Raw genomic sequence first — 111,814 nt, forward strand, 5'->3', positions numbered from 1 at the left:
TTCAGAATCAAAGAAGAGGTCCTCCGTTTTGCCTTCTAACTCTTTAAATGAAAAGATTATTTAAAAGATCTTTCCTTCCCTATTTCTCAATTCCTCTGTTGACCCCTAAGATTTATGATGAGCAAGATAGGGTCACGAGCAGCTCAGGTAGTGGAGGGAGCCCTGTTCTTCAGACAGAGGTGGTTTCTGACCAGGCAGACCACACATTGTGCTAAGCCATCTCTGCTCCTCTCTTGATGCAGCCCAGGCCTAGAGATAGGGTGGAGTAACCATGCAGACATGTACTGCTGCTGAGATGGTGCTGGCCGGGGAGTTCAGCAGAGCTGGACTGCAGTGAGGTCTCAGAGTTTAACTTCCAAATAAATTGCATAATTACGGTAGGTCAAGAAGTGACTTGGGGCTCTTCAGGTGGGAAACAGACCTGCAAATACCAAAGGACTACTGCTGCAAATTGACTATTGGTCATCTGTGAGGAGGGAAGAGTGGGTGGGAAGGAAGAGTGGCCAAAGAGGTGTTGTCTATGTGGAGGGGAAGGAATCTAAACCACCTATCAAAGAGGGGGAATGAATGTTTTGCTCTTTATTTGTTCATGCTTTCCTGCTGTGTTCTGAGCTTCTGACTGCATTCCCTTCTGTCAAGCAAGATATTCCTCTTTGTAAACAGCTTCAGGGAATACAGTCAGGTGTTTTGGACAAATGGGTGCATTCAGTCTTCTGGGGTTTCAGGATGCAGGTTTAGCCCATTCTATTCCTTATTTGGTTGCTCTACGTACCTTGAACCATAACAATCTGACAGCATGGCAATGTAGCCAAATATTCCCAAAACAGTAGTGGAATACACAGCATATGAAAACCTTTGCAGAGTTTAGGCACTGCATATTTCCACCTAAGACTTGCATCTTACCCCATGTATGATTGAGGATAAGAAAAATTTAAGACAATGTTTTCTCGAAGTTTCTCTTCTAGTACTGCTGTGCAGTAGTGAGAGGGCTTTTTACTCTGAACCTTGCATAATATATGCCCCCAGAACTGCAAGAAAAATATGCTGAAGAAAACAAAAAAACACCTTGGATATCCTCCTCTGTGATTTTCCTCACTATTGATCTAGTTTATGCTTCCAAAGGCCACCCATTTATTTCCTCCTGGCTTTTAAAGCTCCTTTTCTCTCTTATTCCCTCTTCCTACAGCTCTTTCACCCTCTTTTTTCAACTGGTATGGACAGCTAAGATGAAAGAAAGAAAAAATGAATGGAAAAAGATGAAAGACCTCTACCAAGTACCTCTTGCAAAAGGAAATTTGAGATTTCTCTGTGGTATGAGGGTAAGAAGATGTTTTGAGAAGTCTTCCTGTCTTTGTCTTTATTGTCTACCAGACAGACAATAGTGAACTTCAAAACTAAAGTGTTAGTCTGAAATTGTTTCTGGGACTACATCCCTCAAGCCTTTATGGGATGGTAGCATTCAAATGGGTCTGACTTTTCCCAGTCTCTGCCAGCCCCATTTGAATGGGAACCTCTCATCCCATTCCCAACAGCAGGCTGAGCCATGTGAGCATTTTTTCAGCAAAGTTACCCCCGCAGGCACTTCTTGCCCCCTCTGTGTTTTGATTAATATGCTGGACTGAGCAACGTCATCTTCTCAGAGCAACCTGATGTCCCTGGGAGGGTGCAGTGGCTGCTTTCCAAACCCTGCAGCAGGGAGCACTAGGGCATAAGAGCTGACTCACAGAATTGTCCTCATACACACTGACAAAGGAAGCAGGGACATCAGTCAAAAGAGACCAGGGCTTTGACAGTGACAGTTGATGATCTACAGCAGCTGCATTTAGTTTGCAGTCAGTTCATGCTGGCTGGGGAGCAGAACTTCAGATGTTTATGTGCCTTTTTGGGATTTTTTCTCTTTTATCATATCCACGGAATTATGCACATTGTTCCAGTTGCTGTGTATATTCCAGCCTGAAAAATTGTTCTCTTTCAAATCCCTGGTGGCCTGCTAAAGCCCCAAAACAAGCTGCAAGGATTAATTCCTCCCCAGATAAGATTTTCCTAAACCCTAACAGATAATTTGTTTGAAGTTTAATTTTAGTCTGTTATTACACACATGGGCCTTATCTTTATTCAGAGTTGTTAGCAAAATTAAACAAGCCTCTGCAAACAGGAAAGGGAAGCATGAAAGAGCCCTAGCACATAAGTGACACTCAGAGTTAAAGACACTAATGGTATGCTTATGCAGTGCTGGCAAGTCTGAGTCCTCAAGGGACTGGTGATTTGCCATGGTCTTCATGACCCATGAAGCAGGGGTACATCCTCCCCTCTGGGACCTCGTGATGCTCAAGCTGCCTCTACCATGGTCCATGACCATGCCAAGATCCATGACCTAAGGCCTGCCCCTCCTTCTAGTTAACAGGATGCCTCACTCCATGGTTTCCCAACTCTGCCCTTTTCCCTAGTTTGCAGCAGATCTGGGTTTGCTCCCGTAGATGCTGAAGAAATTACAGCACATGTGCTCAATGGAACAAAGAGAAGAAAAGCAAGGCCACATCACATCTTGTGTAATGCTCACTGAAATGTTCACTGAATCATCAAAGTCTATCCTAACTGCTTTGCACGGTGGATTCATATCCCTACCAGTGGGCTGAACTCTTCCTTTCTATTCATCATGACACAGGAGCCAGGGGAGAAGATTGTCTCCCAATTGCACCACTCCATTAATAGGATTTGGGCCCTCAGTCTTAAGGTATAGGAGGGTGTCTGAACACGTCAGCACTGCAGTGTGCTCCCGATCAGGGTGATGTTGAATTGACTATCTAGACAGCTGCTATATTTGTGCTATTTCACCTCAGTCAACAATATCTGAACCAGAGCTCAGCTGAGAACATTGTACTTCATATGTAGTCTTGTCATTACAGAAAGCAAGTGCTCTGAAAGTCTCCCTTCTCCAACTATAGTTGTATAAAAATTCCAGATCTAGGAAAAAGGGACTACTATTACTAGTGACTTCAACCAACCTGGAAAAGGAGCAATGCTTCTGATCTCTGCCTTTAAATTTTTTTTTTTTCTTCAGCACTGCTATGACCCCCTTGGTCCCTCTAGAGAGTGCATGAGTATTTCTAGTGCACTGGAGCTGAAAGGGATACTTGGAGCTCTTCAACTTCAGCATAGGATTAGGCCTCAGGACAAGATGCTGAAGGCCTGAGTTGCATTTTCTACTCTTCCCCAAGTCCATAGGTCCATGATCAAGTCACTTAGGGCTAGACTTAGAGGAATATCAGCAGGATGACAATATGTCCATTGAGCATCCAGCCAAGAAGTCTGAGGGCTGCCCTGACCTCTTCCACTGCTTTTAGGTAGAAACAGGAACCTCAGAACAGATAAGAAATTGTCACAGCCTTTGTCATATTTCCTAATCATCCAGTATTATCAGTGTAGTCATCTAATTTATTATTTTCCTATGAGTATAAAAAATAATTATGATTAATGAACTTGTTAATTTTTAAAGAAAATATTATCATTCAGACTCTTTGTAACTCAGTAGAACAAAAATTAAGCAAGCCAGTGTGGACTAAGGTTGTACAGTAATCTCCCATCCACACACTCTACCTATATGTTATACTATAAACACATTTATAGCAGTTAACCAGCTATTTCAGTGGTTATGGGTTTGCCACATATGTTTTAGGGAAAAAGTAAAAAAAAGTGACTGTCACTAGTTCCTCATATTTCTCATAAACATGAAAAATCCAGTCTGTTTCTGCCACAGAGATGAAGACTTGTTATTCCTTACAAAGGCAGCCCTGTGGCATGGGAAATCCTGTATCTGAAACCAGTGTAATGCATCAATAAAACCATTGAATTCAGCCATTATTTTTGTTGATGGAGAATCGACAGTGTAATTTAATTTAAGGCAGCCTGCAAAAAGAAGCTCTAATGGCCAGAAAATATGTTCATTCTCCCTGCCTTGTAATATGGGTAAGTCTGTGTAGAGTTAGATGGAACAGAGTACAATTTTTCTTCTGATTAAGTATTACACAGCAAAAGAACAAGCGGCAATAGGCACAAGTTGCTGAAATGGACATTCTGGTTAGATAGAATCACAGAACAGGTAGGTTGGGAGGGACCCCATCAGGTCATCACTTTCTTCTATCATCAGAGAGAAGGAAATAAATTCATTCACTGTGGTGAAACACTGTGTTGCCCAAGGAGGTTTTAAGATCTCTGTCCTTGGAGACACTCACAACTAGACTTCCCAAAGCCTTGTTAACCTGACCTAACTTTGACATTTCCCATGCTTTGAGCAAGGTGTTGGACCAAATGAGCTCCAGAGCTTGTTTTTATAGTTCTATGATTTTATGATAGACACAAAAGTGCTTTTGATGCATTAGTTGACAAGGTTTTTTGTATTACCAAGAGGGAGCAACATGTTTTAGCTCATGTGCATGAATACACACACTATGCTGGAGGACTAAAGGCAGGACAAAAAATACCATATAGGTTTCAAATACCTAGAAGCAATTTCACAACTTCAGAGAGCAGCCTCCTGCTCTGGGTCATGAGTGTGGCTGCTCCCTAGAGGTTAGACCATGTCTTTTGTAGAGAATCTGACAGACTGAGTTCTATAGGTAAAAGTAAAACTGGAAGTAATTTAATAAGAATTATATTTTCTCCTGGCACATTTTTAATGTTTTTTCCTTTTTTTTTTTTTCCTGGAAAGTATATACTACCTCCAAACAGACTCGGTAGTATTATGCTCATCTAAGAGATCACCAAAATCAGGCCAGTTCTTAAGAGATTATTGGCAGCAGGTAACATCCCCAAATTATTTATTTCCATAACATTTTCCACAAATAATTTTGAGAGTTTTTTTCTTTTCCTTAACAAAATGAGCTATTTTGATAGTAAAACTATTAAAAAATAGTAAATATTCAAGTTTCTGTGAAAGCATTACAGCAAGTCTACCACTGCACGTGTGTTCCTCCGCAGCTTGCACAGTCATGCCAGCCTATTTGCTGTAAACAGTAACAGCATGTTGTAACTTCATACTGGGAAAACGAAAAAAGCATTTTCAACAGCAGTCTGAGCAAGATGGTAAACAACATAACAAGCTGTGGAAAGACTAAAGTGATGCTCTCTTGCTGAAAAAATACCTCGAAACACAGATAAGCAAGGTAAGGTACCTGGGTACCAATATGGCTAGTGCAGATAGGGGCTGAATCTGTATTTCTCTGCTATGGATCTACACATACCTGTGAGATGCAAAGCATGCTTTTCATAGACTGAAAGCCATTCTGATTTAAACTAAACATTGTAACCCATTCTCATTAGAAACAAGTTTGGTAATTTAGACCAGTCTCAGGTAATTAAGGTCTCTTGTTAAGTGTTTCACTTGAACACTTGAAATCCAAGGTTCAAGTGACCAAGGAAAAGTCTTCCTCTGTTTCAACATCTTGCTTTTATTTGCCTCTAAACACTTGGAAAATGTGAGCTAGTAGAAACTCAGGATTCAGAGACAAGAAGGCAGAAAACCCCTCAATGTTGTGACTCTGGTAGGCAGATGACAGAGCAGCAGCGAAATACCAGATATTTGGATTGCCAGTGGTGCTGATATCAAGACTGATTTCTCTTTACAGCAATCACTTTTTATAGAATTTTTAAAAATATTCTGTACTAGTTATTTTGAGTCATAGCTAAGCTGTTAGTTTTCATGGGGAATCTGGTGCTTATGGTGATAGCACTGGACAGTCAAGTTGTTTTCCTGAAAGCACACTTCAATAAATCTTTATGCCAACGGAGCTCTGGGATCAATCAAACCTTCACATGCTGTCCAAATAAACCATATTTTCAGACCTTCTGGGCTTGATCCAAATGAAAAACAGTGCTTCGAACACCTCAGATGTTTTGGGAGGTAAATTCAAAACTCTCACTCTAACGTGGGGTCACCTTTAACAACTTTATTTATGGAAGAAAAATTCTCTTTGATCAAGAGAATGGTCCTGAAATCTATAATGGGATCTGATTTGTGTGGTTTGTTTTCTTCTGGGATTTTAAGACTGTTGGTTCTTATTTTTTCATGTGCTATTGATTTGTGTTCCCTGACAGAATAAGCACAAGATTCGTTTACGTGAATAATCCCTGAGGCTTGAAATGCCCCAATACTCTAACAGAACACCTCTTTTTTATTTATTTATTGTGGCAGTGTATTTTCCCCCACTGGTTACTAACTGCTCTCACCCTAACATTATGCCAGTATAAAACCTGGGAACTGATTTAAATCACCACCTTAAAAAGAAAAGACAAATGTTAGCTGTACTGGCAGGCATGAACCCAACAGGAGATGCAATAGGGGAGCTCACTCCCACATGGCCTCTTGCTGGTGTGGTACCTATGGTCCTGGTGACACACACCAACATAGCCCTGCTGCCCACAAGATATCTGTGGGAGAATATCTCAGGCGCAGCCTGCATGGGACAGGGCAGCCCTTTGCCTTTATGTAGGTAAGCCAAAGGGTAAATGCTATCCTGTGGACTGCTCAGCTTCATGAAGTTTTTCCATCCTTCTATCGTAATTTGCTTTTCCCTATATCTTCTTCTACCATGCTTAGTTTTCGTAAAATTCAGAAAAAGTATGATATATGTGGAATAGATCCTTGAGCAGGGAATGTTTAACAGAACTGGTAATACTACTGCTGCTCACTTGGAGCCCAAAAATTATCAATCAGACTCTTGAAAATTCACAGAATCCTACCATTTTTCACTTACTTGTAGGATCACATAACACCCTTGATTCTGTGCGTAGTTTGCATAATGTGCAGCTTGCTTTTCCATCCCAGTACCACTCCACATGGTCTGGGAGCTGAGTAGCTTTGTGTCCAGCATTCTCCTGAGAATCTGCCTCTCTTCAGCTTTCCTGTACTGCTTTCTCCTGTTGCTTGGGAGGTGTTTAGTGCCAGCACTCAGACTTGCTTGCTGGCAGGTAATGCCCCAGTGCTTTGACTCTGCCACAGGAACATGCTTTCAGGTCAGCTCTGTGTTGTCCAAGTTGTTTCTGCGCCCTTTGTAAGTTGTTAAGAGACTGATTCTTTTACCTGTCAGCCTGTGCTTGGCTTTTAGTCTCTAAAGGATTAAAACCACCATTATTCTCCCTCTTCCTCTGCATCATGCCTGTCCTTCATGCCTTGTGCTACTTGATGAGCAGGCATTCCCCATTGGGGCATCCTGCAGCTGCACAGCAGCACCTCTACCTGACCTGCTCCATGTTCTTGGACTGGCCACACTTTGCATCACATGCTTGAACATGCTCTTGCTGCTGTGAAAAGAGGGCAGTCCAGCTCACACAGCCAGAACAGAACACACCACCAATATGTTCATCCCAGTGTATGAAGGCAAGAACCACCCCCTGGCTTTCCCCCAAGTAATAGCTTCCTTTTCTTTTTAGCCCTTTAATTTTCCTTGATTTCCTTGCTGGTTTTTTTTTGCTTTTGTTATTGGTTTTGGTTTGCTTTTTTTTTTCCTGTTGAGGTTGAGCCGGTATTTGTCTTCAAATGTTCAACTGGTTCGCATTGTATTCTCAGATGGATGTTCAATGCACTTGGCTTAGCTCAAGTCTATGCCTTTTACATCCCTGGCTTTTTATGGCAGGTATTCATCTTGTTTGGTAAATCCTTGAGCTAGTATTAGCTGACATTTTTTTGAGATCTGCCTCGTATGCCTGACCAGCACTCACAGGGAGGGAGCAGAGTGAATTCTCTTTGAGAGTCATGGATTGACCTGCTGGACCCAGCTCTTGTGTATCTCTCCTGGGAAGGTGATGGTCCAAGAGCACCCTGACAGACCCATGTTTGTCACACACAGCTTGTGCTTACACCCTGGTGAGCGTGGGGCTCAGTCTGCTGCCAGTAGTTACTCTTGTGATCTGACTTTATCCTTGGCTTGTGTTACTGGAAGCTCATGTAGGATGTGCTGTAGTGCCTCACAAGTGCTCTGCAATGGCTTCTGATCCAGTTGCACATGTAGCTTTATGCCCAAAAAAACCTGTCAGACTTAAACAAGAGACAGTGATGCTCACTGTCCTTGTTTGAGAGTGAGATTGGAACCACAGGTTGGCCAGTGGTGGGCCTGGGGATTCAGGGAAAGCCTCTCCAGTCTGGAGTTTTATAGTTATGAACCAGTTCCTCAGTCAGGCCCTGCTCAAAGGCAGGCAGACACATAAAGTCAGATACAAAAAGGGTCCATCTAGAGTGAAAGAGCAGAAAGAAAAACAAATACAAAGAGGGGGACAAAAATACAATGCAACAAAAACCAGGGAGATTTAGAGTAGATTCATTGTAAAGAGAGAGAGGATGGGAAAGGGAAGCTGAAATCTAGAAAATTACTCAGTAGGCTAATAAAGAGCACCTTCTCAGATTTAAATTGTTCTTCAGTTAAACTCTTATGCTTTTATTTAGAGTTAAGATAAAGAAGGTGGACTTGCCAGCACATAACAAGCCTTTTTTTTTTTTTTTTTGGCTTTTCTCTTAGATCTTGCAGATCTAGGGGTAATATTTTCAATATTACTTGTGGGCTATCTCTATAGCACTCAGTTGTATGTAACCATGCCACAGAATGCAAAAACTTTATTAACTCCTGTCTCAAAAAGAAGAATTGAAGCCTTAGCTTTTCTAAGGTCAACAAAAAAATTCTATTTCACTTCAGTGAGAATTCAGGATTTCATCTCAGACGTGAAGGTTGTTCAATATTGAGAGTTCTGTGACCTTCAGGTCATCACCAAAGCCAAACCTTGGGATTAAGGTGTTTTTTCCTCCCTAGAATCTAATGTAAATTGGCAGGAGTTTCTCCCATTGCTCATAAAGCAGAGAGGCTGTTCCAGGGTTAGTAAAAAATAAGCTGCAATTCTTCTTACTTTGAAGAAGAATTTCTCAGTGTAGTATAGCAGGGGTAGGTTTCAAAAAGGTGATTAGAAAACAAGCATTTGTACACAGGACTTTCAATGAGGACGTTATCTCCTCTAATCCGAGAATTCTCTTTTTTCCTGGCTTGGGGGAGCAATGCTTTACAGACAAACACAAAGGCAAACCAGCCATGTGCTCTGAATAACTTACATTCAAATTAGATTGACAACATAATGAAAGCTGAATAATGTTATATTTGGAAGTCATTGATAGAAATCATCCTCAGCTCGTATCTTGGGAGGATAGTAGGATGAGTGGTTATCTATGCCTCTGCTACTCTGCTTCTTCTTTCACAGTAATTTTCTTTTCTCATCTTGCCGGGCACTCTTCAAAAATAGCCTCTTTAAGATATGAAATTTATCTTTATTCTTAAAAAAAACCAAACTTCCTAACTTTCTGGATGGACCCTTATAATGCTCTGATAATGTTTAAGAGTTGGTGTACTCAAATCCTCACTGACTTCTAGGATGGGTCCTAAATCACACGTTATATACTCTTATCCACCAATACTCTGCTCTGGATTTACAGTTCCAGTTAATGTTAGATCTGTGAAGGAAGATGACATCTCCTGCTCCCTATCTTTTTAAAATACCAAATCGATTTAAGGGTTTAACTTATTGTTATAGTTTATCCTGAACCTTCTGAATCAGTTCATTGAATTTTAGCTGTAGCTATATAAAATTCTGTACACTGAAATTGTTTGGGCATACTGAGAATGTCTAAGCCATGATCCATCACTGCCACTAACTGCCAGCAATAAAGAAATCCTCCTTTATTCTCCATTCATTTAAGTGAATGTCTAAAACTACTATTGAACACCAGGAGTACATCTTACTAGGTTTTAATTTTTTTCTTCTTCTTTTAAGGAGCACTTAATATTTACCTGAAAGGCATTTCACGGTTTAGTGTCTTCAGTAGCTGTCAAAAAGAGACACTGGGAAGACCCAATGAAATACAGACTTGTAAGACTGAATGTAGTAGTGAGCAAGATAATGGAAACATTTATAAGGCAGATTACAATTCATTTAGGAATGTGATTTAGTAAAGGGAAAGTTGCCTGGTTCTGCTAAAAGAGGATCATGTATGACAAATGTATTAGGGTCATTTCAAAGCACTGCTGAATTGATAAAGATGAAATCGTTGACATAATTCATCCAGATTTCAGGAAAGTATTTGTTACAGACTGTACAGGAGATCAATTTACAAGGTCAGAAAGCAGAGCATAGGGGACAACTTTTGAAATGGAATACAAATTGGTTGAGGCTCAAGAAACAGACGGTGTCAGTAAAATGAAACAATTCAGGGTGTGATAAGGTCTGGATTTGCCTGAACATGTATGCTGAATACCACACGATTCAGGTCCCAAATCATTTGTTACACCATGAATGTGGACATGAGCAGGTCTTCACTGCTTTGGAATGAAGAGACCTGCAAACCACTCTGGGGTGATTGATTGAAAACAACCATGAAAATGCAAATCATGGTGGAGAAACCCATGCAGTAAATGCAGTTCTCAAGTCCTCTATAGACAGCAGAAAAATGCCTAAAATTCACAGGTGATTAACCACTTCTACCTGCTTTGTAACACCATCTGTGCACCTTGTTAAATACCAAATTGAAACAGATACATTTTCCTGGTGTGTCAGAATCTACCCAACCACTAAAGTTGAAAAAAATGACATTGTGCTGTTAGTGAAACCCACGCACAATGCAGAATTGAAAGTACAGAGCTCACTCTCCATCAGCAAAATGTCCAAGCAAGTACCTTAACAACAATCTTTGATTTCTTCTTACTGAGTGAATTTTTTCCTCCTTGTTTTAGGAACAGAATGAGGAACAGCCTAGAACTGAGTACAAATATGACTGAGAACAGCAAGCTCATAGGAGGGTCCTAAAATAGTAATGTTCCAATAAAGACTCATTCTCTGTGTGCACAGATTAGCTCAAACATGAAATGAGGGACCACATTGTCACCGACATGTTTTATGAAAAATCCTTTCCTTAGGATTTTTCCCCTCCTGAGAAACTGAGAGGCCTCAGGAACAAACTGTAAACAATTCTTATCTGCTGCTGTGGAATGCAACAGGGGGAATCTGTGATTGGCCTCATCAGGCTGTTTCCAATTACGGGCCAATCACAGTTCACCTGGCCGGACTGTCTCGGTGAGAGACAAGACTTTGTTTTGATTCCTTTTCTATTCTTAGCTTAGCCTTCTAGTGAAATCCTTTCCTCTATTCTTTTGGTATAGTTTTAATATATTATCTATCATATAATAATAAATCAAGCCTTCTGAAACATGGAGTCAACTTTCTTGTCTCTTCCTTCATCCTGTGACCCTTGTGGAAAATACCACACCACATAACTCAATACACACCGTTAGATGATATGTTATTGCTTCTTTTAAAGGAGAAAGGCTACACATCTTAAAGTTTTGATGGGAATTAGACACCTCATAGCATTTAAAGTTCCACCACGGAACTTAGCTTCTAGCCTTGAAGTAGCTTGAACAATTTGATGATTTGACCACACCTCCAATGATGAAAGCATTAATTAATTTTATTTATTCCACCCTTTAAATGTATTTCTAAAAACAAAAATACTTCTACTTAATGTGAATATTGATTTAAACCTTGAGGTCTGTGCCAAAGGAAACTCTTCATGCAGGAAATATTTTTGGCAAAAGCATGTAGAGTTTGACCTATTCAGCTGAGATCTCAGTGTCTTTGTCCCTTATTTTTGGAAACCACACCAAATTGCTAGTACACACCCACAAAACTACTTCTTGTGTTCTGCTGGCAGGTTTCAGGAATCTCACTTTTAAAAGACAGTAGATGTAAACCAGATGGCTAAATAAAGTACCAGAGACATGCATGACATGTACAAATTGAATGAAATCCATTTTTTCATTCATTTCAGTATGTTTGGCTTAAATTTTGATTCAGAAGATGTTTCATAATTTTTTATTTGTCTCTACAAGTTGCCTCTGGAGAACAAGGCAAGGGCCAGGGAGAGACATTTCAGCCTGTGATTTCTGCCCACTGCTGAGTACAAGTCAGAGCCCTCAGCTATTACCTTATCTAGTTTTATGGAGTTCTTCCTGGTACTGACTGTTTAATGCCTCCACGATTTGTCAGAGTGAATAAGCAAACATAGCATCCATCTCACTAGGACCAGGAGATTATATTTTAAATAGATTGTTATCAACAAGCATGAGGGAAAAAAAACATTCTCATTGAAAGTTAAAATAAACAGTATCAAACCAAAAACAAAAAGGAAAAAAGGTATGAAATTCAAAGGTAGATCAAGCAGTAATAAACAAATTAAATTTATAGATCTACTTTCACTGGAATAATAACTTAGTAAGATCACAATATAATCAGTTAAATGGATAAGCCACGTGAAATTCTGGAGTAATGTTACAACTTTTACATATCTACATCTTGTCCAGAGCAGTTAAAGGGGAAGCATATACTTGCAAAATGCTCCTAAGCCACCTGGTATAAGAGCAATTATCTGACAGGTAATTATCTGACAGGTATAAGAGCAATTATCTGACATTTAACAATCAGAATTCACAAAGGAAAATATGCAGAAAAGAGACTCTTTTTTCCCCATACAAGAGAGTAGCAGGGGCAAAGAAAAGAGGCAGTCACTCTAGAACAGCATCTACTCCAATGTTTCTTGAGGTAATTAGAAGGTTCTCTTTCTTTTTGATTCAAAACTGGAGTATATAAACAGACCCCTTAATTACTTGTTAAATCTGTTGTACTTTTATAACTAAGTATTTCTGTGAAGAGAGAGGTTATATCCTTTCTACTACAGTCTTTCCTGGGATGAGAAAAAAAGCTTCAGCTTCTTGATTCAACTGCTTTTACTAACTGGACCAGTTTCCAGGGAGGTAAGAGAATGCTCACCAAACTTCACTTAAAAAAGGCTGAGGCTGAAGTCCCAAGAGTCTGTGTAATTTGAATATAAACCAGGCAAACTTAGCTCAGTGCCATAGCCATTCGAAAGCATACAGTCAGGGTTTGATGGGAAATTTCCTCAAGATCCCAGAGAAACGTCACATCAAAGCTGAGAAATTTTGTTTTTTTCCAGACAGACATTTTCAAATGAAATATTATTTTGCTATTATATTCTCAGTAAGTTCTGTTGCAATTCCATTTTTTGCTCTTTGCCAGTGGGCTTTCTTTCTTTATTCTCCCTAAAATGACTAGAAAGAACAGGATCAATCTGGCTGCACTTTATGTAGGCTATCTTGTTGTTTGCTTACAGTCTGCTGAGTATTGACCACATATATAAAGTGATGGTCTTCGTGCTGAAGAGTCTGGTGTGGTCACAGCAATAAATGTCACTACAATGGTCTGACAGTTTTCAGGGATTTGACATACCCCACCAGTTGAAAATTGAACCTACAGGTCTGAAAAATCACTCATATGTCAGATTTGATGGCAGTACTGGGTCACTCTTCAGTTTCATAGCAGCATAAAGTAGCGTGAATTTACCACCTGGATTTTTAGTAAAATGAACTATTTTTCATATTTTTGTAGTGCATTCAAAGGAAAATAAAATGCAGTACATGTTTGCTTAGTATCCATCAGTTGTGCCTGTCTGAGTCACTTGACAAAATATTTTCTCTGATCTTATACTCAATTTTTAGTTACATCAATAGCAAGAAAATTTTAAGGAAAATAATAATAATGCAGGAGGGCAGTGAGAGATTTTCAAGTCTCTTGAGAGACTGTCTTGACAGGAGGAATTTGATGCCTCTGGGAAAACAGAATTCATTTACACTAACTCTATTCAACTGTAATGACAAGCCTTAAAACAGGCTCTGAGATGTTGTACTTGTTTTCTTTACCACTATCTTTTAGTTCCTACTGAATTTTCCTTATTCTTATGGTGTGGGAAGAGCCATAAATTCTGCTGGTGAACATAACTTGTTATTAAACCCTACATGGTTATTTGCTATTACTAGGACAGACAACATTGCCAAACTTTCCAGTACAGCCTGGATCAAACCCATTAATTTTATAGATACCTATGGAGAACTTAGAGCCTTCTTGTCCAAGGTGGCTTTGATGCCACCAGCATCTTGTAGAGCCTCATCCACAGCCTGGTGTTTCTGGGGACTCCACTTGGTGTCAGGTTAAGTATGTCCACAAAAGAGAGTGTTTGAACTAAACAGTTCCATGTAATGAGTGTTTGCAAGCAATTTTTAGGGGCTGGTTGCCTGCTTTAACACCTGTGCCCACCATGCAACCCATTTTTTGACCATTTCCGCCCTAGTCAAGCTAGGAAGAACCTAATCAGCTGCTTTCCAATGAAGACTTTGGTATTTGGAGGCCAGAGGTTTCTCTAGACAGAAGTCTGCCTAAGAGTCAGACGCTGCAACATCACTGGGCTTTGGAGAAATCAGGCTTTAAAACAAAATTATTCAAAGCACTTGCATATGAACTTATGCATAAAATATTACTACTAGAAAATCTGTACAACGGAACACTCTTGACTTTAGATTTTCAGTCATTCAGAAAATCTAAAAGTTAGGACAGTTCCTTTGTGTTTGTTCATTTCCAAAATAATATTGTTTCCAAATTTGCAGTCTCTCCTCTACCTCACCATCTTAAAACTTTCCCCTCAATTCTTTCCATGGGCATCCTGCCCACTACCTGTACTCCCTGCTCTTAACTGCTGCTTTGCCTTGCTTTTCCCCACTTCTTTGGCCAGACCTCAACACCAAATTTCATCCTAGAGTTGGTGTGTACAGATCATAGTCTGTTCCGTCTCTTCCCCAAAATTCTCTCTTTTCTACTCTCTGTCTAGGAGACAGATACGCTACTCTGAATTCCAGTATTCAGTTGCACTACCAGTCATAAGATAGCTTAAAAAAGGAAAAAAATAAGAAGAAAATAAAGACTGCCTCAAATTTTAATGCTACAGGAAGCATCTAATTCACAAAGGAAAGCAATATATTGAAGGTCTGAAACCATTGAAGAGGAAAAGAGAAACACCATCATTTTAGAGATCTTTGTTGTTTGCCTAAGATGTGTCCTTCACGGACTTGACTGGCCACAAAAGGATTCAACACAAATTAATAACTGCTAAACTGCTTCTGATCTGCAGATCATATTGTCCTGCTGACATATCAAGCATGGTGAAGTAGAAGAGCTGATACAGGATAGTGAAACCGGCAATGAACCCGAGAAAATTGAAAAGGTGCAGCTGGAATATAAATGGACAAAAAGCAGCCTCTAAAAAAAGGAAAGGCAAAAGTAAAGGAAAGAAAAAAAATATGGGAACAGACAAAAGCTAAACATAATGGTAACCCAAACAAACACAGTATACTTTCTCCAAAATGTGTGCATGAAGTTTTGAGCATGTGGTTATTATCAGATTAGCAAGAACATGAAATAGAATTATGCCAATATAAATTACCAAGATTACTAAAATGAATGATTTTCCTTTGATAGGTTATATTCTCATTCAGAGGCATTTAAACCCTGATTAAATGGAACCCTGAAACATCCATGGAGAATCAGATCGAAACATCCTTCAGAAGAGAAGCACTGCATGCTTTCAGTACATTTCAATTATGTAGCCTGTCCAGATCTTAAGGATTTACACTGGGTTTTTACTCATATATTTCCTTACAGTTGGACATAGATATAATGATGGTGTAAATGCAGCAGACAAATGTTGACAAAAAGAGGCTACAAAATTTGAAGCAATCCCTTCATTTGCTTGTCCATGGATACAAACCCAGGCTATGTTCTTTCTTAATTTATAACAAAGACACTGATTTCTGAAAGCTGTGTTTTAGAAATGTTGATTAAATCTCCTACAAATGAAAACTGTTGTTCAAATCTGTTACATATGTTTACCTGAGTACTTGCATCAATTTAACACAGTAGCTTAGATCTGATTCTGAATGCGTAATTTGTCCAGGCCAAAAATTTTTTTTCAGAAAGTTTGGAGCTTTCTTAATGAAATGTAGAAAATGCTTAGAGAGGTGGTGGGTAATCTGGTGAAAAGACAGATGAAATCAAGATACTAAGGGAAAGATTGATCACAAAGCAGAATTGCAGAGAAGGAAGATGAAACACTAGAAGCAGATAAGTTTATCTAGTGAATGTATAGAGGAAGAAAGCAGAGAAGATAACAGATCTAGAGACAAAGACAATGGGATGGTAGCTGAAGAGGAAGGTTGAGAGATGATTTTTTGTCTCAGGCATTCACTGTGTTCTAATATCGGCAAGGCAACAGTGCAAAAGCAGTTACTGCAGCAGGCAGGAAAAAAACAAGACACCCTGTTAGTTTTGCAATTAAAACAGCAGACTAGTACTCATGAAACCTGCAATTTAGCTTGCTGGTTTTGTTTGAAATTTCAGTTTTCTTGGGCGGGGCAATCACAACTCTCTTCAGTTTCCTATTTATAAACTAGGGTGACAGTATTTCTTTTCTGTCATCCTAACTTGGTTGCCTGAGTTACGACAGGACCCATATCTCAATCTGTTCCTGCCTAGAGGCTGGAGAAATAGCCTGCTTCCAACTGGGACTGTTAAACTGGGGTTTTGCAGTAACCGTGGGTAAGGCAGAGAGGAAAAAAGAAACTGACAAAAGTTTGATATCAGGAACTGAAAGGGACTACGAAAAAATACATATTTGGGTCCTTTTATTTTCTTTCTGATCCTATCAAATGTACTCAAGGCACATTTCAGCTCATTTTTAATTTATTCCCTTGAATCTTACTTTTACTTCAAAAGAAAGTGGTTATTCTCATACAAGAGCTTGGGCTTTCTGAAAAACACCAGCTCTCATCAGTCTTTTGATAAAATCATAAGAGCTGAAAACATTGAGAATTTCTTTTGTTTTAATAACCTTTCTTGAATATTTACTTCTCATTTGAATACTTATCATCAATAAAAACTAAAACCCTATGTTGGTGAGGAGTGCCAGCATATTTGGGATTAAAATGAGTGACATCCCTCAAAAATGAGGGCTTTTGAAGGGTTATCTTTCTTAAAGCAGTGCTCTTTCTGCAAGAGTATTCTGAGTCCAGCATGCTACACAACCAAGAAAACAAAGGAGAGAAATTCTGTAAATGAGAAGCAGAACTAGGAAAAAGATTCTGTTTGGTTCATCTGCACTAGCAGTTGTATAACTTTAACTATTAACACTAAGAAAATGTTTGAGTTTCTAATATAATTAACAATTCTTTTAAGCAGTGGTTTAAATTACAGTTCTTGTTAATTTAATTTTCATTATTTCCGATTGTCCTGTGCAAATAAGGTGTTGTTTTCAGAAACAGTTTGCTGAGAAGCCTGCAAGGAGATGCAGGACTGGAATATATCACACACATGACAATGTAAACCACAGAAAAATATGGACATATAGCAAAGACAAATGTACCCTCTACACCATTAAAGTTACAGAATGCCTAGAGATGAGGAACAGCTAATAGAGGAGAAAATGGTTCATGGAGAAAATGTCTAAGTTAATATTTTGTAGGTGAAATGTATGAACTTTGAAACTATCCAACTAAAGTTCCATAATAAAGCTAGCTGCTCTCCTGGACTTCCCCCCCCTTTTTAATATGTAGATAACCACAGGCATTCATTAAAATTGATAATCTTCCATTCAAAGAGAGTTCCTGTTGAGTTAGATATGGCCCATGATTCTTTCTATATAAGCCATTAATTAAGCACCTGGAACGGAAATTTTCTTAGTGGCAAGGCCAAGGCATCACATGCTCAAAGGGATGTAAAATTGTCAAATGGGGCTCTCCAAGCCATTTTAGAGAACAGAAGGACATTGTGCCTAGACACCAAACCACAAACAAATCTTAACAATGGGTAAATTGTGGTAAGGAACAAGGCATCCACATTTTATCATGTTGTCTTGTGCTGTTTGTGTTGTTATTTAAAACAAAGAGTACTTGTGGATCAAACTGTTCGAATACTCCATGCAATTACGCTTGTACTCTGCCTGGAAAATGTAAGTCCTGGGGATACTCGCCGTGTCAGGAGTACAATAAAGATCGCACATGATGTGCCTCACGGTAGACCAGGTCTCTGGGGATGTTGTACCCGTGGGAGCTGCGGAGGGCATGGCTGGAGCAGAGCCATCAGGAAGGGTGAGCAGCGCTGTGTGGGTGCCGTGCTTGGGATCCAGTGGTGACAGAGGAGCGTCTGTGCTAACCGGGAAATAAAGAAGCCAGATCAAGTCCTGGGTCATGAGGTTATTTACACCTCCGTGAACTGAGCAACAGCGGAGACCTGTGCCCAAAGTGGGCAGTGTTCCACTATCATGTTTTGAGAAAGGGGTTGCCTTGTCCTCCCGCTGAGGTTTACAATACACATCCAACACAGGTGTGTACGTAATTTTGTTACACACATATCTAATTCTAAAGCCTCCCTGATGCCGCTTCCCTCATGGACCAGTCCTCACGGAAGTCTGGCTGTCCAGGGCCTGGGATGGCAGCAGTGCCGAGCTGTTCTGCAGGAGGCGCACGTAAGGAGAGGAGGACCCTTCTCTGGGACACACACCCCGGACACTCCCGCACAGCCCTCGGCAGGTGCCGCTCGGGCCCCACCGCTCTGCCCCGCGGCCCGACCCCGCCGGCAGCTCGGCCGTGCTGCAGCGTCGGCCGGTCCCGGCGGCGCTCGGGGGGCAGGGCGGGCCGGCAGAGGTGGCCGCAGTCCCCGCCTCTCCCGCGGGTTGCTCGGCGAAGGCCGGCCCGGAGGAACTGCTCACCGGCACGGCAGCCCGCCGGAGCCATGAGCTCCCACCGCAGCGAGAGCGACTGGCAGGGGCTGCTGAGCGAGGTGAGGCGGCGGGGGGGCCGCGGGCCGGGGCGCCTGGCAGCGAGGAAGAGCGGCGGGCGGGCCCGGCTGCTCCCCGCGCCTCGAGGAAATGCCGGGGACAGGGGGACAGCCACTGGCAGGGGACCCGGCCCGCGGCCGAGAGGGTGGCAGCGGCTGCGGCAGCGGGCGGGGGGCGCCGAGCTGTGCCGGTCACGGCTGCGCCGTGTGGCCACGTCTGCTGCCGGCCCTTCCCTGCTCGGGCTGCCGCCGCGGCCCTGCGCTGCTGCGGAGCACCGCAATAAGGGCCTGTGAACCGCTCCGTGTATTAACCTCCTGGGGCTGCGGAGAGCAGCTTCTAGGCCCTGCTGCCGCTGCTGCGGCTGGTTTGAAAACGCCGAGGATTCCTTGAGCTGCGGGAATGGCCGAGGCCTCGGGCCCGGAGGAACAGCGCAGCCCAGCCCAGCCTAGCTGCGGCACCGGCCTGGGTGACCCGGCTGCCCCTGTGCCGTATGCCTTGTGTTTTTACTTCGCTTCAGTCACATATGAAAGGCTTTTGAGACCCATGGTGACTTTTATACTGTGGGAGAAAAGAATGTAATAGCCCCGTGTCCACGAGCCTCAACAGGTGGAGGATTTTTCAGTTACATGAATAGAAACTTTATTGTCCACTGCATCCTCATTAAAGCATCCACAGCATTTACAGGTACACATAACTTACGTAGGGTAAATTAGCAAACTCAAACCAACTTGAGGTCAGTATCATTTAAAGGAGTGTTATTGAAGACAAATCTGTTTATTAGCCAAACTCATGAAGCAGGCTGGCGTGCTGATTTTTACATTGCATTACTGTAAAAACAGTAATTTTATGCTTATAGCTAGCAGATAAAACTTCTGTGCAAATGGCGTTGGTCTGGATAAACCTGAGTCTACTGTCCTACAGTATGATATACCCAGGGAAATTCCCTTGTTTTCAGGTGGGCTTTGCCTGCTAACTGAGTGTAAGGCTTAAAGCCCTGACCTGTCAAAAAGATATTTGAGTTTAGGTTGTTGAACCTGTCACTGCTCTTGGTGCTTTCAGTGGGAGTTTGTATGGGCTCAGATCTGTGCTAGCACAGTACATCCAGAATTGGAGACTGCGAATACAGGACTTCCAAAGACACAGAATGATCCAGGAGAAAGTGAAAAGTGCACTTTTAGTAGTATCCTGGTTGTGCAGTGTTGCTGACATCTCATTTATCCAATGGAGTTTTTTTCTGGATGAGGGTGATTTCAGATGGGAGGTAAATCACCAGGTTTGTTCAGAGGAAATGTTGCTGTTGCCTGCTTTGAAATGTCATTTAGAATTACTTCGGAACTTTTTTACTTTTTATATAGTTAAACCTAGAAAGTCTATCCTAAAATTGAACACCTACTTCAGTTCAGGGGGCTTCTTGATTGTAGTAAAATTTAATGACTGTGTTAAGCTGCATTCTTGCAGATACTGAAACATACATATAATTTCTTTTTGTCAGGAAAAATTAGAGGCATAGTGTCTTATTTTCCACCTTTCCTTATCTTCTCTCTGTTTCCTCAGCAGGCTTACAGCCTGTTGCTACCCTTGCTGTCAAGATACAGGTTTTCTTCTTTTGCCTACCTCTTCCTTTAGCTGTTGTAATTCACTCCATGTGTTTTACCCATTAACTCCAAATCCTAATGGGTCTGTGAGAAAGTGGCTCAGACTTCTGAAGTAACTTGTAATAAGTTTTTTGAATTTACCATATCCCTCAGTGGTACAGATTTTCTCAAGGCCTCCTAGCTTCAGAGTCTACTGGGCAATTTTTTTCCCCTGTGCATTTCATAAAAATCTTGAAATGCTTTCAAAATACAAGGTAACACAGGCAAGAAAAGCCATGGTAGCTCTAAACAAACACTCCTCCATTGCAGATGGTAGACAGTTAAAACATAAGATGGGGTTAAAAATCTGGGTGTTAAAGATCAGAAGCTGGTGGGTTCAGACCTGTGGTGAAATACGTTTTCATTTGCAGAAGCCCAATCTTCTAGCTTTGAAAGGTAGGAATAATTGAAATACTTGTCAAAGCAACTGTAACTTTTAAAACTATGGTGCTACAGGTTTAAGAAAAGTGGTAAGGATGCATGTTAGGTCCTTATGCACAAACACTTGAACACACAGCATTTATTTTTGTAGGTTGCCTTTTCATTTTTCATTAGAAAAGAAGAATTTTTTTTGTCTGTTTCAGTCTTTTTCTCTGTTTACTCTTCATTTTCCTTATGACTTTGGTTCTATTTCAATGCCTTTTGCTCTGTACCCTTTCACATATCTTCCTCTGTTTTTATTATGCTCACCACTAACTTCTTGCTTGTTCTTTTGCCTCCATATTTATGTGTTTTTCCACTTACTTTACAGCCACATGTTTTTCAGGCCTAGTGTGCACCTGGTACTCTGAACAATCTTTGCACCACATATACCTTGAGCATTCTTTAAACTAACTGAATAGGATGACGTAGGTAGGAATACTGGGACAAAGCCAACTTAGCAAACACTGAAGGAGCATAAAAGAGTCATTATTTCCATTGATAATCTCACAAGCTGGATGCAAAAGAACTCACTTCAGAAGGAAAAATCCACATTTTACCTGTTCTCTAGCTAATTTCATGTATTGGTGATGGATATATGGATATATGTGTGTATATATATATATATATATATATATATCTGTGTGTGTGTGTGTGTATATATGTATATATAGGTATATAAAAATATGTACATATATGAAAGATTAATTACTTTGTTGACTTACCATGTAATTTTTCTGCTTGGACTCTTGGTTTTCATCTATCATTTATGTCACTCAGTGACCCACATTTAGAGTGTTTAAAAGCTGGTGTAAAGTTGTAGGGTGAAGACCTGGTCAATAACTGCTGGTTTGACACAAGAGACTGAGCTGCAGCAAGAACTTTCTTGCTGGTGGCCCAGGTCCTCCATAAACCAGTGATCTTCATAAATCTCAATATACTATTCCGAGAGTACATTCCATTCCTCATCCCCATCCCTGCAGTTGTTCAAGGCCAGTTTGGATGGGAGTCTGAGCAACCTGGACTAGTTGGAGGTGTCCCTGCTCATGGCAGCAGACTTGGAACTTAATGATCTTCAAGGTGCCTCAGATTTGCCAACTTCTAGAATTAAATCCAATATCAAAATGCTTCTCTTTTGTCACCTCCCACACATTAGAGTGTTTAGTGTATGCTGTTTACAGCTACTCATATGTGACTGTGCCTTCTACAGCTAGTTTGAAGAGATGTAATTTCCGTTTAATTTTTCATTCACAAGAGGCTACTTCTTGGTTGTTGACTGTGTATGGTCTTCAGCAGCCCAGAGGGAGGTGATATGCTTGTCTCTTGAGCTCCCTTGCCTAGTAATTTTGGACTTACCGAACTGCTCAGCAGAGATACCTAGCCTGCTTGTAATTGGCAGAGCGCACCTTTCCCATTGGTTGCACAATTATTTATATGGGCAAGAGAGAAGAGGAAGGAAAACTGGTGAGATTTTCATGTTTGTATTCTCTCTGTAACATTCTGTCATGTTTCCTTCTCAAACAAAGCATGAAATGTAGTTTGCCAAACCTCTATGAGGGGACCAACAGGCATTGGAGCCACTAGCTTAACAGCTTTTCTTAATGTGCACAAATACAGGGGCTGTAGGGAAGAACAAAGAGGAGCGGATACTCTAAGGTCTCTGGTTGGTTGGGTTGGCATTGTAATGACTTCAACATTTGGAAAATGAAATGAAAATCCTAAAAGAACTGGCATTGTGATTTACTGTGTTCCAGAATTCTTGGGAGCTGTGGGAGGGTGCTGTGAAGAAGACCTGCATGCTGCACTTTTGGGCAACAGAATAAGGGTTTGCTTTTCATGTATTCATGTTTCAGGTTGGACTAAGAGACCTGCAGGGATGTTGTGAAGCAAACAGAGAAATTAATAATGTTGTTTGATGCACAGCATACAAAACTTCTGAGGGCTGGGCCACCTAGCACAGTAGTGTTAACTGGTATTCCTAAATGGCTGGTGAAGATGGTATGGTGTAGCATTGCCATCAAGACAAGACATTGTGTTCTGAGGAGCTGCTTGTATCACTGGTATCATCAGGGAATGATACCAGCCTGCTTTGTGTTTCAGCAGCCGGGAAGCAGCCAGTCAAGCAAGAGCTGGGCAGCAGGAAAAGCAGAGTTGATACTGTGGGATAAAACCAAGGTCACTGCATTATTTCAGGTTTTATCAGAGATAAATCACATCAGGGAGTGAATGGCAAGCAAATGGCCTGTAATTTCTCTAGGTCTGAGTGCTTGACTCTTTCAGATAAGTTAACAGTTTAATCTGAAGTCCAGGGGAGCAACATTATAGGAACACAGTCAACCAGCATCCCTGACAGTAAGATCGCAGTGCATTTTGGGACCCTTTGGTTTCTACAACAGAATTGTCTCCAAGACAATCAGGAGAAATTTGATAAAACTTAAAGCAGTTTGGTAGAAGTTGGATCTCTTGTTAAAGATGGTGAGTAGACTTCATGGTTTCTCAGAGAATATGGTAGTTGATGAGTTTCAAGGCCCAATGTAATATAGCAGCCCTTCAGTATTTGAGGACACAAGGCCCTCAAGTGTCAAGAGAAGACAGAATATGATCCATAATGATTCCAAAGCACAGACTGGAGATAGTATCTCTGCTTCTACTCTCAGAAAATTAGATTTTTTCCATGACATTAATTGTCATTAAATACCAAAATATAGGCCAGTAATTTGTACAAATTAAAAAAAAATTCTGATAGGAATTCAGTGTGTTTGTTGGTTTAAAAAAAGAAAGTCTAAAACCTTGACCGTATCCCAGCTTCATCAGATTATTAGACTATGTCTACAGCGTCATTAATGAGATCTACCCAGATTTGTGACTAAAAATAGCAATGAACAAATAGTAAGTGTTCGATGTAGAGGGTCACCTTGGAGCAGTTACACTCTCCTGTAATGTCAGTCTCTTTTTACTCAATTTCAAAGTAGTCATCTGGCTGTAAAGCAGTTCAGGCAGTAATGTAGGATGTCATATATATTCCTTTAATTATTATGTTCTTCCTTGTGGCAATTATAATTTACTTCATTGCAGATAACAGCACATTGGTAGATAAAAGCCACTAGACAGATATGAAAAGTCGTACACTGTAACTTTTAGATTGAATGTATACCAGCTGGTTCTCATTTCACTTTGTTTTTCGAATTCATAGATTATTTTGTACCAATAATTAAAAAGAAACAAAAGACAGTAAAAATATTTCATAGTTACTGTAGTGGATAACAGAATTTACATTTTTGTCTCACTGATAAACAGCACCTGAGATGTGGGCATTCCTTCAGTTGCAGGTGAAGAAGTCTCTGCATGAGTGAATGCCAGAAGCATCTACTGAATACTTTTTTTCAGACTGAGAAAATTTGCCTTATTGCTTTCATTGCTCCAAAACAACTTGTCACACTCCTGTGTTCTTTTTGACAGCATACCAATTTTGTTGCATTTATTTGTCTGTATAAGGGAAATCGCTGATGGGACTCAGTTATTTCCCTGACTAGAACCCATTTCTGGTATACAGCTGTTAGGTAATTTTATGGCCATTATTGCTACATTGTTTTTTAACATTCAGAAATAAATATATTGAATAGCCTCTTTGAGGTCCGTCTTTGTGAAATTTGGTTTTCCTTCAGTAATGGTAATGGCAACTGCAAACATAGCCCTGTTGAATAATCAGATTCTACAGAAATGCTCTGGCTTTATTGTTTCTTGTACCATAAGGCCATGGAAACAAATTATTATGTTATAACTGATTTTATTCTGTTTATTTGGGAAAGTCAATATGTGTAAAAGGCAAAAATTACTTCAAAAAGTCTTTTATGTGGTAATTTTATAGTAAAATCCAAACAGGACATTGAGGAGAGATGCCAATATCATCAGTATGTAGTTCATCTAGTTAAAACAGATTTTAAACAAGGAGGCCATCTTTATTCCATTTCATTCAGACCCTGAATATTAAGTCCCCACAATCTGTTTATGGTTCATTATCCTCAGGCTAATAGGTAGTGGAGAATTCCCCAGCCCCTGCCAGTGGCTCTGTAAAAGGTGAAGCCTTCTCATATGCTCTGAGTGTGTCCTTTGCAGAGCTGTGACTCATGGCAGAAGCAAGATTTCTTTGCTGCTAGGTCTAGATTTCCTGCTGGGTAAGCACTGGGGTTTTCAGTGTAATCCACATGCTCTGGTTCACTCCTAACTCTCATACATGGTTTCATCCAGCAGCACTTGAGGCAAGGCTTGCAGGCACCTGCAGGACTATGGGTGTATAAGGCAAGATGTTTGGCTTCTTTCCACTCCCATTGTGTGTGTGGTATAGGGTGCTCCACTCCACGCAGGTGTTGGCTGGATGGGCCAGCTGCATTCTTCATGGGATTCTCCCTGGTAGAAGAACAGGACAGGCTGCTTGGTTCAGGAATTAGGCTGTTGGGTTGGGGTTTTTTTAAGTGATTGTGAGGATTGCTTTTACTAATTTTTATTTGCAACTACTCTATCAGATTGTTAATATTTAAAAACAATTTAGCAGAAGCTTGCTTTAGAATTACTTAGACAGGGGATGAAACAGGGGGAAAAAAGAAGAGAGAGTGACAAATATTTCCCTGTAAGGGAAGGAATTACTTTATCAAGTTTGAAGGAGTTTACTGTAATCACTTACTGACAATATTAAAGTTTAGCTTCTCATACCTTTCAGTCCTTTATCAGGGGATTTGACATTTGTGTAAGGTATCAGTAAGGACATAAGTACATAGGTACACTTGCCTTTGTTGATGCCAAGGCATCATAATCCAGAAAATTTATGGCAGGATTTCAACTTCAGTATTGCCAGAAATAAAATTAATCCAAGGTGGAAGTGTCCTTTTTGAGAGTTCAAATCCTTCTTGGAACTGCTTTTCTCATTTCCTTCCCACTTTTTTGCAACTAAGCATTTACCATTTTTGGAAAAGGTTGTCTGTACTAGTATACCAAACTCACTTTTTCCTCTCTCATTAACTTGAAATTGAGGTTAACAAAGTTAGTTCCAAGCAAGTAGTACGTACAAAGAATGATTTTTGTCCCAAAGAACAGCATTGACTTGAACAGTATGGAAGTGCTGATGTTGTTGCTTTATGCAAGAGCCCATAATGACAAAGTATTCTTGTCAGAGGATATAATGAAACTGTAAATTGTTTTCATGACTGCTATGGTATTTGGTCTCTTGCAGATGATATTCAGAAAGTATTTAGAGCCACGCTGTATGTCAGTATCATCAGAAATGGAAATACATACTTTAGCATGGGCAGTGTCAAGTGATGTGTAATAAGAATCTGCTGATCAAACATCATGTTAAGTGAAAAAAGTTACCTGAAAATTCTGACAAGTAATATTGAGGATAACATACATGTTACTCTTCCTTTGAATGTGGAAAGGCAATGAAGAAGATCAGGCTAATGCAGAACAGCTAAGATTTGCAAGTTCTGCTTTGCTTAGTGCATGACCCCTCCACATGAGAAGTGATGGCTGCAGGGGAAGGCTCATCTCTGCCTTCCCTCCCCTTTTAGGTGTTTTTGCATTCCTGCTTTATTTCCCATTTTTTTGCCTCGAATGAGCATGTGCCTGTAGTATCACGGCATAATTAAGTTTCTTTTACATGTGGTGTTAGGGCATCACACTGTAATTGTTTCATAGTCAAGGCAAATTTTGGTTATCATTCATGCAGCCCCTTCTGCTATAACATAGCTCCATTTCAGTGTCCAGCTGGGAGGCTGAGCCCAGAGTACACTGCTGGTAGTGGGAAGAAGGATGGCAGTGGGAAGTGAAGCAGGAATGAGTGGTTGCTGCCTGGGGGCTGGATATTGTGAACACATGTAGGAAAGGGATTTTGCAAATGCTTCTTCCTTCTAGCAGCCTTGTCAGGGCTGCTGGGCAAATTGCAAGGTTCCTCATACTATTGCATATAAGAAAAAGAATGAGAAACTCAAATTGGTAAATATTTCTAAGTCACAGTGGTCAGGTGAACATGTAGCCTTACAGATGGATTTCAAGCTTTCTATACTAGATATCTTCCCCACGATTGTCATTTATAAGTCAAGACAATTTGTGGCAGACTTTGATCTTGTGCAGTCTTCCAGCTTTTCACAGAACTTGACCCTCTTGTATTCAGTACTGGCTTGGCTAGAAATGGCTTGTTACAGGTATGGGTTTTTTCTCTTCTGCAGTATCTGGTGTGCAAAAGGAAACTCGAAAGTAAAAAGGAGGCATTGCTCATCCTTTCCAAAGAGCTGGACACCTGTCAACAAGAAAGAGACCAGTACAAACTTATGGCCAACCAGCTGCGGGAACGACACCAGTCTCTGAAAAAGAAGTATCGGGAGCTGATTGTAGGTTGTTCTTTATGAAGACTGTATAACTGGGGGACAAAGGTGAACCTCAAAAAAAATTGGAAAGAAGTCCATAATGGCTGCTGTAAAAATGTTTAGGTACTTGTTTGCAGTAGTTCTGCAGCTGCACAGCCCTGATCATATTACTACTCATTTATTCTGCAGTGATGAGGCAGTGCTTGTTATATAGGACGCAGAAACACAGTGCATGCTCTGAGGAAATTTGTTTCAGTGATAATTCCATTTAAAAATTGACTGTGGTATTATTATTCCACAGCAGCTTAATGTACCAGTATCAAAATTAATGCAACACAAATTTGTAATGAACTGCTGTTCTAGAAATGTAAACAAATCTTCAACTTTGGAAATTTTTTATGTTAGAGTTAGTATTACTGGTATTAATCAGCAGTATTTAAAAAAAATTGCTAACATTTTAGTTTAAATACATGTTCAACCATTAGATTTGCAGAATTAATATAGTTTCTGATTTCAGAAATAAGCTGCCAATAAAATATATCTGTTTATTTGTAGGATGGGGATCCATCGCTTCCACCTGAGAAGAGGAAACAGGTAGGAATTTTTTTTCAACTGACGTTAATTATCTGCTACAAAGGTACTTTGCAAAAGCATAAAAATATTAATTCAGAGATCTGGTTTAAAGGCAAGCATTTCTGAATATTGAAAAGCTCAGTCTTTAAATTGTGAAATTCTGCTTTTGTCTACACATTTCACTTTGAAATACCTGAATTATACAATATATGGCTATTGCTTTCGTGTTCACCTGAGACTCAAATTGGTCAGTGTACAGAGACTTGAGGTTGTTCTCCTTTTTGTTAATTCTTCCATATTGAGTCCTAAAAAGGATTTGTGACAGGACTTCTCATACTTAAAAGTAAGCTGGGAATGCACTGTCTGCTTTCCATAATTGTTAATTTATTGTTGTGAGGGCTGTTTTTCATTAAGTATTCTCCCAGGCCACTTGACTCTATGAGTTAAAGTGGTAAAACAATGATAATTGCATTTTATGGTTCCCCTGAAAAACTTTTTGCCTGCTCGCATGCATTTTTGTTCCTGGATATCTACATAGTGTGTCCCTGTTGCAGAATGTTGGTTGTCACATCTTAAAATTATCTTAATTTTTAGAGAAAAATGGCACCCAAAACTCAATGTCTGGAGCAGGGAGATGAGGACAACCTAAAAGAACAAAATTGTCACTGTAATTGCTAGTTTTGGAAGTCTTTTAACTATGTTTAAAACATGGTTATTACATCCTGTTAATGGATCAGAAGTTTTACTCATAACCCTTTCCCTGAGAGTTTGCAGTAGTTCTTGCTATTTGCTTAAAATTTTACGGCTTAGGGTTTTGGTTGCTTTAAACTAAACTTCCAAAGGCAATATAATTACTCCTTCAGGCACTTAAACAAATAGCTGCCAAGAAGTCAGTGGCTCAGTGTAGAATCATTTAACTTCCTCATTATTTAGCATAATTTATTTGCAATTCTGTTATTTCAACAGAATTCTAATAAAACTTTATGACCAGATACATGTTTGTGCATTCTGAGTGTTGCTGAGGAATATCCAGTTGAAAGAAAAAAACCAAAGCAGTGTATGGATCATTACAGAGATAAGTAGGAAGGGAGATTTACCATCCCATAGCTCTTCTAATTCATCTTTCATCTTTCAAAACAAATAAAACTGACAGTTGTTTCTAAAATACTAGCCAAATTCAGTCTAAATTCAGAAGCTGTGATTGTATTAAGTTTTGGCCATTTGCCTTACCAGGGTAACTGCCTTGAAAACCTTTAATAATCCACCTAAGAGTAATTTTTTTTTCCTGAGGAAGTTATGTATTCATGCTAGGTAGCAGTGAAAGAAAGAAAATGGGGTCATTGATAGGCTGAACAGACCAATATATATGTTAGGTTGTGTAGTAGTAGATGGTTAGTGTACTTGAGTTTTTGTTTTCCTGAGAAATGTATCTGTAGCGTACAAGGTGGATAACCTAGAGTAGTTAGTGCAACCTTTCTGAGGAAGAGTATAGTTTTGCTTTGAGAAATGCATCAGATAACAATAAAAGAAAGTTATGAATATTTTTCCATTATTATCATACATACATTTCTTAGCATTTTCTCACCTAAGAAAGAGTGAAGTTCTCTCTTGCTTTTGTTTCTTCCATTCCCTTTTTTCCTGGCATTCTAGATGTGTGCTGGGAGAAGTTTGTGACCTCAGTTACTTTATGAAAGGAGACCCTGATCCTCCAATGAATTGTACACAACACAAAAGTGCATACTGTTTTCATGGTCAGAAATAAGATGAAAACACGATATGCATAACAGTTTGCTATCTGTTGCATTGGTTTGCCGCAACTGAGAAATTACTGCTTATTATTGAAATTCCAGTCTAGAACCTTAAATGTAATAGGTGTGTTGGAATTGCTACTGTCTTCTCCTTCTTGTCTTTATTTTCCCCCTTTTATTATCAGTTATGTTTGGTGACTGCTTAAAATGTCTTGTTTTCCACCATGCCTTCTCATCATGTTTTCCAGTACAGAATTTTCATCGTTTTTATGGAAATACCATGTAACCAGGCATTTTCTGTCAGCAAGCAGCTAACTCAAAATCTGGTTTTGTACAATTGTTACTTAAAGGTATCTTAACATGCATTGCTCTGTAGTGTTTTCCCGCTCAAAGCTGTGTTTGCATCTCGGATCTTTTCCAAACGAAACAATTCTATGATACTATGATGACTCTATCCAAAGATTGCTCTGTGTGTATCACATTCTGCCAACCAGCAGAAGCAGAGAATGAGAAACAGTGCTATGGAAGTCTTTATTTCTGCTGTAGATGTTTCACCATTAGTGTTGTTCACAGCTTGTGAGCTGTCAGTGGTTTCCTGGCCCCTCAAGCCTATGTGGTTGAAGGTAGTTTTATAATGTCTTATGATGTCAGGTGTAGAATAATTTTTGGATAAGTAATGGAGGGGTGAAATGTTTCAGGACAATAGGAATTAGGAAGAGGGCGTTTTATGTTAAAATTAATTTAGACATGTTTGTAATGGTTTAATCCCAGCCAGCAGCCAAGACCCATGCAGCCCCTCACTCACTGCCTCACCAGGTGAGCAGAGAGAGAATCAGAAGGGTAAAAGCTACAGAACTTGTGGGTCGGGATAAAGACAGTTTTATAGGAAAAGCTAAAAGCTGCTTACACAAGCAAAGCAAAACAAAACAAGGAATTCTTTCATGACTTCCATGGGCAGGCATGGTGTTCACCCATCCCTGGAAGAGCAGGGCCCTTTCAACCATAATGGTGACTTGGGAAAACAAATGCCATCACTCCAAACACCTCCCTCCACCCCCTTTCCTCTTTCTTCCCCCCACTTTATATACTGAACATGTTGTTACATGGTCTGGTCGTGGTCCCTTTGGTCAGTTTGGGTCACTTGTCCTGGCTTTGTCTCTTCCCAACCTCCTAGGCTTCCTGGCCAGCATGGCAGTACAAAAAGCAGAAAAGGCCTTGGCTCTGTGTAAATCCTGCTCAGCAAGAACAAAAGCATCTACATATTATCAGCCCTGTGTTCAGCTCAAATCTAAAGCATAGCCCCATATCAGCCATTGTGAAGAAAACTAACTCTACTCCAGCTGAAACCAGCACAGTGGTAAACAGTAGACACTCTCTGTTTTGAAAGACATATTAAAATATTTCTCTGTATACATAGAGTCTGCTGAGCGTCTTATATAAATAGAAATTCTACCATTCTACAGTTCTGCAGTGATATGTATTTATATGCATTAACTGTGATATAGGGCATTTTAATGGAAGTTTACTAGGTATCTGTTGGCCAGTGTTGCTGCACTGGGAACCTTAAAGAAAAAGCATAGATTGGTTTCCTAAGTTAATATATACTGCTTGTTATTTTCATCTACATTGCTTAAATTTTCAGTATAGCTTCAGTTTGGGAGAAGCTTTAAATAAAAATTGTTAAAATAACAAATCAGTGAATCCTTCTACCTTCTATATGAAATGGAAGTTCTTTAATACAAATGAGATTCTTTGAATAAACAAAGATGAAGTAAAATGCATGGTTAGGAAAACAACTGTGTGGGGCCACAGTCCTAAGTATGCTTTTCTTAATTTGGTCTCAGTGAGATCACTCAGTTAGAGATAATGGGTTTGCACTGGGGCTGTGTGTCGAATGAAGTTGCAATGCATATGTCACTGGTGAAGTCTTAGATTTGTATTTTAAATGTATAAGGAATCAAATTAAATGGAACAGAATGCCGCAAGACCACAGAAGAGTTAAGGTGGGAAGACAGGTCTTGAACTCAACCAGTCCAATCTTCTTGCTCAAACATGACTTCCTAGAGCAGGTTGCCCATTTTCAGTATGGTTTTGATTCTCTGTGACTCCACAGCCTCTCTGGGCAATGTTCCAGTGTTTGAGCATTCTCACAGAAAAAAGAGTGAGGGGGCAAGACCCTTCCTCACTGTCTTGCTGTCCTTTCTAAGGAACCTGTATCCCTTTATCACAGTACTCCAGTTGTGTGACCTATCCCACTGATTGTCCATGATCCCAGAGTTTGTAACCCTGTAACTGGACACAGTCTTCAAACTCCTCTTCTTTATTCCCCCTGCTGCATGTATTAGAGATCTTGGAGGGGCATCAGAGTGTGCTGGTTCTGTGGTTCTGGCTTAGAGCATTCCTACAAGGCTGTTCTATGGTAGTCTCCTTCTGTACATGCCTATGGCCAAAGGAAATACACTTCAGCTCAGTTGCTTTGTGAGTTGCTAAGTCCTTTCTCTTCCCATTATCCCAGTCTCTTGACTTGCCCACCCTATCCTAGGCTTCCTTATTCCCTCCCACATAATTTCAAGAGTAAAGCTCTCCTTTTGAAGTTCCCAGCCTACTGGCAAAGGTGCTTTTGCCTCATGTAGTCAAGTGGATCCTGTGTCTCCCAAGCAGCTGCTGAGCCTTATAGAGGATCCCATGGTCATAGAACCATCTTTGAGGCTCCCAATTCCGAGTCCCATAATGTAATGATGATGTATTCCTAGTACAGAACACAGCTTGATGGTTGATCTTCCTACCAGCCACAAAGGCCCACCAGAGAACCTGAAGGTCACAGCCCTTAATGCTGTTACAGTTATCTGTGGACGTCCCAAAGTGATTCATTCAAACCAACATTCTGACTGCTTCAAGGGCCGTTGGTGTCACAGCAGCATGGTACTCACTCACTGAGATGCTGCTCAGACAGCTTGTCTCCTGCTAATGAATATGTCTGTGGGCATGACCTTTTTGGGCAGGCATAACATCAGAAGGATCAGAGGTTCCAGACAGAATTATGCTGTGACATACCACAAATGGACCCATTTTAATCCATTTCACTTCCAGCTTCTAGCTTGATGTACTCGGCTATCACAATTCACTTCTGAAACAAACTTCAGGGATTACCTTATGACTGTCCATGACATGATCATAAATAATGACTAATGGGGCTATTTCTTGTAAATTATTGAATTCACTAAGTTTTGCTAGCCTTGTGTTAAGGTGCGAAAGCTGCATTCAGAATCCTATGAGATAAAATCTGTGGATAAAATACACTACAGGGTAAGGAATAATTTTGTATTTATCTCACAGTGGTGCTGTGAAGATTAATGTGATTTCCTCCTCTCTACGAGGGGTTTGAAAATGAAAAACATTATGCATTTGCCGAATGTGGATTGGTGCACTTTGCTTTGGTTTGTAGGTGCATGTGTTTGACTCCCATAGCATGAGGTAGCAGTTGGAAAACAGTGACATTGTTTGTCCTTGCAACACACAGAAAGCAATATTCCCATGGATTTCAAAATGTGCCAGCTCCAAGAGCATAGCCAGTTGAGAGATTTTTGTTTCTGGACTTGGAAATCTTTGATTCTATTGGTCAGAGCAGGTGGTAGTATGTAAAACCTAGAACTTGTTAGCCACACTAGGAGTCATGTTTTGTGAAGTGACACTATTGTTTCTTCAACAAATAGATTTTGCACTAACACAGAATCATAGAATCATTTAGATTGCAAAAGATCTCTAAGATCATTGAGTCCAACCATTAACCTAATGCTGCCAAGTCCACCAATGAAGTCTAGGAGAGAAGAAATGCTCATTCTAATAGATGTGATAGTCCCTCAGGCCTAATGTGTACAACAACTTCTATGATTGCTGTGTCTTACCTTAATGGAATAGAGAGATGCTTGTGCACACCTCTGCATCTGAGTACTTTCAATAAATATTCCGTCAATTAATTACAACACTCAAAATGTTCAAGGGATTTTGATTATTTTTGTGCATTTTCTCAAAGTTTAAGATATCTTCAGGAGTTCAAAATATTTAGGAGAGGATTTTTTTCTTCTTCTGTTCTATGTCAAATTACTGCTTGACAAAACTTTGATTTTTGGTGTTATTTTCCAGCATGAAAATGTGAGTTAATTAAGTGTATTTTGGTTTATAGACCCAGGATCTGTAATTTTAAAAGTCTTCTCTGGTTTTTCATCTTAAAGAGAAAAATACAATAATTTTGGCATTTTATTGCAAGGAAGTTAGTGCTAAGGGCAGTCATCAGTTCCCGTATCTTCGAGTGAACAGTGGTAATTGGTAAGTAAAACAGGTTTTTCTGTGTTAATTCAGCCATGGCAATTGTATGAATGCATTGGAGGAGAAACTGCACTTAAATTTGTGATCAGTCACACCCATCAAGTGTGCTGAATATTTCATCAAACCTTTTTCTGTCAGACCTATAATTCAGTGTTCTTTGTTTGAAGGTGTGGCTGGAACAAACTTATAAGACTGTGAATTGCAGTATAGGAATGTTTGTATTTAAAAATATTTCTAAACTGTAAAGGTATGTTGGAAGTTTCCCCCTCTTCCCCCTTGCCATATTACTTTTTCAGGGAGTACCCTAAAAGAAAAAAGTTTCTTTTTTTTATTCCTTTTTTTAAAGTGTTGGATAAGATTTATGTGTAAAAGAATTGAGAGCTGTATTAAAGACTGTTACTATCCATCGTTTTTAAAGTGCTGTGAAGAAAAGCAATGCTGTGTGTATGTGTAGATAGATTTGCAAAATGATTAAAGGAGCCAAACTCCAGTGTAGTGCATAATGCCAGGGATGACTGTTTGGAGTTACTGGTTTTTCTCATCAGGCCATTGGTCAGTAGTGAGCAAAGATCAGTTGCTGCCTGACAGGTATTTACTGGTTTATGTTAATATGTATTAATTAACAAATTATTATAATTATTAATTAGTATTATTAATTATTATATTTATGTTAATAAGTATTTATATATATTTTTGTCAGTATTTTTTGATGCTCATCTGTAGCTAAAGTTCTTTTCCACCTTTTGTCCCCAAAAAAATGTTCTTGCAAATTTTAACAAAGCCCAAGTGGAAAAGGAGGAAGTCTGTAATCCCATCCCTCTGAATCTTTGGCTTTCGGGTCTGTTCTGATCTATCATGCTTTCTTTCATTTATGTAATAAAGGTAGGGACTTCCCACTTGGCCCTCTCAGAACTGTCTTTTTTTCCTTTCTTCTTAGCTTCTGATGGGATTGTTGGCTGTGGTTGCATTTGCATTTGGTCAGAGGAAAAAGTAATATGGGGACAGTGTATTATGTCTAGCACTGCAGTGGGGGTTTAGACAGTGCTCAAATCATGCTCCACTGAGAAGGTGGTTGGGCACTTGAACAGACTTCCCTGGGAAGTGGCCGCAGCACCCAGCCTGCCAGAGATCAGGCAGCATCTGGACAACACTCCAAGTATGTGGCTTCCTTCTGGGGCAGTCCTGTGAGGCAGAGGCAGTTGGACTTGGTGATATTTATGAATCCCTTCCAGCTATTCTTTGAGTCTATGATACATGCAAGCTTTCCATAACAGATGCATATAAAACCAATAGCTTGTTGTGCTGCAGAGACTCCAGAGAACCTGCTAGAAATGGAATGTGGCTGGAGCTCTGGAAGCTTGTCTGATACTGGCCAGCTACAGAGACGGGGCTGAAGCAATACTTGTTTTGTATTAGAAACAGCTGCATTGAGAAGAGGGTAGGAGAAACAGTTTCCACTGCTGCTGGTTGTTACAGAGGGAAGACGAGGCAGCAGAAAGGTACCCCTGCATCTTTGCCTTCTTTATTCATGCCTCAGAAACCTCTCTTCATCAGTACTTTATAGTTAGTTTTGTAAAGTAAAGTCTTTCACAGTTTCGGGAGTCTTTTAAAGGCTTCACCTAAAATCAAAAGAAGCTCTTGAAGAAATTGACTTTAGAGAAGCTGAATTTAGCTAATTTACAGGGAGTTGTTCTCCGTTGCATGGGAAAATGGTATGAACTTTATTGTCTGTTGAAGTAACTAATCTTGGATTTCTGGGTGAATTCTGTGTTTGTTCTATGAATATTGAAGAGAAGTTGCCAAATGGAAAAGTGCATAAATTTCTCCCCTTTCCTCAAAAAATACGTGCTTGCAGGTTCACTAAGGCAGTCCTCCATTGTTAGTTTTATCATCTTTCAAGCATATGGTATGTTTTTCTGTATATGCCAAAGAAATGGTACCAAGTCCAGGTATCAATCAATATATCCTCTTGGCTGGCTGTCCTTAAGCCTAATAGAGTACTTTGGAAAATCAAATATTTCTCCATCTATCCGTATTTAACCAAGAGCTTTAATGAGGTCTTGCCAAAATCTTTGAAACTCGTAACTGTCTAAATTATACTTTGTATGGAATCTCTAAGCCAGGGAAATGAGTAATTGCTGGAGACTACTTCTGTGACATAGCTTGGTTGTTTCAGTTTAATAGAAGTACAATACAAGGCTTACAGGAAGGAGCAAATCTATTCTTAGCTCATTGTAATGCTCTTGGCATGGTCAAACAAGGCTGGTTTATTTTGGTGTCTAAAAGTCTTTGTTTCAAGTTTCTTCCAAAACCTCTGTCGTGAGTATAAAGGTTTTTGTCACGTTAAGTCATTTATATGACTGACAAATAAAATTCAGCATAGAATTGCAACCCCAGAGAAATGGTTTTAAAGGAAATAAATCTGAGCAGGAAGATTTAGTATAGGCATGGTAATGCCTTTCCTGCCATTACTGTGAGCCAGGATTTAACTACAGACTGCTGAAATCCTGGTGTTACGATTGTAAACACTGATTAGTGAGATTGAGTTCTTTCCAGGTGTTGAAATTACATGTGCTATTGCAGTGTTAAGAGTTGTGCCAATTCATCATAAAAAGGAGCTTTATAAATAGAGGTGTTTCTGAGAGGTTTGTGCAAATCATACTCCTTTTAACTAACGCAGGCTTTATTGAAAGTCAGCTTTGTTTAAAAAAATTTAAAATTGCATCTAAGCAATAGCCATAGATACTTGAGTTTAAATACAATTTCCTGCAAACATGGGTTCTTTGTTTACTTTCCTTTAAATGGCCATTAAGAAGTACTTTTCAAAACCATTGATTGAGTGTGTTCTGAAGTTTCTTGATTCATTCATCCTGTGAATGACTATTGCACTAGTTTTTAAGAGATAGGAAAAAGATCAGTCCACCAAAGCATACATGAGGAATCTTTTGTATTGCTTGAATGGTTGTTGTCTTGATAATAAAATTAGAAGCAGGTTAATTTTAGTCCTGTATTGGCTATAAATTGGCTATTTATAGGGGTTCTTTTGCTATTACACTCTTCCCCCAGATTATTTATTGCAGTCCTCAGTTTTGTCAGTAGTTTAAAAAATGCTTTAATCTCTTCAAAATTGTGTGAAATTTACCTTACTTTGTTCTGAACTTTTGGTCTCAAAGCATGAGAAGTGCAGAAGCCATATCAGTGACTTAGGGTTCTTTTTCATCAAGTAGGATGTTTTCAGTTTCTTGAGTTATTTTTCCTGTTTAAAAGTTTGAAGCTATTACTAATTTAGACCAATTTGAATTTGGAGTTATCTTCTTCAATAGTAATGTACAAAAGTTCTACTTGAGGGTAGCTTAATAGTCTAATCCTGCAAATGGTCGTATGCATGCACAGCTATGTTCATGTTACTATTCACATTCATACATTCCTCTTAATAGTTCTCTTAAATGTAAAGCAGGACATGTATAAATAGCAGTTGATAGTGAACAAGAAGCAAGATTGCAATAATGGCTATCAAGATACCTTGTTGATTTGACAGTGTATGAATTGTCAAGGTAAAATTCATGAAAACATCCTATGAGACTCAAGTGGTAGTAGAATCACTGGGTAAAAGAGTCAGATTGAAAAAGAGAAAAGTCAGAATTGAGAAATGGGGAGTTGAAAGAGAAGCACAGCAGGTAGGGAATCTAAAACTAAACCTAAAATACCAAAAGAGAACTAGGAACAGTCACTTGATGAATTACAGACAGTTAATGCATTGGCCTCAAATCCAGGGAGGATGTGTAAAGGTGGCTCAGAGATATGAGGCTTTACTAAGTCATACTTAGAAGACCCAAAAATTCTTTTTAATTTTTTTTTTTATATTCTTGAGATATATGGCAATGGATGACACACCTGTCCATAGGCAATGTCTTGAAAGGTTGCACCTTAGCCACTATGTTTCTAACTCTTAGAAAAGCTGTCATTGGTAGGCTTTTCCTGTGTTGAGTCAATGTTTGTGTATTCATGAGACGTTTTTAGGGTAAAAATGGAATAAAATTGCCTGTACTATTTGCTCATTTTCAGGTAGCATATATAGGAAAAGAGCAGATTGCATTTATTTTTTGGTTAGTGATCATACTGGTGTAATTAAATCGTAAGATCATAAACCCGACTGCTTGCCCTGCTAACTTAGTAGGTTAATGTGAGTGACTGCTTTTAACTTGGATTATTGGGTGGGGAGCAGTGGTTGGGTTTTAAACTCCAGCTTTCACCTCTGTTTTTCCAGAATCTAGGTGATACCTAACAACAAAAATCAGGTCATATTTGAAGTTTTGCAGTAGTAGATATCCATGGTATTGCTCCATACAGGGGCAGGGACTTTGGCTGACAGCTTCCTTACTGGCTGGAAATCTGCTCTAGGCGCTATTAAGGACTTCTGTTGTATCATAATTCTTTCCCAGCTGTGCCTTTTGTCTAATTATATGCAAGTTTAAAACTATTATTTTGGCAGCTTTGTATAAATATTGTCAAAGTGTTCTGAATTTAATTCTTCCCACCAGCCAGGATGCTGGAACTAGCATAGATGTTTTCACTTAGTCTTGTTTGGGCTTTGTGTGCTGTTCTGGGAGTCTGTATGCACTCATGCTGTATAGAAAGTATAGAAAAATAAAGGAACCCAGGTGACTTTTCTTGTTCTCTCTCTAATGAAGCATGAAGTCTGGGTACCACCAACAATAAAAGTAAAGATTGTTGGTGGATAAGGGGTAATTCAAGGGTTTCTTCTCAAGCACTACTTACACTTCTCTCCACAGACACTGACTTCTGACTGATGTTTACTCCTTTTCTAGGCAAATCTTGCTCAACTACTGAGTGAGGCTCAAGATCGAAATAAACATCTTGGAGAAGAGATTGGAGAGCTTCAGCAGAGACTGGGAGAAGTACAAGGGGACAATAAGGTACTACAAATGGCATGGCATGGAATGTGTAAACTGGGCTAGAGTTTTGCATTTACTTAAGAAAACAAATAAAATAATGGGTTACAGAGTTTCTAGAATACTTTTGTAATTCAAATGTTCTTAGAACAGTGAAACTACAGAAGCTGTAAAGGATACCAGTAAGTGCATCTTATGTATTTTTGTATGCTGCTTTTGCTCTGTTGTCCTAAACTATTATTTTGTATTTAGCCTTGCTTTAATGCTGTCCATATTCCTTTCTTTTCTAAAAAAAAAAACCGAAAAAACCAAAAAACCCCTGTATTTTATTATTGGTCTTTCCTCTTAAAAATAAGTACAGATCAGCATGTGTTCTACATGTGATAATTTCCAGGTTTTTGTACTGAACTGCAAAATTCTAGTAGATGCTGGAGGAGCATTATTTTTCCCTTAAAAAATCTGGAGTAGTTGATCAGAAACATATATAGTGAGCTTTCTATTAAGCCTTCATCCCATTACCCTTACATAACCAATTTATTTCATTGCTAAATTTAGCAAGTTATATGGAACATTGCTCAAAATCTGCCATTTGGTATTAATCAAACTCCTGTTGTCTCCATTAATTGAAATATTTAAACTCAAGCCAAATGTGTGTAACATTCACAGCTGGAGCTTTATGCAAAAGTACATTCAGAGATCAAACTAGTGAGAGGTTGAATTGGAGAGTCGAGGTGGTTAACAAAGTAAAAAATTGAAACAAATAATGATAACTTCCCTCCCTTAACTACAGTTTTAAAATTATGGCATTTTAAAATTTGAATAAAAATGACATGGCTTTTAATTATTCAGATGGGATTTGTCTTTTTCCATTTAATTTTATTTTCTTTTAAACATAAGTATATTATGATAATGCAAGTTTTTTCACTGTTTGTCACAAAGACCTCCCTTCAAGGTGGTCATAGAGCTGGAAAGGTTCAAGTGAAACCTGATTTTGTAGTATGCATAGCATTCAGCATAACTTGCTTAACTCTTCAAAGAGCAGATTTCCCACTGTTTATTTTATTTGCATGTTACTGTTTGAGCTGCATTACAGTGTAGAAGTCAATGCCTTTCAGTTCTTCAGTACCAATATTATGCCACACAGCCTTTCCCAAGCCAGTCCTGAACAGATAGCAAAGGTTTGTAAGTACAAACAGAAAACAAAGGTAGGAAAACTACAACACATTTAAATATCAAGGTTATGTACCTCTTGTAGTTCCTTATGACAATATATGATCTTGGTAACACAGAACCTCCTTCTTTGTGCCTGAATTGGCACTGTTTAGGTTCACCTTTGTCAGTTAACATGGTATTAGAGAGTTACCTTTGTGACATCTGTATTCTCAGCTTGAATTTAAATTTATGATCCTCAAAATGAATGGAAAAGTACAAAAGGGGTTATTCTGCCCAGTGTGCCTTTTCTCTGAAAGGTACAAAATAGTGCATCATTAAATACAGAGTGGGAGGAAAGAGCTGCATCAGACACAGATTAATTTAGACTAGGATTTTCATTTTTGGAACACGTTCTTCAGTCTCCGAGTAAATGAGAAATAGAGCTTATTTTAGAGTCAGGTTGCTGGTTTTCAAAGTGCCTAAAAAAGCATTGCCATCTCTCTGAGGGATTTAACACTCTCCTCCTGTGTCAGATTTCTTTCCCTACAAGCTTCAGTGATAAAATTCTAGGCTTGTTCACAAAGCCATTCTCTTCTACTCATCAGTTCTTCTGTACTGGCAGCTGGGCTACCTCAGGCACTGGAGTCCAGATAATGCATGTTATATACAAAAACAAAAAAAAACCCCATAATAATTTGCTTGTTCTTACATTTTTTCCCCTGCATTCTTCTCTCTGCTTTTTCCAAAGTGAGGGAGGGCATCTTGCCCAGCTGGTCTACGTCAGCCTTACTTCTGGCAAGAGATGAACAAACAGCTGCTTTTGCAGCAAGTGAAGCTGCTTATGGATGAACAATTCTGCCTATGTCTGAGCAGGGGTGACTCATGCAGGCTTTGTCACTGAGTGGCAAGAGCTTTGCAGGACCAAAAAAGAAAAAAAAAACCTCTTTAAATATCACACATTAGTTCTATTGATAAAAAAATGTTTTGATGGCTTGGCTTGTTTTTCACCGCTTTAAGGTTTGCTACAAGTAGGATACAGTCACTTGGATTAGCAAGAAAACCTTGAACCAGAGATTTTTTACTTGTTGAAATCATGTTAAACATGTCATCAGGCTCAGGCAATAACAAATTACTTGCATTTGGTTTAACTGGAATAATTTTTTCCTCTCATTTCAAGTAGAATTTTGTTGGCACAAATAATAAAAATAGTTCAGACAGTATCTGGAAGGATTTGTTGCTGCAGTTTGAAAAAATACAGCAATAGTTAGACTGCAGCATTCTAGTGACAGATATCTAAGGCTGTTTATTTTATGATTGATCACAATCTCCCAAGTTCTGACGCATGAAAACTCTTCTATCTTTATGGTAGTTATTTGTAAATCTTTTTCCTTCCTAATGTTTTGACAGCAATGCTTGGAAACAATTACTAAAACATATAAGGAAATAGTTAAAATATTTAATTCTCTCATGTGAAAGGGTAAAAATGGAAACCTTAAGAGAAACTGGAGACTTCTGCAAGACAAGATGACTCAGTTGCCTTTACCTGAACCCCTACCCACGCACAGAATTGCTTTTGTAAGCTGCTAGGAGCAGTGCTGAGCGAGAGGAACGTGCACAGGGAACAATGGCTGCGCTGTTACTGTCAGTTCCTTATTGCCAGGCAGACAATCCTTCACGCAGCAACAGGGAGAAGTGTTAAATGGGGGGTGTGTGTTTTGGCAGAACTGGGACTTCAGGTAGCATATTTGCTAGTTCTGGTCCACATTTTAAGATTTTGTAAGATAATGTGGTGAAGACAATTGCTGTGACTGTGGCTAAACATGATGGTTTCTGCCTTCCATGAAGAATTGATTGTGCTTGCTTCCCTTTTCTTCTGCATGTTTTATTGATAATCAGGAGTGTCCAACTTTGGTGCAGGCATTGTCTATGGACTCCTAGCCTGCACAGCACCTATCCCAGTGATGCTGTTTTTAGGCATTGTGGGGCTGATAAAGTGTTGCTACTTTGTAAATAATTATTATAGCTGAAGTGATATAAAAAGAAGCTGTGATATTAAAATAAAAAGACGGTGCTTGCAGCAGTGGATTGTTTTGGTTAACAATTTATAGGTTCTTGACAAACAGGAGTTTTCTCTGGGAAGGTGCCATTAATTTAAATCCATTCAGCTGTGAATGCTGTTTGCTGAATCCTGAGGGGTAGTGTTAACATAAATGAAGTTGAGTGGTCTTTTCCTCAGTGATTTCTGAATGACGGAAACAAAAATACTAGCAGCTAGAGGGCAGGTGTATAAAGTTTATAACAAAGCATTAATATATAAAATAAACCCTTAAACCTCTGGCATAACAGTGTCTCTTTGGGTCACAGCATTTTCAGGGAAGAATTTTATAGCAGGTGGTGCTGCCTCATGAGACATTCGCAATGCAGAATTAAATGACTTGGCCTGTTCTGCCCTGTCAACTCTCTGATTGGCCAACTGTCTGGAAGAAGCACTCTGTTGTTTTATGGATTGATATTTTACTGTATTTTGTGTATGTTAATAATGCTGCTTTTACTGGATCAGTTTGGATTTTTGAAGCATTCTTTTCATGGGTTCACTAAAAGAATGGGTTTTGGGGGTTTTTTGCCTCAAAATTGGTAGTAAATAAAGAGTTCTCCTTTTATTGATAGACTGTTTGACCTTGCAAGTTCTAATTGCTTGCAGTAATATTTTATGCCTCACCCCCTCCTGGGCAGGAGGAGAGTTGGTCATAGTGCATGAGTGACAGCTTTGGTCCAGTTCCCAGCCTGGTGCCAAGTGTTATGCAGAAGTTTTGCTCTGCTGCAGGCTTTGGAGACATTAATAAAGTGTGATTCCTCTTTCCATTTCCACTTTTTTTGAACAAGAGTGAAACCTCAAAATGTTATTACATTTGTTTTGTGTGGTATTTGTCACTAGAGAGAGATTCTAGAAATTAAATTAATTTATCTGAATTAAATTACGTTACATGACCACACCTTTTGTTCATCAGCACTTTATCATTTAAAAAAATCCAATAGCTATGAAGCCATTCTAGGGTTTGCTAGTTGCCCTTTTTACTTGTTTTGATAAAGAAATAATGGGAGTTACATCTCTTAGTATCCACTCAGCCTTACTAACTATGCAGTAGTTTGGACTTCACCTGTGGGGATAGTGAATTACAGTTTGCCAAAACCAGTTACTTAGCAGCCGCAGCTTCCCCTGAACAAGTGAACTTCTTATCAGCACACATTGTACTAGCTTCAGTGACTTGCACTGAACTGGAGCTGAAATAAGCGGGGAGGATGATTTTGGTAGTCTGTCTTGCATCAGCAGGATTTTAATTGGCACATTGTAGCTATGGTGACTGGCATCCCATAAATACCAAAGATAGATTTTAATGTACAATCTTCTACTTCAGAAGATTGATTTTTTTTTCCTAACTCTGCAATATAATGATGGCATTAATTCCTTGGTGCAGTCAAAGATACAGGAAAAGTCAGACTGATTGTTGTGGTGGGTTTCCCTGGTCTCTGTGGAACTCCTTAAGATGAGGCCTAGGTGTACTGAGTATAAACAACTGTAAATGCTGAATGCCTTTTAGATTGGTATTTAATACTCCATGGTCCTTGAAAGGTCGTTGCTTTTTGCTTTGGATATTGAATGTAAATGTGTATTAATTCAAGTCAGACTGTTTTCAGCAGTCACAAGCCCAGAAGTTCATTAGCTGCTTGAGCATTTTGGCCAAGTGTCTTTGTTGTTGGCCCATTTTGTTGCTTTTGACATGAATTAGCTTTTGTGGGTAGACTAAAATAATAATGCATAAGCAAATGTATTAGCAGCTGTTAATACAAATTCTGCAGTGATGTAGCACAGGAGGGGTTTTAAGTAGTGTCAGTAAAATAAAGCTGGACAAGCCACTTTGTTCCTTTTTATTAACTAGAAAGACTTCTCTGCTGCAGAGAATTTTAATATTTATATATTTACTAAGAGGCTTTCTCATAATTCTCTAGTTTTAGTCTGAGTGGAATTAGCTCCTGTCTCTCCTAAAAAACATTGACCACATGTCTGTGTTTTCTTGGTCTTTCATGATTTGTGTACTCTGATGACTGTTGTTGAAGGGTCCGATTGAATTCCTGTGAATGCTTTGACTGTTCAACTGGGTTTTTTCACTAAAAACTGGATTTGACCCTCAGCTCAGAAGCCTCCCTCTGATTTAAATAATAGCAGCTGTTTGGTTTGGAAGAGCTGAAGTCTAAAGCTGACAGCTTTACTCCTGTCAGCTGTACTCTTTACTCCTTTTGGCTGTAGCAGCAAAATATCTAATATACTGATATATTTTGCTGCTACAGCCTATGTTTTCTTGCTTACCAGATTCTGTTTTTGTCATGGCAGCTCCTTCGAATGACCATAGCAAAGCAAAGACTGGGAGATGATGAAGTTGGGGCTCGCCACTTTGCAGCACATGAGCGGGAGGACCTTGTTCAGCAGCTGGAGAAGGCTCGAGAACAGGTAGTAATTAAATGGGCATACAGTGTCATGTTTTACAGAGCTGTTGTAGTAGTAAGTAAATCATTTCTGTTCTGTTTGAAGGGCTGGTAGCTGATTAATGTTGGAAGTAGTGGTTAGAGTGAATTCCTAATCTCCGGAATTTTTTCTCTAGCTTATTGATTCTCCTTTTTTTTTTTTTAATGTCCAGCAACAAATTGTGACAATTGGATATTGTCAATGAATGTCAATATAAGGTACCCTTTAGTGAAGGCTCTTACAAGTATTCAACACAGTGTACAGTGGCTGATGTACCTCCTAAAGATACCCTCTGAATCAAATTTTCTGTAAAAGCGTTGTTAGTGTCCTCTTCCTCCTGCCTCCAAGCTATTTCTTCTCCTCTTCTGAAAAAAATCTCACATCAGACCTATTTCGCTTCCTCTAGTCTGTATGAATGCTCTTTACCATGCAGCATCAGACTTTTTCCCTAACACTGATCCATACATTTCTGGACAGTTTTCTGGCTCTGCATTCTCAGTTTTCCCAAACACTTATTTCTACCAGTATCAGTTCCATCTTGAATTAGCCATTCTGTGATCCTGGAATTTCTAGTTCTTAAGTCTTCCCTCAATTGCAGTACCACTGTACCTTACTGGAAAGGCTCTTGGTCTTCTACCAGTGTGATCCTCCCTGCTAACTCTGTTACCAAGCTTGTGTTCTTTCTGTTCATCACCCAGCCTCTTTTAAATGGTGGTCTGTTGTCCTTCCTGGCCTATCCATGTTTTCTAGGGTGTGGGTGGAGACTTCTGTCTCTGCATACTTTTCTCACACTCAGTTTCATCTCCTGGGAAATTTGAAGCTCTTTGTCCTTGCGTATCTTTCCCACTGGTCTTCTTCACTCTTTTGCTTAATAGCACGGCTGATCCTGTTGCCTCCATGATTGCTTAGTTTTGTACTTTTTCCGTTCTTACTCTATGGAACCTCATTGCTCAAGTCCCATGATCAGTGCAAATTCCCACTTACAGGCTTTTTGACAAGGCTTAATTCCCCAAGTCCTAGAAATTATATGATAAAACTACTTTAATATGTTTGTAGAGCAGAATTACAGTAGGGATTGAGATTTCTTTTGCTGTTACACTTTAATTGTTTTCTAGAAATTTTTTCAAACTAATCTAACTGGTAAAGTTCCTTAACTCCAAGTTAATGAAATTGAGTAAAAATACCTGGGGTTATGAGCTTTGAAAAGACTGTTCAAATTTTTGACTGTCCAAAATCAATACTGTTCAAACATGTGCTTGTTGCTGTTTTCAGGCTGGGTCCTATGTTAGCTGTTGTTTAAAGTCATACTGATACAGCTCTCCTTTCTTCTCAGATTGAGACTCTGAGATATGATCTTCAGGCTGCCCTGGATGAGCTACAGGATGTGAAAGAGGAACGCTCTGTTTACCAAGATAAGTCTGACAGACTAAACCAAGAGTTGAATCATGTCTTAGGAGGGCATGAAAACCGTATCATTGACATAGATGCTCTCTGTATGGAGAACAGGTGAGTGCATTACTGTTTCCCTAGAAAAACAGTGTGTTGTTTTAATAGGAGGATCAGGAAGTCAGTCACAACAAAACTTTAAAGAAAATATATCCAAGAATGAAAGTTAAGAGATTTTGGAAATTTGTTTTGCCCATTTTGTTTATACTGTAACTAAGCATTAAATAATATTGAGAAATCTAGGCTACAGGAAATTACCAATGTTGTATTTGGCTACATAGATGCCAGTGATGTTCCCAAATAAAGCTAAACAAGGAAAGGGAAGAGAAGGCCTTTTTATTCCCATCACTGTATGGCACCAAAAGCAAGAATATTAAAAGTTTGTGTATTCAGAAACTCCCAGTGAGCTGTAGTGGACTAATCTTGAATTGGAAACAGGGACTGTGAGTACCCTGAATTATAGTTACAGACATAATTTCCTCCACAGGGAGAGGTTGTCAGCATGGAATGATTTGCCAACAAAAGTTGCTGGTGAAATCACCCATGTAGATATTCTTGCTGGTTTCTTGGGAAAAGAATGTGTTTTATGGTCTCTACTAAGGATGACAGGGAGGAGTCACTGACAGAGCCGTAGTAGGTATCTCCCTTAATGTCAACAATTACCTTAAAGTGAAATAGAACTTGTAAGACAGTTTCCATTTACAAACCTATGCTTTAGGCAAGAAGGTGTACTACCAAAGGCATTACTTCTTCCCCACAACTTCAGGGTTTTTTTCTGTTTTGTGTGGCCTACAGAGTTCTGTATAAATTTAAGCCCCCTGCTCTCCTGGCAGTGATGTGAGTTTTTTCCTGTGAAATAATTAAATTGTCATAAGCCCTAATAAAGCTGCAGTGGTACTGCATGAAAGAAGATACCTTATAAACTCTTTATTCATAAAAAGGATATTTTCCTGCTTGGAAATAACTATCTCATCCAAGTGCATAAACTCTAATAGGAAGAACTGTGCTGTTTCATTTAACTGTGTACCATTTGTCAGCTATACTGTTAAATTTTCTACTTTGTGATTGCTAATGAGAAGTGCCAAGTAAGTGATGGATATTGCAATGCAAAAGTTCTGCGTAGCTGAGTCTTGTGTTGACATATATACAAATCTTCATGTGTCCATCTCACAGACCTTCAAGTACAGAGGGCATACATAAATGCTTCCTGACTATTTCCTCTAGACATAAATATATTCTTTGAGCTTTCTTCCCCAGAAGCCTGACGACCAGTACAAAATAGTTGTGCAGCATGCTTGACAAATCTAACAGGAGGGCAGCCTCCTGTTCTGATGCAATTTGTTTCCCTACTTTAAGTTTTATGGGGTCAAGAACAGTAATATTTTGTTATTTCATCCCTCAGAGAACTGCAGAGGGAAAAGAACTCTCACTAGTTCAAAGACAGGACATGCCAAATAGTAAAGAAGACTGCTTGAGGCAGTATTTGAAGGTTCTGTGAAGTAAAGGATTATATTTCTTTTTCAGGTATCTTCAAGAGAGATTAAAACAACTTCAAGAGGAAGTCAACCTTCTGAAGTCTAGTATTACTAAATATAAGGTAAGATCTTCTCAGTGTATCATCTGAACTGTGCTTCTTTGTTCATGGAAGTTACTCTTCATTTTCATGTTAAATGTGTTTGAAGAACAAATTTGTTCTTGAAAGAAAAGTCCACCATTGACATTCTGACAATATTAGTATGTATACATATTACGTGCTCATTATTCCTTGTAGGCTTCTTAGCTGAGGGCAGTACAAAGGGATACCTGTTAAAAGTACTTTGAAAAATTAATTAAATACCTTTTTTAAGTTATGTGGGGGAACCATCAGTCTGCTGAGGGGCAGATGATCAGCCTTCTAGCCAGCTGCTGGGTGAAAAGTAGCAGATCATGCAGTGGTGAATAACTGCAGCTGTGTTGCTGTCCCAAAAAGATAATGTCTCCCTGTTCTCTGGTGGGTGTGCTATTTCTTCATGTAGCTTAATGGTAACTAAGCTTTCATTGTTCTTCTTCTCCTGAGTTAAAGTATATGCTGTTTTACATAAAACCTTCAGGACTGATTTTTGCCCTTCGCAGAAGCTGTGCACTCTTATTTCCTTCTGCAAGTCATTTTGGGGAGTGGGAGGGGAGGGCTGCTTGTCAGACCGTGAGAAGGGTAATCTTAGGATTCTTGATAGGACTTGTTCATTTAGGTTACTATAAAGTAGTCACAGCCCTGATCGTTTTTTGTGCAAGAGCAAAGCTCCTCAAAGTACCAACTTAATTTCAGCGTCTGTTCCTGCTTGCAGCTTGGGTCTCTTGGAGCGTGAGTTTATTGGTGAGAACTGAGCAGCTTGGTGGTCCAGTGGGCTTCACAGAACTGTAATTGAATGATCTGGACTTCTGTAGCAGGACCATTCTGCTTCTAATTCCTGAAAGTCAGTATTTGGTACTAAAAGGCCTTATAGGAACTCTGACAGAGGAATTGAACTTCACCTTTGAAACCTATCCAAAGAAATGCTGGGAAAAGTCTGCTTTTTTTTCCAGTCGATGTTGTCTACAGCATACTGCAGTATTTTCACTGGCAGTCAGCAGATTATTAAAAAATAGGCAAGTCTTAAATATACATTGGGGGGAGTGGGTGGGAGAGACTGCAGTAAAGTGATTATGATGAGACAGATGAGTCTTTGTAACTTTAGGCTGGAGAATAATAATCTTTGAGAGTTACACCCCCGTAGTTTATTATAGGTGTAGGGTCTGGGCCTTGCAGAGTTGCTCTGAGACCAAAATCCAAAGTTCCAGATTCTTACCTCCTAATGACAGGATTTGTTAGCTACTGTTTTTCTAAATAAGATATTTGTTGTTTCCCTAGAATGCACTAGAGAGACGAAAAAATTCAAAGACTCATAGGTCCAGTAGCAGTGCTCTGACTGGAGTCCTTTCTGCAAAGCAAGGTATTGCATAAATGCAGCATGGTGTTGCATATCTCATTGAATTCCTTTCATCTAACCTCTTAATTTTCTAACCCTTTCCTTACCAACCAAACCAAAAGCTCTCCTCCTATTCCCTGTTTACTACTATGTGCTAATTCTGTCCTCTTCTCAGTTGACTTCACAATATAAAATTTGCCTCTGGATTACTGCTGCTTCTTTTGTTAATTCTTTTGCCATTCATTCTCTCCCCCATTAGTTTTATCAAATATTTCTTTACTCTCTAGACCCTGACAAATCATTTCTTTATTCATCTCTTTGCTCTGCTAACAATGGCAGTCACAATTCGCATTCCAATGAAAAGTAGTCTGGGTGGTGGAGGAGGGGCACTAAGTCAGGTTTTCTGCTACTGTTCTTGGCAGCTTTTATATTCATATGTTTTACAAAAAGTCTTTGTGTCCCATGTTTCTTCATGGGTAGCAAAATAATCTCTTTTCCCTGTTTCAAAGAAAATATCAAGATTAGGGAAGAAAGGGAATGAGAAAATTCTTTGAAGCAAACAGTATATCTTGCCACCCCACTGTTTAAATATAGGTATATTCATACACACACATGAGATCAGTAGTAAGTGTCACAGTAACTTGAAACTCATTTTACTGGTTTTGACTTCTCTTTTCTCCTCTTCTCCATGTGCTTGCATACAGGTATATATATATATTTATGTAAAGAAGCAGAGCCAGACTCTAGTTACAGATTTTAATGATACTAGTGAACTTCCTGATTTGGCTTGAAGGTACAGACTCTGTGTTGCCAAGGAAGAGTTCATGGGTGACTGTATTTTCACACCAGTCTTAAATAACCTGAAGGATTTAATGGTTCTAAAAATTAGTATAAAATATTCCTTGGAGGCTTCAGTTTTAATGACCAGTTTTTACCTATTCGTAGGCTGCAGAAGAATGATTTTGTATCCTTCTGAACAAAAAGAATTTTCCAAAAGCAGAATCAAGTTAATGTAAGATGTGTCTGCCTATACTTGTTCTGGCTATTGCTGTGAATAACAATCAACTTGGAAAGCCACCATACTCATGACAGCTAGAAATTACAGTTCTGATCTTTTGGCTTTGTTTTTTAATTGTAACAAAAATATATGTATTCATTTAAGTGACTGGAATAGTTCCTTAATGCTAAGTAAATGTTTGTGTTGCATTTCTGTGCATGAGGAGCCCAAACTCATTTGTGTTTTTAACATTATAGTCCAAGAGTTGTTGTCGGAGGATCATGGATGTAGCCTACCAGCCACACCACAATCCATTTCAGATCTCAAATCACTGGCCACTGCATTACTGGAAACCATCCATGAAAAAAACATGGTCATACAACACCAAAGACAAACCAACAAGTAGGTGGCATGACTTCTAAGTAAAATATCAATCTATGGCAAAGTTAGTTTGGGGAAATATTAAGGGGAATGGGAAGGAAGATTCATTTTCACAAAAAATTCATCATCATGATTGAGTGGTGGATTCTTTAAAGACCAGATTTGCGATTTGAGAAAAATTACATTTTCATCTTAAATTCTGAGGTTGACAGAGACCTGTCTGCCTATGCTAGGCAAGGATTTGGTTTGCTGCTTAGGTTATTACAAACTGTAGTAACTCAAAGTAGACTTCTAGCAGGAAGTTTGTAGGAACAGCTAAAGAAAAGCTTCTGGGAGGAAGGACACCCTTGAACTGGAGAGAAGATATGTGGTAATTGGTAGTCAATGTAGGAATTTTCTAATAAGCTCTGATAGGGTTAGTAAGTGTTGCTCCTAGAAAAGAGTCTGAAAGGGTTAATGTAACATTTGACAAATGCTAAGTGGCCTGTGTCATACAGATAATACCTGTTGCTCCTATAGTTACTTTGCTAAAAGTTGAAGCAGATAAACACAGTTTGATTGCTACTATATGGGTTTTTTAAATCTGAACTGAACTTTAAAAGAGAATTTGTTTACTCTTAGCTGTTCTGCTCATCAGTAGAATTCTTTGTGGCTTGTACAGTTCCTATCATGGCAGACTATAAAAATTTTTTACACATTTTGTGACATTCTGATATTATTGTCCTTATACAGTGTATAAAAATCAGAGTTAGAAAGTGTTCCTTGATTTTGTGCTCATCCCCTCTTTTTTTGTTAGTGAGTTTTTGTTGGGTTTTTTTTTTGTTTTGTTTTGTAATTTTTTTTTTTAACCCTGAGTCACTGCTGGTAATCAGAGGTTATTCAGGCTTCTCAAAAGCACATCAGGACCAGATGCCAGCAACAGCCAGAGATCTTCCCTGAAAAGAAGTAGTACTGAAGTAAACTGTATTACACTAGAATGGATGATTCACTTTGAAAATTGATAACTTAGATATTAGGCAGACTCCATTGCATAATTCTGAGTGATGTGGCAACAGAAGTGGAGGAGCAGTTAATAGCCACTTTTAATACTTTTGAGACATCAAATGGCTAATCAGCTAAAAGGAGACTAAAGTGGTGAAAATGTAGCCCAGATCTAACTGATGGCAGCCCAGTCAATTCTTGGCCTGTAGTACAAGAGGAGATGCTGCACAGAGCAGTGCTAAGGAAGGGCTAACAGCTGCTTACTCCCTTCTTACTGCTAATGTAACATCAGAAGAAAAACAGAACAACTATTTTTGTTCCTGGTGTAACCAATCCTTGCCTTTTACGTCCTGATACTGTGTCATTACCCAGTGTTTTGTTTTGTATAATTTTTCTTTTTTTGCAAAGCTCTTAGTTTTGTATTCCTCTTTGGTGATATGCAGTCTCTTGCATCTCTCAAATATTATTGCAATGATTGTTTTCTGATAGTACTCTTTCTGCTTTCAACCACTGAGCATGGGTTGTCTTGAGATAACCCACACTAGGAGATATGATCCTTATGTCTGCATGCCCCACTGGTCACATAAAGCCATCAGAGTATAGACTGGATAAATGCAAACTATTATTCTATGGCCAACAGAAGATCAGGTCTTAGAAGGAAGTGACAGTCCATACCAGTCCAGAGTCAAGAGTGTTCGCAGAACTGTAGTGTTATATTCAGTTCAGGATGGTTCAGGGAAAAAAAATATAGATAAATCCTGATCAAGTTGAGTGAAGAGCCTCAAAAACATTCCTTTGTGGTATTCTCATTCTTTTTGTCACTTTTGACTTTAGGTGGATTAAAGAAGCTGTTAAGGAGCTAGGAGGAATAGGAACCACTACAAGTGGAAACACCTAAGACATAAAAATTTAATGTGAAAAAGGGAAATGCAGGTAGGACATCAAGGAAAAACATCCTTTATTTGAGATGCAAATAAATGAGGGCACTTAGTTGCCACGTAAAAAGTTAAAAGTCTGCTGACTTGAGAAAATGGGAAAGAAACTGCCCACCTGTTGAAGAAGGTTAGATGGGAGTGTATGATCAGTGCACAAGTTAAAAAGACAGGGTTGTAAACTGGTACTAGAAGATGTATTCTTTTGTTGAAGACATTTCTCCATTCAAAATAGGAAGTTGAGAAGGTGTGAGGCTAGAGAGAACTGTAGTGATAAGAAGTTTTACATAAATCACAAGGCAGCAGTCTTTCCCTCTGCGAAGAGCATATTTGGAGGACACATTTACTCTTTCAGATTGGTGTTTGAAGAAAGTGAGATTTATTGGGTAAAGAACATGAGATTTTGAGGTGGTTCTTTCTTTCTGTGGAGAAAATTCTGCATTTGATATTTGATGGGTGAATGACCTAGTTATGATTCTCTCGCTATCAGTAAATGAGATTTTTCAGACCATATGAACTTACTTTCCCCCATACAGTTAACCTACTTTGAGGTCTAGACCTCTTTGGTAGCTTGCAGATTGAGAGTTGGCTATATAAGTTTACAATAGCAGAATGTTGAATTTGCTTTCTGAACAACTGAAGCAATAACAAGACAGTGGATTTTTTTAGTGTAGATTGGAATTTGGATGTTCTGTTGAAGTTTACTTTCTGTTCTTACACTGTTCTTAAAAAAATCCATTGCCATTTGTTCTTGGAGAAGACACTACTGTTATTGCCACTCTTCTAAAGATGTGGCATGAAGGAACTGTGGGAGTATGTGCCTAGGGACAAGTAGGCTATATCTAGCCTTCATTTTTTATCCCCAGTTTTCAGAAAAAAAGAAGTTGTTGTGGAAAAAACCAGATTGTTTTTCCAAGGTGGTTGGTAGCTACTAATGCTAAGTTAAAGTAACGTCCTGTGTTTTCTTCACAAGCCCATTAGCTTAATTTGAAAAGGCAGTTGTAAATTAATTCTCTACGCAGTAGTGTGTCGCAAGATTAAACAGTTCCATAAATGCAAAACCAAATTGTCCTAACTCTGCTTAGCAAATGGATAAACATCCTTTTTTATTCTACCAGCAATAAACCATTTATTAGCTGTTCTTTTTAGTGCAATTTGTTCCTGAAATTGCCAGCACTTGTGCAAGCTGGATCAGCGTAAAAGCTGCTGTGGTGGTTAGATATAGTGCACTAATTTTAACATTTCTAACTTGGGCAAGTTCAGTCATGTCCAAAATTACAAAAAGAATTGTGTCAGTCTGTAACTTGAGCACATGTTTCCATGTGAGGTGCAGAGCCAGATATGGGACTGTGGCAGTCCTATTTACAGGCATTTAGATGATGGTATCTGTATGAGGGTGTATGTCTTCTGCAGCAAGAGCTAAATTAAAGTCAGGTGAAGGGAGCTCAGGTGGGACCATTGCTACTGTTGTGCAAACACAGATTTCTGTAAAACCTTATCCTGGAGGGAGGTCTATACCAACTCCCTTGTTGCATTAGGCACAGGACCAGAGAACAATGGAAATAGCTATCACCTGTGTCTGTGACATAATCCTTCTGTTTTAGTTGCAGGATCTGGTTCACCGTGTCTAGAGATTAAAAAATAGATTAGGGAATTGGGTGCTACCAGCCCATGCAGCCCCTTTAAAAATACCCACCCAGGTAGGCCTACCCAGGCCACCACAGCTCAGTCTTCCCACAGCATGTATGGAGTTGGCAAATTATCTGGAGGTCTCAGGGGAAAGGAAGAAATGTGATAAACCACATTGTGTTCAGAATAGCTTACACATTTATCTTTCAAAAATTTATTGCTATAAGAACTTGCAGCTTTATTTAGGTTTTATTTCTCCCATACCTGTCTTAAAATAATGGGATTTTTTTAGCAAACTAGAATGATATCACTAAATGTATTTTGCTCTCTTCCTGAATGAAAGGAGTGGGGTTAAATATTGTCCTCTGCTGTTGCCAAGCATTGTTCTGAGACACAAAGTCATCCTTCTATATGAGAACCTGCAACAAAGGTTAAAAAAAATAACTCAGTGCCTCTTCAGAGGATTCAGTAGGTATTATCAGGGTATATTCTCTCCAAAACTATAAGAACTAGTGTGGTACAGCTGATAAATAAATTATAAAATTTAAGAGAAGCAAGAGAAAAGTGATGTTGCCGTTGTAACAAGAGCAGTAGCAATAACTTCTTACAGAAGGTTGAGATGTGTTTGGTATAGCTAGCTGGCAGGGAGGGCAGCATCCTTCCCCTGTTTTCTGCCCTGGAACTAGTGGTTAACTACTAATGAAAATAATAAGGATTAGACATGTTAAAATTCTGACTCCTTTGTCGTGACAATCATTAGCCAAATCAACAATGTTTTGTCAGTTCCCTGTCAGAACTAACACAATGTGGAAGAAGTCTTTCATCATGTCTCTCTGTTCCCCTCTTAGCGTGGGGAATTCCATGTTCTTTAGCTGACCCTTGGTGAGGCCTTAGGCAGGACGGTGGGAAGGGGCTCCCAGTGCAAGGCAGAGTTTCCTGAAAGCTGCTCCTGCCTTTTGCTGTCAGCTGGTTTGTTGTACTGCAGAGCCCAACTGCTGGATGTCAGAGTTATGAAAATAGTGTTATTAAGGCTGAGTTTCTCATACCAGATGGAAGCATTCTGAAAGTGAAATCTGGACCTGAATAATTTTGCTTTTAATTGGAGAAGACAGTAGTAAATCCATCATAACCTTTTTAACCTACTGAAATACTAAGTTTCATTGGGGAAATAAACGTAACTGCTTCATCTTTTCTCCTCTGCTTTTGAATGTGATGGACTGTTCTTTTTAGTTGACACACACCCCTGTACCTCTCAGTGCTTTCTTTGATGTTTATTATAAGCTTTCTTACAAGCTTTCTCTTCCTGTTTTACGTTCTGTCTCTCATCTTGATATTTTTGTAATTTTTAAAATACTTCTAGGCTTTTATTGTGTCATTGCAAAGCCCTCACAGTAGAGATTTCAAAAATGCTTAGTCCTTGTTAATCAATTTTCCTAGCCCCTTTGATATTTGCTAGGTATGCTACTCTTCATGTCCTTCCCAGAATCTGCCATCTTGTCAGTAATGACATTCCCAGTGTGCTCAAATGTCTGCACATAAAGCCCTTGCTGAGGAGCTCTCAGTGCAGTATTACACAGCTCTGCTATGCACAGGAAGATACTATTGCCTTGCTGGGGTGGGATATGCTGCTTCTCAGCATTCAGTTCAAATTTAACTGATTTATCCTGTTGCTGTAATTTGATGAGTAAAACTTGCTGTCCATAATCTCTGCTGTCATGTTTAGAATTGCTGCCTTGTCTACGTTTCTGAGGCTAGTGAGTATTGTTTGGGATTTATTTAAAGATTTTGACTCTAGCAGACTTGCTGTGCCTGTGAAACACTTGCAGAAATTCACTGGAGAAACAAGCCTTCTTTTCAAGATAGAAATCTCTCATTTGATCTGGGGAGAGAATTAAGACTAAAAGTTAAATCCTGCAGGAGAGCTAACTGCAAATAGTATTTGTGTATGAAGTCAGATACAAAAGAAGACACGACCCAAGAAATACAGTGAATACTGAGTGGGTGGTAAAGGCATTAAAGAGCTTGAAGCTTTTTAGTGAAGTAGAAAGCAGTTCAGTACTAAAAATAAATAAATAAATAAATAAGGTGTATAGAAAAAATATTCCTTACCATTTTAAGCAATCTTAGTGATAGAAAATATTCCCTGAATAAAGGACTAGCAAAAATGTATGTCTTGGAACTTCAGAGCCAATCTGGATGCTGTCTTGAGTTTTCCATATTTTGTCTGTGTAGCTTTTACCTTTTGGTTTTAACTATAAAGAAAATAAAGTCATATTTGCAGGTGAAAAGATAGAAATATTGTGAGTTGCTTTTCTTTCTCTTTACTGCAAAGATAGAATGTCCAGTTGCATCCTAGGCCTTTTGCTTTTTTAAAAGCATGGTATAGATTAGACAAATATATTTAATTTTCTTTTAACTCCGGGAGAGGTTGTCCATTGCTGTTAGTGAAAAGAGATGACTGTATGCAGGTTTATTTCACTAGTTAAGTAGCAATTTTAAAATTCAGCTGTAGTCATATAACTAATTGGGCTTTGGTTACCTTGGTATAACAGCTGTTCTTTTTCCAAAGAATTCTAGGTAATCGAGTGGCAGAACTCGAAAAGAAATTAAGAACTTTGGAAATTGCTGGCTTGTGGAGTCTTCCAGGTTAGTAAAATTTCAAACAAATAGTTTGCATTATTTAATTTTCAAGGGTATGTTTGCATTTAAGAGAAGTTTGGACATGTTTGTTTTTATGACAGTTACCTTGTGAATGTTCTATTCACCACATTTGCAAAATTAGAAATGTCTAATAAATGTTAAGTGGAAAGCAAAAATCACTAGATTTTGTAAACTCTTAAATCAAATAGGTATTGAAAATAACATGAAAAGTGCTGAAAAAAGGCTTAAATATTGAAGTAATCAAATTATTTCCATAGACAGCAGGCAAAGAAAAAAGTGAACTATTTTATTTAAACATTGCATAAAATGATGCACAGGTCATTGGTCATTATGTTTTTCAACCAATTTTATTTATTAATTTTGTACTTATTGTAACCACGGATTTTGTTTTCTACTGTTTTTAAATGCTTTTCTGTAGAATCATAAACTCCTAGAAATTGGAGACGTAAATGGTTCTAAATTTTCTAGTCCATCTCTCCAGAACAGGCTTATTCCCTATAGTCCCTTAAGTATTGTATTTGGTTTTAAATTACTCAAGTAATGGGAGATTAATCTGCTTCCTAATAGACATTGTTGTTAGGAAAATGTGCAATATTTAATTTACATTTACTTTCTTGCTTCTTTTCTTCCCATTGCACCTAATTGTGTCTTCTGTAACCACTGTAAATTATGCTACTTTGTAGGTGGTGTTGGCATCATTAGGTTTTGTTGTTTACAGATTCCTATCAGTGCTAGTAAGAGTGGGAAAGAGTGGTTTAGGCTTCTAGTTTCTTGGCTCTGGTTTTTCCACCTAACTTGTGCATCTAGAAGAAAACATTTGACGGAGCTGAAGACCCCTTGTAACAAACCTGTGCTGTTCAGCTGTTTGGGCTGATGTGGTGTGGTTCTGCTTCAGCTTGCCTGTTTGGGCTTTGTCAGTCCTGTTTGACTCTTTCCAAAACTGAAGGTCCAAATCTGTTTCCGTGGGTTTCTCCACAGTTAGTCACCTAACACGTGTAGTGTACTTACTGCAGTTGTGCCTCCCTGCATTCTCCAAGAGATGAAGGTGAAATGTTTGTCTAAGACCTTGCTAATGCAGTTTAGTACATTACTGCAAACATGTCTTTCAGACTCACTGGTTCAAGGTACTGTAGGGGTTTGTTTGTTTAGTTTTGTTTTTCAAGACTAGTATTCCATAAAATTTTTACACTAATAAATGCAGCACTTTGCATGTTTGCAAAATGTATTTTAAAGAACTGGAAGTGGAACTTCTTGCACCATATTGATCTGTGTAGGTAAAGCATCAAATTAATGTTTATACAATAACAACTGTCTCTTTCCTTTCTTTCTTTTGCTGCCTGAAGGCCTGAGCTACAATGTCTCAGTGGGATTTGGGAGTAGGTTCTGCTTAACGTATTTTTTTAGTAACTGATCCTAGCAGTACGTTAAATATTGTCATTGCATGTAAATAAATGGAAATGTTATCTGAACATTTTTATATCCAACAGATTAAGTTGTTCAGTCAATTGAGTTAGATGACCACAGGAGAAATAGAGGCTGCTCTACAGATCATCCCCTATAGTAAGAGGGGATGATCTTATATATTTTTAAAGGAATTTTACACTGGATTGTGAGTTCTGTTGAGCCCTAACATTTTGTTGATTTTTTGCTTGCCTTTTAAATCAGGAGTGCACTTTTGTTTCCAAGTGCACTCTAATCCTGGGGTGGTCAAAAAGAGCCTTGCAACACCTGGTGGGTCACCAGTTTCCTTTTCAGAGCGTGTAAAGCTTCCGCTCCATAAAACAACAGGATGTAACAATTAGTGTGGGAATACCACAATGGTTTCTGCAGCTGAATATTGGCTTGGGTGAGGAACAGAACATGGAGAGTATCTCATCTAGTATCTCATCTAGATGGAGAGTATCTCATCTAGTCAGTCTTAAATCCCGAGTGAAAAAATATTATTTGGTTATGAGTGGAATTTTTTTGTCACTGGAAAAAAAATGCAAATAAAAGCTGATGTTCATTCTAGCACTGAAAGAAATGCACATTACAAATTGCAGGATTTTAATCTGAAGTTAATGTTCCTACTTAGTCATCGTTGTTTATATAACATTTATAACATTCACTGTCACCATGATAATAATATCTTCCAAATGCTGTTAATATACTTGATCCTATTGAAGAAAGATCTTGAATGCCTCTGTTTTTTTGTTAGGTGACATATTTGTTATCTGCTTTTTGAGAAAGCCATGAATGAACTATGGGGAAGCTAATCAACAGGAAGTGCATATTTAATTTTTGAGAAGGTAAAATTTCCCAGTGGAAGTTCTGCCTACCAGACTTTGTATTGCCCTGCTTCGAAAATGGGCTTTAGTTAAGTGAATCTCTTGTGAGGTTTCATTGCTGAAAAGAAAGCAAGTTTGGGCATAGATTCGGCTTTGATTTTCTTTTTATAATCCTGCTTCCCTTAAGAAGGAAGCAGAGAATGCGATGTTCACAGAAGCATTTAATTCTTTGCTTTGTCTTGGCTACATTGTGGTTGAAATATGCACACAAATAAGTTAAATGCATTCAATAACACTACATAATAAGCACCATTTAATTCTTTTTGCAGTCTGATGTCACTAGACATTCAGATGGGTAATTCTGTATTTTTTTTAAATTTATCATTTCCTGAAAATTCCAGATTTGCACTGAAAAAAAAGTCTAAGAAAGAGCCAACCATGACTCAGCCTTCTTCTGTGTGGGATGATAAGAGAGTTTCAATGCTACTTCTTGCCCTGCAGTAATCAGCATGGAGCAGAGGCAGGGTAGAATTAAAGGGCTCTGCAGCTGCTGTGGCTGTAGCCAGTTACAGTGGCATAGGGTGCAGCAGAGGTTATAAGAAAACACCCAACACTGGAGAAGAAAATGAAAAATTTACTATTACTGAAAACTTATAGGAATTTTGAGATCCGTATACTTTTCACTATAGTCCTTGAAAAATTCATTAGAGGAACATGAAGCTATATAAGTTGTGAAATTGAGCTTACACAGCAGCTAGTTGAAATTCTTTGTGTGTAATCCAGCTTCAGATCATGATTCACAGAATGTAGTGCAGCAGTACCTTTATGTGCCTCCTTCATGAATGGATGTGAATCGCTGTTAATAAATAAATATTCATCAGACTCTTTGGGTCACATCTATTGTTAAGATGTGTGGATACTGAGCTTAGCTTTATTTTCTGTAACCAGGCTGGTTTTCAGAGAAAAATGGGAAAGTAAATGTGTTTACTCTGTAAATGCTGGCTGGAAAGTCAAGAAGTATCTTTTGTGAAGCTTGTCTTGCAATCTTCAGGGACTTCAGCTCAAGCTTTACTTTTTTTTATTTATAAATTTAAAAAGCTTCTGCTTTTTACTTTCGTATTAAAACCACTACCCTTTTTTTTTTTTTTTCATCATCTTTTTACTTCTTCCATGGGATTCTTTTGTATCTTTTTGGATATGTGGCTGCTTCTGACTGTGTGTGAATATCTGTTGGGTATTTTCATACCACAAGTTCCCTGTATAATTTGGTTCTTCCAACACAAAATTCCTTCATTGTTACAGGAAAGTACATTCATCTAGGAGCTTTTGCATTTTGAAATATTGGTTGGATTTGTTTTGCACTTTTTATGTTTTTAATTGATTTTGTCTTACAGTGGGAGGGTTGTCCTCTTTGCTGTTAGTTAATGCTGGTTTTTATTACTGAGTCTGGCAAAGGCAGAATTCTGATGCATACTTGACAGGGGGATCAAATTTCCACAAGATTCATGCTTCAAAAGCATGAATTGCATTCATATTGCTGCAGTGTATTGCCCGACATGGCAAGGGTATAAAATGATCATTACTACCTTCAGGATCAAGATATTTGCAGCCACTGCTCTTAAAAGGAATTAGGGATTGGAGTGGTCCAGTTAGAATCCATGGGAACAGCTTGACTTTCATCATTCCTTAGTATGCACCAGAACTTTCTCAGAGCTGGATTTATTCCAGGTATCTCCTGACCTGGTGTTCTCTTGAAAGTCTTTGTCTTGGATGGGTGATTAGATTTAGGATGTTGCCTTAAGGTGAAACGTACTAACAGATTTAGAGGGGCGAAGTGGCTGTTACATAAATGTCGTTCTCATGGAGATAAATAGAGCAGTGTCTTGCTGCCTCCCCAGCCATTACTTATCAGTTGGCACTTGTTCTGGAGGCCACACAAACACCATGCTTAGCTGATCTTGCACATTTCCTGCCGTTTCCCCTCGAGGTTTAAGGTAGTGTCAGTCACTAAAAAAATGAGCATCCTGAATAGTGGAGGACTTCCTAAAGGATCTGCAGGTGTTCCTTTCTGCATGGCTAAATTTTGTAAACACTAAGCATCTACAGCAGAGTCCTCAGATGAAGGGTTTCTTGCACTATTTTGTCTGCAAAAGAGCTGGAAAATTGCCTTTTTCCATTTGGTTTAAAACTAAAATGCTCAGAAATGTTTTGGGAATTTTCAGATTAAAATCCCTCCTGTTTCCCAGCAATGTGTACTTGTTTGCTCCTTCAGTTCTTAATTATGCAAAGTTTTTAGGGTTTTTTTAAGGAAGCATTGCAGGATAATATGTTAATCTGAAGCATAAAGCTACGTAATGATGAACCTGCTTGTATCACATGGAACAGAATAATAGAGAGTAAAGAGTCAGTGCTGAACATTTGCTGGTAATGTCATGCAAGTGATCCATTACTTTGGTATGATCTGATTATTACTATTTTAAATTGAATTCTAATTGCTAATTCAGTTTGCTGTATACAGCACCTGGTCTTTCAAAATCTGGCCTTTACTCAGTACTGCAAATAAAAACATGCAGTTTTTCTGCCTTTGCCTTGCATATTGTGGCTCCAGTACAGAGTATTTTTTTTCCATGCTGTGAAAGGATAATTTGAGATGCTTTTCCTGTTCTGTACATTTCAATATCATTGTTAAGAATTTGTAGGGAACATCACTGATGCACAGTGGTTGTAATTGGTGAGCCAGCAGTTCTAACAGTGTGATTGTTCCAGGTGGGAAGGATACGATAACATTCAGTGACCCAGCCCTGCCTGTGGTACAGCGGTCCAGGTCACCCTTGTTAGCGTTTGCTGATAAGCCTCAGAGAACTGAAGTACAAGGTGAGCACCTGGGACGTAAGAACATGATGAGAGCTGAGCACTCATTTCTTTCCAAATAAAATGTAATAAATTTTCATGCTGGGATAGCAGAAGGCAAAGTTTCAGTGATCACAGAGATTGAATACATCGTCCCCAAGTAAAACAGATAGATGGTCCCAGTACAAATAGCAAAGAAATGACTGAAAAGTTACTATTGAATGGATTGCTAAGGCTAGGGATCAGGTCTTACAGCTCAGAGAATTTTCCTGCCGGATAACATGACACTGTGTGAAGTTATTCATGCCATTTGTGTTGCAGTTAACTGATTCCTGCACTTTTCCCCTCAGTTAAAATGCACAGTAGGAAGCAGTCTGTGGAACTGGTTTAGCACTTTCCTGCATTATAGGTGATGTCTAGATGAATGGCTTCCTGATTGCACATGGTAAATGGAAATACCCAACTCATTTTCCCAGAGAAATTGACTGCTTTTTTCATAGTCTTACATGTGTTTTGTTAAAAATCCTTCTCCAGTAGCAAGCTTTAACATCTCCCCAAAGTCAAGTTTAACTTCATTTGACAGTTGCTGATAACATTGATATGTTTTTCCTTAGTTTTTCATAATGGATGGGAGATGGATTATTATATTTGCTTATTGGCATTTGGATAAAGTCTTTAATGGGCATAACATTATGATATGCCCAGATCTTTCTCAGCTAACCATGAAGCATCATAAACAGTTTATTTGTTAGTCCTGAAACTAAATAGATTCTGGCTTAATTTTGACTTTATAGTCCATGTCATTATCTGATAAAATGTGACAGCAAGGCTGATCTTTTTTTATAATCTTGATCAGATGATATTTTTGCTAAAAATAAGAAGTGAAACTGTAATGAATGGTTCTCTGGTGAGTAATAATAACTCATAAATATTCATTTTTTTACCTACTTAAATGTTGATTTTTAATTAAATCTGCAGTTTTTGAAAGTATTTACTTGGTGCCATTATGCTCTTTTCTTTCCATATTTGTCCTAGGTGAGGCTGGTATTACAGTTGTGATTGCAGTCTGATCTGCCTGTCACATCTCATCAGACCCTCTTGTTGTTGCTTTGTAACACTGCCAAACCATAACTCTGGGCTGAAGCTTTCCACGTTGTGTGTTCTACATCAGCTAATTTTTTTTTTTAGATAGCCAAATAATTTTTTTTGTGTGTGTTAAATACAGATGACCACGTGGGATTTTGGTGGGCCTTTTTTGTCTTTTGTATGTTTGAATTTGGGTTGGGTTTTTGGTTGTTTTTTTTTTTTAATATGCAAGCATTTCCTGTATCTATAATTATAGGAATTTGAAATCTAGGGAAAAGGTTTCCAGCCTGAGGAAGCAGTCTGGAGTTTCTACCTCATTCAGCGTGATTCACTTACAAATCTCATCTGCTAAAAACAAACAAGTTATTCTGTTGATCTTAATTTGTGCCACCAGTGCTGGTAAAACTCTGTATGCACCATTCCTTTGAGATAAAATAAACTTAGAGGAGAAAAAAACCTGGAGCAGAGCAGGAAGAAAGGCCAAGATCAGGACCCGAGTAGATGGGGTTTGACAAAGTTGATGGAGTCTGAGTGAGGAGGGACTTGCATGTGGCTGAGCAGAGGTCAGAGCACAGCAGGAGTGAGGAATCAGAACACTGGCAGTGAAAGCAAGGTGTGATTAAAAAATATTGAAAAGTGGATGAAAAATGGGCACAGTGAGTATAGGGGCTGGATAACCAAGGGGATATGGAGCAGGAACAGAAAGATAGGCAGGGGAAGAGAAGAGAAGAGCAGGAGTAAACAGCCTTGGATAGGAAAGGACAGACCAGGATTAGACCTGTGGGAGTCATAGGGAGAAAAGGTCATCTCCTTTTCTCCTCTCTGTCCCATGACCATAATGAGAACCAAGGTTAATCATAGAAATTCTGTCATCAAACTGGAGCAGGTTAAGAAGTTACTGTTCTGCCTACACTAAAAGCTTGGGTTTCCCCTTATCTATGTCCCAATATATCTGATAACCTGCAGTGAGAACTGAGACAAAAGTTACCTCTGTGGGCCAACTTTTTGGTGGCATAAATGAGCACATATCTATGACCAGCTGTGCAGGGGACACCATAGTTTCTAGGAGTAGGTGACACAACACCTGCTGCTCCAGATGCTCCAAATGCTTTTTCTGAAGGATGTTTGGGGCTGTTATTTTCCCTTCAAAGCCTGAAAAGGAAGCAGCGTGTTTTCAGCTGTGGGGCATATCCCTGTGCTTGGAGTCACACAGCTCGTCTGCAGTCAGTGTCTGTATGGGAATGGTACCCAGGTCTGGTTTGTACCACTCTGCACAGAGAATGACTGCTCTTGAGGTTTAGGAACTTGGTGCATATTGCAATTTTTCATCTATACCATGTACCTCCAAAATCTGGGGGACCTTGACAACTGGGAAAAAAACAGGAATGTGTTCATCCACCATCATTCATCAAACAAGTATACTCTTGGTTAAAGTATTACTGAAATAAAAACAAAACCACTCTTATTTTCCTATTAATTGAATGATCAGTTCAGTGGAAACAGTTGATAACCACAATAGCAATTAAATTCTTCCTTAAATCTCATGTGACATTGGTCAGTTATGGCCTTTTAAAGAGTAGCACAGATATTTGGTGCCTGTTTGACTCAAGAAATCTTCTTAGCTTTTGAACAAACACTTATTCTTCATTAGAACATTTTATAATGCATCAAGTGTTGCTCTAGCTAGATCTGTAGATAATCAGAGGGCTTTTGCAGGCTTTTTTTATCCAGTCTATCTGCTTACCCTGGTCTCATAAAAGCCTCCTTTAATCTGCACTTGTTGTTATTGTTTCAGTTAAGCTGGATGGTGGATGTCTGTGAGATCTACTGTGCAGTTCCTGTGTGAACATGCATAATGACAGAGTACAATCATATGAATTCAAGCCTGTCCTGTGCCACGAAATCTCCCTTTATCTGATGCACAGGATGGATAGTGTCATGGGATGGATTGTACCTGAGCATCTCAGCTGCTAATGAACAGCTGCTCAGGGTTTTTCCCCTCCATTGTTGAATGCCTTGTCCCTCCTGTACTGCCTGGGTGCTATTTCAGGCATACCCTGAAGAAAACAGAGCTGTTCTTCTATGAACTTTTCTCTGGTGATTTAGTGCTTTGAGACAATTTCTCTTCAGAAGAATGCAGCAAGGTGATAGGTTGGTGTTTTTCTACTGTAAGAGAGAGGAAACTGAGGAATGCAAAGAGGAAGGTAGAGTCCCTGCTAATTTCAAGTGCTAGTTGGAGGTACATACATTTTGCCTCATTTGGAGCACTTTGATGTACAGCACAAGCAGAGCAGTACTGCACATCAAGCTCCGAGTTTTCCAGCTGACTTCTCAGATAATGAGGCTTAGATCCAGTGGGTGATCACCTTTTAAAAGTTAATTTATCCATGCCTTTTCCACAGACTTAAATTCCAGCTCTTCAGAGTTCATTCCTAGCTTTGTTGCTTTCTTAGCAGTAAAGAGTGTCTGCTCCCTTCATGCCAACCCTGGTCTCATTCACTCAGTAGCTCCCAAGCTGTAAGTGAGGCAGGTATAATAGAGACAGTAGGCTGGTCCTCTGTAGCCAGGCAGTCCCGTTCTTGTGTGAAGCAGGATTCCTGTGAGAGAAATGGAGTAAATTCTTAAATAGTAAAATGAAATGTGTCTGCACAACAAGAGTAATTTTAAGCTCTCAAGGCAGACTCATTTTTGGCATTTCCTAATTTTTCTTACTTTACTTTGCAAGCTTATTTTTAGTGAGGCTTCCTGTCCTTTAATGGGCACATTAAAGGACACTTTCACAAGGGTGTTTGTTTGCACATTGATTTTTTTTCTCTATTTTGACTCTTTTTTCAGTGTTTGCATTTTAGTATAATGTTATACTTAATATTCTTGTGCTGCTGCTTCATTTTATGCTGTTACCCTAATCAAAATAATCTTTTATGTTTGGAGAAATGTTGGAGGACCAATAACAAAACTTCATTATTGGATGAAAACCTGTAAAAAGCTCCAAATAAATGGAGCTCGTGTTAACCCCTGAAATTGGTAGTGATGGGGGCATTAATGGTAAGCTGTGCCAAAAATTTCCATAGCTAAGTGCCTTGCTTGGAGTTGATATTCCTCTAGAAAAGTTTTCCTGACCTTGCTGTTCTACAGTATGGTGCTGTCTGAGTTTAGAATTGTTGATATTAGGGAAAAATAGGTTCCAAAACAGGGCCAGGTCCAGCCAGAAACTTAGTGTTGATTGTTTATTGTCTAAGAAATAGGCATGGGAGGGATAGGGAAGCACTCTTAAAAATTCCTTACTGAGATAAACATCTCTCTGGTCCAGCACTGGTTGAAATATTCTTCAGATCATATATATAACAAATGCCTCCAAATGACTTGAGTATCCTGCTGTTCCATTTCTCTTTCAGCAGAACAGAAGGGAGAAAGTGATGAAACTTACGCTGTTGCAAGTGAATCTCTGGCTCCAGAGGGAACAAACTTAAATAATAGAATCCAAAATAAACATTTTTACCCTTCATTACCCCAGCTACCTTCTGAGGAAGAAGACAAAAACAAGCTTGGAAATCAGATAATTAAACTGACAGTTGCAGAACTGGAAGGGAAAAGAGGAGGCGCTCCTGTGGGGGAGCAGAGCGTGGGATTTGAAGCAGAGCTTAATGATTCATCAGAGGCAGAGTTCCCACTTTCCAGCCCTGATCCATCTGACCCCACAGATCCCTCAAACTCTGAGAATGAACGAACAGGTGAAACTGAGGCCCTGAAAGACAATGACAAAACCTTAGAGAGAGATTGTGAAATTCCAAATGAAAGAGAGGATCAAAATAGCAGCACCATAGATGTGATGCATACTGAGGATGCTGGAAGGCATGGAGGGCTCAGTGTTCAAACTGCAGACACAAATAACAGCTTTGAGGAGCTCTCTGAATCTGAAAACAAGAAACCATCTGATGCTGCTGAAAACCGTGAATATTTGGATAACAGTTTGGCTTGAGGTATGAAATCCAGGCCCTCAAGCATCTCACTGTAATCCTTGTGCAGTGTCTGTGCTGTTGCAGATATAATCAGTAAAATATTGTGCTGTAGGGTTGATTATTTTATACTGAACTGTTAATAATTCTTTAAAAAATATGTTTTTCTGTTAGTTCTGGCTGTAGTGTACCAAAACTGTAAATTACCTAAGGGAAAGAATTAATGATGAGGTTTAGTCAGTTGGTTTTTTTGTAATGATTTGAAGTTTCTGTATAAATTGATGTAATTTACATTAGTGTAGGAAAGAGGCCAGTGATAATGATTTATCTTATCACTAGGCTCCTGAAACATGTATGGTCCTAGTGCTGGACTCTATTTTAATGTTGAGAAATGTCTCTCAAGGATGAAAAATTTGGAGTGATAAATTGAGAAGCACCTTAAGGCTGCGAGCTTTTGCTTCTTTCTCAGACTGTGTTCTGCTTCTCTTTACATATAGTGACTGTCAGTACATCCCTAGCATAAGATCACTATTCCCTTACAGGAAGTTTCTGAAAACCATCCCTGCATGTATATAGTTCTCTCATTACAAACCTTTATACCTTTGTGTTTTGTCAACTGTACAAAATTTTTCCTTTCCTCTCCCAGCTCATCTCATGAAAATGAAGCAAGTTATTTCACCAGATACTGAGAGCCCAATTTAATGAAGCTCTGAAGGAAACAGCATTAGAGAAGCCAGAAGTCTTACTGTAAGAAACAGCAGTGCTGTTCTAAAGCAGAGAAAACAGCAAGAAGAGAACCAGTGATGTCCTGTTCAGCTTACTTGGCTGTCAGTTTCTGGAATTGCATTCCTCTACTTACAGGAGCTGGAACGGGCCCTTGGGCTTAGTTAATGGGTGATAGGTTTCAGCCTACTCCATCTGTGCTCTCATTTCTAAAGGAATTTTATGTCTTTTTTATTTTCTTATTACTTGGAATTAAGGGTAACTCTTCCTTTCCTCCTCATTTCACCAGTCTGTGGTATGACAGAAGGATTATTTGCATTGTTGCCACTTTTTAAACTTCTCCTGAAGAGGTTTAGTCATAGAAAAACATTCCTATAATAATGGGGGAAAAGGGAGCTGCTGTGTCATTCCCTGGCTTGGTCCTGATGCTGGAGCTGTGCCACTCTGCTTCTAGGAAGGCAGCAACGAGGGAATACTTAACGTTGAAGTTAGCAGCTGTTGGGGAAGGGGAGGCAGGTCTTTCCTCTCCTGTTTGTAGCATAAGGAATAGTCTCTGCAGCTGTGGAACTTCTGAGGGCCAGCAGCCATCAAGGCAATTTTTCTGCTGGCTTGGGACCTAATTGTCTGTAAATGTTCATTTCTCACTCCTAGAACTTGAAACCAATCAGAGAGAATTAAAGCAAATTTAATAAAATACTACTAATAAAAAGGGAAATCCCTCCCAGAATAAGTACTTCTTTGACAAATAACTGCCAGCTGCAAGTTTTTACAGCCCACTTGTCAGCTACTGCATAAAGAGAGTTTATATTAGCAGTACTGACAAACTCTTCTGTATGTGTAAGATGAGGTAGCAGGTGCTGCCATAATCAAGGTGTCAGAGCCTGTGAATGGTTCGTATTCAGCAGAAGAAAGGCTGTATGTAAATTATTACACATAAATATAAGGAGTGATAGAAGGTGAAAAATGTGGCTTGTCTCTGTTCTCATGTGTTTTCCCTAGCAGGTGCATTTGTGTAACCCTTTCACTGTCTGTCTGCAGGATACAAAGCCATACTTACAGTGCTCTTCAAATATGTGTACTTTGTCTTTAAGGGTAATTGGACATTGCAGCATTCCACTGATGTTAAGCAGCAGACCTTAGGAACGAAAGTTATATAAATAGTTAAGCTATTAGGGACATGAAGCAGTAAAATGTTTATATTTTGTTATCTTGCTCACCATTAAAATTCCTCATTACCTGAAAAAAACCCAAGAGTTTACGTGTTTGAAAGAGTGTTAAGATGTTCCCAGTAATTGTAACTGACTGCATTACTGACTCATTTGGAGAAAAATAGCTGTAGAAACTAAAATCTCTAGGAGAATGTGCAGGATTTTTTTCTAATGCCTGAATGTCACATGAAGTAGCATTTTGTTTGAGATGTATTTTTTTCCATCCTTCACAGACTGATCCTGCACAGAGCGAAATATCAATGCAGTCAGAACTGAGGCAAGCAAATAAGAAGGTCAAGATTTCATGTGTTGAGCTCAGAAACATTGAGGGTCTTTTACTATTTCCCTGCCCTGTGTCTTTCCTGACCCAGAGAGGTGAGAATGAGCATTTTGCTCACAGTCCCTTAACAGCCAGTTAATGCTATTAGTTAATGAAGAGCTTGGTGTAAGGTTGAAGCAGTGCTGGATCAACAGCTTTTTAGTGCTTCATGTGCTGATTATTTTCTGGGAGAGCATATGATGTACAACCCAACAATTAGGGAGTCTTGATAAATGTCCACACACCATTCTCCATCTTAGATGTAATTTTTAAATCTTTGCAATCACTAAATTCCAGTAAGACACATTAGCTCTCTGAAAACCTCATTTCCAGTGTGATGACACTGCTGCAATTCTGGGCCTTTCTTTTCTCTTCTAGCAAATGTGTATTCTAGCTACATTTTTAGCTTTATCCCAGGAACACAAGACCTCAAAGCAAGGAGACTTGTAAAAGTAAGACATTGTTGCTGCACTAGGTGATAAGTAATTAAATATTCTTGTCAGTATCTTCCTCGAATATTGCTGTAATTGATATTGTTGTGCTAATATAACTTTTTTTTTCCCCACCAGTAAATTTAACTAGTGGTTTTTTGTGGACTCAATTTTACCTTGGATTTGGAGGGGTTGGTTTTGATTTTTGTTTTTTAAGACCTGTGTTCCCTATTTCTACTACTTTAGAAGTGCAGAATTCACAACCAGGCATGTAAGCCTTTTTGGTGTTGGGCTTTGGGTAAGCAAACTGGGAAGGGAATTTTGTGGCAGGAGTATGGAAAAGCTGCATTTCACAAACTGATTTTAAGGAGGCTGTCGTACCTAAAGGTGAACTCATGCATTATGTGTGAGAAGGACTTCATTTGAAAGTATGATAATGTGTTATTGGAAAAATAATGTTCATTGAATTTGTAAAATAAGAGTGTGAAAATGACAGATTAAGAAGGATCTTTTAGAATGCTGCTTCTTTTCTAAGTGAGACTGTTTTTAAGCATATGGGAATTTGTATAATAAAGACAGTGGAATTTCTTTGATCCTATGAGCTCAGGAATGTATTTCAGAATCTTAACCGAGATCAAGTTGAAAATCTGCTGCATTTCTAAAAGATAGCATTTTGTTTACCAGCTTCTGTTTTGTAGTTTGCTTTCTAAATTATGCAGTTTAATTTATTTGCAAACTAGTCTTTTGTTGCTGCCTGGATTAACAGCACAATGTGGTTAAACTATATTAATAAATTTTGTCATCTTTAATAAAAATATTTACTGATACACTTGTTCTACCTGCTTGTTTCCTTTTCTCTTCTTAATATAAGATGAATGATAACCATGGAGTGGTTTTAATATTCTGAGTTGTGTTAAATTTAAAAAGTAAAGCCTTATTAAGTTAAAATTAATTATCTTATTTCAGTCTTTTTACTGTCACTTCTCCCTGCCCAAATTGACTTTATTCCTACAGTTTTGTATGAAGTAAAACACTCAGTATTTTTTTGCTTTGAAAATAATATTTCTCCCTGATCTAACTTTATCATCATTGTCTAAGCAGCTTTATAACTTTTGTAAATAACTTTGTTAATAACAGGGCAGCTTTATAACTTTTGTATATAACTTTGTTACTAACAGGCACAGACTGGAGACTTACAGAAGCAGAATAACTTAATGGATCTTAAGTTCAACACAGAAATTTCTGTACTTTCCCTTATTTCTAGGGGAAATCCACTACCAAGGTCTTGCAACACAACACCCAACACTGTTAACAGCATGGAGACCTTTTTGCTTTCAAGTTGGTGCCTAACTACAGAAGAGTGTTTGATGAGAGGCAAATTCCTACTTTTTTCCTTTAGCATCTAACAGTACATAAAAGACCCTTGCAGTGCACAGATTCTTTAGCCCACACACCCTGCACTCTTGCTGACATGCATTCAGCTTCCAAACTGCATAAAAGGGAATCTTTTCTCCTTCAAGAAAACACTCACAATATTGAGCTGATGCTGGTTTTATTGATGGGCTTACATAAAGGAAGCTCTACAAAAGTGATATACATTTCATAGAGGAGCAAGCAAATAGGAATCCTTTAGCCATATATCTTAGTGGGCAACAGCACAGCCTGAGTTACTTTGTGCTGCCCAGGCTGTAGCTGGCATTTTGGACTTCGCCTAAGCCTGGTTGTACGTTCTTCTGTTGAGCCCTCTCTTCTTCTTGTCCATAACCTCAGGCAGCTTCTCTTCCCACAAGTTCTTGTTGCTTATCCCAATCACACAGCAAGCCAGACGTTTCCCAGCATTTCCATTTTCCAAACTGGCCTTATTATTGCCCTTGCCCATGTCATCTTCCTGCTCATGGATCACAACAGATCTGCCCATGATGGAATATGGACCAAAGACCGTGGCAAAGAGGTTTGTTTTGTATTTTCTGATTTTGCCTTCTTTAGGAAGAAAGTTGCCAAAATCTCCTGGGTGCCGAGGGTGATTCACTCTGAAAGGGTTATAGTGTCCCCCTGTAGAATCACAGCCATTGCTGAGGTCTCCAAGCTCGTGGATGTGTATAGCTCTGCTGGATTGATTGTTATCCAATGGAAACCCATCCAAGTAAAATAAGGCTTCCAGTCTTCCATATGAGTAACTTTGCCTGAATAAGACTTGTCCAGTCACTTGTGGCTTGTCAGCATCTATTTTGGAGCTGGGCTTCATTTCACAAGTGGCGTAAATCATCCCATCAGTGTCATTACCACGTGTTACTGGGTAGAGCAGATTCTGCCAGAGGTCGTTCACTTGTTTTTGTATTTCATGCAATGACTCCTGGCGTGGGTCAGTTTCCTTGTCTGTCATGACACCAGAGGCAGCCAGGGTGAGCCCAGTGACCAGAGAAAGAATCAGAAACATCTTGGCAATTTCGAGCCTGCAAAAGATACAGAAGGTAGAAAGAATTCAGGGCGTTTTGCAGCAGTATGGTTGGAGAGAAAGCTCCCCACCGGCTGTGAGTGCCTGAGTGAAACAGCTGGAACACGGTCCCAGGGGACTGCTGCTTGCTAAACCTGTCTAATGTGATGAACTGAAACTCAATCAGAATACATACATGTATTTAAACACATACAACCGGCACCCATGGCTAAAAGAAATTCTAGTGATTACATATTTTAAATTAGATCTTCATCTCAAAAACTACCTCTGTTTCCCTGCAAGAAGCAGGCAAGCCAAAATGTTTTAAAATCTATTTCTGAGTTTGTATTTTTGTATTGTAGAAAAGTAGGCTATTCTACTTCAACAAATTCCAGCAAGGCAGTTTGCCAGGAAGTTTTTTCTTGGTCCATCTACTTAACCATTAGTTAGGCATTACAAACAAAAAGCAAAAATCCAACAAGTTGATTACCTTGCAGAACCCCTCAGTAGTAGCTCTTCACCTCTGCTCCCCTAAACCAAGATGTGACCGGACACAAGGCCAGAGCTGCTTGAAGGTGATGCTTATAGAAACTGCGTGTTTGTGTAGAAATTAGGTAACGCTGGCTCAGGGGAGGCGGGAGAGATGTGGGAGGGGAGGGAGGCGGGACAGAGGGAAGAAGGAAGGGAGGGGAGAAAGTTCTAGGCATTTTTGCTTTGGGCTGGCTGAATGTTTTATCCTTTCCTGTAGAATTAGTTAGTCTGACTCTCGGTCCTCACAGGCATTAAAAAAAAAAAAAAAAAAAAAAAAAAAAAACCACAACACTTTGAAATTAATCTGCCTTTTGGTGACTTCATGCACTCATCTAAAACAAGTGAATTTGAGCAGGCAGGGAGGGGAGAGGGAGAAGCTTTATTAAGGCACAGCTGGGTGGTTGCTCACTTGTGTGCTGGTTGTCTAGAGGTAGTTTGCAGTTTTCTTTTTTCCTTTAATCAAAAGTGAAACCGGTGCTTGGGCAACACAAACTTTTCTATATGGATGTGTACAAAAGTTTTTGTGGATTTAGAAACAGTTTAAAGTGTAATTGTTGAGGTACATGTCAATGATGCCTTTGAAGTTTGGGGGTTAGTTAGCATCTGCTCTTCCATATCTGCTTCACTGAAGCCCTTCTGCTTTTTTTTTTCCTTTTTTTTTTTAAGTAGCAGTGATTTCTTTCCTAAGAGAGAAGAAAGTGGTACTGAGGCAGTGCAACATCAGACTGAGGTGCAGAGAAGTTGCTCAGAAGCTGGCTGGACCATGGAGAGTTCACATGTGTTTCATCATCCCATGAACTAAGAAATGCTCTCCTCTCAGGGGCATTGCCCTGCCCACAGCACTTCCCAGTGATGTAGCTGAAATGTGGATTTGGCTGTCGAAAGATCAATTTAACAGGGTGAGATTTCTGTGGAGAGAAAAGAGTAGCTCTTACTACTCTGAAACAATTCTTAATGCAAGAAAATTGCAAAGAAAATCCCTTTTCCCAGTTCACGTCTTCTGCCAGCTGGGTAAGGAATGGGACTGTCAGCTTCTGCAATGGTAAAATCGTGTGTAATGATCTTACCAGTATCATATACTACATCAGACCCAAGATACTCAGTTATGTGAGAAAGACAATTTTTTTTCTTTATGTATGAGGGAGAGTAGAGCTAAAGGAATGTCAACTACTCGGATCATTAGCCAGGGAAATACAGAATTAACTAACTTCATTTTGAATATTGGGATATTGAATGTGTTATTTTAGCTCTGGGCTTCAGTTCCTAATATGTGTAACAGGACAACTGGTATTTCTTCAGAGTACTTAGAAGTTTTTCAGATCCTTGTGCTCCTGGGCACCAGGACCGTCCATCACCCCAAGCCTAACGCCGCCTCCTTTGCAGCTCATCCCACCTTCATTCACGGGCAGCCTCTGAGCTGGGAAAGGCCATGCTTGTACTTGCAGTGTGGTAATACAATGAAATTGCTTGGGTTTAAAGCATTTGAAAGTTTTATAATCAAGTTTTATAAATAGACACAAAAATGTTCAGCTAAGATGAGCCAAATGCAAAGGTTTAAGTTTGTAAAATACAGGAAGCAAACATCCAGTCTAGGTACTATTAGAAAAATTACTTCTTAGCAGCATAAACCATTTTTTAAGGGGTCACAACAAATGGAAGGAAGAAAGGAGCATCAATGATTGTTTACTCCTTGAGTCACAAAGTAGTGAACTGCAATTGAGTTTAATACTTTTAGAAGGAAATTCCTTAGCCAGCAGACAGTATCCAAGAAGATAATTGTAAAACTTTTATTGAATTATAAGGCATTTTGAAATACCTACTAGGGGCAGAATTTTAGCTGGCTTAAATACAGCAATGTTTCTGGCTTCAGTGGCATTTGTGCTGTCTACCCCAGCTGGGATTCTGTCCCTGGAAAAACCTACTTACCTACTTGCTGCTCTTTTTTGATGTACTGCACATGAGGGAGGGAAGCAGAAATGCAGCAGGTGTAAAGGAGATGATCAAAGGGACAGAAAGGACTGCAGCAAAGCGAAATGATGTATTTGTAGTGCTCTGCACTTCAGAGAATGAAAAGGAAATACTAGCTGTGGCTGCTGTCAGAAAGATGTATTCTAAAAAGGAGAAGGGATGATAACTACAAGGAATGCAATAGCCAGGGTGATTTGGCATTCATTTTGAGCCTGAAAGATGGTCACTAAGTTCTGACCAGGTGTATCATTAAAGTCTGTTGTTACCCACTGCCTGTGTTTTAATTTTCTGGTTACAAAGAGGAGTGAATAATGGGCTTGACAGCCTTTAAAGCAAACAGCAGTTACTGGGAAGAAAGCCCACAGTGACCTGACCATGCACTTGTGTTACAATCACTGCTCTAAAAAAAAATAGACCTCTGCTTTTGTTCCAGTTCTACCAGATCTTTTGTATCCTGAGTTTCAAGTAATGTCCTAAAGATTCCTGGGCTGTACAAGACAGACTAGTCAAAACAACTTCTGCAAGGCTCTCTAGGCTGCTTAGGAAATATTTTGTTCTACAGTGAGCTCTTTAGCCAGACTCTGCTCACCAGCTCTCAGTCCATGCTGTGACCTTCAGGGTTAGATGGTTGGTGGGCTTGTTTTGCAATGACCATTCCTATTGCATTACTCTGCTGTTTGACATCCTGTTGTTTGATTTGTCCAGCACAGAGTTAAACACGATGAGAAAAACACTGCATAGGGGAGAATCCTTTTATAGCAAGCTGTAGCTTTTGCTGTGTCTCCAGCAGTTGCATCTGCTCTCATTGGTTTTTTGATAGAATAATTTTCTATAAAAACAACACCCAGACAAGGAAACTTTTATGTCTTTGGGAGTAAGTGATGGACCTTACTGCTTTTCTCCACATATGGCAGTGGCTGGAGCAGCTGAAAGAAAGGGGACATTTGTAGTCTGAGGGAAACAGTCAAGATCCTTGGGCACCTGATTTGCCCCTTTGGTTTTGGGCACTTTCTGCCGTTTCTGAGTCACGGGAGCCAGCTGTGCTGGTGGCTCATCAGGCAGCAGCAGGAGCACTCAGCATTTGTGTGGAGTTAGAGACTGCAAGGCAGCCAAACTTCCACGTACTGAGTTTGGTGAGGTGTGGAACATGTGCCGTGTGCCCCAGCCCCGTGTGACATCCGCCGTGTCCTGGTACCTGCAACGGGGTCTGCAGCCAAAGCCTGTGGGGCTGGCTTTCATCTGTGGTGCTATGGGCAGTGAGCCAGTGGGGCAGGACACGGAGAGCAGCAATGCAGCCAGGGCAGGGTAAGGACACGGAGAGCAGCAATGCAGCCAGGGCAGGGTAAGGACACGGAGAGCAGCAGTGCAGCCAGGGCAGGGTAAGGACACGGAGAGCAGCAATGCAGCCAGGGCAGGGTAAGGACACGGAGAGCAGCAGTGCAGCCAGGGCGGGGTAAGGACACGGAGAGCAGCAGTGCAGCCAGGGCAGGGTAAGGACACAGAGAGCAGCAGTGCAGCCAGGGCGGGGTAAGGACACAGAGAGCAGCAGTGCAGCCAGGGCGGGGTAAGGACACAGAGAGCAGCAGTGCTGGCAGGGCTGGGTAAGGACACAGAGAGCAGCAGTGCAGCCAGGGGGGCCCTGAAGGCGCTGTGGCTTTGGCTGTTGGTCGCCTGTGACCTCTCTCTGGCAGGGCTCTGGTGCTGCCCAGGGGGCTCTGCCCGGGGCTGAGCTGCTTTTGCCTTTGCACCTGCGTGGGGAGGACAGGGCTGGCAGTGGGCTGTGGGCAGCACCACATCCCGCAGATGGAGAAACTGGTTTGCAGTTCCTATGAAAGAAAAAAAGAAAATGAAATGAAACATTTTCCTGTAGCAAATGGAAGATCCGTTGCTGGTCATGAGTTATTCTTCCTGTTTAATCCTGTTCCTTGACTTGGTATTTCTATTTAAAGAAATAAAAATATTTACTGCCTGAGATAAGCATCCATTTATAATATTCTTTCAAAAGAGTTATAAGCATTTCCAACTTTTCAGGGCATTACCCATAACAAAACTCAAATAAATAAACAAAAGGGAAACAGCACTGTTCTCTCTGGGGAATAATTTCTCTTGCAAATAGAAGCTCATGCAACTGTCAAACTACTCTGCATCAGCCAATTTGAAAAATTTTTTAAATTCTTCCTCTTTAATAGCTTGTGAAGAAATCATTTCATGAGAGTGAGGGAGAGATGATCTGTAAGTAAGCTTTCAGAACAAGCTGCATTCAGAAACTCATTCTAAGTCTGTCAGCCTAATTTAACAGAATTTCATCTTCACATGCGAATATAAAATATAAATATGTAATGTAAAAATTAGGGATGGAGCCCAGCTATCAGATAATTTAGGTTATTATTTGTGTTTGCATTTATTCCCTGATCTTTTATAAAATGCTTATCCTTTCCTTTTTGTAGCATTAATCTGATGAGGGGTTTGCTGTTTGAGATGAGACAAGAAATAAACACGAGACTTTTTTTCAAGCTCAGTGCCCAATGGCCACAAATGAAAATATATTGGGGTTTTTTAATTTCAAAGTGCACATTGCATACATTGTGCATATTTGCACAACTTCAGCTCTCTGTGTAGCTTCAAGCTGCAGCTCAGGAGCCAGAGGAATGCTGGACCACAAATAAATTTCTGTTTTTGTGACAATAGCAGCTGTCTCAGTAGTCTAATGAACATCACAGATTAACTGAACATGATTTTCAGATATTTCTATCCTTAGTGTGCTAAAAAGACACAGCCACTGATAAGAGGCCATGCCCTGCCTTCTGTTTGTGTGTGTCATCACCCTTGGTGTATATCTGGGCTATGGTCTGAAAGGGATTAGAGACACCAGACCAAACCTCACCAATCAAGACTTAGTAAATCAAGACTTAGGCTTCTGTATCCTGTTTTTAAAAGTCATCATTGCTGAAGAATCTGCCATCAACTGTGGCTTGACTGTCCTTTCTCTTACAGGTTTTCCAGCTCTGTAGCCTGGTTCTCACTGCAGGCTGGAACCACTGTATCAACTGCAGACACGGGGGACACATTACTCTCTTCTTTGCAACAGCCTCAGTCAGACTTGAGAGTTTAACTCATAACAATGGCTCTTCCATCTTTCAGCTAAACATTTCCCATTCTTCTAGCCTTTCCTCCTAAATTGTGTTGGCTCCTGTGTTAAGTAGACCACCTTTTCCTACAGACTGTGCACCTCTTCCTGCAAGAGAAGTCAAAAACACCCCAGTGTGCCAGACAAACAAGAAGAACTACCACCATGCTTGTCATGCAGACTATATTATTCTCTACATCATAATGTGATCTTTGACTGACCCTTTCCTGCAGAACTGCTGCTTATGCAGTTATTTCCATTTTATATTTCAGTAGCTGCTATTTCTGCCATGTATGGGATTTTAAGATTGTCTTAATAGAGTTACCTCCAATATTTTTATTTTCCCCGCCTCTTATTTCTCCAGCTTGTCATGAACATTTTGAATTCTAATCCTTCCTCACAGTGTATTTTCACAGATTGGTGTCAGCTGTGAGTTTCATCAGTTTACTTTTTGTTCCGTCATTCATGTCATTAACAGGAGGGCTGATAAAGCTGAATACACAAACTCCTGCACCAAGTCAGGTTGGGAACTGACTGGTTTCTAAACTGGTACCAATTTCCCACTATCCCCATACCTGCTTTATAAGAGTGTGATCAAGACTGGTATTTTCCCCAGCTTGTGTGTAAAAATGTCATGTGAGATAGTAGTTAAGATATTTAGCAAAGTTTGTTCAGTTTGTTAAATGCAAACACAAACTTCTTCTCTATATGCAAGAGAGATTATTCTGCTGCAGAAAGGCAATAAAAGGTTCCTGTTGTTTTTTATCTATTTCTCTTTCTGATATTCTATCCATTCCCTTTCAGGTGTATGCAAGAAGTTTGCCTCCTTTAGAGGTTTTTCTGTGTCTGTGACTCCTGGATTAAGCCACACTTATCATTACAGAATTTTCAGTCCTCAGAGGAATCAAAATAATTTACTGGCCCTATCTCAAAGAATCTTCATTACTGTTATTACCCTGGGAGAAGCAAAATGTCTTTGAAGAGCTGCCTGGCCCTAAGTGGTGTCTGAAGCCTTAAGCATATAAAAACTAACAAAAATGCCACCATTTAAGTGCACATCCCCACACTGCTTTCTCACTTCTGTCAAAAGAGCCAATAGAAGCAAGGATTAGGTTAATTCATTCTAAGAGCCAGACTAAATAACTTTCCAGATCTTCCCATTTCTGACCCTCTTATTTCTTGCAAGCAGCCCCTGTTTGTGAAAGTCTCTCATGTTGTGAAAGTTCACCCATGTTCCTCACCTCTACATTACAATTGCCAATACTGAAGACACACCTTACCAAAACCAGGAAAATTAAACCCATTCTTAAGTTTGCATTTAAATGTAGAATCATTGGTGCTTGTCAAGTCACTAAATAAAGTGAAATACCTTGATGCTTTATTTACAAATCCAGGAGGATCTTGGTGCCCCCATGCCCCATATCAGAGACCCCGTTAGCACTTAAATCCTTGGTGGCACCTGCAGGCACTGGGGCTCTGCTCTGCACTGGAGCTCAGCAGAAGCTGAGGGCAGTTGTGTTCCAGGAGGACAAAAGCCCACCTGGTTTCACACTGGGAGCAGCTCCTGCTCTGGTGAGAGCCCAGCAAAGGGCACTGTGTGTGGAGGCAGGGGCTGTTCACTGGCAGCCCTGGACGAGACAGCCCTGGACTCCTGCTGGAGTCAACATTCAGCAGCATCTGGGAGGATCCTTATCCCTGAACACAGCAAGGGCCAGGAGAGCCCTTGAACTCCTGGAGGCTTTCTCATTCTGTCTGGTGTAGTAGCATACCACACCATCTACCTCAGATAGCGTGGTATGCTACTATAGAATAAAATAATTTTTTAAATATATGGCTTATCTATGTTGGATACCCACCTCCATTGAAAATTGTGTGTAGTTCAGGACCTGAGCCTCTGAGTACTTTTCAAAGCAGTTTGTTGTAAATCCTTTGAATTTGTCTCTTTCAGAACTGTAGAAATTATAAAATTTGAAAAATGCAACCTTTTACAGAGTAAAAATAGTTTTTATGGTGAAGTGGCTCCCCACCTTTTTAGCCATATTTATCCCAGTGGTTGGCTTTTGTAAGAGTAACTGAAACCCTGAGAGACTGATGAAGTTTAACAATGTGTGTTCATTATATCCAATTTTGTTCCCTTGGTGAAAACACAGACTCCTAAATCCTATTTAGGCTCTGAAATTTCAGAGGTTCCAGCCCTCATCTGACCTTAACACCTCTTGGTTTTGTGCAGCTTTTGTAAGCCTGTGCACATGTTTAAATTCTCCCATGGCAAATGGTTTTGGAGATCAGATGTTCAGGATTAAGAGCACAACCAGTTTTTGCCTTGTTTAAACTAATTTTGACATTTTAGTGGAAGTCATTAAGTTGTTTTCTTGTACTCTCAAATGGGCCACAGTGTGAGTGAGCCATTTTTAGGAAAATTACATAAAAAGATTTGAATTGCTAAATTACTCACCTTGAGAATGTTAGCACAAATATTTTGAAAACTCTGAAGGTTTTATCTGGGGTAAATATTTGTACCTGAATTCCTCCCCTGGGAAGATTAATTCACAAATAAATAAATTATTAAAGTCAGGGGCCATTCTGACTAAAAGCATGTAGGAATAGTCACTTCTAGCTGAAGATGCTTTTAGTATTGTTCATGTTTACATTCTTTTTTTTCTTTCTTTCTCTTAACTGTGGAGTGGAATAAAAACCTCCCCAAATGGAGTCAGGTTTAAGGATCTCCACAAAGGTGCAGCATGGTTCTGTGGGTTCTGATTTCCAACCAGGAGAATCTCACTAGTTCCAGCCCTGCAGCACAAAGGATTTGAGCATCTCTGGAACTGGATGTTTGGCTCTAGAAAAACAGAGGATGGATAGGAAGCAAACACATGAAGGCACTCTGTTTTTATCAGCTCCAATGTCTGCATTAACAGGCAAGGCTGAGAATGCCACCTGCTTACAGAAAGGCTTTCAACTCATAGGGCATGGAGTTCCTAATAGTGTTCCATTAGATATAATGAGGTATGCTGGTGCAGATTTCCCCCCTGAAGTTTGCACGCATTTGTACAAAATAAGGCTCCTGCTGGGGTGTTTTATGAATCTGGAGTCTTTCAGTTCCAGTTAAATAGGATAACCAGCTGTTTTCCAGGGCACATGAAGAAATCCTTGGATTGGTTGTTGTCACTACTCTCAGCATTAGCATGCCTGCAAAAAATGAATAAAACCACAGAAATATTTTACTGTAACCTTCTTGAAGGGAAGGCAAGCCTTTGAATGCATCAGAAATTGTTCTCATAGATGCAGGGGGGGAAAAAAGGATAAAAATCCGTTTTCTTTGTCCCTTCATTTTGTTACAAACCTTCTTTGCATCTTCAGCCTCCAGGTCTCCCTCCCACGAGTTGTCATCTGTGTTGTCACTAGCAAGACTTTATTCCCCAAACCTGCAGATGTTATTACATTTGAGGATTATAAGGTTATGGAGGACGTGGTAGAAGCCAGATATGGATTGGATGTTTTTATTAGAGGATTACCAAATTTTGTTAACAGGAGTACGCCTGAGTAATTCTACTGGAAGCTCTGCTGTGCTTGTTATGAAACATCTGATCCTGAAGCAGATAGAGAGCTGCACTGTGGCAAGGCCCAGGTTTCTCACCAAGCCAAGGACAGGTCATGTTCATGATATGTAAAGCTGCATCAGTGCAAATGATGTGTAATGATTTCACTGGAAAAAGTGTAATGGTCATGCCAGAGGTGTCTCACCATAAAATCCCAAATACCCCAATGACTTGTTCACTTCAGAATCCTTTTCCACTGCTGGTACATGTTATAGGCAACAAATAAAATCAATATACAAGGTGTATACTTCAGTGTTAGTTTCAAATACAGTGAAAATATCTAATGCTTTCTGTAGTTTTTTATAACTTGAACATTCCTAGTATATGACACCAAGATCTCAAGCAAATTTGTTACTCCTAAGGCATGAGATTATGATGACATTAACTCTGTAAATGACATTGTACTGGCATATTTGTGAATGTATTTGTATTTGGCTAACTCAAGCTAGTAAGCTTAAAGCACGAAATCAGATGAGAATGTTGATGAAGAATAAATAAATAATCTGACCCTGAAGAAACCATTTTCTCACAGTGATGAACTTGCCCAGCTAAGGTCACCCAAAGGCTACTGAGGAAACTTCTCTTCTTTCAAGAGGAAGGTGAGTCAGGAAATTTCCAGAAGCTATGAACAGTTTGCATAACAACTCATGCCCTGAGTTGGTGTGTACCCTGGTAGGAAGCTCACACCCATGCAGCCATTTGCTCCCTTCCAACAGGAGGGGAGAGATAATTGGAAGGGCAAAAGCAGGAAAATCCATGGGATGAGATAAAGCCATTTTAAGTGGAGGTGGGAAATAGGGGCAAAGACAACCTATGATGGAGAAGCAGTCACTGCTCACCAGCAGTCACTGCTCACCCAGCACTGCCTGCAACAGTGCTTCAGCCCCTCCCTTTATTGCTGAGCATGATGCCACAGGGTGTGGAATATCCCCTGGGTCAGTTGGGGTCAGCTGTGCCAGCTGTGTCCCTCCCAGCTCCTTGTGCACCCCCAGCCTCCTTTTGCTGGTAGGGTGGGATGAGGCAGAAAAGATCTTAACCCTGCTGTAAGCACTGCTGAGCAGTGGCTAAAGCATCTCCGTGTAATCAGCAGTGTTTTGGCCAGAAATCCAAACAAAAGCACCATACAAGCTACTTTAAGGAAAATCAGCTCCATCTCAGCCAGACCCAGTACCCCTGGCAAGGCTGGATGCTGGCATAGCCCTGTCCATGGAAGGAAAAGAGAAAACAGTATTTGAGTCACAGCTAATGTGGTTTGCAATCCCAAGAGAAAAGTGAAGAGAATTGAGGAAGGAATTTGTGTTGTACTTCCAGGTACACCTTTCCTTCTGCTACAGGGCTGAATTGCTGGGATAATAAAGTCCACTTGATTTATATGAGCAGACTCCTAATCACTTAATAAACCACTTGAAAAGTTATTTGGTAGAGTGGAAAATTATTAACTGGCTGAAGATCCAGCAAGCAGCAGCTGTTTCATAGTAAAAACTTGACTGTGAGAACTGGCCTAAGAATGCCCATGGTCAGTGCCAGAAAAATTATTTTTTCTAGTTTTAAAGTTATTCCCCACTTGGATCTACAAGGAAAGGGAAAATTCAGGTCCATGTATATAATTTGAAATTGTAATTAATAGCATAAATGAACATTTGCTGTTTATTCTATATTTATGTATTTCCTAGCTGTGAATTAGTCACCATCCTGCACCACTCTGAATCCCATCATCAGTTTCAGCTTCTCATAGACTCATAGAATAACCTGTGTTGGAAGGGAGTCACAAGGATTGCTGAAGCCCAGCTCCTGGCCTTGCACAGGACACTCCAAGAATCCTACCATGTGCCTGAGAGCACTGTCCAAATGCTTCTGGAACCCTGTCAGACTTGGTGCTGTGACCACTCCCCTGGGGAGCCTGTTCCAGTGCCCAGCCATCCTCAGGGTGAAGAACCTTTTCCTGATATCCAACATAAACCTCCCATGAGACAGCTATGAAGTCTCCCCTGAGTGGGGCTATTCAGTTTATTAAAATCCACTTGTCTGTTTCTGCAGGAAGGATGAGTGTCTTTTGTCTTGGCTATGGATATTTACTCATGTTTTTGACTGGATCTAAGATGGCACAGTAGGATTTTTAGGGGTTTTTTAATTTAATGGGTAATTGTTAACATCAAGATTGCTCTCACAATATCCAGCTGGGTGAGGATTTTAAAATCAGCTTTGGGAGAGTTCAGCTAGAATTCCACAATGAAATGTAGATTTTAAGAAACTCCACATTAAAAGGTGAATCTCTCTACAAGGTAGAATAGAGCATGCATACTGTATGTAATCACATAGCTACATACTTCCTCATTTTAGCCCTTTAGTCTCATTTTTCAGCCAGCAGAAGAGAATCTCTGTGTTCTGAACACTTCTGGTGTGGTGTGACTGCATAGTATGGTAATTGCTGTATGTAGCTTCATCAAAGAATATTGTCACATCACAAGAGAAAGTATGGTCCTAAGATTAAAAGAAGCATTTTGGTCTCTTTCTCTTGACATGGAATAAGGAGTCTAGCCTCCTCTTACCTCCAATTTGCCCTTCTTCAAAATGTTGATAATGATGACTCACTTCCTCATGGGGGTACTTTGAAGCTTAGATGAAGTCTGAGTTGTTTCTGACACTGAGAAAATTGATGTCAGAAACTGCAATATTGGAATACTAATCTTTCAAGGCTAAGATAAATAATTGTCCCCAAATGAAAAGCTATTTTCTCTGCATTTTTTTTCCCTCTCTATAATATTCTTTGAGTTAATAGAGTCCACACTTAATACAGACAACAGAGGAGACAGTGGACACTGCTTGCTTAAGTAAACAGCAGGCAGAGCACAAATTATTAGTAAATACCAAGTCTTCATTTAGGTTGAATAACGCTGCAATCCAACAAATAAATGAGCCATCAAGTTTGAATTTATGTAGCATACGAAACACATTAAAGCCATCTGACCATGACAAAGGCCTTTTCTGCTGTGAATAATGAGGCCAACACATTAGAATATCCTTTAGATGAAACATTAAACCCAAGGTCCTTTCTGTTTGTCTTTGGTGGCTCTTCGGGTGGAAGTTAAAGACTCCATGGCATTTCACTAAAACCATAGAAAATCTCTGGCCCCCAGAGGTATTCCTTTCCTAGTAAAGAAATGAATTAAATTTAAAAATTAGAATAGCCAAGGCTGTGTGTGAGCTGAATATCATCAAGGAAAATGCCAGTTTTCCCCTCCATGAGGAGAGTGAGGAAAGTATTCTCTTGTTTCATGGAGAGGAAGGTGAGTGTGCCTGGTATAAACATAGGTCTTTAAAAGTCCTTTGGGATTTTGGGAGTGTAAAGCACAGAAAAATGGTTTGTAGTCATCATTAACAAAAAGTGTGGTAAAGGAGAACAAATCCAAGTCATATATCATATCTTTGCATGTGTCTATGCTTACATAACTAGACATGCACTTTTACATGTGTAATTTCCAAGAAGTGGCTTGGAGACAAACAGAAAATATGCCAGGAAAAATTCTTTACTTCAACCTGTACATGTGTGATTTCACTTTATAAAATCCGTCTTGATTTTCAGCTTCTTTTGTGTAATACCAATGATTTTGTACCACTTGAGATAGTTTAGCTGTGCCTTTAGTCTGAGTCTCAGTGAATGTTTATCTACTTACTAAAAACCAGGCTCTTGTTCCCTGAGCCTGCATCTTAGTTGAGTAGTTTCACACCAGTTTCTTAGCATTAGACATTCGAGGCATAAGAGGTCATGTGAAAGGTAAATTTCAGACTCCTCTCATAGATGCAGATGTATTGTTTTGTTGTTATCAAGCTGACTGGACTCACCCATTTGAATTCAAAAGAATTATAGAAGAACAATCCTCTTGAAAAAAACCACAAGAATTAGGTTAAAGCTTAACTCCCTTAGCAGCAGAGATAATAAAGCCTTTCATGAAGAACTGACTGATGAATCTGGGCATCATTCAATATTCTGAATAATGAGCCACTTCTTCTGTCTTGCTGAGAAACATATGGGATGTGAGGAAACCAGCTATAAACCCAGCCATGTCTGTCCCATCCAGCATCCTCCCTGCTGGAGGCAGGGAAGTGCTGCCTTATGAGCAAAGGTGGTTTAAGGGAAACCTCGGTATTCAGTAAAAGCAAGCTCAGTCTTTGTGAATCTTACCTGGCTTGAAGCCCCTGTTCTGTCAAGAGGAATGCCACAGAGAGCTGTGCTGCTTGTCCAACAGGGATTAATGCTGGCTGGTTTAGGGAATCCATTGTGTTTTTAGTGTGTGACTACTTGAAACTTCTGACACCATGGACATGTCCCACAGGTTGTGCTTTACAGCAGAAGAGAGTGGTAACAGGAGAGCAGTGTAAATATCCAACACTGACACTTCTTCACATGGATTTCATTGACTTCCATTTCATTCATGACCACAGTAGGGATAGGAAGTCCAGTAATGAGGACTGAAAGCACATGCTGCTTTTCTGACTAGTCTGACATATAGAGGGTACATGCACCCTATGAATATATCAAATGGATCTTTAAGCCATGCCATTTCTTTTATGACAATAATTAAAGATGCCATTCTAATCTAGAGGGCCAGATCCAGCCTGTGCTTTGTGATGGCCGCTTTGCACTAGGTAACTACAAACCTTGTAAGTAGCTTGTGTGGTGTTCAAAGCAACAAACGGAATTTTCTTTTTTTTGAGGATTTCTTCTAGACCTAGATGATCGCAGAAAAGAATTTTCAAATTTAGCTCATTAACTTCTAAAACGAAAAATATTTTAGTGAGTTGAAAGTTTTGTCTAGCCTTCCATTTTATCTGCTTTGGTATAATTATGGATCCTTCCTGGCATTACCTATAGAGCTTTACTTGATGCCTTAAAATATTTAATATATGCAACATGTGGTATCCAACTTAAAAGGTTTATTTTAAAAGTTGCTGATTCCTAGCCCTCATTTTCTTTGTCCCTTTAACTGTTGTCCAAAAAAATGGAGGCAGGATGCTCCCAACATAGGGTCTGTGATATATGAATGGATTGTTTGGACTCCCTTCAGAGAAGGTGATGATATTAATGGCAGTGTACTTAGAGAGACAAAATAATTCAGTGGTGATTTACCACCTCCAGAAAGGGTTTGTCTTAGAAACGGTGTTGTTATTTGTTGTGGATTTTTTTCAGATGTTTTACTCCCAATTTTCAAGAACTAAGAAAAGGAAAAGTTGCAAATTATTTTACCATATAACACAGACAACAATATGTAGAAGTAATTGATAGGGACATTTGAAGGGAAAACAGGGTCGCACCATTAGCCCCCAATAAAATGCATCAGAGTTGATGAATTATTTTAATGGGACAGAATGACAAAAAAGGGACTGTTTCACCTAAGCAGGGACAGCTGGTCCCTCTGACAAGGATACATTGCTGTCTCGTGGAGTCTGCCAGCCAGCAAGGCTGAAATAATAGCACCGAGCGAGGTGTGAATGCTCCTCGTTCACCTAAATGGAGAGGTAATACGAAGTCTAATTAGGAGCACTTGGTATTAACTGCTTCGAGTCCGCAGTCAGCAGATGAGCCGCCCTCCATCACGGCCAGGGAAGGGCCGCTCTGGTTTTACAGATGGTTGCGCATCCCAATGCCACCACGCCAGCTGTGCCAAACAACATCCAGCTGACAACTGGCCCTAACAGAGGGTTTCCATCCCTATTTCTGTTCCTAGGCAATGGGAGCTTGGGACAAAGTTTCCACCTGGGGACCGAACGGCGTGTTTCTCAAAAGCAGAGCTGCTCCCTTACCGTAGCTGGCAGTGCCCGGCAGCAGCTCTGGGGGGGCTTTAGGGGCTGTACCTGCACAGAAGATTTTGATGCCTGCCCAGAAATCCGCCCTTGCAGCCAAGCCCATGGCGCAGGGCAGCCCTGGAGCCCTCGCCCTGCTGCCAGGGCCAGGGCCAGGGCCAGCCCAGCTGCGGGGCTGGAGGGGCGGGCACAGCCCGCAGCCAGAGCCATCTGCCAGCACGCAAAGCCCCACAGGTGCGGGTACAGCATCTCGGTGAGTAATTGCAGAATTTCCTTCCGTACAACGCGTTTGAGTGAGGGGAGAGAGGTGGATTAACTCAACTGACAGACGTTTCTCCAATCACTTGAAAGGTGGTTGTAAAATGGCTGTTTTATCTTGCATCTCACCCGCTTGTGAGAACAGTTATCTTGGTGGGGATGGGAAGGCCCAGGGGACTGACACTAAGGCAGCTGAGGCTTCATTTGTAAGTCAAACAACCAAGGCAAGTGAGGAATGCAAGGCACTGAGCCTGTGACGGCGTTTGTGAACTGGAAACCAGAGTTCAATTCCAAAAGAATTAAGGACCTGATCCTACTTTCACTTTAACAGTGGACCAAGCATGAGTCTTTAGCACCATGTTGCAAATCCTCGGTGCTACTTTTAGCAAGTGTCCTGGCACCGAGGAGATGAAGGCAGGCAGGATTGGAGAGCCAGTGCCTGGTGCTGCCTGCAGAGCCAGGCTGAACTGCACTGTCACAGTACCACTGGCTCATCCTGATGCTCATTTTCCAAAAGAAAAAGTGGGGAGCATCTGTTATGTGCAACAGTAAGGAAAAAACAACCCAAAACACAAACAAAAACAGCATGTGGGAGGGAGGGAAAGGAAAAGAAGGATGGAAAACAAGCTAAGGAAAAACCAAAAGAACAAACATTAATAGAAAACCCATGCCAAAACCAAAGCCTTTGGTCCCCTGATCAAAATAACTTCGACCAATGTATCTATTCTCAGAAGAGCCCTATTTCAAAAAGCAGCCAGCTTTCTAACAAATAAAGAATTGCTCTGTGCTTTCCTTCCAAAGCTGAAATCCAGCTTTCTAGAGTAAGATGAAAAGCTAATTTTCTAGAAGTTTAACGTGTTTGTGTAAGCATGTCAGGTGAAATAAATGACATTGATATTCAGTGTGTATATAGGTGGCACCAGCTCCCAGAACTCGCTCTCTTTTTCATCTTACTGGAACATTAACTTATGCTCCTGAGGGCTATGTAGAATGCAGAGTGAGAGTGTGAACTTAAAAGATAATTTATCATAGCTTTCTCCTTGTATCATTCTCTTTTCCTAAACTTTTCCATATCAGAATACAGAGCAGAGGGAATTTACTTTTGCCTGAGCTGCTTCTAAATGCACCCATGCAGGCTCTTGCTCAAATCAAACCTTTGCATCCTGCAGATTGACTTCTCAGCCTGTTCCCTTGGTAAGCAGAAGAGTGGATGTTTTGCCATTATAACTGGGTCACAGGAACCTTAAAATTTGATCTTTTGAATAACTATAGTAACTGCAAAACATATCAAGGACTATAGTAAGAGCAGAGAAGGGGTTTCATAGGAAAGTATCTCATCCAGTCCAGCAAGAGCTGGTGACAAAGAGGATCAAGGAACACCATTCTTTACTCCTTGTTTCAAATAATTGTGAGCAACAGCTCTGGAAAAGCTTGGACTCTCTTACTATTACGCATTTATCTACTACTGAGTGTGACAGAGATGTTCTACTGAATGTGCTACAAAACAGAAATGTTAAGTTAGTGACAATGTAGGTAAAAAAGTGGCAAAAACTGGAAACTGGCACCCAGTTTCCCTCTTCTGTATTAATATTCAGAAATTAATCTTCAATTACTTAAACTTATAATTTGACTTTTTAGTAGAGCTCATTTTTTCAATTCACATTTTGCAGAATGGAAAGCTGAGGTGTACACAGGTTACGTGACTTTTTTCTTCCTGATCTACTGTTGAGTTAAAAAAATAATAAATTGCTGATCACTGCACCACAATACTGAGCTGCTTTTCCTTTTTATTTTTCCTTGGTGCTTTTTTTGTTTGGTTGGTTGGTTGGTTTGGGCGTTTTTGTTTGTTTGTTTGTTTGTATGATTGGTTTTGGTTGGTTGGTCTTGGGTTTGGTTGGTTTGAGTTTTTGTTTGTTTTTTTTTTTTATTATAGGAATAGCAATGTTTTAATGTCTAATGTTACTGATAGGCATCAGCATTGGAGATGTGTGGAGATGGCAGATTACATAGCTTTATTTAAAAAATAAAGCATTCTTAAGTGTGATGTATCTTTCTGTATTTTCTGTTCTTTATTTGTATGTGATGCTAAAGGTGGAAGTAGGATTAGCTGAAGAACAGGTAGCAATCAGTGAGCAGGAGGATAGCTGGCCCTGCAAGAGATGTGATTCTGGGGGCTGCAATGCCTCTGAAGCACTGAGATCCAAAGTTATTGTATATTTGTCTTTAGCTCTCTCTTTATAAGAAAATGAGGCAGAACTTGGCATAGGAGCACACCTTGCAAATTTGCTTCTAAGACTTTTACTTCTGTCCATCAGAGAGCCAAACCACAGAAATTATCTTTTACAGTGTTATTGGACAGTCCTGAACCCATATAAACATGCAGTATGTGGGCAAAACCAAGAGAAATCTTTGAAACATGAACTGATTTTGCAAGGAGCTAGATTATTATATGCAGACTGAGGGCACCCACAGTGCTAAGCACTGCTCTTCCACCCATAGCTATACCTCTAAGAAAAAAGCCATTTCACAAAAGCTTGCTGTTAAGGGGACTGAGACAGTAGGAGGACAAACCAGTGTGGCCTGGGGAGTGTGTGCTGCACAGAGGTGACTCTGCTGGCTGTGTGAGATTGTACCACGTCATGCAGTGAACAAAGGTGTGTGATAAAATAAAATGTGGAGGATGCAAGCTCTGTGGTTGTCTCAGGAAAAAGGCTGCAGAAGGCTTTGGGAATATTCTCAGGAATGCTGATGATATTTGTTCTATTCTTGCAATTTCTCCTTATTCAGGTGCTACTGGCCATGATGATTAGACTTGCAGTCCAAACAGGTAGTCTCTGCCAAGCTGTTGTACCAAGAACACCTTGGTTCAGTACAAACTAAGGAAGGAACTGTTCATGTTTGTATCTCCCTCTTCCAAAGGGAAAGGACTGTGAGACACTGATATTCTCAGCCTGTGAGTCAGTTTGCCCTGTCTTTGCATCGTTTTCAGCCTGCCCTTCTAAAGATGACATGCTTTTCCATGACCTTCAGATTCTGGGAAGTTTATGATAATAGGAACACACAAATATCAGTCCATGAAGGTTTATGAGGCAGGAGGATGGTGAAAGGGAGGATTCTAGACAATCCATCAGATTGTGCAGGTTTTTGTGGGAAAAGAGTTAAATTTTCTCTATTGTAGGTGATTTGGGACTAGGTTTTGGATTTGTGCTGAGAACAGGCTGATGACACGGAGATGTTTTAGTTACTGCTGAGCAGTGTTTACACAGTGTCAAAGAACCTTCCTGTTTCTCACCTTATCCCATCAGTGAGCAGGCTGGAGATGCACAAGGTATTGGAAGGAGACATGGCTGGGACAGCTGACAACTGTCCAAAAGGATACTCCATACTAGACAGCATCAGGCTCAGCATATAAAAATGGGAGAGGAGGAAGTTTGGTGGGTGGGCTGCTGCTTGGGGTTTGGCTGGGTACCAGTGGGATGGGGGTGATGGTTTTCATTGGCATCATGAGTTTTATCTTCCTTGGTCTTTCTTATCTTTTTCCCATATTTTCCTTACTTTTCACAAATTTTTATTTTTATATAATTTTGATTATTAAACTGTTCTTGTCTCAACACACAAGTTTCCTTTTCACTTTTACCCCTTCTCATTCTCATCCCACTGGTGGATGGAGTGGGTGAGTGGCTGTGTGGTGCTTAGTTAAACCATGACACATGGACAATGGCTTTCACATAATTTTATTTGCCATAACAAAGGGTGCTTGTTTATATCCAAGGATGTGAATTGACTAGACCCTTCATGATGTAATCACTTTAGTGTGCCTTAACCATCCTATGTAAAAGTCGATTTCCAAGGCAAAACCTGTGTCCACAAGCAAGGAGAGCTAAGAAAGAAAGAGGCCTCACACCTCTTTGTGTTCTCACCCAAAATCTTTAGCTGTTTTTTTCAGCCCTATTGTCTGGCTTACAAGGAATGATTATGCTGACCTAACTAAGAAAAAATCAGGTGTGTAATATGTCTATCTGTGTCCAGAAGGCAACCACCACTCAGCTCCGTGGTTGCTCTGAGATGGCAGATGAGGCTACTGCCAGTGTAACAAGAATCCATTAGAGTTGTTGGCTTGCTAGCTCTATCAGTATTATCTATTTACTTATCATTATGATGGAAATGATACAGGAATTATATTTATATATTTGATATAATATATATAATGATATAATATTATAATTATATATTATGATACAGGAATTATAACAGGGATCTTCATGCATGTACTTTTTTTTCCCTTCTTTGTTCCCCACTATACTTCTTATAGCATTGACACTAGAATGAGGTTGGGGCTTTTATAGATTGATCTCTGAGGAGCAGTATGCTCAATGCCATGAAAATATGCCAGAATAATAACCGGTAACCTTAGAAAGTAAAGTCCAAGGCTTGGAATCTGAATGTCTTCATCAGTACACTCTCTTGTGCTAGAGGTAACAAGTGATTTATTTACCTACATATATAAAGCTTGATTTGAGAACAGTCTTGGGACATGTTAAGTTCATTTCAGCTAAATATAGTGCCCAATCTATTATCAAGGTGCACCTGATGTATGCATATAGCTTTAAGGCATCCTTGCTATAGATGCTCCTCTGCTCCAGGTGTTTGACCTCCAGGGTGACAACAGTCCACAGCATTTGAAATCTGACAGATTTTCGAAGTGGAGGTGGCAATTCAAAACTCCGTGGGGGGTGCTTAGATGAAGATGGAATATTGGACACTATGGCTAGCTGGAAAGAGGCAGTTTCTATGCAAAGGAAGAGATCAAGTGCTACCTTTTCTCCTTTCAAAGCAATGCAGGTTTTCTCTGAGGCTTCCAACCTCTACGGTTATCACACTAAAACTGAAAACATTTCACCCTTGCCTGTGCATAGCATGAAATCTTGTGGGCTTCAGCTAAGTTGCTTCCTGACTGGAAGGTACATAAAGATGTGCAAGGAGACAGCATGACCAAAGAGGCACTCACTCATTGCTTCTTACGTCCAAGGGTTCCTATCCCCCAGTCCTTCTCCGTTTTCCTGTGGTAATTGGAGGATTATCATCACAGCCTGCAATGCCTTCTGCTGCATGGATATGACAGAAGAGGCAGTGCATTTCCTCCTTAGCTCCCATAGAATGAACAAAAGCAGCAGCTTATGGACTGATGCATTAATTTCAGCCTCCACTGCACACATCCAAGGGAGGGATGCCAGATATTTTCCACAGACCACAAAGTGCAGCTGATGCATGGTCACCCTCTTGAGTTCACTGACACCTCGAGAGAGGATAGAAGCACAGCTGCCACTAGAAGAGATCCTTGTCTCTGGTAGAGGACAGCAAGATAATTGCTCCAAAGTATCCTCCAGAGTGACACTGTGTTTGAGTCTTGGATTTTCAGTGTTACAGAAACTTGCCTCCAAGTGTCTCTTTTCCTTCTGCAGGACTTCCACCCGCAGGTCAGCCTGGATACTGCAGCTGAAGTGTGACCTGTGCTTTGTGGCAAAACTAGCCAGAGCAGCAGGCAAACCTTGTATTTCCAGCAGAAGGCAAGGAGAACTGTGGCTTTGCTTTGGCAAGGTCCCCCAGAGTCAGGGACAGCTGGTGAGAGGGACCATATCTGACACACAGCCATTTCAGCACAGGAGAAAGTGCAGCTCCTGGCTCTGGATCCCTCACATCTGGATTCATCTTCTCATGGACATAACATGAAGTACTCATAGTTATTTTAGCCAGGTGGGTTTAAGAAGAGAGCAAAAAGCTGGAGGAGCTCACCATTTACAGATGTGGAAACCATTTCTGTAAGGATCAATGTGCTTTGGCCTTTTCTTATCAATGTCTTTTGATAATCTCCTTCAGAAATCAAACAAACTGAGTAAGGACAGAGACTGTGTAGACAAGGAAGATCATTTGCAGCACCATTCACACTGTGCTTCTTCCTAGGCTTCAGAGAGGCTTACTCATTAATTTGAAGGGGGGTAGGAGAGGGTCTCTTTGCTGACCTACACTGTATGAAACAAAACACAGTTAGTAAAGTGGGATGGCTTGCTTCACTGTAAAGGTCCAAGTTTCTCTTCTCTTGTTTGATAAATGAATGTCATCAGAACCACTGTGCTCCCCTAAAGTAATTAGTCATTATTGGATGATCAAAGTATTTATCAAAATTTCAGGTGCAGTGCTATTGATCTTCATTTGGGTTGGAAGGGTTTCCTTGCTGGATTTCGAAGAAGGAATCCATCAGTGGCACAGCCATCAAACAGAAGGCAGCAGGTCTATCCTTGTCAGAGAGATACATGACTATGCAGAAATTCCAAAAGGTGCCAAGAAGTGCAGCTCAGTAGCAGAGGTAGCTACTGTCACCTGGCAAAGCTTTTGGGTTTTAGGAGATAGAAAGAACATTTAACCCACCCACCTACATCAAGACTGTCATAGCCTACCTTAGAGGAATTTTAATTTAAGGATTTATACAGCTGTGGAATCCTGAAATCCTCTGAGTAATGTGCAGTGGTCTGAGACATTCTTGGTAACAAATGGTGCTCCAGTATTTGCCACATTAAGAACCTACAGAGGAACTATTCCAACATAATAAGTGTGATCCCCCTTTTACAGAAAACTTAGCTTTAAGATAAGCAACCTGGATCAAAAGTAATCTAAAATGTTATTGTATCTGTCAGAGCATTGTGTTCATGAGCAATAGATGCACTTGAGAAGACTACTCCATGGCAGCTCTTGGTCTTAGAAAATGCCTTTAGCACCAGTGAAAGGTTATTGAGCTTTAAAATATTTACTTTCAAGGTTTTCTGGTGACCTGAATGGTTTGTGACTAGACATAGTGCAGAAACCCTCTTTATATGTTAATTGCACATATGGATGTGAAAGAAGTAAATCCTTAGTCAGGAAAGGCAGCTTTGCTCCTCAAGACACCAGTTTCCTCTTGGTATCCAGTAATTCAAGTAAAAATACATTTAATCCCCATCTGAACTGGAAATACAGAACTATAAGTGGGAATTGCATTTCCAATTTGCCTTCCTTCCTTCCTGGGGCAAGTATTGCAATCAAAGCACCACTCATTTTGGCCATTCAATGAGCAGGCAATTTTTTTTCTAAATAATCTGTTTCTTTTCCTTCCATTTATTTTTTTGTTCTACCCATTATTTATTTAAGCTAAAAGGGGCCAGGTTTTGACCATTTTTATAAAAATGGGTACAAATTCAGACTAATCCACTGAATACAGTTGAGTTTCTCTGGACTAACAGTAGTATAAATAGCAGCAGAACTTGTCATGGTGTTCCCAATTAATAAACCTAAATGTTTTCCAACTAATGAAATGGCTTGAATATGATCAAGCAGATTTTGCTTTTAATCTGTGAAAGAAAAATGTGTTTGCTTGACCTGTAAAGCAAGTTATGCCAAATTTGATCATGAAACAGTGTTTATGACTAATTTTTAATGCACTGAAAACAACTGAAGTGGGAAATGCTGATACACTAGTGTAACTATGACTGTGGAAATTGAACTAATGTAATAACTAAAATGAATGGGTGTAATGAAAGAATAAACCCATGGAGGTTGGTAATGCCTTAAAATGTTGTGATTTTGAGACTAATGTTTATGGAGCAAATGAAGAAAAAAGTCAGCAGCTACAGCATGTGGCAGGAGCCTTTGCTGACATTTGCAGAGCATGGTGTTGTGCCAGCACTGTTATAAGGAGTGTCTAAGAGCAAGAACATCACAGAGTAATGAACTCTGAAGCATAGTGAAAAACAATTTCAAATGTGGGCATAAAGCATATTTCTATTTAAATTGGCACCAGAGCTGATTTAAAAAATAGTCTCAGAGTTTTTTCTTGGTGACACACTGTATCTTCCCACTTGCTATATTTTAAAAATTATAAAATTCAGTTGGGGACATATATTTTTGAAAGACAGCACAAGTGATAGAGTGCTGACTCTGCATATCTCTGAAATTGAAGTAATTGTACTGCAAAGTAACACCGGATAAATGCAGAGAAATTACTTCCACTGAAGTTGGTATTTTCTTCTGTTTTGAAAGTATCCGTTGAATGCTGTTAATAGATCTTCTTTAAAATCAAATATTTAAGGAGGCTTATCTTTAAAATAGTACTAGAATTATGATTAGAAAACATATGAATCATTGCTATTCTGTAGCACAATTAATTTTCATTGCTATGTTTGTGACCTACTTACAGAGACCACAAACACTAATCTCACTGGATAATTAAGAGTGCAAATATCATTTGTCCAGTCTCTGATGACTGGTCTTAGAAATCCAATGAGCTTTCTACATTAAACTTGCAGATAAGAAATCTTCAGTTTCATGTAGACTTTAATTACCACATACCACTAATGATTCTTAATGCTTGATTTCATATTTTACACTTAGAATAATAGAAACTGTATTTAACATGCAATTAAATATTTTCACCCATAAATTTATTTTTCTAGATGCAGCATTCTGATGCAACAGGATATAGATACATTTTACAAAACAGGAAAATACATTTTTTCTCTATTTAGTCTTGGATAAAATTTTTGTAGTATTTTTGTTTGTCTGAATGAGGTTTTCTTTAAAACTTACTGCTGTCCTTCTAAATATAGACATATATTTCTGGATTAGACCAAAGAAATTACTTTCATTATCAGGAAAATATTTGCTAAAAGCCATTCTGATTGAGTGATAAAATAAATGTGGTAATTAAAAATCACACATACTGGTTGCATGTATAATAAGTTACATTGGGAGTCATAACAAATGGGAAGTGGTGATACAAATAGACTGAATGCTACAGGCACACAAATTAACAAGAGAAGCAAGACACAAGGAAAAAATCCATTATAGTGAATGATAATTTTATAAAGTATAATAGGACTAGAAGTCTCAGCAATTTTATAAACTTGTAACTTCCTAAAGATAGTAAAATTGGTAGTAATTAAAGGGAAAGACAAAAAATTATTTAATTTTGAGGGGCTTCTGCTGGAAAGAAGTTGGATGACATACTTGCTTAACATGAATTGCTTTCAAAATTACCAGTAAACAGTGAATACTGTAGTCATGCATACTTGATATGTCTTTATTACATAGATAGGTAAATATGCCTTCTGTCCTTAAAAATACCTCCTAAAAGTATTCCAAAGACAGACCTTGAGTCCTGCTGCAGGTTGGTTATTAAATTACTTAAATAAAAGATAACTCAGTCTTTGGTAAATATGTTTAGATAATTCCAAAGATCAAAGATCCATAATAGTAGGAACTAAAATTGTAGGAACCCCAGTAAATTCCAGGAAATAAAAAGTTAGGGGTGAATCATGCAACAACCTTCAGTTGTTGTATTTTCAGGCAGCCCCGGTGGGGGGGAGAGAGAATGATTGATGCATCTGACTCCATTGATATCAGAAGGTGAATTAATTACTTTATTATACTATATTATTCTGTACTATATAAAACTATATCACATTACATCTAAACTGAATCTGCCAAGCACTCAACTCTGCACACACCCTGCTCTGAATCTCGTGGCTGGCAGCCGACAGTCCCACACAAACACACGCTTGGCCCTGACAGGCCAAGGAAACAAAACACCATCACTCTGGGTAAACAATCTCCATAGTGCATTCTCCTTTGGCACACACACAGGCACAGCAAATGAGATAAGAATATTCTTGGGAAGAATTGTGCTTTGCTTTTCTCTGTGAAGAGAAATATGGGGCTACAGTAAAAGACCTCAACAAGGGGTGTCAAGACATTTTTTGGTGGTACCTTAATGTGCTGTTACCAGAAATGTTTCCTTAATGCTTCCTTAATCTCCCTGTAATTAGAGTCTGGGTACCAAGCAATCACCACATGAGTAACATGTTCTTTAAAACTTTTTTTTCTTTAAATATCTGGAATCCAGAACACATGAGTTTCAAGACCAACTTTATAATTTGGTGCAATTGAAAAATGTGCAAACTTTCAATAGAGAAACCACTGAGGGCTGCTACTTGCACCTCCTTCTCCACTGTAGACCATTTTCTCCCTCAATTTATCCCAGTTTTCTGCTCCTCCCTACTCTCTTTACCCCTGGACTAACTATACATGTTTGAAAGCAATGCCAGCCAGGCAAGTCTGGTGACATATACTGAGACAAGTGTGACATTTTGGACCGGGATTTTTCCACCAATAAGGTCACCAGCTAAAACCAGATCAACTGAACAATAATTAAAAATTAATCTCTAAGTGCTTCTGTGTGAAGGGACCAATACAGGTATTGTTACACTAAACACTCTGGAAGCACTTTAAACTAAGAATTGGAAAAAGAATTGCTTCAGCTGCAGGGGATGTTTTTACACTAGGAATCATTGTACAAGAACTGTTCTCTATTCAAGCTTGTGCCTTACTTTGTCCTGGAGTAATGTTTGTGTGTACATAAGCCATTAGACCCATCCATGAAACCCTTATTTGAAATATTCCTGCCCCTAAATCATGCTGTTATTAAACTATGGAAAAATTTGCAACCTCATCAAGAAGGTTGCAAATGGCATCAGTCCTGGAGGCCAATCAGTTGTCCCCAGGAAGCACATCCTTCTTAGACTGGGGAGGAACAATATAGACATAGTTGTATGTGCTGAAAAGTTTTCTTGTAAATAAACAAAAAATTTAATTCAAAAGAGCTATTAGCTAATACTTATAATTGAGACTAATTTATTTTTAAACTGATGTCTGTAATTATTTTATATATGCAAAACAGTTCATTTGCATAAAATACACACAGAGCTACACAAAACACAGCAGCCTGAGGTTCTACATCTTCTTTCCCTGACCCACTTTGTTATCTTTAATGTTTCTTGTTACTCTTTTTAGAGCTTTCTCCATTCTTTTTTTTCATTGATAGAAACATCCTTATTCTTTATCATGCTTTCCTTACTCTTTCTTTTTTTTCTTTCCTTTGTTTCTGACTCTGTTTCTTGATTTTCACCTGCCCTCTTGTTTCTTCATTTTTCCAAACTCCATCATCTTCCATGAGGTACAGATACTGAGCAGTTGTCTTATAATCTGTCTGCCAATCCACTAGTGGTCCCTTGCTTTCATAGAGAGAGTGAATGAAACTGCTACTGTCCCTGATCCCAGAGAAGAGTGTTTCTCCTGCAATGATTGTGTTCCAGTCCCCAGACACTCAGTACTGTGATAAGAAACAATATTTTAGAAGTAAATAAGTCTTGCCATAGTAGGTTTTTCAGGCCCTAGGTTTTTGTTTTATAAGACTGATGAAAACAGCTTAGGAACTATTAATAACTATTGCAGATAAAAATAAGGTATCTGATTAGGTTTTATCTTGACTCCACAGTGCATCACCATCAGGGTTCTTTGTCTACAGGACAAATCTGCTACCAGCCACCCCACTCCTATAAATTTCCCTGGCATTCTTGGCATTCAGTCCATCAGTAGAGGTGATGTTTAGGCTCATGGACATAGCCCTATCCTGTTCAAACCATCAGGAGCTACTGCTCCATGTCCTCCATCTGCCTTTTAGTCCTTCACCCCAAGTGTCCAGCTAGTCACACCTTGTGGCACTGCAGAATCAGTTTCTCCCCAGTCCCATTTCCCTTCTCGTTTGCCCCCCTTTGGAGGCAATAGTGCTTCTGCTGGATAAATGCACAAACCTATATCAGTACCCTATTGACACAAGCCAGTAAAATGCTATAAAAAGGGCATGAACTCTTACTTGATAAAGTGATAAAAGTCAAAATATTGTTACATGCATTACTAGCTTCCTGCATGACTGTCTTGATCTAGCTTTTAAAGGGGAGTTTACTAAGCACTGAAATGTCATCTTTCTCTACACAAAAAAACTTAAGCCAGCTTTCTAATAAGAACAAACAGGCTGACCCTGCAAAGATATTGACATTCTTCCCTACTCTAAGCTGAAGTGAATGCTATTCACTGTAAGAATGCTATTTGGCCACCACTTGCTTTGTCATAGCTCTAGCAAGAGTAGGTTGCAGATACTAACTTGAGACAGTAAGAGCAAACGTGGAAATTGCCATCAGAGACTGTTCTGAGAGAAAACTGACTGCAAGCGACACAGGGAAATCTGAAAAAGGGTTGCATGTAATGAGATTACCCTTCAGCATGTGGCATGCCTAAAGTGAAAAAAAAAAAAAAAAAGGATTTTTGTACAATTTCCCCCTGCATTTGAAGAATTATTTTAGCAATTAAAAAATACTTCTTTACCATGTAGATGACTTAACATTTGGTAAACAGGTTTTCTTCTAAACTGCCTAATTAAATTTGTCTTGGGTATAATGCAAGCATAATAAATTTCAGCTCTAAAGGTCACGTTTTGGAAACTTTATAAGCCACTTAACATCAGAAGCTTGGAAGGAGAATGCTTTCTCAGCCTTTATGACTGCCTTGCAGTGCTGTAATAGCACTGGGACAGCAGTATTGCTGTAATTAAATACCCCTGGCAGCAGCCTGGGGAAGCAGAAACACTCTGGTCACCCGAGATGTGGAGCTGAGCAGCACCCTTGGGACACAGATGTTTATAAGGGTTAACTCTTGTTTTTTGTAATGTGACAGCATCAGCTCCCACATACGGCTCAGCCAATAAGGTTGTATTGATATAATGGCTGAATGTATACATTTTATTGGTCCAAATTTTTGGATTTATGGAGGATGGAATTCTTAAAGCTGTCTGCTAAGGGATTCAGGAGACCTAGCTTTAGTCAGCCGAGACTGTTCCCCTCCTTACACTGCTGTAGGTACACTCCAAAGGCAGAGGCAGCAGGGTGGGAGGTGCCATAGTCAAAACAGCAGCTGCAATACACCTGGGGCAGATGGGTGGCAGAGGCATACAGGGGATTCCCATGGGATATAAGCAGCCTCCTAGACAGGATGGAAGTGTTGGCAGACCAGGAACATCCAAAACTGTCCCAAATGAATCCTCTTGAGCCCATCTGTCAGAATCTCACCATCACAGACACTTCGCGTTAGAGAAATCTGCTGCTCAGCTGCTCCTCTCTGTCTTATTAGCTACAGGTTTTTAAGCACAAATTTGAGAACAACAGGTACATAGTCATATGCAGTATGGGCTTTTGTGCTCTCTAAGAATTCCTTTGTGACAAAAGGACAGGACAAACTTTGGGAACTGCTCGCTTCTGATAACTGACATTCTATTCTCTGGGAATTAACTTGCACACGGTCACAAAATCATTATAATTAAAAATATAGCAATAACAGTATCTCTACAGTGTAAAAAAATAGGTGATGGATAAATTATATACCTTTGTCAAACAGCCATAATTTTGGCTGGAAGCAGTTTGGTCCTTATGCAAAACTAGAAAAAACTACCCAGCCTGCACAGCAAACTATGTAAGCAAAATGTATGAGAATAGTATGCTCTCTGGAGTGACAACGTGAAACACATTTAGGAAAGTGGCTTTCATATTTTCTTCCTGCAAGTTCATTCTACATATCTCTATCCCACAGCAGCTTCAATCTACCAGTAGTATTTTCTTCTGTGGTGTCTCCTTGACCCACACAGAAGGTTTTTGCTGTTGCAAGCAGAAGTTTTTAAAATCTGAGCTTAAAAGTGAAGCTCAGAGGTTTAGCTGAGAGCTACAACAGTCATACTCTCTGGATTGGGCATGGATGACATTGTGTAATTCATACTGACCACTGAGTAATACTTGTACTGACTTGCTTCATTACATTTCATTGTTTGTGTTATATTCTGAGTTTAAATAGCTACAAAGAGTGCTACTATACTACTGTAGTAGTTTGTTCCTAAGTGTTTTAAAAATTAGGATTTGTTGGATTGTTTTTACAGTTTACCTGTGCATTTAATGTATTGAACATAAGTTGCAAACCTCAATACAGTATTTCTACATGCTACTGAAATGCAGAAAATTTCCTTATGCCCTCCCTTCACTATATATTCATACTTCTTATGTCTGCCAGATGGTGTGGAGCAAATTATTCTAGAACTCAGACCATGTGAATTTTAAGCAGATGAATATAGCAGTCTGCACAGCACTTTGCCTTCTTTTATCACTGACTAGTGCTGGCCTGTTTGATCATACCCTAGAACAAGCAAATACCATTAATCAGTGTTTTCTTTTTTTTTTTTTCCTTGGCTGCTTTTTCCTTTCTGTTCACTTATGGAGAATTTCTTTGTAAAGCCTTGTTTTTAGAAGGACTTAATTTTTTCAGTCTGCTCAGTGCTTTTGTTTAAAAATAAATTTAGCTCTAAGGAACAGTGCTGGCATGATAAAACTGATCAAGAATGCATTTCCTGTAAAAGTGAAACTTGGCTGGACATCTCTGATGTAAGCTATCCACTAGTACTCCTCAGCAATTTACATCTCTAGAGTTGAAAGGGTAATGTGATTTAAAATCCATGTACTTTGCATTACTAGAACTCTTACTGAAACTGCCATTGAAGATTCTGAATTATGCAATTCAAATATAGTTACTTCACCACAAATGTCAGTGACACCAGCCAAGCAATGATTCGATGATGCTGCTTAATTTACTTTGTCATGACTGATCTTGAAGCACTCCTGACTTTTAGCTTTATTTTTAGTTCACAGAGTCATAAAAATATTGGTCAGAAGGGACCTTTGGAGATCATCTGGTCTAACATCCTGTGTGACTTGGGACTCTTGCCAGTGCTAGATTAGGTTAGCTGTGGCTTTATCCATGTAAGTCTTGAAAAGCCCCGAGGATGGATTTCACTGTCTCCCTGGGGAAATAATGGAATGAACCTGCTCCAGTGCTATAGTGTCCTCCTAGCCAAGTCCAAACCTCCCGAGCTGAGATCCTTGTTACACTGTCTGTTAATAGAGGAGAGTTTTGCTTCATCACTTTTGTGACTCCCCTTCAAGTGCTGTAGGCTGCTAATAGATTACTGCTTAACTCTTCCTTGGCAGAGTGAACAAGCCCACCTCCCTCATTCCTGATGGCTGACCCCCTCCTTCTTGATTCCACAACTGTCTTGGTGACCCTCAGCTGATTCCTCTCTACTTGTGTCTACTTGCCCTTCAGAGCTGGACACAGACTGCAGATATGCCCTGGCCAGTGTTCCTCACTGACAGTGTCTGAATGAATCACACTTTTCACTTTTCACAGCTGGCTTAGGAAAACTGGTACTATTTAATACTGTTACCTAATGAATTCCTGCAGTAGTTTTCCTGTATTAGGACTTTGAAACATAAAAACCTTTAGCTCTTAGAGAACTATTGTGGAATGCATAACTTTTAGTACTGTGCTGGTTTTGCTTCTTCACTGTACTTGGGCTACTTACACTTTCAGGAAGATCATTCCTGTAGGAAGTTTATCTGGTAGCATGAATATTGTCCACAGTTCTCCTCCAAGCTAAGAAAATAAGGTAACAAAGTCAATTTGCAGGCCAAGGCCCTACCAGTTGAGCATATTTAAAATAACTATTGAGCAAATATAAAGTCTGGTTTTTATTTTCCTTAATAACTTTGATGGGGATGGGAAAGAGCTGAAGGTTTGGGTAGTTTTGGTGGGGTTTTTTTGTAAGAAGGGCAGTTTGTAATGTTGGTTGCAAGACCTAAATTTAAGTATGTGGCAATTTTTAAATATATTTCTCTCACTGAAAACATATCCAGAAATACAGAATGCATGCTGGGAGGGAGCCTTAATCTCAAAGGTACAAAACCAGGGTAATAAGTGATAAAGAAATCCCTACTTATTTCCTTTTCATAATTAGAAGTGCTTGTAATATTCCAGCACAGACCTGGTTTATGGAACTGCTGACAACAGCAGCAGATCTGTTTGAATTGAGATGAAAGCTGATGGAAGAAATAAAAAATACAGTGCAGCAGCTCAGTGTGACACACCACACTGTGAAATGGGCAGGAAGGAAGAAGCACCAAGAGCAGCATTACTGCAGACTGGGATCTATTGCATCACAGGCATCTCAAAAGAAAATATGATGAAACTCAGAAAGCTGCATTCACTGAACAGCAAGGTCAGAGCTTAGGCTAACACTTTCTGATCTTGCCTCAGTTGAGGGTAATTAGATTTAGGTGGCATTTAAGACTAGGAATTTTTCTTTTCCTGTTTCTTCTTTCTTTCCTATTCTCACTTGCCTCAATGACAGAGCTGCATTCCACATAGCATCTGGGCTCATCTCCTGGGAGATCTGTGGTACTGTACCTAGAACATATGGCCACTTTGCTCTTTCCCTGACCAAAGTTCCATCTGCAACCTTCTTTCTAAATTTGTTCTATATTCTTCTTTTCCCTCCCATGAAATATTAACTCTGCTCTTCCCTCCTTTGTCATTTAGAGTTGGTAGCTATAAAATTGCTTGTAATTGAAAGTAAATGTTAGTTTGTGGATGTACCTACACGGCCTGTGCAAGCCTCTGCATTCAGCAGTCAGGAGGACTGCTGACGACAGGCAGAGCCACCAGCTATATGCATTTTAGAACACCAGGATAACAGAGGAACAATGGAAAGGAAATGGGTCTGAGGTTTGCAATTTCATACCAGCTTGCTGGTGAAGACACACGAGCTTCTGCATTAAATGCTTGATAGGGGGCCTTAAGCAAAAAAAAAAAGGTGATAGTTTTCCTTTTCCTTTAGTGGTTTGTCTTTCAGTATTACTTCCTGTGACTCTTTATCTTCATTTTAATCTTTATCCCTGTAGAAAGTCTGAGAAGATGCTGAGAAGGTTGCATTTTTCTTCTTTCCCCTGTTTCTGCTGCTCTTTCTCTTGTCCCTGTCAGGTCTTATCTTCTTCTCTCTCTTTGCCACTACTGTTTTTCCCCTTGGCATTCTCATCTTTTATACACTCTGCTCTTTTTCCTTCCCTGTGGGAGAACACAATGTTGGAACTGAGATAGACTTAGAGAAGCAGTGCTCCTCCAGGGAGCATCCAGATGATAGTCAGGAGCAGAACTGGATGATTTTGTGAAAGCAAGTGTGCGTAGGACAAACTACAACTTCCTGCTGAAATAAATTAGGATTTCACATTACTGACCCTATGAAATAGCACAATTTTTAGATCAAGTCAGCGGAAGTTTTTGAAAGCAGTGACACCAATCTCAGTCTTAACTATTGTGGAATTAACCCAGGAATGTGATTTCTTTTTAAGATATGACAAAGCAGATTATGGACATGTCTCTTAGCTATTTCTTTGTATTAGCTACTGAGAGCATTTTAATTCAAAAGTATTTATCACCATGGCATTAAACCAGGGTGACATTTATTCTCAATCACAATAGAGACAGTAGATGCTGTGGTTACAAATAAAGCTACAGCAGACCACCTGCAGAATCCATACTAGTTGTTGTGCAATGGTATTCCTAAATCACAAAGCAGCAAACCTCTCCTAGATCCATCCTGGGGATTAGAAGACATTATTACCATCAGCTTCCTAGCAATGTCCCTCTGCTGGACTGTTAATACTTTCCTGCTACCATAATCTTCCAAGAAAGCAATTTATGTAAGTATTCCCTAAGTCATTTCTGTCCAGATTAGAAAGGTTAACTTAAACCAATGCAAAAAGCAGGTCTTTGTTAATGCAGTTTATTTGACAAAAGTAGACCAAAAAGCTTATAAAAACTACACCTATGGGAGAACTTTAGAGAGAAAGGATGTGTAGGAGGGATATTAGAGCTTTCTTCTGTATGAATATCTGTCAATGGACAGTCTTGTTCTTGTTCTGTTTTTTTTAGAGGGTTTTTTGAGTGTCCAAATAGATACACTGTTAAAAGGATGAGTACATATAGTCTCATTTGTTTTAAAATTCTCTACAAGGTCCACAGTGTTTTAGCTATGTATTGGAGGATTTGAAATGGTTTTTTTCCACTTTGCTGTTCCCAGATCAACATGTTTCACTGCATGCTTTTCATAGAATATGAACACTTTTCAGAGGGCATTTGTACTGAAGATTCAGTCCTTACCCCATCACTCTCCCACACAAGGTGCTAAGCAGCACTGCCTTCTTTTAAAGGAAATTAAATTCTCTAGGCTTCTCCAGCATAAATTTGCTTCCATTTATTAATTAGTTTCCACTGGAATCTATGAAAAATTCAGCTAATGTCAAATATATGAGTATTTCTGCAAAAAATGCTGAATGATAGGAGCTAATCTGATTCATGTAAATTTATCCAAATCAATGAAGATGTCACTTTAATGTAGGATCAGTCATCTGGTATGTAAAAATGCAGATTAAAAAATTGCTTTTACAAAAAAATTTGTAAATACAATTCTTTGGTCCTGATTTTCCAAAGACATATTCAAGTGAACTGTATTCGCTATGAGCACTGTCAGACTGCTATGTCATGGACTTTTTTAGGTGTTCTGGCAGTTGACATTGTCCTGTCTCCAGTTGCTTGTCTGTGTCCCCATGCTACTCCATCTGTTGTCCTTGTTGGGAAACCAAACAGGCTAAGAAACTTATGTTGTTGTTGCTAGGTTGTTTTTTTAGCCATATCAGGTTTCACAGCCTGATGCACTGCATGATTACCCAAACAACTATGCCATAGTGAGGGAGAGGGTACTGCAGAGCAGTCAGCATCAGGAAGGTCAGGGACTGCTTAGGTCATGCTGCAGCACAATCTTGAAAAGCCTCATTTACTCAGGGAGCTACCTGCTGCATGTTAAATATAACACAAGAATGGTCTGTGTGTTAGATATTGCATGTACAGTTGCATAGACAAAAGGTACTTTAAAGAAAATGTTTAAGTTGCAGAAGAAATCACTTCTTTACCTGTGATACCCTTAATTCTACCTCTCTTCTGATTACAGTAGGATTACAGTAATAGTAAAGTGCTGCTATCATAGTGGAATTTCACATTCATATAGTACATGAAAATACTACACATGATGCTATACAAGGCTATACACAACAGAGTGATATTTCCCATTCATGGAATGCAAAACCAAGTTTGAGTCAGCATTGCTTTATTTTGGCCATGTAGTCTGAATAACATCCAAGAAGCACAGATGAGTCTCAGCCATTCTCTTTTCTGGAGAATCTCCTGCAATACAGAAATGTTCACTGATGATCAAGATGGGACCCAAGAAAATGAAGTTTGGAAGCAAGGTGCTGCATTCAGAACAAATTATCTGCTTTGCAATCCAGGCCCAAAGAGTCTGAGCAAGACTTTGGCAACAGCATGTTCCCCACCATCCTCTTTCCTGGTACTTTCCAGATCTGGGCAGGAAGCAGCACTTACATAATAAATCCAACCTGCGTATGTATAGATCAGCTGTCCTGTGTGCCTATGGCAGGCCCAGTTACAAGACAAGAAAGAGGCCAAACACATAGCTCACCTTTGCAAAGGCAGAATATGTAGAAGACAAGGTCACCACTACTCTAATTACAAAAATAAGCCTAAGGGCATATAAGGCAGTTCTTGTTTCAACCTAGATATGACTGTCATAATTTTAATAAATGCTGCAGGTATAGCATTCTCTGTTTTTTCAGCCGAGAGACCAAGCTGCTCTATCTACAAAGATCACCCACCAGGGCATTGTGTTGGTTCTTTCATGTTTACTAGAAGCAGCTCTAGCAGCACCTTCTCCTTTGCCTTTGGGAACAGTCTTGCTCATTAGCAACGACATCATTACATTTACAGGGTGATAGTTTATTAATCCCCATGTTCCTCCCAAAATCTCAGTGTCTTCTTTCAGCTTCTTTAGGAGACTTACACTGGTTTTCAGATGATACTAAGGCTGTTACTCCCCGATGGGAGCAGGCAGTAGAGAAATGATGCACACTAATAAAATAACCTCGCTTCTGCAAGGCTGGGGGTTTATGATAAGAAGCTGTAAAGAGGAAGGTTACACAGCTGCAGAAGTTTAAGTGCACTTTAATGTTTTCATCTGCTGCCAAGGGTTTTTCTGCAAGTGGACTTTTAATACAGTTGGAAGAAAAAGACTTCATCATATGGGGAAAGAATAAGTAAGGCCATTTGTTAAAAATTGCACCCAGCTGGGTTAAGGTATGACTGTTACTGTTTAGGGTTTGTTACAGACCAGTTCCAGGATATGATGGATTTTTAGTGTGAATAATTTTTTATGACTATTATTTTGCAATTTAGTCTGGAACTAATTTTGAAAATAAGGATTAGTATTTATCATCTTAGATGTTAGTAGCCCATGAGGTACAGGTTGTTAGATCATCTGTCTCACTGCTCATTAGCTTTTTTATAATCTTAGCTTGTTGAAACTGTGAAAGCTCTATACAGATAGCAGGAACTAAGCATATACATTTCCTAATAATTTAGCACATGCTCAGAGTGAACAGGTACCACTGGTAGTTCCAGCATGGCTAATCTTGGGCATGAATATGACTGTTTTATGTATTGTATTAAAGAGAGAACTTTTTTAAAAATAGTCTTAAGAAGCTAATGCAATAGTGAATAAGAAAGAGATCATTGTATTCAACATAAATGGAATGAAAAATGTATACTAATATAGACATTTTTCCTTCTGCTGATGTGAAAAATTTGTGAAAAAGAAAATACATGAAATAAACAGATCTTTACAAAAGAAGTGCCAATTGAAAAACTTGCTTTGGTATTTCTTTTAATATTCTAGCCCAAGATTAAACAACATGCTTGAAATTGTGATCTTCTCTGGCTTTAAACAGTTCTTTGTGAAATAGCTACTACTTCCTAAAAACAACTTATATTTAGGGATCTTCTCACAATATTTCAGACTTGGCATAGATTTTAAGGAATTTAAAAGATAAACAGCCTTCACATGCAACATATTATCATTTAGTTTCAGATGTTCCCAAATGGAGAAGGCATTAAACAATGCCACTTTAACCATGAAGACCTAGGAGTTATGAGAACAATGTGTGAATTTTGTGTAACTCATATAAATTAGACATAGAATTTAATTTACTTGGGGGTGATGGTTTGCTTTTACACTATTTCTTTGATTTCTATTCAAAGCACATAATGAATACCTGCTCTTGCAGGGTTTCTCTGAGGGGACTAAAGGTGATCATAAGGCCTTAACAGGTGACTGAGGAGCTTAGAGTAGCAGCTGGTTGTCTACAATATGTTTCCTTCCACAGAATGGGGTTTGTTTTAAAAAGCAATTTTTCACTCTGGTTAATGTTCTAGTAGATACAAATGCTGCAATCTTTCTCTTCCTCTCTCTCTTTTTCTTCTTCTTAATGAAACTTTAATGAAGTTATTCAGACCTTTCTGACCTGCAGATTCAGTCACAGTGGTGTGTTCTATATGGGATAATATTTAATAACCACTCACAAAATTTAGAAATGTGTCTGTATGGCTGATAAAGTTTGCTGTCACGGCAATAGTGCTGTTGCCATGCTGTCTTCCTACAGCATACTTCCAAGAGCAATTCAAAGTCCTGATTTATATATACTTGGAGTGTTGCAAAGTTTAGCTTCTGTAATTATAGAGAAGCTGCCTCTTTTCTTCACTGCAGAAATTGAGATCAGTTGATGTATTCATCTTCATATTTTTAATTTGAACGATGTGGAAGTCTGACTTTTTAAACATGCTCTGATTGTGGGTTCTTGTCTCAAGGATTCTTTCCCTGATGATATGACAGAACATGAGGATAATATCCATTTATTCACATGGGCTCGATGGGGGAGGACAGAATGAGAGCTTGTCACATTTGCATTAAAGACTCCTGGATAATTTTCTCAGGGTATTACGCATTTTTATATACATACATAAAATTTTTAAACAGCTATTGCAATCAAAATTATAATAAGAATTTAATTTTAATATTTTAATTTATTTGCAGGAAATATTTTTGTATAATGTTTTGTATATCTGTTAAAAATAGGAGTTACACGTGATTTTAGAAAGGAAATTATTAAAAAAAAAAAAAGTGGCAGCACAAGTGTGTCCATGGCATTGGGAGCCTACATAGGCTGTAGCTTAGAGTCCTCTACTAGCCATATCATAAAAGAAATACAAACTACACAGGTTTTAGGGCTCTAACTCACAACTTTTAGAAGATTTAACCTTTCTTAGGTGTCGGCCCTAACACTCTGCTCAGTGTGGCTTCCATTGCAACGGAGGTTTGTGGTTTCTCTTCACCATCCCCTGTTATAGCTTAAGCCAGGGAAGAAGGTGAGTTTTGCCTAGGAAGCTAGACTGGGTAGATCTCATGTTCTTTACAGATTCGGTAATCTCTAGAAAGGGGTGAAGCAATTAGCCTCAAGCAATAATAACCTAAACTGTAACACTATGACACTAGACTTCTTTGTCAGAAGCCACACCACCCAGCTGAGGGTTCCAGGGTCTCTGAATCACAGCTGGTCTGAGACCCATGCTTATTCTTTAAGAGAGAAGGCAATGTACAATCAGGAAAAAAATAGACATGATGTTATTCCCCTAAGCCATTGTTTCAGTTTTAAGTCTTAATGCTCCTTTCAACCCCAATAGCATAATAAATATGCCCATGCCAAATGTAAAGAAATATTCACTGAAAGTTGCCTAAGAGGATTTTGATACCAGTGATTTTAAAACTAGGGTAAGATGTAGCATTACAATCCCTGGGTGGGCAAGGATAGGTTGGATTCAAATCCACACAGGGACCCTCAGCCAGTGTCATTCAGCTCTAAATGCAGATGCATCATTGGCCAGAGAGCTGGATGGTGCTAAGACCTCATCAAATGACATGTGTAAGCCAGGCAAATGGAGCTCCTATAAAGGAGCTGTGGGAATAACCTCGAGGCTGTTTGTCACAAGGACCATTTGAGTGTGTGTCGTCTCTGTCTCCAACCTGCACCTCCCATCATGCTGCAGTAAGAAATGGAGGGTAGAAGACTGGACAGTCAAATGGAAGCTCATACAAATGTGTTTTGTTTCAGTAACCCACGAATTTTACTTCTATTGACGGATATAAAAGGCCATGGGGGGGAAATAAAAACCTCTTTCTTAACAAATGCCTTTGAAAAGGCAGAAAATATGCTTAAATGTGCCCTATTTTACATATTTCTTTCATCCTTTAGGCTTTTGACATAATGCTTATCACTTTGCCATTATGTCAATTTGTGCTTACCAGTCTTTTTTTCTTTTTTGTCTCATCTTATATTTAGGCAGTGATCCTGCAAACACTTACCTACATGCTTAGTTTTGCTGCTCCTTCCTTGTTAATCCCTTTGAAGTTAAAAGGATTATTTGCATTAGCAAAATAAGGCATGTGTGTGCTTTCAGGAGGAAGTTCTTATGTTGTAAACCCTTTGGGGTGGGACCAGATCAGTTATTATGCAGTCAGATAGCTCAAAGCACAGTTGCATGGAGGATGAGTTCAGAAGTTTGTGAAGCTTACAATTGTTAACAGAGTGAACCAGTTTGTGGGATGTGCTTGGGGCATAGCACACAAGTAGTTGCTCACCCCAACTAGCACATGATCTTCCTCCCCTCTTTTCTGCATTTGTTGCTGAGCTGTAGCCTCAGATTTCATACCAGCTGAGACACCTGTTTTTTTCTAACCTCCTAAACCTTCTAATAAAGAAAATTCCCTGATATTTGCCATGGGGTAATCTAGAGCAAGACCGTAAGTAGATTTATGCTGGTGTGCACAGGAATGAGAAATAAAGATCTGAAACAGAGCTGCAGAGTTCTCCACGCTCCCATTGTTGCACCCTTGCAGCCTTCTCAGAACCTCCCAGCACTAGCTTCTCATCCCAACTAATGCATGTAATGCTTTTATATTCTTCCCATTCTTCCCACTTTCCAGGGAGACCTAGCCACTATTTTTTTCCCTCTTAAATGTGTCCTATTCAAGTACTCTATTTCAATGTACACTTGCTTTTGTTTAAGATAGACATAATTTAAAACTCACTTGGAAAGATATGTAGAAAGTCTTCCCTTAGCTGCATTCAGCCAATGCAGCTCTGTGTAGACTACCACAGCATAGCAAGTAAGCTTGGTATTTGGGATAGAGAGAATTACTCTGTAGTGTTTATCCTCTGGAAGCCTCTGGTATAGATATTCCAATGGTTTTTGTAGTATAACTTTTAAAATTGCTTCCAACTTCACAGGAAAAGTTTAAACTCCAGTTCCAGGAATATTTATTTTGGTTGATAACTCTAAGCAGAAAAATCTTATTTTTTATTACACTAACATCTAGAACTCCAGTAGAGCTGTGTGTGCCATTTTGTTACGTTATCTAAAACTAGGGATAGAAATGTTCTTCTATTAAAGAAAATAACCTATGGATTTGTCTACATTAAATACTTTAATAACTATATTAAAGTACTTCCAACAAATCTTTGGAACTTGATTCTATGGACAAAGCCCCACTTGCTGATCTGGCTGTACTCGTGAAACAGGTCACTGCTGCTAGGTGATGTCTCCTGACTATTTTCATGTTTGCTAGCTGAGCCGTGGGTGTGAGTGCAGCCTTGCTCGACAGCCAGGCAGCAGGAGCCAGTGCTCATTTAAGTAGCTGAGCAAAGGGTGTAACCTCGAGCAGAAGGACTGAAGAGGGACAGGGAGCCAGCATTGGTGAGGCTGCACCTCCAGCACTGTGTGAGGTGCTGGAGTGTGATCAGAGAAGGGCAGAGAGCTTGTGAAAGGTCTAGAAACCATGTCTCATGAGGAACGGCCCAGGGAGCTGGGGCTCTCCTGCCTGGAGAAGAGGAGCCTCAGGGGGAATCTCATGGCTCCCTGCAGGAGGTTGTAGCCAGCGGGGATCTGGTCTCTTCTGCTGCGCCTGTAGCGAGACGGCCGGAGGAAAACGACTCAAACTGAGACGAATGAGATTCAGATTAGATATTAGAAAAAAAATCTTTCAGTGTGAGGCTGCTTAGGCACTGGGATAAACTGTCCAGGGAGGTGCTGGAGTCACCATCGCCGGAGGTGTTCGAA

The 111,814-nt window shown here is 39.4% G+C and overlaps 2 protein-coding genes across 3 annotated transcripts; one reads left to right on the forward strand and one right to left on the reverse strand.

Moving 5' to 3' along the window:
• Window positions 1–18,612: 18,612 nt before the first annotated feature.
• Window positions 18,613–70,049, forward strand: CCDC149 (coiled-coil domain containing 149). Of its 2 annotated transcripts, none has more exons than XM_030239185.2 (13): window positions 18,613–18,765; window positions 27,039–27,200; window positions 27,732–27,770; window positions 38,653–38,760; window positions 44,279–44,395; window positions 45,744–45,916; window positions 47,381–47,453; window positions 48,744–48,825; window positions 50,056–50,200; window positions 56,291–56,367; window positions 61,416–61,523; window positions 65,981–66,565; window positions 67,188–70,049. In XM_030239185.2, exons 1-12 carry the CDS (start codon window positions 18,718–18,720, stop codon window positions 66,562–66,564), a joined length of 1,716 nt encoding a protein of 571 aa, XP_030095045.2. In that variant the 5' UTR covers window positions 18,613–18,717; the 3' UTR covers window position 66,565; window positions 67,188–70,049. The 2 variants fall into 2 exon arrangements, with proteins under 2 accessions (XP_030095045.2, XP_050829873.1); XM_050973916.1 differs by having other exon boundaries at window positions 65,984–66,565.
• Window positions 70,050–70,757: 708 nt separating this feature from the next.
• Window positions 70,758–72,298, reverse strand: SOD3 (superoxide dismutase 3). The gene is made up of 2 exons (XM_009099859.4): window positions 72,147–72,298; window positions 70,758–71,675 (listed from the first exon to the last, which is right to left on the reverse strand). Exon 2 carries the CDS (start codon window positions 71,657–71,659, stop codon window positions 70,934–70,936), a length of 726 nt encoding a protein of 241 aa, XP_009098107.1. The 5' UTR covers window positions 71,660–71,675; window positions 72,147–72,298; the 3' UTR covers window positions 70,758–70,933.
• Window positions 72,299–111,814: the final 39,516 nt, after the last annotated feature.

The sequence above is a fragment of the Serinus canaria genome, chromosome 4 (assembly GCF_022539315.1).
Source record: "Serinus canaria isolate serCan28SL12 chromosome 4, serCan2020, whole genome shotgun sequence".
In the NCBI taxonomy this organism is placed as follows: Eukaryota; Metazoa; Chordata; class Aves; order Passeriformes; family Fringillidae; genus Serinus; species Serinus canaria.

What these genes read in the sequence shown, in the direction of transcription:
- SOD3 (XM_009099859.4), bottom strand. Translation starts at nt 71,659, where the DNA reads ATGTTTCTGATTCTTTCTCTGGTCACTGGGCTCACCCTGGCTGCCTCT.
- CCDC149 (XM_030239185.2), top strand. Translation starts at nt 18,718, where the DNA reads ATGAGCTCCCACCGCAGCGAGAGCGACTGGCAGGGGCTGCTGAGCGAG. An exon ending in CACCTGAGAAGAGGAAACAG is followed by an intron (nt 27,771 to 38,652) that starts GTAGGAATTTTT and finishes CTCCTTTTCTAG; the next exon opens with GCAAATCTTGCTCAACTACT. An exon ending in GCTCTCTGTATGGAGAACAG is followed by an intron (nt 45,917 to 47,380) that starts GTGAGTGCATTA and finishes TTTCTTTTTCAG; the next exon opens with GTATCTTCAAGAGAGATTAA.